Source organism: Bombyx mandarina, chromosome 10, assembly GCF_030267445.1.
Source record: "Bombyx mandarina strain Sakado chromosome 10, ASM3026744v2".
NCBI lineage: Eukaryota > Metazoa > Arthropoda > Insecta > Lepidoptera > Bombycidae > Bombyx > Bombyx mandarina.
The window spans coordinates 3,819,312-3,932,577 of NC_143217.1; the positions used below are offsets into that span (position 1 = coordinate 3,819,312).

Genomic DNA, 113,266 nt, shown 5'->3' on the forward strand with positions numbered 1-113,266 from the left:
GCAGTTCAGGCATTAATGCAAATGGAACACGTCTAGCAGCCTGCACTGTAGGGACTGCTTCACTACTTAGCTGAATGTTTACTGTGCCAGGAATGCAACCAAGACCTCCACTGAAGAGCTCACTGAAATCATTTTTTTATTTTTTTATTAAATTGAATGTTGTGTCTTTTCCAACTGTCACATTATGTATGTTAACAAGGTTAGTGTTTGCTGAAATAAAATTATAAGTTAAACATGTTCTGCACCCGAGTAAAGTAGGAATATTTCCTTCTATTATGATGAACTTAACAGTGTATTTTTTGCTATTAGGATGAATAATATTCAACCAACAAGTACCCCTGACTGGTACACATTTTCCATCTAGTTGAATGACCTTTTTGTCACAGGGCAAAATTTCTGAGGTTTTTATATTAATTAATTTACATACTTCGCTCCCAATCACGTTGCATGCAGCTCCAGTGTCCATTTTGATGGGAATTTTGATGTTATTGACTATAAAATCTTGAATTATTTCATTGCCTGCATAACCAACAAAGAAATCTCCTTCAGCTTCATCCTCTTTGTTCTTATCTGGATCCTCAAGGACATTGACTTGCTTTTGATAAAAATTTGGTTTCTTGGCTGATCTGCATACTTTACTAAAATGGTTAAGTTTCTTGCACTTCAGACACTCCTTTCCGTATGCTGGGCATTTATTTATATTGTGAGATGTGCCACAGTTTCTACAGTTCCTTATTGATTTTTTATTAACATATAGGATGGAGGACTCATCGCTGTCCTTTGAATTTGTTTTTTCTTCTATATATTTTCTAGAGGTTTCGGCACTCAGTAAGTATTTCATAACATAATCTAATGTTAATTTACTATCGTCTTCCGACATTAATCGTGTTTTGAGATTATTATATTTGGAGTGTAACCCTGAAATTATCTTTCCCACTGTCAACCCTTCTCTGAGATCTCCAAGTTCGCATTGAATACCGAGATTTATTACTCTTTGAAAGTAATCCTCCAACCTGTCTTCATCTTGTGTAACAGTAAAAAACTCGTTCCTTGCTATAGTTAGACTTTTCTTTGGTTCAAAGTACGCTTCAAACTTTTTGAGCACGTGTTCAAAAGTATGTGATTCAGATGCGTTTAAGTTGAAAGAATTGTAGATTTTGATTCCGTTTTCGCCAATAAAATTCAGCAGAATTGATATTTTTCTTTTGTCTTTGGCGTCATCAAGGCCATTAGCAGACAAATATATCTCCAACCTTTGACGATACATTTTGAAATTTTCGGCAAGGTTACCTTTGAAATCCATACTGGGTAAAAGTGGCAGGAATCCCACTTCTGACACCATGTTTGTTGTGGATGTTTCAGTCATTGTTTTGATTATAATAAAACTATAATTGAATACTTAAATCACTCATTTTAATTTTCTTCAGCGTCCATCTTTTACGTTACATTTTTTTTTTTTTTTTTAATTTATTTACGGCCAATGGTTACAGGACCTTATAGCCTATCTTAAGTTAATTTTCACGCATGAAGTACGTAAAAATTTACAAGTAGTTATTAAACAAAACAGCATCAAATTGAAGTATTAACATTACTCGTTTGTTTTTAAACATTTCCTATTGTGTTAACAATATATCTATAAATTGGTTTAAAATACAACGGGTTTGATAAAATTTCTTCTAAGTCCATCCTTACGCCTGTTTGTAAAGGCGAGTTACCCTTAGAAACATCGTCCAGCTCAGACACTAAAATTAATCTATTTATACTATATTTATGACATTTCATAACAATATGTTTCAGATCAGCGACCTCATTGACACAAAATTGACAGTTTTTGTCCGTTGCTAAACGTAGTTTAAACAAATGAGCAGGAATTCTACAATGACCGAATCTCAATCTATTAATGGTGGTAATGAATTGTCTGGAATTAGCTTCTTTAAATTTGTTATACCAAGGTACATGTGGGGGGGTATTCTGTATCTTTGTATACCATTTCCCTTTTTCTTGGCTTATAGACCTCCAGTGTTCATACCACAGCGTTTTAACATTTTCCGTTATTTTCTGCTGGAAGTCAGTAAACGGTACTTTTGTTACATTAGTGTGGTCTTCGTCACATGCACCTCGCACTGCACAGTCTACAGCTTCATTGCCAAAAATACCACAATGAGCAGGTACCCATTTAAATTGGACATTCTTTCCTCTTTCATTTAAATTTGCCAATATTTCTTTTATTCTATAAATAATATAGTTCATATTAAATCTAAAAGGATCACTTTCTAGTGCTAACAATGAACTTTTGCTATCAGTTAAAATTAAAAAGTCAGAACTATTTACATTATTAATATACAAAAGTGCTGTATAGATAGCGTAGCATTCAGCAGTAAAAATACTGCAGTGACTGTCTAGCTTGAAGCATCTAGATTTCTTCAGTTGTGGATCATAATATGCTGAAGCTACTCTACCTGAACATTTTGATCCATCTGTATATAATTTATAAATATTTATGTTAGGTAAATTGTTAATATATTCAAAAAATTCAACTTTAGACCCAATTTTTTGAGAATCTGTTTCTACAGTCATATTTACAGTGGTATAATTGTTGATTTCATATATAGGCAAAAGGTTAGATGAGTATATATTTTTGAATGTATTTTTGATGCTAAGAGAAATTTGAAGCATCTCTGGTAAATGATCAGACACAAAACTGATCATATTGATATTAGAACTGCCCATAAAATCAATAGGCAGATCCTTAGGTATTATCCTGTCAATAACAAAAACATTGTCAGTGGCCAATAGCTTCAGACAAAATCTCTGTGCGATCTGAAGACGCCTAAATTTTAACGGCATAATGCATGCTTCAGATTCCATGGCATTAATTGGAGTTGAGCACATTGCTCCTGTAATAATTCTTAGTGCCTTGTTTTGAATTACATCAAGTTTTCGTAGATATCTAAGATTTCCATTCATGTAAGCTAATGAACTATAATCAAAATGACTCCTGACAATGCTTTTATATAACAGAGACAAAACCTTAGGGTCAGAACCCCAATGAACTCCAGCCAGAGATCGCAGAATGTTTAGTCCTTTGCAGGCATTTCCAATTATGTTATTAATGTGTGTTTGAAATGTCAGTTTTGTATCTAACCAAACACCCAAGAATTTTTTATGTAACAACCAAGACAATGGACTATTGTTGTATAATATAGGTGATATCTCATTTAGGTTGACAACCTTTTTACTGAATAACATTGCCCTACTTTTATTTACACTTATATCTAAATTTAAGCTATTGTAAAAACATTGAATTTGAGACAATCCATTATTCAAATTTCTAATGGCATTGTTAACTTCTTTATTTACACTATATACAACAATATCATCAGCAAACAACAGGCATTTGACAGAGGGGTCTACTAAATATCTGTTTATCTGTGAAGTGTAAATGCCATATAATAAAGGAGAGATTATAGCACCTTGCATTGTGCCTTTATAAACATATCTAGGTCCATGTAGGATATTGTTATATTTGACATACATTAACAGTTCATATAAAAAATTAAATATCCATTTACAGACTTTGCCAGGGACACCAATATCACTAAGAATCTGTATAAGTAAAGAGGGATTGACATTATCAAATGCACCACTTATATCAAGGAAAGCGCAAGCTGTGTATGAATGGCTGTGAAAAGAATTTTTAATATCTGTAACCAGAGACATATAGTTTTCTGCTGCACTTTTACCTCTACGGAAACCAAATTGCTGTTCAGGTAAAATTTTAAATTTTTCACTATAAAATTCTAATCTCAATTTGAGCATGCATTCAAATAGTTTACCTACACAGGATGATAGTGATATTGGTCTGTAAGAATTGTAATCATTTTCAGGTTTATCAGGTTTTAGTACTGGAATAACACACTGTGTTTTCCATGAATCTGGAATCATTTGAGAGGACCATAATAAATTATATATCTTTAATAGAGTCATTTGGGCATTAGGGTGTAAGTTACTAATTAATTTATAAGGGATGTCATCGAGACCAGGAGTACTATCTTTTCTAGATTTTATAGCTATTTTAAACTCATTAATACTAAAAGGGTTTGACAAAAAACAGCCTTCAATATTTCCAGGTGAATTAAAAACTTCATTTAACTTAGTCATGTCTATATACTTCTCCGGTGGAGATATTGGAGCTAGTTTATCTAAATACGAGGTGATCCATTCATCATTCTTAGGTCTATGTTTTAATCCTATCCTTTTAAATTTCCGCATGTAGTTCCAAATAATAGTAACAGGAGTGTATCTATTAAAATTCTCACATAATAATTTCCAACCACTCTTCTTTTTTTCATTTAGTAGCTTTTTCTTAATTGCATCAACTCTTTTGTATTGGATGTAATTGTCTATTGAGGGGTGGACTCTGTAGTTTTTTAGAGCTAATCTGGAATTGTTAACAGCTGTGAGACAGTCATTGTCCCACCAGGGAGCTGGACTTTTTCGTTTATAAGGAACCTTGTTTATAATTTTAGGTATATTTTCTGATTTTATTCTATTCAATATATTACAAAATTCATTATAAGTTTCTAGGGGATTGTCTGATTGAAATTTTAAATTAAGAAATGACTTTTCACTTGCAGAATGGTATGTTGACCAGTTGGTCTTTCTATATATGAAGCGCTCTGTTGGCTCACCTATTACATACTTTTCTATGGATGTTTGGATATGTGTGATTGTAGGGAAATGATAACTCCCCATAGGATCGCTATGCACTGTCCATTCACATAAAGGTGCAACATTTGGACTAACACACATTATGTCAATTGCAGATGGGTTGTGATGAACTGTACCTACGGTGGTTGGAGATCCGGAATTTAGAATGCAAAGACTACATTCATCTAACAGATTGAATACATCATTACCTCTGGAATTTGATGAAGCACAACCAAATGCAACATGATGTGCATTCAAGTCGCCAGCCAGGAATACTGGTTTTGGCAGTTTATTGATAATAGTTTTTAAAGTTTTGTATTGCAACCGTCCACCTCTAGGAGGACTATATGCACACAACAAGGATAAATTTGCATTCTTGGTTTTTAGAACAACTGCAGCTGTTTGTAAATATTCATGGTAAGGTGTACAAATCACCTGATATTTAAATGTGTCTTTTAATAAAATTGCTACACCGCCATGACCATTGGGTCCATTTTGAAGAACAATATTGTATTCAGGTATATTGAAGGGACTGTTTTCTCTCAGCCATGTTTCGTTTAACATACAGATATCAATATCATACTCAGAAAGAAAGTTAATCAATAAAGGTTTTTTGTTACGCACACTTTGAATGTTAAATTGAGCAATTGTTAGAAAAGATTTTAAGTTACTCTGTAAATTGTTAAAACTAAAATTTGCCATTGTCTAGACTAGGTTTTTTAAAAATATTTCCTTTATTTTATTAATTGTTATGTTATCATCATTAGATGAGTTCGCTAAAGTAACTAGTGATCTTACAATAGCGTTTAATATAATGTCGTTGTTGGCAATTTGTTCTTTGTTCATTATAATATTATCTTTCTTGTTAAATGAATTGCTATTGTTATTTACAATAGGTTTTTCTTTAGTTTTTAAAGGTGGGAAGTTTTTATCGTTACTTGTTATTGATGCAAATGTACTGTTTTTGGGAATTTCTGACCGTTTTAATTCAATTTTTTTCTTTTTAATAGGGCAGTCCCGGGATACAGCTAGATGTCCCCCACCACAATTAATACATACTAAAATGTCAGACACACACTCTTTGTAATGGTGATCTCCTGCACAATATGAACACATTTGCTTACTGCGACATACTTTGGCGGAATGATTAAATTTGAAACATTTGAAGCACTGTATTAGAGGTGAAATATATGTCTGTACTTCGCAGCGAAACAAGTTGAGATACACATAACGGGGTAATGTAGTTGTTGAAAAAGTTATAGCCACAGAGCTCATAGGCATTAACTTCTTGTCTGCATTTCTTTTCATAAACCTCTTAATAGATATGATTTCAGCATCGCTACTAATATTTTTATAGATGTCTTCGTTGGATAAGTCTGTAGGCACAAATTTAATCACACCCACCTTCTCTACTAAGTGAGCAGGTATAAAGGCGCGGAATTTGTGCTTGCTGAGAAAGTTGTCAAGTTTGATAAAGCTATTAGCATCTGCAGCTTTTTGGAAATTCACACCAATTTTATATGCATTAATTCGTGAAACACATGTAATGCCTTTGACATTTTCATTTAATAAACTTGTTAATTTTATTGGATTTTTATTTCCGAGTTTTTCTTTTTCCTTTGACTCCACATAAACGGTATAGTTTGCAGAGTCGTTTTCCAAGAACAATCTAGTGTAGTTCGTTTTAAAATATATTTTATATTTATCTTCTTCAAAACTATTACTTACATCTTTGGTGTTAGCGTATTTTCTTTTCTTTTTGTCTGAATGCTCTTCCCCGTCACTATGCTGTCCCATTTTATTAAATGGGACGCAGAGCGTCAAAACTTAAATTTATTAACTTAGATATCAGATGAAAATAATTTAAATTCAAATACGAAATTAAAAAAGCGCGCCTTGTTTGACTTCCCGCCAAAAAGTCTTTTACGTTACATTTTCATCTGTGTTGCCAGTCCTATAAACACACTTTAAGCTGGAGGTACAAAATATAACCGTTTATTTATATTTACATCTGGAACAAACCTGAGAAAATAGTTGCCTTTCACATGATTTTAAAGTGTAATTTTATGATTCTGATTCTGGCTTACTTTATGGCGTGTGATCGCAATCGTTAGAAGACGCCACGCATACTAGGGGCACAGCAGACTCCCAGGTGTAGGTTACAGGGAAAAGTGAAAGGACCAGGCCGTGGCGCAGTGTATGTCGGCGATACGGAGCTGCTGTGAAAGAGCAACCAGTTCCTGGTGTATCGCGGTTCCGACCCAGGAGACTGGTTCTAGTCCGGGGGTATTGGAGAACACCAGTGGCACCGCCGTATCGTGGCCGTATCGTGGCTGCCGACGTAGAGGCGTCGACTATCAGCTCTGGTGGTAGGACCTCTTGTCCGCACGGGTAGGTACCACCACGCTGCCTATTTCTGCCGTGAAGCAGTAATGCGTTTCGGTTTGAAGGGTGGAGCAGCCGTTGTAACCATACTGAGACCTTAGAACTTATATCTCAAGGTAGGTGGCGCATTTACGTTGTAGATGTCAATCATTTACGGTGTGATCAAATAGCCGCCCTAACTGGGCTGCCAGTCGCAACCGCCATTCGAGAAGCTGAAGACCGGACGAGATGGAAACAGCTCACGAGACAGGCCGCGGTCAAGTTTCGGGGACACGAGCTTCAGCAATTAAGAAAGCGACGAAGAAGAAGAAGTCTATGGGCTCCAGTAACCACTTAGCACCAGGTGGGCTGTAAGCTCGTCCTCTAGCAATAAAAAAAAAGGTCGACGACTCCGCCGCCAGCCGTCCTTGCTGTGAGCGTATGATTGTCATGTCCACCGTGGTAAGTCCACCTTGGTGATTCCTCCGACTCTGCCAGTGCAGTATCGGGCGGGGATCGTGCGTCGGGCGAGAATGCATGAGAATTGGTTAGTGGGTGAGCCTTTAACATCTTCGGCCGCCGAGTCCCACATACTCCTTATATAAAAATATAAAAAAAGGCACAGCCAAACCACACCAACAGATATATTTGTGACATGTGTATTACATATATACATGTTTTGGTCGATATTTATATTATAGCAGCTATTTGAATGGAGTAAACTTGATGATCAATTAAAAACATCGAGCTGTTGATACTAATCTATACTAATATAAAAATTTACAGTGGTTTTTACGGATGTCTATGCGCACAAAACTACCAAAAAAAAAGGAAATCGGTCAACGAGCACTACTGCGACCGCACCGTCACTTCTCTCGCAGCAACCTTACGAACAACACCTGTGTACCTGTATATTGTCACGGCCGCACGGCCGTTATTTCAAATATAATTTAGAAGGAAAAATAAAATATTCATTTCGTCTGTACACCACTGCTTGCCTCCTTCCTCGCCAACATTGGTCCATCGAGCCGAATAATTTCATCCACCATACGAAGACGGATCAGCTTCCAACCGCCAGAGAACAGAGTGATCAGCATCGCAAACGGTGTATTTCGGTAAGACGGCCACTAGTTTCCTTCCCATCCTCATTGCCTACCTGTGCTAATAGCGTTCTATCTGCAGATTCCAGTGTTAATTGCGTCTACGGGTCGCCATTTTGTCGTGGCTACCTACCGTGCAGTACTTACTACACGTAGCTTACCTAGAACGAAAACCGTAAGTACTCCGTGTTTTTTTATCACCCACCAAAATGAGCACCGAGAAATTAATGATTCCAGAAAAATCTCCCAAAAGTCCAATTTCAAAAAGCGATGACCCTCTATCCATTTTAATTAAAAAAAGAGGTATTATTAGAGGCAGATTAACAGTTTTAACGAAACAAATTAATAGCTTGGATCAAAATTCACTAGTTTCATGTACAAATAAACGCGCAGAATTAGAATTACGGCTTTCGACGGCTTCTAAAATGTTTGATGAGTTCAGTGAAATACAAAGCGAGATTGAACTATCAGTCAACGATCATGACCTTTTCCAACAACTGGAATTACGCGAAGGCTTTGAAAGTGCTTACTACACCATTATAGCTCAAGCTAAAAGCTTACTTTCATCGAGTGAGGTTGCACACAGCTCACATCCAGGCTCACACGCTGTAAAACTGCCTACCATAGCTATGCCTACCTTTGACGGATCATATGAGCACTGGCTGGAGTACAGGGACACCTTTCTCTCTTTAGTACACAACAATGCGGATATTACTCCAATCCAAAAGTTTCATTACCTAAAATCTTCATTAAAAAGCGTTGCGGCATTGGTTATTGATTCTTTGGAATTCTCCTCTAATAATTACACAGTAGCATGGGATTTAATTTGTAACAGGTACAACAACACTAGGTTGCTAGTTCACAATCATGTTAAAGCCCTATTTTCTATTCAAAATCTAGTTAAAGAGTCACCTACTCATATTCGTAAATTAATAGACACTATCTTGAAAAACTTACGCGCTTTAAAACTACTTAACGAACCGGTAGAAACGTGGGATACACTCATCATATATATGGTGGTTTGTAAATTAGATAGCACCACCGAACGAGAATGGGAGCAATACCGAAGTTCCATTCCCGCCGTAAGCAGTGGCGACACTTCCAAACAAACTACACCGGCAGTTAAGGTAGATAATTTAATAACTTTTCTCAAAAATAGGGCAGACATGTTAGAAACATTATTGGTTACACATAGCACTAACAATAAAGCGTATAAACAAGTGCCTACGTCTAAGGTCCACTGCCATGTGTCTCCAGTATCACTCACTACAAATAGTTCACAACAACAATATAAAAAAACACGCGCTTGCTTAATATGCGATAATTATCATCCACTATACACTTGTCAATCTTTTATTGACTTTAATTTACAAAAAAAACTGAAATTCGTTCAGGACAATAACTTGTGTCCTAATTGTTTACGAACAGGACATTCAGTATCAAACTGCAGGTTCGGTTCATGTCGTAAATGTAATAAACGGCATCACACAATGATTCATACGGATCAGTCGGTCGCCGCTGCCGCGACCATTTCTAGCGATAACAAACCGGTTTCTCTAAGCGTAAACAACTCCTCCGATGCGAACGCCGTTGCAAGTTATACACACGCGCATACTTCACACTTAGATATACGAAGCGAGCAATTAACTAGTGTGAATCTTGTATTATTGGCAACGGCTCAGGTGGAGATAGTATCCAACGACGGTAAACGTCACATTGCGCGCGCTCTGCTCGATTGTGGAAGCGAGCGATGTTTCATCACAAAGCGATTATGCGATTTACTTAGTATTCCTACCATACAGTCCACTACTCACATTAAAGGTGTCGGAAATTCTATAACTCACAGTGCGCAATCATGTGAAGTTGAAATAAAAGCGATAGCTGGCACTTTTATTACGCGCTTACAATGCTTCGTGCTGCCCGAGATAACTTCTTCTTTGCCGCCCGTTTCTATACAAAGCGAACTTTTACAATTACCTAACAACATTCAGTTAGCCGATGCGCACTTTAATGAAAGTCAACAAATAGATATTTTAATCGGTGCGGACATGTTTTGGGACTTGTTAAGTGAAGGAAGGATGCGCTTGCAAAATGGACCTTTCCTTCAAAATACAAAGTTAGGGTGGATTATTTCGGGACTTATGCACTCTAATAATTCAAAATGCGACAATTCAATTCATTGCAATTTTACACAAGCTATCGACAATCAATTAAAAATGTTTTGGGAACTTGAGGAGCTACCAAAGGCTAATTTATTAAGCGATGATGAGATTGCATGCGAAGAGCATTTCATTAAAAATACGAGGCGAACAGCTGATGGTAGATTTTGCGTCAAAATACCTCTCAAACGTTCTCCAGACATTTTGGGTGATACATACACGATAGCTGAACAACAATTTTTATCACTTGAAAAACGATTACAGCGCAACCCTTTATTTAAAAAAATGTACACGGAGTTCATGAACGAGTACTGCAGTCTAGGGCACATGACTCGTGTAGACTTATACGGTACGCCACATTATATCATGCCGCATCACGGCGTTCTTCGTAATCACAGCACCACAACTAAGCTGCGCGTTGTATTCAATGGTAGTCAAAAATCGAGCTCCAACATATCACTTAACGAGTTGCAGTTAGTCGGCCCACCTATTCAGGGCGATTTATTTTCTATATTGTTAAGATTTAGACAGCACAAGTTTGTAGCCTGCGCTGATATCGAGAAGGCATACAGACAAGTATTAGTCGATGAACAGCAGCGGGAACTTCAAATGATCTTATGGCGCGAAAATCCAAGTGATCGTCTCGAGTGCCACAAGTTAAACACGGTCACATATGGTACTGCCTCTGCTGCATTCCTCACTGTGAGGTGTTTAAAGCAGTTAGCAGCAGAGTGCAGTGACTTGGATGTTCAATGGATCATCAATAATGATTTTTACGTTGATGATATGATCACAGGGTCCGATTCCATAGAACATATTTTACGTTTGTGTCACGAAACAAAGAAAGTCCTAGAATCTGGTTGTTTTCCACTACGCAAGTGGACATTCAACTTTAATGCGAATGACTGCAACTTAAATAATATTAACATAAATCAAAATAACATAGATCTATCATTGGGTGAAAACGTTAACTGTCGTACACTAGGCCTAGGTTGGAATAATTTCACCGATGAACTGTATTATCACACTCAGTTCAAAAGTGATAATAAAAAAATTACTAAGCGTTTTATTCTTTCCAGTGTCTCTCAAATATTTGATCCACTTGGTCTACTTAGTCCTTCTATAATGATGGGGAAAATATTATTACAAAAATGTGGTTACACAAACTAGACTGGGATGAACCCGTTCCCAGCGACATATTAACGTCTTGGAACCAATTCGAAAAATCGCTTTCGATTCTGAACACTTTACGAGTGCCGCGACTCGTTATTGGCTCCAACCCTAGTTACTTAGAACTACATATATTTAGCGATGCCTCGCAGTTGGGCTACGGCTCCATCAGTAAGTATCTGCAGTCGGCGTCCATGCGCCACTTCGATAAAGCGGCACGACACGAGAACCCTCTCATCGTGGCCGCCGGTAACTACATTCCCGATCCTGCGGACAGAATGGAAAGCAGTCGACGTCGCCCAAAACACGTTATCTCGGATCCTCCCGATCCACTAACGGTGCTTTTAGGTACTTCAAGCACCGGTCACCGCTCTCGTCGAACCCGTCGCTTGCGACGAAGGGCTCGACGAGTAAATTAACTCTCAGACACAGCCCACTGAGTTTCTCGCCGGATCTTCTCAGTGGGTCGCGTTTCCGATCCGGTGGTAGATTCTGCGAAGCACGACTCTTGCTAGGGTTCGTGTTAGCAACATCGTCAGGTTTGAGCCCCGTGAGCTCACCTACTAAAGTTAGGGTTACGCTGATATAGCCTCTCAAGGCTCTCAGCTTAGGTAGGAAAAAAAAAAAAAAAAAAAAAAAAAGTTGGGCTACGGCGCTTGCGCATACATTCGAACTATACATACACTATACATATTATATATAACTAATACATATTAACTATACATATTAACACATAACAAACACCATGCGAATGACTCACGGACAGGGCCCGTGAGTGCAAATGAATTTGAACAATCATTCAATTTTTTAATTCACTTAGTTCAACAAGAATCATTTAGCGATGTTTACGATTTCTTGACTAATAACAAAGCGTTACCTAGTAAACATAAATTGTCAAATTTAAATTTATTTATAGATGAAAATCAAATTATTCGAGTTGGGGGTCGGCTCAACAATTCATTAGAATTCAACTACAATAAAAAACATCCAATTTTAATTTCATGCAAACATCATTTTACCGTTACACTTTTTCGTTGTGAACATAACAAACTTCTACACGCTGCACCACAGTTATTGCTTTACACATTGAGAGAAAAATGGTGGCCACTAGGGGGACGCAACTTAGCCCGGAAGGTATTCCACGACTGTGTGTTGTGTGCACGATTACGAGGCAAAACGCCACAACCTATCATGGGCGATTTACCTCCCGAACGGTTGCATCCAGGCTATCCGTTCATACACTGTGGTGTAGACTACGCCGGTCCAGTGCTCATATTGAATAGAAAAGGCAAAGGAGCTAAAACTGTCAAAGCTTACATTTGTTTATTTGTATGTTTTACCACTCGCGCTGTGCACTTGGAGCTGGTTAGCGATCTCACTACGGATGCTTACTGTCTAGCATTAAAAAGATTTATCTCTAGGCGTTCAAAACCTTCAATAATTTATTCTGATAATGGAAAATGTTTTGTAGGACTCATGAACGAATTTACAAAATTTTTATCAAATTGTTCAGGTGATATTGTTGATTATGCCACTAGTCAAAATATTACTTTTAAATTTATTCCCCCTTACGCGCCTCATTTTGGTGGATTATGGGAAGCCGGAGTAAAGAGCTGTAAATATCACCTCCGGCGTGTTTTAGGTAATGCGCATTTAACCTTTGAAGAGTTGAGTACGTCACTGGCTCAGATAGAGGCTGTAATGAACTCCCGACCTCTCACCCCTCTTTCCTCACATCCACACGACCTCTCCCCTCTTTGTCCTGCTCATTTTCTAGTTGGTCGTCCGCTGACTGCACCTGTTTGCGCTGACCTGCAAGAGAGACAACTGTCCAGTCTGACCCGGTACCAGCGAGTCGAACAAATACGCCAACATTTTTGGAACCGCTGGTCCAAGGAGTACGTCAGCGAGATGCAGACCAGAACAAAATGGAAGTCCAACCACTCAGACCTGAAACTGAATACGTTAGTGGTAATCAAGGACACCAACTCTCCGCCACTCAAGTGGACTCTTGGCAGAGTCACATCGGTCCTACCTGGCCAAGACGGCGTGTCAAGAGTTGCCGAAATCCGCACTGCCACAGGAACCATTAAGAGGGCATTTTCCAAGATATGTCCGCTTCCAGTTGAAGTATGATTAACATTGAAAGCGACCCTGCAGTCTGTCAGCTTCCAAGGCCGGGGGCATGTCTATGCGCACAAAACTACCAAAAAAAAAGGAAATCGGTCAACGAGCACTACTGCGACCGCACCGTCACTTCTCTCGCAGCAACCTTACGAACAACACCTGTGTACCTGTATATTGTCACGGCCGCACGGCCGTTATTTCAAATATAATTTAGAAGGAAAAATAAAATATTCATTTCGTCTGTACACCACTGCTTGCCTCCTCTTCCTCGCCAACAACGGATGTTCAGTTATAACTACTGAACCATGCATCCGATTGACTTGAAACTTGGTATAACATGTAGAAAATAAATGTACTTAATGGATAGGCTAATATTTATATGAGTGTTGAACTCCCTAATAATAATGACAATAAATAATAATGTTAATTTTAAATGCCCAGCAAAGCGGGCGAGTACGGCTAGAACCGAATAAAATTGATCTTTAATTATAAATGTCGCGTATTAAGCGAAATGTCGCTTAAACCAAATAGCCTTTCACCCCTCGATATGATAGGAATAAAAATTCAACGATTGCAATACATAAATTAAACAGTGTTTTTTAAAGTGAACAAGTTTTATTAAAACACTAGCGACCCGCCCTCGCTTCGCTTCGGAAACATTAAAACACACATGAAACCAAAAAAATAAATTTTTTTTTTTTTTTTAAAAGTAGCCTATGTTCATCAGGGACAATGTCGGCTTCTAATGGAAAAAGAATTTTTCAAATCGGTCCAGTAGTTTCGGAGCCTATTCGAAACAAACAAACAAACAAATCTTTCCTCTTTATAATATTAGTATAGATTTGCTAAATATGGCGCATAGACTACTATACCATATCGTGAATCTAACATTAATGTGTAATTGAATTTTTGCCACAATAGACTGTTAGAACTAGGAGTCAGGTATTTGCCTGCCGTGAATCCATCACTTCATTGTCCTGTTTTGTTCTTGTATTTTCTCTTTTTCAGCTTAAAACTGTAATATTAACTACGGAAGTAACACCGGAACAATGAGATGGCGTATTTGAAACTATTTGTATTTTTATACATGGAAAAAAAATCATCAACACATAAAGAGAAGATTATATTATGCCTTCCCGTTTCTTCCATTCATCTTTTAATTTGGATATTTTCTGTTTTTTTGTTGCATTCCGTTTATACTTTTTTTCTTCGATAAGTTTCCTCTGCGCCGATACACTTTCAGGGCCATTGATCATATCATCCAGTTTTTCAATTAACAATTCCCGGGCTTTCTTCCGATTATCGTCTTGACAACGACTTGTGTGACATTTTATGACGGTACCTGAAAATTTCGTTTAATCAATTGAAAAAGTGATTTAATTTTTTTCATTTGCAACAATGAATTTTTTGTGATGGGAAGATTGCTATTCAGGTAAATGAGCTGGAGGGCTCAGATAGTATCAAGGGATAAACCTGCTCATGACTCATCTGGTGTGGCTAAATAATAAAAAATGGACCTACAAATTATTATTTATTTAAATTATAATATAAATTATTATTTACAAACTTGTGTAATTACTGACAGTTGTAAAGAGCATATCAGTAAGTGCCACTATTCTCACTGTTACTTCAGTTAGCAGTTAAACATTATGTTTTAACAGTAAGACAACCATTATATTAGGTCCTTACATATGAAATTAGTGTTTTGTCGTACTGACCAATTTGATCTGAAATATCTCCTTTTTGATTAAGAATTCCTAATTCAAATTTATAAATTCATTTAGCTCAGCGGTCGGGGAACCTGGGTAAATTACCCCAAATGGGGTAAAATGAAATTTTGGGGGGTAAAAATGAAACTCTCCTGAAATTTTCCCGAAAAAATCTTTTAAATTAAAAGAGCTTTTTCATGGGGGCTATATATAAATTTTAAACTAGTTTTTTCGTCTAATAATACAAGAAAAATATCATATGAATTATAAAATAACAAGAAATTATCATTTACTTATATTTTCTGTGGGGCGATTTTTTATCCTCAACTGTATATTACATATATTATTATTATTACCGTTATATATTACTAGGTATTACATTGATAAATTGAATAAATGATGTTTAAATTAAATTTTTAGGTATTGTTTTGTTTGCAAAATTATCATGGGGGCTATAATATGAAAGATGCTAAAAAGAAGCGATTTCTTTTTTTTTTTGTTCTTCGCCATGGGGTAATCAACTTACACAAAAATATTTTGGGGTAATAATTAAAAAAGAAGGATTAATGATGTGTACAGCGCTGGTGTTGCAGAAAGCACGGTACAAACATTATAGTCTTTGCTCACCCCATTAAATGCAACAAAGTCTAAATTACAATAAATTAATAACCACCTTACAATTTAAATTAAAATGCATGGGTTACTGTAGATTGTCATAATAACAATATTTACCTGTGGGGATGTGTGTAAGAACCACACAATTAGAATTCTTGTTTACAGCTGACCCTCCTGGGCCACTTCCTCTAACAAATTTTTCAGATAATTCACACTCATTGATTTTTGGTACTTTGGAATAATCTATTGTATGTTTAAAGGCAGCTGCTAAGCGTGGACTGAAATTTCTAAAATATTTTGAAGTGAGGAAGAACATGTCACACAACTGACCCTCTCTGCAGCAAGGCCTGACCTTTCTGTAAAATAAAACAAGTCTTTATTTTTCTATATTATTATTATTTGATATTAAAAATAAAACTATTTATTACTAATTTGGTATATTTGAATCGTGACTTCATTACGAATTCAAATTATGTTTGTAGCATGTTGGTTTTTAAAAGAAAACAAATATTATGTTTAAGTAGGTACCTGATACGCGAAGCTAATTTTCTCCAGATCAGTTAAGTTTTGGTTATTTTTGAATTCGATTTTAATTGAGCGCCGAAAATAATCTGGGTCGGTGAGTTTTAATGATTTCGAGTACATCAATAAATTTCTATACAACCTTAATACTTCTTTCCGGGTAATATTCATAATTTTATTAGTAGATAAGTGAGAAAATTCAAGATATTTATGATTATTTTTCTATGGCCACGAAAACTGCAATGATGATTAAAAAAATGTCGTAATTATGTAATTAAATTCACGAACCCGGAATCACAGAACACTATTACTTCTAGCGAAGCCCGGAATGAAACAGTTCACAAGTTCTTATGTTTTTTTTTGGTTATTTTAGGGTCTACCGTCTATGGTTATTTTAATAAACAGTCTTCCCATTTTTTAACTCACACGGCAAAGGTATTAAACCATACAGCCCAATCCTTATTGTTTTATGAAAATAGATATGGAACGAAACGAAACAAAGTTGATTAATTTTAGTCATTATTCAATTGACATTGTGGGGCCTGTTGCGTGTTTCTTGGTTCAGGCAATATGGGGTTTGGGTCCGTTACCGGAATGACTGTGTCCAATTTCACACACACAGCTATTTATTACACAAAAACAATTAGAAGGAGAAAAGCAACAAGCACAAGCACAGTTGGATAGCTCACAGCAAACGGTAAGAAAAAGTCCAGGCAAAGAAGGAGACATAAACTGTATGTTATACACTAAACATTCAATATAAATTTAGTCGATCGAGACATTCGATTAAATGTGACGTAAGCTTTATAGTCAGAGGTCTGCGGACGACTGGCGCGAGAAGCTGCGACGGCACGGCGCACCTCGCAGCGTTCACACAAAAACTTCTGTACTACGCATGATGTTAAAGGAAACCACGCGAAGTACGATAAAATATATTTTGGGTTTACTAAGATTTTTCAGTGAACTTTTTGGAAGATCTCAAGAAGCTACATCCGGCGCTTTGTTTGTTTTTGCCACATTTGCACACTTTCACTGATTACAGTTCCGTACATCGTGTACGGAACAGGCATCGTACCTTCGTGTACATCTAAAGAAACACCATGTTACTATAGTAATAGTAGGTACATAGTAATTTACACAACTTCGCTTCTTTCGTTCCTGCAAAAAGCTTCCTCTAAAACAATTTTTTTTTCGGTTTGTTTGTCCATTTGTGCAGGCAAAAGCAATGCGAATCATAAGGCATTTTTGGAAGTCTACATCTTTTAGAATTAATCGTAGTTCTATATTTATTATATATTATTTATATTTCTATATTTATTCTATAGGTATAAAGTATTTCTCAACATCTTCATAACATACATAGACCAAACAAATCGCATGATATCTCAATGAGTCACTAGTTCATTACACATCTTTCGTTGGGATCAGTCAATACCGTCTTTACCATAAGGGCACACGGGGCCCGTGCCCAGGGCCCTCATTCTCAGGGGGCCCCGAAAGACCGACAATTTCTCTCACACGTTTATTCCCAAAGCATTTTTTCGGGCACATTACACTTTTTTCACAAATCAGTAATCAGAAGGTATTTACAAGGCATAGTATATGCCTATAATAGAAGATTTTGCTCAACAGAAATCCCGAAAGAAAGCGTTATCGAAATCGTAACCAAAAAACCAGCAGCATTCTAATATCATTAATGACATATTATATCATACTGTATTTGATTACCTATAATAAATGGGCATACTCACTAAAAAATATTATTATAATTCGCTTTTTTTACTTTCCAAAAGGGCCTCAAATTCTTGTGTGCCCAAGGGCCCCATCCTAGTTTAAGACGTCCCTGGGATCAGTATAGTTTGGAGTTGAAAAGTACGATTCTAATTGGTGATTTAACACAACATTTTTAAAACAAAAACATGATTGTTTTTATTGAACTGTTATGTGAAATGTTTTATTTTATCAATTTTAATGTTCTTCGGACTTAAATCTTGTAAAAAGCGTGTCTTTAGTTAAACTGTGAAAATGTTAACTAAATGAAGAAATAAAACATTAACTGATCAACATATTCTCTTGGATAATTTAAAAAAATATTTAAATCTTTAAATTAATTCCCACTTACATTAAAATAAAAAAAGGTTTTATCATCTCATTTCACTATTCGTCAAAAATGCTTGGCGTTTTGGTGTATGTTCCCTTGGCTTACTTAAAGTGCATAGTGAACAAAACCAAAACAAATTATCACCACACCAGCTCTGAAAGAAAATTAAAGTTGAAATTATTGCAGAGGTGTTGCAGAGTAAATTTATTTGTAGTCTCTTTGTTCAGTGTTTAATTGTGCTTTGAAATCGCAACGAAGTATTTTATTAATTGAAAGTAGTTCCTGTTGATTTTCTTTGTTCCTTATTGATATTTGAGGTTTCTCCTAAAAAAACAGGGACTTTTTTGTTGACATCATTTCGTTATTCGGCCAAAATGTTTCGACCTGACGCTTTAGATCAACGAGCTGCATTAGACCGACAAATTATTCACAGCAATCTTATAAATGTCGATGTCATTTCTCAAATCGAAAGAGAATTGCAAGATGAGCCGTATGACATGGTATCTCTAGTGTTCCTGTTGTATGAAGTACCGGATACTGCTTTGCAGAAGTTAGTTACACATCAAAAGATAGTGTCAGAAATGCTTGGAACTAATTTGAATTTACTTCATGACTGGTATCAGCATTCAAAATCGAAACCCACTTGGAAACATGAGTTCCTGGAGGCACTTCTTATTTGTCAATTGTTTAACATAGTTCGAAGAATAGGATTTGATGTCCAAACGCTTCAAAAGCATTACCAGACAGATTACCCAGGATTAAGTATGTATGTTGATCCTTTAAGAAAGATTTTATATAAAATATGTGAAGAAATAGACACTCCAAATTTAATAAAACTTCAAAAATCCTTATTGACATATGATATAGATGTAAGCGGGCACAATATATGTGAAATTATATTACTTGACCTTATGTCAAGAAGATTCATAGGGATTAAGTATTACAGACATGATGAAAAATACCTTACTGAAATAAAAATTGATAAGTTTCTGAGAATAATTGAAAACTTTGACGGATTGAGAAAGTTATCATTAGATTTAAAATTTCTACAGAATAATTTTGACAATGAAACAAATCCAAATAATTCCCTCAAGTGTAAGATGGATACTACATCACAACAAAATGAACAACCTGTATTAGTTGAACATACAAATGAAGGAGGGATTTTTGATATTAACAATCTTTTAGACATACATGAAGATTTAGAAAAATTGCAAATTAATGATGGTTTTCATTTTGAAGCCGATAAGAATAGACACATGGAAGAAATTTATGAAATAAAAAATAAAAATAGATTAGGATTGTGTTTAATAATAAATCAAGAGAACTTCTATCCATCAAGGCAAAGTATAGAACTTAACAATCAAATGGATCCATTACAAACAAGGACTGGATCAACCAAAGACAGAATTGCATTAGAAAAAACAATGTCATCATTTAATTTCGTAGTTAATAGTCGTTCAGACTTGGGACACAAAGAGATGATTAATTTCATAAAAGATAATATCAAAAACAATATTCATGAAGATGATAGCATGTTCATGTTATGTATTTTGTCACATGGTGTGCGAGGGCACATTTTTGCAGCAGATTCAGTGAAAATTAAAGTTGAAGATATACAAAAGCTATTGGACTCTGATGAAGCAAAGAAACTGCATTGCATACCGAAAGTTCTTATAATCCAAGCTTGTCAAGTTATTGAAAACCAAAATCCATATCTTACAACTGACTCGCCCCTGGGTAATATATTCATAAAAAAATCAGATTTTCTAGTGTACTGGGCAACAGCACCTGAATATGAAGCTATAAGACACATTACTAAAGGAACTGTGTTCATACAAAATCTTTGCAAAGCAATTAGACTTTATGGAAATAAAAAACATTTATCAGATATTTTTACTATTGTCAATAATACAGTCACAAACTACTGCATGAAACTGAATCATCCTCAGGTTCCCATTTATGAAAATAGCTTAAGAAGGGCACTTTACTTATTTAAGCCATGATAGAAATTAAGAATATTAATGTTAAAACTCAAAATTGAATGTAGATAATTGAAAGTAATCTCCTTCAAGTAGGATGCCATATTTTTATATTGCTAATATTTAGGAAAGTAATCCAGGAATATAGTAAATATTCTCTTTTTTTTTTGGTCAGGAGGAAATCGCCGGACTTCCGCCCTCCACTGGGTACGGAGGGCGGGGCATGTCAGTCGAACTGACTAAAACCTGTCGCTCAACAACCAACGTCCAAACCTCGCATGAGACAGAACTCATGAAGAGGCAGAGGGGGGAAAGTGAAGCGTTTAGTGCGGAGCACATCTCTCCCATCACCCTCTCCCTCGGGACGCCGGTCCGGCGGTCGTCGACGCCACGACCACCAGCCCTCTCGGTCGGCAGGCTATCCGAAACCCGCCTAGATGGCGCCGGTTAGAGTGAGCTATCCTACGGAATACCCTGCTGGACCAGAACCAGCGTGGATCAAGGATAGCCGGCCTTCCATCACCCGGATGCTTTTGCGTAAAACGCATGCAGAGCAGCTTGCAAGTCGTTTTCTTAGGCCCCCCTCGCCGGTCCCCAGACCGACATGTGAGGGGCACCCGAAACACTTAGAGGGCCAGGGCTTGAGCGAGATCCGCCTCCCTGGCCCCCACTCGACGGCGGCGGGATTGTGAGTCTCTCACGCGCCCCGCCGCCTCCTTCTGCGATGGTGCACTCGCAGAAGTCGAGCATCGCTTTCCACGACTCGTCGCCGAACATCGATGCCACAACACTCGGCAACGACAATGTAAATATTCTCTGATATAAAATATAAAATATATATAATCTGATTTTTAAAATATCAGATATTTTGAGATCCTTGAAGTTTGAACCGGGTTGCACTGAGTGACTGATGTTATTGGGACTTTAAAATTAGTGATATTATCAAACCAAATTCTTAATGATTATTTATTCCAATTGAAATTATAATATTCTATGAAAGAAAAATGCTCAGTAGTTTTATTATATGAAAACAAATAGCAACAATACCTGGACAATACTGTGTTATGATGAATCTCATGATTTGTATTTTTTCCACAAAATATTTCAATATTTTTTTATTGCTTAGATGGGTGGACGAGCTCACAGCCCACCTGGTGTTAAGCGGTTACTGGAGCTCATAGACGTCTACAACGTAAACGCGCCACCCGTCTTGAGATGTAAGTTCTAAGATCTCGAGTATAGTTACAAATTACGAAATAGGCAGGGTGGTGGTACCTACCCATGCTGACTCACAAAAGGTCCTACCACCTGTAATTACGCAAATTATTATTTTGCGGATTTGATTTTTATTACACGATGTTATTCCTTCACTGTGGAAGTCAATCGTGAACATTTGTTAAGTAATACGTCTTTCATTAGAAAAATTGGTGCTTCCAGCGGGATTCGAACACCGGTGTGCATCGCTCAACACGAATGCATCGGACGTCTTATCCCTTAGGCCACGACAACTTCAAAACATAATAAAATATAAATAATTATTTATTTATTTCTCTCTTAAAAGTATAGTACAAATACAAATGGAAATTAACCTTATAATTTATTTTGTAAGCCTTTAAAAGAGCTGAAGTTTGTAGTATTGAAGTTTAATTAAAAACAAGCAACTCTTGATGCTAATAGTGCTAATACTAAATAAAATGGATCTTTAATTACAATGTTGAAAGTCGCTTATACCCTCGGGTATATAATTATGCTCTTGAGCATTCGGATTCTGGAGGGACTGATTATCATTTTAATTGTTTTGATTATTCAACAGGTGAAAGGATATTAATAAAGTGAAATGTTGCTTAAACCAAATAGCCTTTCACCCCTCAATATTGTTGAAAAGGGGAAGTTTAAATAAAATATTATGCATTTCAAGTTATATTTTCAATATTTATTTTAATATCAGTTTTCGTGAAATCCAAAACCGCTTGTTCCAATTGCTGCCTTTCCTCAGGTGTTTTTAACTTAACCCACCTTGCATCCAGATAAGCTCTTTGAAACTTTTGTATAAATTTGAAAGTATGTTTTAATGTTGCACCAACATGTAATGTATTCAGTCTAACATTTAATTTTCCAATAGTTTTAACAAAAGGCAAAGAACTTGTAACAAATCTGTGTGGTCCATGTCTTACTCGTATTATAGCAATTCTTGTGCTTTCATTGCAATATTTAGTTAAAAATCCCGACTTAATAGCAGCGACCCCAAAATCACCATGGATTTGCTGCACTTTATGCAATACTGTGCTATGAAAGATACCCGGTTTCAACTGTAATGGCGTTTTTTCTGAAACTGTTGGACATACAATTTCTACAGTTATATATCTGGAAAAATACAAAAAAAATAATTAAGAACCTTATAGCTTTTATTTTAGACGTATCTTTGAATTTTGTAATCAATTTGAAAAAAATTCTACAATAAGCTTTGAATTCTGTTGGAGTTTGAATATGAATGTAATGGCAGGCAACACTTGACACATGTAAGGTTACAGATTTCGTATTTAAATGTTTAAAACAAATGACTGTCTTCTCGTCAGTGACGAGAATGCCTTCTCATCTAGACACGGTCAGAGCAACATCTAAGTTTTATAAAAAATAAAATATTGTAATAATGTTATAGTGTACAAAGTGTTTGCAATATAATTATATTAAAAAATTTTTTCTACCTATGCTGATAGCCTTGAGAGGCTATTTTAGCTTCACCCTAACGTTTGTAGGTAAGCTCACGGGGCTCAAACCGGAGAGTTGCTAACACTGACCCTAGCAAAAGCAGTGCTTCGCAGAATCTACCGCCGGATCGGAAACGTGACCCACAGAAGATCCGGCGAGACGTTTTTTTAACAATGGAGCGGAGTGTTTTTAAATAGCCCCTCATCTACAGAACCCAATCTCCTCAAATTTAACCGTCCAACAAAATCTCATTAATTAAAATAGTTTTAAATGGACAGAGCTGTAAAATCATTAAACAATCTAAAAATGTATTAAGGAAGTAACTATTTATTTACTTACCTACCTATTTTTAAAACGAACCATTATTTAAACTTAAAGCAGGTAAAACAAAAAGACTCGGATAAACTCGGATTAGTAAATAAAAGTTATTTACTTTATTTAGTAGTAGTTTTATTATTCAATCTAGAAGGGCAAAGGTATCATACCATACAGCTTAATCTTTTTTATATTTTTTATTTATGATTTACTGAGACTTTTTCAGTGGACTTTTCGGAGGATCTCGAGAAGTTACGTTCAGTGGCTTGTTTTAATTTTACCACATTTGTGCAATTTCACAGATACTAAACAGTTAATAAACCACCCTTATTACACATTAATACCTGAAGAAACACTAAATAGACAAAAGAACACAAATCACACAACTTCACTCTTCGCGCTCCCACATGCATAGGTATCTGTAACAAAAGCAGAGGAGAAATTCTACTGTCTTGTCCATTTAACAGTAACAGATGGTTAATATTAATAAATAGATCAATCTTAATTAATTATTATCAAAATATCCTTTTGTTTGGATTTTATAAAATCTCGGTATCATTAAATCGGCTTAAAATCATAAATATAAACTTTAACTTGTTCGAAAATTAAATTGTCTTTAAGACAAATGGCGCAAGATTTGAATAGGTAGGTACTAGAATTAAACAGAATGCACTAAGAAAATATCACAAGCTCACAACATTTTACATTTTTTACAAATGACTTTGAATATTCACTATAATCATGTAGTTAATTTTGTAATCTTTTCGAGATGAGGAATTTTAATAAAACCAAGGCTAAACTCAGTTTCATAAAAAGCTCGTCGCAAGGTTATCTAAGGGGAGGAGAATGCTTGTTTACTATCTATCTGGTTCTGATATCAATTCGCCAAGGCCAACATTATCATAGTTTTATTAGCATCAGATTTAAATGAAAATGTTTTCGAGTCTTGAATAATAACGTGATAAGACCGTAGATGCTTAAAATCGTGTAAAGCACTTTTGTACCGATACATTTTTCGTTCTTCCAAGACTTTCAAGACTCGCAAATATGAGTAATGCTGTTTATTTTGTTGGCGTAGACGTGGGTTCAAGCAGCGTTCGTGCTGCACTTGTGGATAACAGAGGACATGTACATAAAACTTCAGTGCGAGAAATTTTAACTTGGAAACCCAAATATAACTTTTATGAACAATCTTCTGAAAATATTTGGAATCGTTCGCTAGAAGTAATTAAAGTGAGTACTCATAATGTATATCAGACGAATATAATTTCATATCTCTAAAGAAAGCAATTAACAAAAAGTTTATTACAAATTTTCATCTTGCACAAGTCTACTGTTTTTTTTAATCTGCTTAGCTTTAAAGTAGCTATGGTATAGGCGATCTTGTTTTTGAATATTATGAAGTCTAAATTTCAGAATAGACTACACTTTTTTATAACTTACTGACAAACAATCCTATTCCAAAAAAGCCTTCAATAAATACAGAGAAAGAAAATAATACTCTGGAAATATTGAATAATAAATTAGAAACATTTTTCCTGTATTACTTTAGGAATGACCAAAAAAGTAATTGTAATTATTAAAGTTATTTCTGTTTAGGATGTTGTTAGCGGTACAGATGCAGCTAATATTAAAGGCATAGGCTTTGATGCTACATGCTCATTGGTTGCCTTAGACAAAAACTTCAATGCTATTGCCGTGAGTGATTCAAATAACAATGATCAGAATGTGATAATGTGGATGGACCACCGAGCCTACAATGAAGCAAATGCAATAAATAAAACAAATCACACAGTCCTTAAGTATGTAGGTGGAAAAGTAAGTTTAGAAATGCAAATGCCCAAGTTGCTGTGGCTGAAAAACAATTTGTCGGGAAAGTGGTCACAATATGGACACTTTTTTGACCTTCCTGACTTTTTAACCTGGAAAGCTACAGGCTCCATGAGCCGGTCACTGTGTTCTTTAGTTTGTAAGTGGAATTACGAATGTTCAGCCAGAAACAAACAAGGATGGAATCTAGATTTTTTGCATGAGATTGGGTTAAATGACTTGGCTGATGACAATTATTTCAAGATTGGCAACAAAGTATTGATGCCTGGAGAATATTGTGGGGGTCTAACTAATGATGTAGCCTGTATCGTTGGCTTAAAAACAGGTACTCCAGTGGCGACATCAATAATAGACGCACATGCAGGTGGTCTCGGTATGATTGGGGCCAGAGCACAAGGCATTGACAGTGATAAGTCATCACGCCTTTGTCTTATTTGTGGTTCGTCCACCTGCCACATGGCTGTGAATAAAGATGCTGTTTTAGTGGAAGGTGTATGGGGCCCATACTATAGTGCCATGGTTCCTAACATGTGGTTGAATGAAGCTGGCCAAAGTGCTTCAGGAATTTTATTAGATCACATTATAGAGAGCCATCCAGCTGGTAGTGCTTTATTAAAAACCAAATCATCTGGGGAGTGAGTATGAAGTACTTTCCATTTAATATTATTATTGTAACTTCTTCAATTATAACTTGCTATGCTATATAACACCTCCTGCTAAGCTTGAGGGAGTAATTTTTTTGTTTGTATTACTAAGATGGATGGACTTATCCACGGCCCACCCGGTGTTAAGTGGATACCAGAGACCATATACATCAACTCGTACAACGTAAATGCCGCCACCCACCTTGTGACATGAGTTCACAGTTTATAAGTACAATGGCTCCCTCACTCTTCGTACAGAATCGTATTACTACTTCACCGCTGAAATCGAGCGGGTGGTGGTACCTATCCGTGCGGGCTTACAAGACATCCTACCACCAGTAATTACGCAAATTATAATTTTTGCGTGTTTGATTTTTACAACACGATGATATTCCTTCACGGTGAAAGTCATTCGTGAACATTTGTGAAGTACGTATTTCATTAGAAATATTGGTACATGCTTGCAGGATTCGAATAGTCGCGTCGCGTCGCTTGGTACGAATGCATCGCGCCTTTTATCCTTTAAGCTACGACGACGTCAAATTGTCAATACTTTTGAATGCAGTTCATGTTTCTTGCGGCCTCTTGGTAAACCCCATTATTAAAAATTATTACCGTTCACAATTAAATTGTAAATATACATTATTAAAATTCGAAGAAAAATTTAACGGAAATCCCCATATTTGCAGCAGCATTCAGATCTTCCACCAGTTTATTTTGCTTAGTGAGCAAAATAGAAGCTGTTTAAACATAACTGTCGCGCAAGCTACTACCAATATTGAAGGCTTACAAATCGTCAATCGCCTTATAGACAGAGTTCACTGAGTTTCTTGCCGAATCTTCTGTGGGTTGCAATTCCGATCCGGTGGTAAATTCTGCGAAACACTGCTCTTGCTAGGGCTGGTTTTAGCAAATTCCCTCAGGTTGAGCCCGTGAGCTCACCTAGCCGTCTGTGCGAAGCTGTAATACCCCCTTAGCTACCAGGGAATAGGAAGGTGAAAAAAAGGTCAATCGTCCAACGACTGAGTACAAGTTAGAAAACTGAACATGTAGTTTGTAAGACATAACTTTTACTCTGAGGATAAGAAGTATGACCTACACCTGTGTGCTTAGTGCGAGTTTTATAACGTTCGCTATAGCGTAAACGTTAACCCAATTTTGTATACAGTTGGAACAGTGCCCCTAGCGGCAAACGTAGGCAAACAATCCCATTCCATACAAATATGAGCTAACTTTTACGCTATCGAGAACGTTAAAAAACTCGCACTAAGCACAATAATATCTTTTTGTAAAATAGTATTCTGTTGGTCTTACCTAACTATAGGTAATTTTATTCAAATTAAAAATATTTTTACACAATTCTATTTTTTTTTTAAATAATTTATTTGCAGAATACGTCGACATCTAAAGGATATTCTATTAGAAATGGCAAAAAAAGAGGGTCTCAGTAGCATTGATTTCCTAACCAAGGAGGTTCACGTGTGGCCAGATTTTCATGGTAACCGATCGCCCCTGGCAGATCCTACTATGCGAGGCATGATGACTGGACTCACAATAAACTCCAATGAAGAAAATCTAGCCGTCTTATATCTTGCCACATTACAAGCTTTATCGGTAAGTTAGCAGCGTTTTAGCAGATGATAGTGTATGCCAGACTTCCACTCTAAGACAACACTGAACAATTCGAAATTCCTGATTAGCTATAACAATAATACATTAAAATTATTAATACAATCTGACCAAATTAATTGAACTGACACAAATGCATTTGAATAAAGATATTTTATGCAATTAGAGGCTTGTCTGTGCCCCTTGCATAGCTAACATCCATGAGTGACGATGAATACTAACGCATGATGGCAACATTCTCGTGGTTATGTCTATGGGCTTCGAGTAACCACTCGATCATCCGTTTATGCAATATATTAATAATAACAAAAATAGAAGCTATTTATTGTTTAAATTTTGTAAATTACTGGTCAAATTACTGGTATTTTCTTAATATCTGTATGTGCGAAAGAACTTTAATTAAAAACAATTAACCACTTCCCAGTTTAGTCGTGATTGTCTCCACCCTAGTAGTTCTATGAAAATGTGATACCTACTCTATTAATATTGTTCATGATACGCTAGCACTAAAAGCCATCTGCTAGATTGCTGACAAAATAACATAACACACAATCTCAATGTAATTTCATTTTCCCAACTTCATTATCATTAAGACATCCCTGTGATATTTTTATCTGAGCACAACAACATAAATATTCAATTTGTATGCAAGTCTTTTTGTTCCAGTATGGTACGAGACACATCATCGACGCCTTGATACAAGCAGGCTATAAACCTTTTAAATCATTGTTAGTGTGTGGTGGCATTATAAAGGATCCGTTGTTCGTATCCACACAAGCTGATGCTGCAAGTCTGCCAATACTGCAGCCTCATGAAAAAGATTCGGTTCTGGTTGGTTCAGCAATATTAGGTGCCTGTGCTTCTCAATATTTCCCGAATATTCAAGATGCCATACACAATATGGGCGGTACAGCTGATGTGATTCAGCCTGATTCAAATACGAAATTATATCATGACAAAAAATACAGGATATTTCTGAAAATGTACCAAGACCAGTTGGAATACAGATCAATAATGAATTCTCAGTAAATATTGATTCAGTTAGATATCAGAATTTACCTACCTAAATTCAGATATAAACGGTGTTTATGTTTATTACACTGTAGTTATCCAATTAAAACAGATAGTATTGGCATTTGAATACATATTAAATGAATTTGATTGCTTTTTTATTGTGTGCATAGATATTGTGTTTTCAAACGCAGATGACTACCCGCCATTTTGGAACAGTATATGGCTCTAAAAAAGAGGTGAATGAAGTTAGCCCCTCAAAAAAATTTTTTTTTCCTGTTTTATACTTATTTTCTATTAATTCGTTTGTTCATCATTTGTTCATGATTGTTCACTGTTAATAATTGTTTGTTCTGCATTTATTTATTTAAAAAATATATTTAAAAATATACCTACAAGTTAGCCCCTCTAATGCAATTTTTAATATTTTTTCATCCTTAATGACTCGTAAATATTCATTTTCGATTGTTCTTATACAAAACACGTTTGTTCTCTTTCGAAATTACTCGTTTTTTGTTAAATTTACTATTTTTATTAGTTGAATAAATGTATGCAGAATATGTGTACTGCGCATGCGTCAACTATAATGCCTAAACTTTCTACGCGGTTTTAATCGTGAAAAAAAAAACAAATATAAATCCTGAAGGAGTTTTTAGTAAGTCGTTGTGGCCTAACGGATAAGACGTCCGGTGCATTCGTGTTGAAGCGATGCACCGGTGTTCGAATCCCGCAGGCGGGTACCAATTTTTCTAATGAAATACGTACTCAACAAATGTTCACAATTGACTTCCACGGTGAAGGAATAACATCGTGCAATAAAAATCAAACCCGCAAAATTATAATTTGCGTAATCACTGGTGGTAGGACCTCTTGGGAGTCCGCACGGGTAGGTACCACCACCCCGCTTATTTCCGCCGTGAAGCAGTAATGCGTTTCGGTTCGAAGGGTGCGGTAGCCGTTGTAACTATACCTGAGATCTTAGAACTTATATCTCGAGGTGGGTGGCGCATTTACGTTGTAGATGTCTATGGGCTCCAGTAACCACTTAACACCAGGTGGGCTGTGAGCTCGTCCATCCATCTAAGCAATAAAAAAAAAATAAAAAAAAAGGAGCAATTAATTGAAATACAGTTTAATTAAAAAAAAAAAAAAAAAAAAATGAAATAATGTGCATTGGCGTTAAGTTAGACCAAATACATTGTTTCCATCCTCTTACCTATCGTATTAAAATGTTATTTTACTAATGTTAGGAATATAATTTCGACTGTGTAAAAAAGTTATTATAATGTATACCTATATTATCTCTTGAAAGATAAATAATGGACATATTTACTTATTTGTTTATATTACCTATGTGAACTCCCTATCTTTTTACCTTCATAACGATAAGTAGGAGGATGGAAAAATGTATTTGGTCTAACTTAACGCCAATGCACATTATTTAATTTTTTTTTTTTTTTTTTTTTTAATTAAACTGTATACCAATTAATTGCTCCTTCAGGATTTATATTTGTTTTTTTTTTTCACGATTAAAACCGCGTAGAAAGTTTAGGCATTATAGTTGACGCATGCGCAGTACACATATTCTGCATACATTTATTCAACTAATAAAAATAGTAAATTTAACAAAAAACGAGTAATTTCGAAAGAGAACAAACGTGTTTTGTATAAGAACAATCGAAAATGAATATTTACGAGTCATTAAGGATGAAAAAATATTAAAAATTGCATTAGAGGGGCTAACTTGTAGGTATATTTTTAAATATATTTTTTAAATAAATAAATGCAGAACAAACAATTATTAACAGTGAACAATCATGAACAAATGATGAACAAACGAATTAATAGAAAATAAGTATAAAATAGGAAAAAAAAAATTTTTTGAGGGGCTAACTTCATTCACCTCTTAAAAAAGATATATGTGAAGAGTAAGTATGTACAAGATTTGAGTAAACATTACAGTATGGTATCTATAACTAATGGTGCTGTCTGACTGATAATAATAAAATGAAATAAACCTCGAACTTTATGATTACATCACGACTTTTATTGGGTTGGGTCGGGTCGTGAATCTTCGGATGAGGCTGTGGATTAGATGTGTGAGACTTGAACCTACGTATATAACCTATCGCATATCTATTCAAGCTTCCGATCCTCGTGGTGAGAGGGAACTGTTGTGGAGTGCTGGTCGCGCAAATTAATACCACCATTCCATGAGAAGGTGGAATAAATAGATAAACCCGCCTGGTAACAAGTGGTATTTAATAGTATTTATTGTAAGAACTCACAACCAGCACAATGTGAATACCACTGTTCACTTTCACTTGTAGGATCGAAATTATTTTAACTTAATTAATAATTTAGGAGCTGATGGGATAAAATATGTTAGAATAAAAATAAGGCTGTACCAACTATTTTCACGATGAACCTCTGACCTAAAAAAATAATTATTTACATCACTAATATACCTAGTCAGGTCATAAATTCTGTCACATGTTTAATGTAAAATAATTGAAACAAGTTTATTCATTATGTAACCATTCATATACCAGCACTCATATCGTCTATCGCAGCACGAACGAGGTCCATGTCAATATCGGCGGCTGCCTTAATCAAGGATGTCTTGAGTGACTCCAAATTGGGATGAGGCTTTGAGCATGCCTTTTCCTCCAAGTGTTGCCATATCTTGTAATCTAAAGGATTCAAATCTGGACTGAAGGAGGGCCAGTCTTCGTGTCGGATGAAGTCGATTTCACGCGCGCCAGCCAGTCTTGTGTGCTCTTCGCTCTATGAGCTGGCGCCGAATCTTGTTGGAATACCCAGTGCCTGTTATTGAACATGGTATGAGAAACAGGTACCACAAGGTTCGTCAGGACTGTATTTTGATACACAACTGCATTCGTTTTTACACCTTTCTCACAAAAATCTACCTCTGTTAAGCCCCAATTAGAAGCTCCCAACCATACCATGAGCGAGGATGGAAAATGACCTCGTTCGACACGCGGAATACGGTTGCTCGCTTCTTCACTACTGTGTGCGTACACCTTATCATTTTGTTTGTTGTAGCTTTCTTCTACGGTAAAAAATTTTTCATCCGAAAAAAGAATTTCCCGATATTTTTTTCCCGCGTACTGCTTCAACAAAGCGCGGCATCTCTTCAGTCTCAGGTCCATTAGACGAGCATTCAAACGATGTCCTGTTTTTCTTCGATATGCCCGAAGCCCTAAGTCTTCATTTAACACCCTTTTCTTCGTGGTTCTGCTTAACCCCATCTGAAGGGCCAACAGTTTCTGCTTACGTTTGGGATTTCTTTGAATTCGCGCCTTCACAGCTTTTATCACTGCTGGAGTCCTAACAGACCGAGGGTGACCACTTCTTGACCTGTCATCTACACTAGAGTCTTCATTGTATCGTTTGATGGTACGATAAACGAATCTTTTGGTTATATTCAAATTTTTCAGTATGTTAAAAATTTGAATTGGCGCGTAACCGCAACGATGCAACGCAATAACTGCAACACGGTCTTCTATAAGCGTCCACACCATATTTAAAAATGAGTAAAATTCTAAAAGTATACGTTTTTATTTTCATGAACAATTCGAAATTCGAATTCAATAAACTTTTTTGTGGCCAGCATTCTAAAAGAAAAGTTTACTGTGTGACAATACTTATGACCTGACTAGTTATAATCGTTCCACGCTCAACAAACCTCACTAAAGGTAGGATTTTCTGCTGTATTTTGAATTGTGGAACGCTCGGACATACTATTATCATTTATCATACACCCAGACGCCTAATGCGTAATACTTTTTACAATGATACTACACCCACTGGATCAAACCCCAACCATATCGAAGGGTAGTTAGGTTTATTGACTACAAAACGAATAGGACTGGTTTTATTGGTTTTAAAATGGGGATGCGATTAAATTTTAGGAGGGGGGAGGAAGATCTTTTTAGGAGGAGGGAGGCTTAGTGTATAGTTAATAGACTTATTTAGTATCAATTGAATGTAGTGTCAAAGTGTAATATATTGTATTTAATCTATCCTGAGAGACGGAGCCGGATAGTGGGGAGTAATTTTTTAATTTTGTCGTTTTGATGTTTCTTCTGATTTAAGTGTGTAGTAATGTTGTCTTTGGAACTCTCAATATTTTATTTCAAATTCATTCATTTTTCTTTTCGATTTATATACCTTAGATGCTTTTATAGTTTGGTTCATAAAAGATGGAAACTTAGAACTTAAACGACAAAATGTAAGTTTCAAATTTCGGTAATTTTTGTCTGTTCGTCCGTGGAGATGAAATAAACTTATTCTATGGTCATGTTTGATTGGCAACACTAATTTCTTTCCTTCTCATAGATATTGGGTGCATCTGTAATTTGAAGTTGTTACAGCTTAACATAATAGTTTAGATACACTTGCTTTTAGAGCCATGACAGTATTGAACCAAGTTTTATGTAAAGGATAATAATAAACATGTAAAATCTAAGACCAGAAAAACAATATTCAAAATTGTCATTATTGACAAGCAGGTATTTGTACATCGCGACAAAATGAGATTAACCATTGCAATTACAGAATATGGATGTCAGTTGTAGCTCTTGAATTTAGTAACATTATACAGATCAATACCTTTAAATGTCCGTAATCATACACTTATGAAATCTGGCTGTATTTTTTACGGTTCATTTTCATGTCCTCTTAGGTTAAAATGTCTAAGCGAGGTGCCGATGAAGGTGGCAACGGCAGTAGCCAGCCACCGATCAAGAAGGTTCATTTCGAACCTCATCTTATAGGACCTGTTTCTACCTTGGAAGAAATGGACATTAAAGTTTTACAGTTTCAAAACAAAAAATTAGCTCAGGTATGTTTGAATATAACAAAATGTAAGAGTATCTTTGACTAACTGTACCCTGTTCTACTTTGTGATAATGTTTGGAAAAGTGAAACTACTCTAATTGTAATATTGAATTTATAATTATCATTATTGATTAGACACATCTGATTACATTGTATATGAACATATGATGAAATTCAAGTGAAGTTTTGTTTATCTTTGATTATAGTTTTGTACCTGTTAGTTATGTTTTTTGTTTAACCCTAAAAATATTACAAAGTTGGTTAATTTAGAAACGAAATTGTCATGTATCTTATATTATACCATGGCCATCATTTACTATTGGCAATGTTTTCATTTTGCAGAGAATAGAACAACGACATAGATGTGAAGCAGAGCTCAGGGCTCGAATAGAGCAGCTTGAGAAACGTCAAACACAAGACGATGCTGTCCTCTGTGTAGTTAACCGTTACTGGAATCTCTTGAATGAAGACATCAGAGTTTTACTGCAGCGTTTTGATGCAGAAACCGCTGATGAATCAGAAAACAAAAGTAACTTTATTTTTAACAATTCACTTGTAAACCTTCTTTGTACATCAGGACTTTTTTGTTTCAATATTCAATTTTTTTTTGTTACTAACAATACCATAGATCGATGGTCAGCAACTCGAGACTTGCAAGTCAGAGCTTTTTGTCTCCTTGATGGCTTTTCTGTGTAAATGCTTAGTTTAGGCACAGAATTACTTATTATTTAGCCTTGTAAGGTACTAGTAAATATTTTTGAAACAAGGCTATACAAAGATACATTAAAAACTGAAAAACTGGCTCTTTTCTGGCTTCTTTAAATCTGTTTTTATTGTATTTTCTTTTTGTGTACAATAAGTATAAATAAAAAAAATAAAATAAAAACTGGCTCTGAATAAATTTCAATTATCTGTCATATTTGGCATATTTGGTTGACAAAGTTACTGACCACTGCCATTAATGAAAAAATAATAATAATCAGCTGATGACAGCTGCATCAGTTTTAGCTTTAGCTTTGTTTAGTAATTAAAAAAAAATCAAAATATTGCTTTAAAACAAGTACAAACTTATACATGATTATTATCATATTGGATATTAACTATAAATAATATATTTATTACTAGATGAGAATGAAGCCACAACATCATTTTTAATGCAGCTGTCAACATGGGACAAGGAAGAGTTAGATGCACAATTGGCTAACAGAGTGCAAGTTAGCAAAAGAGCCGTTGCTAAAGTATTACAAGCATTTGATCGCCTACAACAGAGAAATGATAAAATTTGGCGTGCAATCAAGGGTGATGGAGACGGTAATGTATATATCTATATTAATAAGATTATAAAGAAGCAAATTATGTTTGTTTGCTTATGAATATATAATTTCTGGTACTACTGAACCAAATTTGAGTAATAACTTATTGTAATAAGATAGTAATCTTTTACTTTTATAGAAATAACTTTTCTGAATATAGTTGAAATGTGCAACATTGTTGCACCATAGGACACACTAATAACATAACTTCTAGTCTATCCTTTCCACTTGGAATGCATGTATGGTTTGGGTATAAATTTGCAGTAATTTGGTATCAATTTATGTAGACTATTACACTCGACTATCAGGTGATGGGGAAGTAGTTACATTATTTAAGGGGGTCTACGACATACTTGCATCTCTAGGATAGCCAAATTGTGTGTATTTATGAATTCAAAGCAAATCATGTATGGTTAATACAGAATAAATAAGTTTATTATGTCCTTTTCTTAAAAAATGAATAATAATATGTTTAAATCATTAATGGATGGATGTTATTATTACCTATCAATTTTTAAGTTATTTGTGGGATAGTAGTCAATGTACCAATTTAATTGAAATCTTATGCCTCAGGGGTGGGTGGCAGTCCAATTCACGTTGTGCTGTCTAGTGGCTACAGTAATTGCTTAACACCGAGTGGGTTGGAAGCTCAAAGGCCATCTAGAAAAAAACATCAATGCATAATTTAGTAAGATGAAAATAATGGGTCGTCCGCATAGAAGGTGGGGCAGCCCCATCGTTGGATGCGACAGTTCGCGCAGCCAACGAGGAAGTGACGGCCGAAAATCGACGTCTGCAGGGACTTTGCACCGCGCTACACGAGGCGCACCACGCCATGACGTTGCGAGTCGCCGCATTACATGACTCCCTTAACAGCCGGGATACTGAGAATGCTGAGCTCAAAAATCAAATTGATGACTTGCAGTACGAATTGATGAAGGTACACTTTTTTTAGCTGATCACTTTGTACGTATATCTATAAAAACACTAGTAATAATTCAGTGTTTGATTTGTGTAAACAAATCAATTTATGGCTGTTGTGAAGGATCTGTAACACTGATGGTAATCTTAAGTGCCTTACTCACATTTACATATGTAAGGCAAATGTTTTGTGTTATATAAGACTGCTGTATGTTATAGCCACTGACATTTGAGAGGTGTAAAAAATAATTTGACACAACCGTTAAAGAGCACCAGCACTGTGTTTTTGTATTGAAACTGTTGACGAACAGTATATGGTCATTTGGTGCTAAGTTTTTACCAGAGCTTCAGAGCCGAGGCAATTGTATTCTGTATGCGATAATCGTATTGATTTCTGCTAATTAATACAAGCGAACCGTGAGCTTTCTGCTGAATCACATTAGTAAAAAAAAATTGGTTGTCTGTAAAGTCGGTTTACTGACGATAGTTGAACGTGATAACGTTATAAGAAATACTGATGGAATGGTTTCATTTTTCAAAAGAAAATTTTAACTTTATTTGTTTGATAGATATGTTGTATGGACAATTGACACCACATTCACTTTTCACTGAACTTCATACTTGACGAAAACATGTGAATGTATTATTGTATAGCAGCTGTCCACGCGGATGCATTGCTCACTCAAGTAGGAGAGTGACATATTATTATGTCGAACGCTGCCGAACGCGGAGGCCGATTGTGCCTCTTTGTCACTCGTTGCGCGCTCTCGCTTGCACTTCGAGCCTTAAATGGAACGCCTCAATGAGTTATGTTTTTTCGTGCGTGCAGCCGGCTCCATCGAATTATAAGACGTCACGTCAAAAGCTGTAAAACTGCCTCTTAATATCTAAAGGTTCGATCCCGCAACGACAAGCTCGAGAACCACTTGGCCGAGGCGATAGAGAAGCTGAAGAGTTACCACCAGTCGGGCGTGACCACGGCGGCCAGTGCTCCCGCGCACTCGGGCGCCGCCGCCGCCAAGCTTGAAGACGTCGCTGCCGAGCTCGAGGAGCAACGGGAGCTGGCCAACAATCGCCTCGCCGAACTCGACCGACTGCATCGCCAGCATCGGGACACGCTCAAGGAAGTCGAAAAACTTAAGATGGACGTATGTATTTCAAACGGCTACTGTATGGGGATGTAGTATTAGTATCATGTGTACTCAATGTCTTACCTACTTTAAAATTAGGATTCTTACAAGTCGTCGTGGCCTAAAGGATAAGACGTCTGGTGCATTCGTATCGAGCGATGCACCGGTGTTCGAATCCCAGGCGGGTACCAATTTTTCTAATGAAATACGTACTCAACAAATGTTCTCGATTGACTTCCATGGTGAAGGAATAACATCGTGTAATAAAAATCAAACCCGCAAATTTTAACTTGCGTAATTACTGGTGGTAGGACGTCTTGTGAGTCCGCACGGGTAGGTACCACCACCCTGCTTATTTCTGCCGTGAAGTAGTCATCCGTTTCGGTTTGAAGGGTGGGGCAACCGTTGTAACTGTACTGAGACCTTAAAACATATTTCATGATGGGTGGTGTATTTACGTTGTAGATGTCTATGGGCTCCAATAACCACTTAATACTAGGTGATTTGTGAGTTCGTCCACCCATCTAAGCATTAAAAAAATTGTATAAATTTGAATTCTGTGAATAATATCATTCTAGATTCGACAACTGCCTGAGTCAGTTATAGTAGAGACCACAGAGTACAAATGCCTGCAGAGTCAGTTCTCGGTCCTTTACAATGAGTCTATGCAGATGAAGACAGCTTTGGATGAAACACGACTCCAGTTGCAGAACGCTAAGAACTTGCACATGCGACAGATTGAAATGATGGAGGTTTGTAGCTTTCAATATGTTCTCTTGAATTGCTTTATCATTGTTCATGATAAGGTAATAGTATGTCTATTATTATTTTTGATTAGTTTACTACAATTTTTATGGTTTGAATGCTAAATGGTGTGGATTGCAAATGATTATTTCAATCTTCCATCTATATGTGCTGGTGTTTCCCAACGTGAGGCCCAGGCCCCAAAAAGAGGAAATTTAATAACTAAAGGGGCAATCGGACTAAATTAAAAATTAAATTAAAATCAATAAATTAAATATAGGAATTAAAATTAAATATAGAAAATCTGTATTAAAATTATTTTCAATTTGAATTTCAGTTTTTTACTATATGTTTTGAAATATTACTTACTGTGTTTTGATACCAATTTCATAGTGATTTCTTCGTAAAACTTATCATTTATGTTTCTTAAGTGAACAAATCAAGTTTTTAATGTTAAAAATTATGTATATAGGGAGCATAAAAATTTTAGAAATGTTACAGTGGGGCATGGCACAAAAAAGGCTAGGAAACACTAATATGTGCCATATTACTTAAATGTTATTAGTACTTTAAATATGTAATTGTGAAGTAGAAGATTGGTATAATGAAATGGCGAATAAATTAAAATAATAAGAATACAGCACACACTTCACTTATTAAGATATTATAATAAATATAATGTGAAGATATTGTATACAACCTGTATTGTATTTAGGTTTTTTATATTGTTTAGAGCTCTCAGCCTACATATCTAATGTTAAGGTGTTATCGGAAACCATAGACATCAACAACTCAAATCCCACCACTCACCTCGAGACATGAGCTGTAAGGTCTCAGTTTTAACAGTACAATGGCTGTCCCACCCTTCAACCCAAAATGCATTACTGCTTCACCGCAGAAAATAGGAGGGGTGGTGGTACCTACCTGTGCGGACTCATAAGATGTCGTACCACCACCAAAGTGATGACAATAGCAATTTTTACTGGTGGTAGGACCTCTTGTGAGTCTGCGCGGGTGGGTACCACCACCCTGCCTATTTCTGCCGTGAAGCAGTAATGCGTTTCGGTTTGAAGGGTGGATCAGCCGTTGTAAATATACTGAGATCTTAGGACTTATATCTCAAGGTGGGTGGCGCGTCTACGTTGTAGATGTCTATGGGCTCCAGTAACCACTTAACACCAGGTGGGCTGTGAGCTCGTCCACCCATCTAAGCAATAAAAAAAAAACCCAACTCTATGTTTTAGAGTGAAGAATTATCGCGTCAAAAAGCGCTCCGAGCAGAAATGATTCAGTTGGAGGATGTATTGGGGCAGTTGCGAAAAGAATATGAGATGCTGCGCATAGAATTCGAGCAGAACTTAGCCGCCAACGAACAAACGGGACCCATCAACAGGGAGATGCGACATCTCATTACTTCCCTGCAGAATCACAACCAACAACTGAAAGGCGAGGTACATCGTTACAAGAGGAAATATAAGGACACCAGCCAAGAACTAAATAAGGTGATCAAATTAAGGATTTTCATCATAAATATCTTGTAATATAAATAAACTTTTCAATTAGTGCCTCTGACTACGGAGGGTCGCCGGTTCGATACCAATATCGCAGCGGTCGGGGAACCGGGGTAAATTACCCCAAATGGGGTAAAATGAAATTTTGAGGGGTAAAAATGAAACTTTTGTGAGTAAAAAGTATATATTGAAGTGAAACTTTTTTAGAATCGTTGTGATTTCAAACTCGATGAAACGAAATGAAATGAAACGAAAAAATAAATTGTTTTTTTTTAATTATCATGGGGGCTATAAATATGAAAGATTCTAAAAAGAAGCGATTTCGTTTTTTTTTTTTTGGCCCTGGCCATGGGATAATGTCAACTTACACAAAAATATTTTGGGGTAATAATTAAAAAAGTTCCCTGACCGCTGTAATATCGAGTTAACATTCGCGAGACGAACATGTTTATTTGCTCTTTGTCTGGGTGCTTAATGTCTATTTATGTTTATATCTAAATGTCCATGAACTATGTTAGCTGTTCACCATCAGGTAGATTTTTGATATCGTCTGATGTAATATGCTCCACCTAATGTTCCAGGCTCGCAAAGAGGTGGAGGAGGCGAACACTCGCGGCGGAGAGCGCGGCGACGAGAAACCCCTCACTGTCAAGAAGGAAGAACCTGACCCCGAGGTAACTCTGCTCTAGTGCTGGACGACAGCGCGGTCATAGGAGCCTGTCAAATCATATCAAATCAAATCAAAAAAAAATTATTCAACATAAATGAAAGTACATACTTGTTGAACGTCAAAAAGAACGACTGCCAATTCACAAAAACTAGCCTCCGTCCTGAGAAGAACTGGCAAGAAACTCAGCGGGCATGTCTTTTTTTTTTGAAATATTAGATAATTTTTTTTAAATGTACTGTTACACGTCACAGCTTGACTCAACAGTTTTTAAAATTCTCATACAACGTCATTGGGTGTACGCCGTTTGGGACAAAAAGGCGCTGAGCTAGTTATGGTTGTCGCAGCTAGCAACGATGGCTTGTCGCTCAATTCCTTCGTCGATTAATTGTTGTGTGACGTCAATGCAGGGCGATGACGTCACTTGCGGCAACAGCGCGGGCGAGACGAAGTTGCCTCTCTCCAAAGATCACGGCCGCGCCAAGATGCAGGAGCAGGAACAGATAATCAAGGATCTCAAACAACAATTGAAGTAAGTGGGCGGTAGCCACTAGGGAGTGAGCAATTATTATGAATTTAATGTAAGCTTACAGAGTTTCAATTTCAGTTTTGCGTATGTATTAGTAAAATTTATTACTTTATAAAAATTTTATGTCAACATTTCCATAGGTTTTTTAAATGTTTTTGTGTTATTTATCACAACACCGCTCGCTCATAGCTCCTCGTCTGTCGTTGTCGTATGCGATACATACGGTTTTCGTGTTTTCATAGTTAGATAAAATTGTGCTCGATCCACAGAAATTAAAAGCACCTAGTACAAATGTCTTTATCGGATAAATCTGCCTTCACCAGACGTGTGTACCAGGCTGTTATCAGTGCTTTATTAGTTTGTCGTCAAACCCAGCTTTGTTTGTCTGCAGGCAGCTTGAATCGAATTAATGTTTTATAAATGAAGGCACGAGTGGATGAAGGGGATATGTTACAATTTGTTAATTTTGAGAAAACGGACAACAAACTGTTACTTGTACTGTTTCTTCGTGCATAACTTTTTACTGGTGGTAGGACCTCTTGAGAGTCCGCGCGGGTAGGTACCACCGCCCTGCCTATTTCTGCCGTGGAGCAGTAATGCGTTTCGGTTTGAAGGGTGGGGCAGCTGTTGTAACTACACTGAGATCTTAAAACTTATATCTCAAGGTGAGTGGCGCATTTACGTTGTAGATGTCTATGGGCTCCAGTATCCACTTAACGCCAGGTGGGCTGTCGGGCTGTGGGTCGTCCACCCATATAAGCAATAAAAAAAAAACTTTATCACAGTTGCACAGTGCAATTTCTAAAAATAGCCTTTAAACCTGGAGTTTTAAAGTCTAAATTTAAAGTTAATTAAAATTTAAAGTTTAAAGTAAAAATTGTACTTAACCCTTCATCCACTCATGTCTTCAATTATTCTTTTTTTAAACTGCATACCACATTTACAGAAAAGCAGTGAACGAGCAGAAAGAATTGAAGTTACTGTTGGACATGTACAAAGGAGTCAGCAAGGAGCAGCGGGACAAGGTGCAACTGATGGCGGCCGAGCGGAAGGCTCGACAGGAACTCGAGGATCACCGGCAAAAAGCCAAGATGGCACAGGTCTGTTTCAAATGGTCATTGATATTTCTATCATATCACCTTTAAAGTCGTCGTGGCCTAAAGGATAAGACGTCCGGTGCATTCGTATCTAGCGATGCACCGGTGTTCGAATCCCGAAGGCGGGTACCGATTTTTCTAATGAAATACGTACCGGTAAAATGGGGCGATTAGGGACAAATTCCAACTTTATGACCAATTTTAAGGTAGTTGTTGATGTATATAATGCTATATCAGGATCAAAATGATTGAGTCTTGGGGGCATCTTTGTTGTCCAATTTAAAACTATGCAACTAGCATTCCAGTTTAAGCAAAAAAAGCAAAAATAGGTGTAATCCCTATTTACCCGGAAATTGCGGTTAATTGGGACGAAATGAGAAATTTGCTAGGGTGGGCACTACTTGGTTTTAATTAATTTATTTATTTAGTTGCACCAACAAAGTGATCATCAATAAAAAACATTGAAAAACTGACACTGAACAAATATTAAATATTTTATTATGTATTACTTAGACATTAATCCACCTTGAGATTTCATTGTTCTTATTACATGTCTGTGCAAAATTGACTTACTTATATTAAATTGCTTAGCTATTTCAACTAAAGACTTATTCAGACTTAGATAATATCTCTTATAAGGCTTTGCACTTTTTGATACGTACACGCGAGGCATATCTAAAAATAGAAAACAATACGTATCGGATAATATAAATATTTAATAAACAATAAAATAACACATTGATAGTTTTGAATAAAAGTTCTAGACAAAAACATCATGAATAAACCAGATTTTTACCAACAAATTTAAAAAATATTGTTATAACTACATAGACAACCCTAGAAACCTGTACCTATTTATACTTAGGCCGTTTCCATTTCACGTATTCTTATCCCAATTGACCCCTTTTTCGTTGTTATTTGTACCTAAGACGTCCCCAATATCCCCAAAAACAACAGATTTTTACATGTATTTTTATTTGATCAAATACATTAAAACCAATAACAACTGAGACTTACCTTTAATATACATGATGGTTCAAACACTAAATAACGTTTATAAATCACAGTCGTCTTCTATTATTATCAAATAAATAAAAGAGAGCAAAGTTTCTAGCACTGAAATAATTACCACCACAGAAAGTTAATTTGAAACGCGATTTTTTATAAGTTAGCAGCTATTATCATATGCATATTCAGAGTTGTTTTGTAAACTTTCAACAATCTACTATTAAACTACAAAAAATGGAAGATTTTGCAACGAATTTTTAACTAATATTGGGTGTCGAAAGATTTTCCCGGTTTTTTCCCGATTCGCCTCTCAATCCCTAATCGCCCCATTTTACGGTACTTAACAAATGTTCACGATCGGCTTCCACGGTGAAGGAATAACATCGAGTAATAAAAATCAAACCTGCAAAATTATAATTTGTGTAATTACTGGTGTTAGGACCTCTTGTGAGTCCGCGCGGGTAGGTACCACCACCCCTGCCTATTTTTGCCGTGAAGCAGTAATGTGTTTTGGCTTGAAAGGCGGGGCAGCCGTTGTAACTATACTGAAACCTTAGAAACTTAAATCTTAAGGTGGGTGGCGAATTTGCGTTGTAAATGTACTCCAGTAACTACTTAACACCAGGTGGGCTGTGAACTCGTCCACCTATCTAAGCAATAAAAAAAATTATATCAAGCTCTTCAAAATTACACAAAAACGGCCAAATTGATATGACAATGTGTGTTTGTGTAGGAGAGTAAACGAGAGCGTCGCATGGCGGACGAGGATGCGCTGCGTAAGATCAAGCAGCTCGAGGAGCAGAAGTACGAACTGCAGAAGCAGTTGTCCTGTGCGCGGCCCAACGCTGACGCCCTGCATGGCTTCTCCAGGCCCTTCGCTGGATCACCCGTCAGTATAACATATTCTTCTTTATATCAACGCCAATGACGCTACAACCCAAATGCAGCCGCTAGCTTCAAGACTCGAAGCTATTCCATTAGAATAGTATCTGTCGCGCCCATCCAGCATGGGTGCAGAGTTGCTTCAAGGGAGTAATGATCATGTAGCGACTCTGTCCATAGGTTACATTTGTGCACATTGATTCGTCAATAGTCTTTGTTTGCTCGCTTTCTTTCAATTGTGAGTTCTAGGTCAACACTTGTCTCAAGAACACTTACCTTCCAACACGTATGCTGGGTCGTTCTTAGTAACAGTTCAATACTAAAATAATGTGAGAGTGAATAGTGAACTTGTGATATACTTTTTAAAGGAAGAAGAAGCGTTGCTGAACGAAATGGAAGTGACGGGTCAAGCCTTTGAAGACATGCAGGAACAGAACTCGCGCCTCATCCAGCAGCTGCGGGAGAAGGACGACGCGAATTTCAAGCTCATGTCGGAGAGGATAAAGGCGAATTCATTACATAAATTGCTGAGGGAAGAGAAACAACTACTACAAGAACAGGTACGTGGTTTATTCTAAACTGACAATTTCAGCCTTATGTCAATTTTATGTAATATTCTGACGAATATTCTTACTGTTACAATCTTAGTTTCACAATCAACTTTTTAGTACTGGCATCGATTTGTTATGTTAATTGGAACTATAGAAATACATTTCAATTGATTTTACAAATAAAACAAAGTTTGCACGGGGCTCGTACATACCTGATCTACTCATTGTGATCTCAACTGTTGGCTACTCATCCAAGGTCTCGTAGTTATTAGCAATTTAAATCTGACGATATTATGTCACGAGTTCGATCGACTAACAACGCGACGCTTGTTAGTTTCTAAATAATTCGGACATTTTGTTCTTCTACATTATAGGTCATAACTCGCGACCAGCAGATAGAGTCCATGGGCGCGGTGGCGCGGCGGCTCGAGGAAAAGGAGCGGCTGCTGCAGGCCACGCTCTCCGCCGTCGAGAAGGAACTGTTGCTCCGGCAGCAAGCCATGGAGATGCACAAGCGGAAGGCCATCGAGTCTGCGCAGTCTGCGGCCGACCTCAAACTACATCTCGGTACGCTGCGCCTCAAATTTACATTTGCCATTTTTTATTTATTTAAATTCAAATAAAAAACTCATTTTTGACGTGGCCCATATTATTGTAGTGTGTATCACGATCTGAGTGTCGAATATATAAGAATTTTGCTCTCACAAGTTTTTGTCACAAAGTGGCACAGGACGACGTTAACTCAAACAACTCCACATTAACTCAAAGGTTTATTTCACTCTTTGGCATTCAATACAATATATCTTCATCGTTTTAATCTTAAAACTAGTTGCAAAGAAAATCAGAGTGAACACTGTTATAGTGTATTTACTAAGCAGGAACGTTCCACTGGCAAACAATTGTACTTTATTGAAAATCGTAGCGACAGCTTAGCTGCGTCAGTAGCAGTGACGGCTTGGATACTAGTTTAAAAATTTATAATTAAATGTTAATTAAATTTGTCTATGATCGTTTTTTTTTTAATTTTCGTCTAATATGTGTAATCTGTAACCGTGAACAGAGAAGTACCACGCTCAAATGAAGGAGGCGCAGCAGGTCGTGGCCGAAAAGACGAGCGCTCTTGAAGCCGAAGCGTACAAGACCAAAAGACTACACGTATGTAACATTGTAATCCTACATTACATCAGTTAACCTGGTCTCATCCCGCACCAATCTAGTGAGAAATTATTAATATAGTTCCTTCGGATTTAAATGCGCAATAACGGTGACTAGTTCATTGTTTAGTATTGGTGGCAGTGCACGAGTGACCGATGATGAAGCTATGTCCCTAGATGAGGCTCCTCGTATTGTTTAGTAATCTGCTGATGTCTCATTAAATTCCCATCATTTTCCTCAGATATTATTTTATTTCATGTCATCTTTGTGATTGATTCCTCATTCATTTCACTTTATTTCATACATAATATATATTTTTTACTTTATAAACATTTGATCATATTAATATTTCGTTTTGTGAAGGAGGAACTTGCAATATTACGGCGAAAAGCGGAGAGGATGAAGAAAATGGAACAAGCCGGCAGCAGCATGGACGAGGTCTTACTCGAGGAGATCCGCGAGTACAAGGAGACGCTCACCTGCCCCTCCTGCAAGGTAACACTCGCCACCCGCCGCGCGCTAACGCTCTGCCATTACTATTACGTCATTATTACTGAAGGAAAGACCTTATTGTATTTGCCCCACTAATCGTTTTCATATTAATGTTATGATTTAAATTATTGCACGGTCCTTTTAAAGATATCTTTGATACATTGTTTATCTAATAATTATAACAAAAAAAAATTTTTTGTTGTTTTTAAATTGGATTATATTATTTATTTTCATTTACTTTTCTAACATTATGGGGTTATCCGGGTTCGCGGATGTCGTCACCCAATTATACTCGTAGATACGACACCAGCCTATTGCTTTGTAATATCGGGGATTAGTTCCAACGAAGTCTCATAACTGCGGCCGAGCGAGGCAACGCATCGCGTATGTCGGCCGCGAGTCTAACGTCACCGCTTCCTGTGTCAGGTGAAACGCAAAGACGCGGTGCTAACGAAGTGTTTCCACGTGTTCTGCTGGGACTGCCTCCGCACTCGCTACGAGACCCGCCAGCGCAAGTGCCCCAAGTGCAACGCGGCCTTCGGAGCCAACGACTACCATCGCCTCTACCTCTCCACCTAGACGGTACGCACCACACTGTTGCGTCTACTTGTACGCGGTCCCGTCTGGACACGTGTCCTCCCCGCGGGCTCGACCAGCCGGAGGGCCTCAGCCGGCTTGGACTGCCGGAGGAAGACTGCGAGACCAGTTGAAGCGACGAAGACTATTCGTTAAATCACACCAGAAACTTGATTAAAACCGTTCAATTTGTTAATTATTAAATAGTAAAAAATTTAACAACTTTCTGAAAAGTTAAGGGCGATTTACATCGCACCAGTGATTGGCGATAGTCGATAGTGAACAATTTCACTGGATCCTTGTGTACACGTGTCACATGAGTAAGAATTTCATTTTGAAATTAATGTAATAGCATAATATAAATAATAATAAAAGATCAGTGTCGCGATGCCACAAACAGTTAAAAAGGTGTATTATGCGACGCGCAATGGACAGCGTCCGTCGGAGCCTTCGCAATGCTGTCCTCTGTCACTGGATCGATGTAAATTTGCATTACGGACTGATGCGCTAACAGCCGCGACACGAGTGTACAGAGACTGGCTTATTGTTAGTGTTTAATACATAGTTTATTTGTGTAAATATGACTCCAATATCTTGACAGGATAAAAATCGATTCAGTACTTACTTATCTTTAATTGTATAATTTATTTGTAAAAGCTTCGTTTTCTGTACTTTTAAGCGTGTTTGTTGAGTAAAGATCGAGCGCGTGTGGTCGACGACCCGTTTGTCTATGTAGCAACTTTCAACTCAAACTGTACTAGAAGATCGATAACTGTTAACAGCTGTCGCGACACTTAATTTCTGAGAGTTTAATGTTGATTAATCGTTCGACATCAGTACGTTTAGTGTGAGTTTTTTAACGTTCTCGATAGCGTAAAAGTTAGCTCAAATTTGTTTGCAGTTGGAACAGCGCCCCTAGCGGCAAACGCAGGCAAACGTTCCGACTGCATACAAATTTGAGTTCACTTTTACGCTATCGAGAACGTTAAATAACTCGCACTAAGCACACTGATATTCCATTAGTTCTATTGTCCGTGATAATTGTAATTATTCAGTAAGGTAGGTCGTCGGCTTTTTTGTGTGAATGTTGAATGAGACAGCCACGCCGGCCGCGGCGGCGGCTTCGTCCCCGGGCGCGCGCAGTGTACATATTGGTTTAACTTCGATCTCGCACCATTCACCTCATTTATGTGATCCCATTTTCTGACGAATCGTATCGTTTAAAACGAGATTTTAAATATGCCCGTTTGATTCAATAAAATAGTAAATCGAACACCTGTCATATTGTTGTTCTCGTATGTACACGAAAGTGGAGTTGTTTAAAGTTTTGGTATTTTAAAACATTTCCATCACGTCTTAGCTGTTGACGGGTATGCTTCAAAGTCGATTGTATTGATTAATATAATCAGACTTGCATGATTTAATCCGAAATCATTAATGTTAATGAATAGTTAAAATATCTTTGGATAAAAATACACTGATTCGAAAAAGTTATGAGTTTACACGAACGATGACGTATTTTCATATCTTGTCATAGAAAAACAATGTTGTAATGTAGCAGTCGATATTGTCCTTACCGTGATAGTTAAGTAACTCTTTGACTGACATTATTTATATATTTAGGTTTTATTTCTCACCGGCCTTGCATTTTTAGCAAAAGATCTAGGAGATCAACATTAAATTGGCAATGTAAGAAGTATCTAATTATGAAATGTCTAATACTGCAGGTGAATGATTATGAAGTGTTTTTTTTTTCTTCTAAATAGTTTATTATTTAGAATACAAGAAATAGAGAACTTATTTTATTCACTCGTTATAAAATATGTATCATAAATCATAATACACATTTGTTTCATAGTCAGCCTGGAAGTAAAATTATTTAAGATAATGTGCTGTAAAAATCAAGGGAACAATTTATTTGACAGTATTTAGTTTATTATTTATAAACGAGATTGTTTCTACTCGTGTACTTGTTAAGTTTAAGTCGATAACAACAACTGTGAGCGCACGCGAGCGTGTCTCCTCTACAGCTGTAATAATTATTTTTAAGTAGGTAAATTTTTTGTAACGACATGCTTTTTATATTATGTATTATTGTTTTAAATCTTACTTCGAAAAGGAATAGTTTATGTGTATCTTGTAAAGGATAGTTCTAGAATATAGTTAATGAGACTTGAATTTTCTATAATACGTCAAAGTGCATTAAAAAACGTTTTTTTTCTTTCCAAAAATTACTTTTCGAGAAAATAAAATAATTGAAAGCAATAACCACGTAAATTTTGATTTTTTCGCTGATCCATACGTTTGATCTAACTTAAATTTGTCATTAGGCTTTTCTTGAAGTTGTAAATTGTGAAACAAAGTTGGAACTTAAATTGTAAATGTGTTGAATTATGTGAATTAAACGTCTCAAATATAAATTACTCGTTTTTGTGTTTTCCTTAATATTTGGAGACTAAAATGCATCAATATTTACGGCATTAATGTGTACAAAACAAAATGGTCCAGTCTCCTGGCCTGGCTGAGCCTTCCGGCCTCCCAGCCACCTTAGTGCAACTCTGGGCCATCAGCAATCCCTTCAAGCTTTTTTTTGCTTAGATAGGTGGACGAGCTCACAGCCCTCCTGGTGTTAAATGGTTACTGGGGCCCATAGACATCTACAACGTAAATACGCCACTCATCTTAAGATATGATTTAAGGTCTCAGTATAGTTACAACGGCTGCCCCACCCTTCAAATCGAAACGCATTACTGCTTCACGGCAGAAATAGGCAGGGCGGTGGTACTTACCAGTGCGGACTCACAAGAGGTCCTACCACCAGTAATTACGCAAATTATAATTTTGCGGGTTTGATTTGTATTACACGATGGTATTATGTTATATTCCTTCGCCGTGGAAGTCAATCGTGAACATTTGCCAAGTACGTATTTCATTAGAAAAATTGGTACCTGCCTGCGGCACTTGAACTCCGTTGCATCGCTATATACGAATGCACCGGACGTCTTAGCCTTTAGGCCACGATGACTTCAAACAGCTTCTAGTCGAACTTCGGCCATAAGTAGCTAAAGCAAACTGGTTTTATTAATAATAAAGGTTGAATAGTGAATAACAACTGTCACGATTCTCATTATATGTATTTACATACTACTTTTTACATCTTAGTAGTTAAGCATGTGCGAGTCGCATATACTCAAGCTTGCCAAATCAATGGTTTATGTACTTATTTAATTTTAAATAAATTGCTGACGATACAAATGACATCGGAAAAAATTTGTACTACACAGAAACCAATTATTATAATAATTTAACTAATTTTTTCCTAATTTCTCACAAAACCTTATCGACAAATACAGCATCAGTCTCATGTTAATTTTAATTCGTATTACGTTAAACACAACATAAATACGTAAAATGGCAAATAACTTTTGTTCTGTGTCTAATCGAAAACGATAAAAACAAAATGTGAACATTGATGTCCTCAATAAAGTGCTAAATATCAAATTTTAATTTGACTAGATTAAATAAAAAAAAGTGAAATGCACAACACAACTCTACAAGCCATCCTGACCCGAGGTCACTAAACACAATTGTGTAAGTGCTGTCACAATTGACCTGGATCCTTACTGTATCTACGTATACAAGATCTCACGTTTCAATCTCCCTCGGCTTGCACCAAATATAGATATGTAATGAAAACATAATTCTTATGTGATTTTTTTCTTCGAGCGAATGTGCAGCGGCCTTTACAAAATTCATTGTTTATTATTATTTCTATACATTACGTCTTGTCTAAACAAATAAAAAGAGAGAATAAAAACAAAAGGAATTTACTATCAAGTTTTCGTTAATAAAATCTTATAATCTTAAACTAAATAAGTAGGAAACATAGATCACACAAAAAGTACAAGGATTAAACAATTAAGTAGATGGGATCGAATTTAAGCATTACAGCTGTTAAATACACGTGTAACAATTTTTTTGCGGTAACTAAATAGTTTTGTTCTTGCTTTATGTAAACTTTGAATAAATACCTTCTATTTAAAATAATTCTTATCGATAAACACAAATGAAATGTCATATTCTTATTTACATATACTATAATGCTTTGATTTCTGATTAAATATTCTTATAAAAATTATCTTACAGCATTTAGGAGACCGATCTGGCACAAATGCTATATACAGTAGAATTCATATACAACGACTTCGCTTATAACGACTAACCGCTTTTAACGACGATCATGATTACTCAAGATAGGTTTCATAATTAGGTACTGAGAAAATATAACCGTTTAGTGCGACTCCGTTTTAAGCGACCAACTGCTTATAGCGACCCTTAATTATGAATATTATGATGCTACGACCGGTTAAAACGACGAACAATGTACACCGATCAGAAGTCGGTGAATCAAATGCAACCCTCGCAAAGGATTTTGGCGTATCTCATTCTACAATATCAACAATAAAGATAAGATCGAGCCGCTGTTTAATGCCAATGTTTAAAAAGACAAACGTGTAAGGACTTCTACTCATGAGTCGGTGGATAAGGCATTGTTACAATACAGAATACCCGTGAATGTACCTCTGCTACAAGAGAAAGCAATTTTTCCCTATACAGTTAGACATGCAAATTTTTACATGCTCCATGAGTTGGATAAACATATGTACTTAAGAAATAGTTCTGCCGTTTTGTACGTCATCCGGTTAGTACGACATAGTTTCGCCGGTCCCTTGAAGGTCGTTATATCCGGATTCTACTGTATATATATTTATACTATATATGGTTTTTTTAATAGGCATCATGATTTTCTTACGAGTAATATTGTAAATATGTTCGTTCTCGAAAGCTGAACTTGCATGTTACTACGTCTTTGTTTTTCTACGTGTCATGGAGTAAGCAGGACGGACGTGAATAACGAAACGGCACGAAATGTTATGAAGCTCACGATATTATATCTATAGTCTATTCATTAAATATTACATTACACTATTTCTATTTCTGCGCTAAAAATACGATTACGGCGCAGATCAGACATTACTCTAATAATTTATTTAATATAATTTTAGGAATCATGACGCATAAGACGTTTATTGACTTTTTTTCAGCCATCGGAATTTTCATCTCGCTGCATTTCACGAGTATCACCCCCTGTTCTCGGCCGGCGAGACCGTAATCGACATTTAGCATATTTATAATTGAATATGCAATTTCGAAATGGGTACATCTCTGAAAATGTAAAATTTTCAGGAAATGAAAAAAAACTGATTATTTTCTAAAGCAGTGTAAAATTTAAAATATTAACTTTTGAGATATATTTTAGTGTTAATTAGCAATTGAAAATTACTGGAATTATTATAAAATGGGTGTAGATCAAAACTACATGTATATGAAAAAGCCTATTTGACAAAATATGCGACATGTGCCCTTTTCGAAATTGCATTTTCAATTAATTAATAATTAAAGTATTGCCAATTAAAATTCGAAATTCCATTGAGGAACTAACGCTTTTATCCAGTTAGGATTTTTGTTTTTGTTGAAAAGAATTTCATTTAGTATCGTTATCGCTTTGGCATTGGAACTGGTGTATAGAGAGTCCGCTAGAGGGCGGAGGGCGCGGCCAGGGCGGCGGCGAGGCGCTGCAGTCGCGCGGACAGCGGCGCGAGGCGGGCGCAGCGCGAGGCGCGCAGGGCGGCCGCGGCGCCGCACAGCGCGCCCGCACACTCCGCCCGCGAGACGTCGCCGCACGACCACGCCTCCTGGAGCGACGAACAATATGAGTGGTCAAGTATCTGAAGGTATGTAAATACTATTTTTCATTTTTTTTATTGCCTAGATGGGTGTACGAACTCACAGCCCACTTGGTGTTAAGTGGTTACTGAAGCCCATAGATATTTACAACGTAAATGCACCACCCACCTTGAGATATAAGTTCTAAGATCTCAGTATAGTTATATAAAGCGTAAAGTATAAAGCGCCCTGTTAACGATCAAATTTGTTTGTCAAACTTTACGTTTTCATCAGACAATAGCTTAAACGATCAAACGAAAGATCAAACAAGTTTGTTAAACTGTCCGTAAAATCAATTTCTCTTGGCCGTAACGAGACGTCGTGTCGAGCAACAACTGAGAGTTTGTTTGACCAACACCCCCATATTCATGTTCAAACTTGTTTGTCAAGCACGCTGTCAATCAAGATTTCCATCAAACACGTAAGACTGTTTGACAAACGCGTCAAACAAAGCTGCATGCAGTGGGAATTGATTAGTACATTTACTTTTTAATCTTTAGACTTATGGTAGTTGTAGCAACAACCACTAAAATTCTTGTGAAAATAACATCGTGATTAATTTTAAAATGATGGTATTATTCATATTTTAATGACAGACTATAGAAAGAGTGGATAGTGGGAAGGGCTCGTCACGTCATGAACCGTCATGTGAATTCTTTACAAACTATGGAGGATAGAAGTAAGGAGCACCATCCCAGTGTACTAAAAATTGATCGTTGAAAGAGCGGCAAATAAGGTGGCGCCACAGTAGCAAGTGGAAGGAAACAGCGCCAAAAACTACCACACTTCACCTTAATTCAGTACACTTCCCTCTGTTTAAAACTGCTCTATTCATATCATTTCTACTTTCTACACTAGCGCTATTTCGATGAGTTTGCAACAATAACTTGCTCTTTACAGGTATACACTTTTTCAACTTGAGCCCCGCCCCCATACAAGATGGTGCTCCTTACCTCTATCCTCCATATTACAAACATAGTTTCAACTAACCTCTTCGATTAGATCTAAATCGTCCTCTTCATCGTGATGTGCCAGTTGATTTTTGAGCGTCTGTTGAACATTCACCATTATTTTAATTATAAAAACATTTTAAATAGATGAAAATTTGTTACAATTTTACAAAACATAAACGTAGAAGTTCAACTGCGGTGTATATAATATTGAGGCGTATTTGTACTTTGAAAATAAAAGAATATAATATACAGGTACAGGATTTACATGTGTATTTACATGTTGTGCTGAAGCAACACTTCCCAAGCGAACTATGATTATGTCCTCTCCTTTTTGAGGCAATAATTTCGTTATTTCTCTCATTTTTTTTCCAAAAACAGTAGTATCGTGTGAATAGGGAGAGAACATTTGTGTGTGCATACAAAGCTGTATATATGATACGAACGCTATCGATATTAACCTTGGCGTTTTATTCTTGACTCGAGATCGCCAAGCAGGCCCTGAATGGTGTAAATACCTGTTTCATATTAAACGAGTTAAACCGAACTAACTAAATTATAAATAAATAAATACTAAGTAAGAAAAATAAAATACCAAAACTACAAAACGTATAGGTAAATAAACAACAGGATATCCGGGTATCAAAAATGTGGCGGTATAAAAAAATAATTTTCGGCTAATCGATTTTAATATCGATAGTAATAGATAAGTTGTGATAAAATGCTACTTTAAACAAACAAAAAAAAACAAATACCAACAACTAATTAGTAAGTACATTGACAAATTCAATTCGTAACTTTTCAAGATTTTTTTAGTATAAATGAGGAATAAGCTCACAATTCTAGTGACGAACACATGAGACATGAGCTAGTCTCGCTTAGGATTACTTCGCGACAGAAATAGACAAGACGGATCCATCACACGGCCCCTCAATATAACTCAACATATTGAGTTATTATAGATAGGAAAACGAAGTTTGGGTTGTAATTCTATAGACGGATGATGAGCGAGTGCTGGTACACATTTGGGGTCACATATGCGGTCCGTATTGGAATGATTATTATCTGTGTTGTAACTGAATGGAACCCAAGACTGACCTCGACCGACTGTCGGTACTGCTCCATCATATTCTTACTTGCGTCGAGTTCAGCCAGCTTCTTCACTACCACGTCCGCCACGTTTTTTTCTGTTACGTCTATTTTTTCTCTGAAAGCAAAAAGTACTAAACTTAAAAAATCGATTATAAAAAACGCGTGGGTGAGTGAGTGCACTGTGCGTGTGTATGTGTCTGATCTGATTGTAGATGTGTACAAACTTTAACTGAATTCTATTGTAAGGCAGTAGCCTTTTTGGCGGGAACGCGAGGAGTGAAGTTGTGTGATTTGTTTTATTTTGTCTATTTAGTGTTTCTTCAGGTTTAAATGTGTAATAGCAGTGGTTTATTAACTGTTTAGTATCTGTGAAGGTGCACAAATGTGGGCACAAAGCCGCTGAACGTAACTTCTGGGAATTTTCCAAAAAGTCCACTGACAAATCTTAGTAAATGACCACCATTTTACTGAGATTATATTACATATCATCACATCATTTTATTTCATTTCACTTGGTATTATCATTTTTCATAAAAATAAGAATATTAGTTAAAATAAGACTTGACCTAAAGGTCTTAGTTACCAGGTCATAAAATCCCTTAAAAAATGTAATGCACTAGAAGCTACCCAGCTTTATGTCATCGGAATGAGTGATTGTTTTGATGAACTGCTTGTGTTGCTGATATACAGTGAGTGTTGTCACTATGGACGAAGTTATGGGTGTGTATTTGGGAATGAAAGGCAAAGGTGCAATTTCTCGGTAGACCAACGAATGTCGAATGTCGTTATTTGGAATTTGTATCTATACGAGCTTATCTCGAAAATGTCGTTGGTTTCGGGTATTCCTTTTTTTTATATTGCTTAGATGGGTGGACGAGCTCACAGCCCACCTGGTGTTAAGTGGTTACTGGAGCCCATAGACATTCACAACGTAATGCGCCACCCATCTTGAGATAAAAGTTCTAAGGTCTCAAGTATAGTTACAACGGCTGCCCCACCCTTCAAACCGAAACGCATTACTGCTTCACGGCAGAAATAGGCAGGGTGGTGGTACCCAACCGCGCGGACTCACAAGAGGTCCTACCACCAGTAATCTGTCAGTATCTGTAAAATATCTGTTCTATGGTGTTGTGGTTTGTTCTTTGTTGTTCGCATTCGCGGGATATTTTACTCTGATCATATAAAAGTCAAACACACCAATTTAACAATATATAGAATGTGTACAGTGTTATAATATAAACTAAAAAGAGTAAACAACGCTAGGGACTACAAGATACGAACTGAAACTAAAATTACGTTTTACAATCAACTTAAATCGGCGCGCGCGAAACTCTTTGCATAACGTCACGGGACACCGGCGCGTTCGGGAACTTGGGTGTATGGGTGTACCTGAGCGCGCTGAGCAGGGTGGCGTCGTGCTGCTTGTCGTGGTGCGCGGCGGCGAGGCGGAGCGCGCCCAGCAGGCGGGACAGCGTGTCGTCCAGCGCCAGCACGCGCCGCATCAGCACGTCCCGCTCCGGCTCCTCCGCCTCGCAGCGCTGCCGGTGCGCGATGGCGGCCGACAGCGTGCGCAGCGACTCCGAACCGGACTCCACCTCTGCCATAGACAACCCACTCGCACGTTGGTATCTTATTATTCAGACTATCAATCAGAACGGGGGCAAAGAAAATTGTTGCTTACAGCCTCGACTCGCTGTAACTATTACTTTTATCTATCTGCCCGACTAAACTAAAGTACTCTACGTAATTCTCAAAGCGTACTCTGAGCGAGAAAGACTTGCGGCTGAAAACGAAAACTTTGAAATTTTGATAGTAAAATATTCATAGTAGACCAGCACTAAAAATTCTTTACTAATAATACTACTACTAAATATCTACAGTTGTTCAAATTCAAAAAACCAATACTATTTATCAGTAAAAAGTTAAATAACAACAACGAAACTACACATTCAAAATGAAATGTTTAAGCACCTTTCTCAAAGTCCACAGAGTCTCTCTCCGGCGACAGTTCGTCTCCGCTAGAAATGCCGATGCCGTCCGCCCCCTCCGGCCCGGACCACCAGTCCTCGACGCAATCTGTAGCGGGAAAACATATATCATAAAACACTTTTCAAAAAATTTAAGGCGCTAGAAATTCACATTACAGTTCAACAACCGGAATCGAGTTTCAATGTCTATTGATAAAATATCTTATTAAATTGTACTGTAGGCATAAAATTTTACGCCCACACGGTCATGCGAATTGCGCTTTGATTTATGATAGAACATCAGCCATAGTCAACATAGATAAGAGAGCCAATTGTACTTTTTGTGTTTAATGTATCGCACCGTTTATTTGTTTTTTGGTGTACAATAAAGAATACTCTCTCTCTCTCTCTCTCTCTCTCTCTCTCTCAATTGTCATATCTGTAAGTTGTAATTTGTTTTTTACTTTAGAATTTCAACCAACTGTATGTCACCAAGGTCATATCCCAGAATTTGGTAAAGGCAAAAAGCAAAGATGGATAGTAACGACCGAAGTTCTTCAAACAACCATTTCAAGAATTTACAGCTGCCTTTTTCAGGAATCTATAATGTTAAGCCTGCGCAAAGTAGATCACATGAGTGCTCATTTGTATAGTTCATTCACCTTCCTTGCAAGTAGGAGAGCCCAAGTCTTGAAATCAGTTGTAATAAGAACGTAACGCGTGTCGTGATACTTCGGGGGCAAACGGGTGAGTTTAGTCGTCACATAGGCGGATAACTCACCGGGGTCCGTAACGAGACAGGGTTCAGTCTCGGAGTCGAGTAGGTCGGCGGAGTTGTCGTCGGAGGCGTCGTCGTCGTGCGGGGCGGCGGCGGCGTGCGCGGCGGCGTGCGCGGCGGCGGCGTGGGCGATGCTGGTGGCGATGGGCGGCGCGGCCCGCACGGCGCGAGCGATGGCCGCCAGCAGCCCGCCGCGCCCCTCCTCCTCCGGGGTGCCGGCCTCGCCGCTGTCACTGCGACTGTACAACATTAAAATTAAATAATGAGTTCACAAGCTTGAGTAACTAAAGATAGATTATTGATAGTATACTTTTTCATAGATTCAAGTTTTTTTTTTTCTCGTACTTGGGGTCTCGACATCTACTGTGTACTTTTGATTGTACTGTTGTTTTTGCGAGTGAAATATTCGTCATTTTTTAAGCAATGAACTTTCTTCTTATTTTTTCGTTCTTAGCACTTGGGTTCAGTTTTATTCAATCGTTTGTATAGATGTGTGGGTGCACACCTGAAGGCGTCGTTGTGGTAGACGGTGGGCTGCAGCAGGTCGGGGGGCAGCCCGTAGGCGGCGAGCAGCGCGCGCGTGAGGCGCTGCAGGCGGCGGGAGAGCGCGAGCAGCGCCCGGCCCGCGCCCGCCGCGCCGCCGCGCACCCGCGCCGCCCAGCACAGCGCCTCCTGGCGACGCTGCTCGCACAGCCGCACCAGCTGCCGACACTCCGCACGTCTGGAATACCGTAAGTTTTTTTTAAAATAAAAATTCAGTATTATGCATGCGGGATTCATTATAATCCTACGCAGTTTCAATTCGAAAATTATAAAACATAACCGGACCCTACAGCGTAATTCGGCTTTCAGTACGTTCATTATTAATTACCTTTTGGGTTAAAGTTTGTTGACCAATTCCAATTCTCAGACATGGGAAGTGTATCTATATGATCTATAAAAGAAGTAAAATATGATGCGCATGGCGCTTACTTGCTGCTAATTTTACATTATTTCTTCTCCATGTCCATTTTAGGACATTTTTGATTATTTTTTTATTATTATTAATGGTCAAGGAAACGTCACCTCTTGTCGAGCTCGGCGTTGGTGGCGACGAGCTGTCGGTCGGCGTCCCTGAGCGAGTCGGCGAGCGCGGCGGTCTCGGCGGCGAGGAAGTCGTGCATCTCGGCGGCGTCGCGCTCCGCCTCCACCAGCCGCGCCTCGGCCGCCGTCGCGCGCTGGCGGGACGTGCACCACTCCTGCGCGGGACAACAACGCGGCCTCGTCATCACGCTCCAACTAATACAAGCTCATCAATTCAATACCAGATTTTTTCTTTTTTTTTATTGCTGATGTGGGTGGACGAGCTGTGAACTATACGAACATAGTAGGTTTTGGTTTGACAACGACCATATGGTGTTTTTGTGTGTTCGGTGTGTAGCCAGCTACATTTTTTACTGGTGGTAGGACGTCTTGTGAGTCCGTGCGGGTAGGTACCACCGCCCTGTCTATTTCTGCCGTGAAGCAGTATGCGTTTCGGTTCGAAGGGTGAGGCAGCCGTTGTAACTATACTTGAGACTTTAGAACTTAATCTCAAGGTGGGTGGCGTATTTACGTTGCAGATGTCTATGGGCTCCAGTAACCACTTAACACCAAGTGGGCTGTGAGCTCGTCCACCCATCTAAGCAATAAAAAAAAACGTAGAGACGATAACGAGACAAACGTTGCTTTATCGTCAATGAGATTAACAGGGACACTAACAATTTGCAGCTTATTGCAGTGGTCGCGCAGAGCGTCTATCTCCGCCCGCTGCCTGGCCGCCAGCTCCCCGGCGGACCGCAGCTGCTCGCCCAGCGCGTGCAGGCAGCCCTCCGCTCCGGCGTCCGCGCCTGCTGAACAAACTTCAACATTAATTACGTTAAACTATATATGTTTCAATACTTATCTATTTTAAAAAAATCCAATGACAGAAATAAAATTAGTGTTATTAAATTATAATAATAATCTAAATGTGCCTATTTTGAGACTGGCCGAAAACGATGTCACCAATAAACATGTCCAGGCAGGCGTTTATCTAAAAGGAGTGGAATTTACATGTACTAATTATATCTCGTCGGCCCCTGTCGCGTGCTTTACATTCCAGCACATCATACTTGGTGGTTTAATGTTATTAATATGAATACGTGAGGCAAAAACTTTGTACCCCTTTTTACGAAAATTGCGCGGACGGAGGAGTATGAAATGTTCCACACTTATAGAGATTATAGAGAGGAAGTGCACAATGCTAATATTTTTTTTAAATAATGCATAAAAGATACATTACATCAATAAAGAAAACATTACACACACTACCATGTATTTGACACACACACGCATGCATACTATTTGTTTATTGTCAAACTTTTCTTTGCAGTCTGTCAGTTATAATCTGTCAAATTAGATTAAATATTGTTTTCTCTTTATTAATATTTGTCGAAAGTGTAGTCTTGACGAAATCTATGATTAAAGAAGTATAATAGTCCTTGACAATAGAATCATAATAATGTACAAATTTATAATTTCCATTAGTTATAGTCGAGTTTCGACACGAGGGTACCACTAGTAATAATAATATTGTAGACCTATTTTCAGCTTGTGTAATGGAACGCGGCGGTCACCGACAATTAGTTTGTCGAGTGATGTCGTGTTTGAACGAAAATGAAATAAATATAAGATTAAAAAAAAACAAAAAAAAAACGCTTTTATACAAAATCCAACTAAAAAATAGAAAATAAATTTTAATAAATTTGAATTAAAAATAGTGTAAGAAAAAACGATTTTATTGTAAAAAAAAGCGTGGGGTGCATGGTATCACTAGTTATAAATATTTTATGAAAAGATATGAGTAGAAGGGTTATTTTGATAATATCCTGAAAAGCACCCCACGCTTTTTTACAATAAAATCATTTTTTTTAAATACCGAATTGTCATCGGACCTTAATAAGTTTGCCAAATTTCGAGTTAATCCGACGTTTTGGAGGGCGTCGAAATCATGTTCAAGATTCCGTTATACCAACATACATACGTCTGAAGCTAATAAAAGCGTATTAATATCATGTATTTTAACTATGTCCGAAATCGATGACAGGTAATGTATGGTGATCCTACACACATTACCACTAAAAATCAGATGCGAAACCTTTTATTTGAATCTGCACGCGATGCAGAGAGGGTGTCCATGTGAGCTCATCTATCAGTAGATAATAATGGTTTTCCACAAATCGACTTATGATCATAATAATTGTACATGTATTGCAGAATTATATTAAAATATATTATGACAGCTTACCGATACAAAACAAGAAAAACAATAAATAATTCAAAAATGGAATACAATTTGTTGCCAGCTGTGTTTTTAAATAATAGTGTGTCAACACTGTCGTTGTTTACATATGCAAATCCTGAACTTTTGTTTTTAACATAAAATTTTTAGGTATAATATATTTTAGCATGTTGTATTTATTACAAAAACACGAAATGTATTGTTTAAAAGTTTACGTAGGTATTTTTATATCGTAAAATATAATTTGTTCACTATATGCTATTGCGACAAGATTGTAAATTATTTGTATTCATGTTTATGTTGTAGTATCATGTATTTAACGACTCCAAAGAAAGTTTGGAACAAAATGAAAATCTTCAGATCGGGTGATATTGTAAGCGTACGGTGTGAATGTTGTCGTTCGGAACTTGTAATCTATGCTGGCTTGTCTTGAAAATATTAGCACGATTAAGGCATTTGTAAAATATCTCGTGTTCTTTGATGGTTCTTTGATGAACCGCTACAACCTTCCCTTTGGGATGAAACCTACGAAGTGATTCCGACGCTCAAATATACCAAGGCTTGAAATGCCAATCATTAACAAAAATACCCACTATGATCTCTTAATCCAAAACCCAGACCCGGTGCACCAAAATCAGGGTCAGTAATCCCTAAATGAACGAGGCAATAACTACTTCATAAAAAAAAACGATGCGCGTGCAACTTGGTGCACGTGAATGAAGTGAAACTTCTTTTTCGATGTGTAGAATTGTGGTTTTCATCATTTTTCATCCTTAAATCAGATTGCTCTTGTAATAGGGAATGCTTTGTATAAGAGATCAACAGAGAGATTTGCAACATCCTCAACATTTATATTATATATATTTTAAATTATAGATAGAAAGATAAATATATATATTTTTTAAATACTTTTTTTAAATATTGGACGCTACTCGTTGCTAACGCTCACGCTGGCCTGTAACAGGTATACTACGCGCATGCGTACGAGTACCACGCATTCTCCCTCGCTCTGTCCCTTTCTAGTATGGTAGCGTTAAACGCTTAAGGCAACCTTGCTGGAAGTAGCATTATAAGTTTCACTTAAAAAAGTACCGTGTTCAATTTCCCACATTGACGTTAAAATGTCTGGTGACGATAGTAAGGTTGTAGTGGGACGGCATACCTGCGCCGGCGAGCTCGAGCAGTCGGCGCGTGTTGTCGTCGAGCTGCGCGATGGCGGCGAGCCGCGCGCCGCGCTCGGCCCGCAGCTGCGCGTCAGCGGCGGCGGCGCGCGCCCGCAGCTCCGCGCACTCCGCCTGCAGCGCCGACAGCCGCGCGCTCTCCGCGCCGCGCGTGCTCGCCTGCACGCCGCGCTCGCACCGGGATACCGCGAGCTTTCTGTAATCGCACCACGAACGATCTGTTTATGCTTTATGTACAAGTCGTGTTAAGGTTCGAGCACATTATGTCGGGCCGGGTCGCAGTACCTTGACGGATTTTGAGCACAGTATACTGCCTGCGCAGCTGCTGTGTATTTGCGTGCAACTGTACATTATAGATTGCTCTGACGAAGAACTTTTTTTTTGTTGATCATCGCAATGAGGATCTTGCATCGAACTAAATTAATTGAAAGTTCTTGATTCATTTTTGTGAACACCACAGGAACACGCAAATACCAAAAAATGCAAATATCGTAAAATAAAGAAGTGCGCGCGTGCAATCCGCTTGCTATAGCACACTGTTGACGGGGCGCTGCGGGGCGGGGCGGGCCGCATCGCACGGACGCAAATCCGCGTCGCAACAATGCGAGTCGCTGCGGCCCCACACAGTGTGCGATAACTCTTACAAATTGTATACAAGCGATTTGAGCGGATTTTTGCGCTTTGCCCCGACACGCTGCGGCCCGGCATAATGTGCTCGAACCTTTAATCAACTAATGTTATTATTAACTGTACTTAACTATAGTATAGAAACTGAGCGATCCTAAACCAAAAGCTTTACGAGCAAAAATGGAACTTACGTTTCTATATTTGGCACGATGCCCGCGAGCGCCGCTTCAACGTCCGTTCCCAAGAGTACTGTCTGGGAGGTCCTCTCTGCGTATATCCGCACGCGAGTTTTTATGGCACAGCGTGAAGATGCCGACCTGGAAACGGTTGGTCTCCTCGACGTTGGTGGTGTTGTCTCATGTTTTGGTGAACCTTCGGCGTCCGTCTCGCGTTTTCTCCGAGGCAAAGTAGCATATTTATCTGAGGTGGACCGAGTTACAGTGTTCTCTGGATTCGGCGTCAGTCGCGGTCCATTGGTTGGCCACCTTTTTTCTTCACATGGAGAGCTAGGGGTGCGACATCGAGCCGATGAGGTTTTGGTTGGCTTTGCGCGCAATGCGGGACTTTCTCTAACAAGATTCGGCAGATCGCCATTAGGTCTGATTCGAGGTTTAGGGGTGAGCGGTCGAGGCTTCTCTGGCAAAGTTGGTTTCTCTCTGCTTCTTGCACGTTCTCTAGTGGCCAAGTTCGGTCCGCGAGGTGCAGTAGCCGGTCGTGGCGTGGATGAACCGATAGGTGAACTTCGTTTCGGATCGGCAACGTTTACATTTACTCGTCGACGAGGTAGGGGAGGTGCGCCCGCCAACGAGGAGCTCTCAGAGCCGCAACCCGAACCACACGACACGACACTAGAAGCGCACGATCTGGATCCTCCACCACTGCTGAGTGCGCGGCCGCAACCTTCGACGCCGCTATCGCTGCCCGCAGCACCGAGCGCCAGCTCGTCTCCTGCCGGCAAGCTATCGAGGTCTCCCAGTGATCTCGCATCTTCATTCGTTTCACACGCGTCTTGCTCCCCTAACGACTGCTTAAAAATAGTTAAAGGTTCTTGTTCTACAGTATCCACGACCACGCCGCTTTCGTCCTTGTTCGGTTCAGTATCTTCTTTAATTTCACTTTCTTCATCTTTGATAGAACTTATATTTTCAGGATTTACGGAGATATCAGTTTCGGTTTTCGATTCGTCGAGTTGTTGTTGTTGTTGTTCAGAAATTTCACTGTTTTGAGTGACTCCCGCTGGGGATACGGAATCTTCTACACAAGTAGCACCTTCTTCCATGTCGAGTGTAAATTACATGTTCTGAAAAAAATTTAAGTTATTATGACTTTGAAAATCATTAGCAAACGTATTAGAACAGAGCAGAGTAATCGGTTTAATGCAAATTTATAATAGTTTCATTATCAGTCGCGTTGTAACTCCCATAGGTTCTTCAACCACGACTATTTTCGACTATCAAACCCGGAAAAATATTAATTTGCGTAATTGCTGATGGCACGGCATTTTGTAAGCTTGCGCGGCTAGGTACCACCACCCGGCTCATTTCTGCCATGAAGCAGCTTTCGCGTTTCAATTTGAAGGATAGAGTCAGTCGTTGTTCTGTAAAAACTGAAACTTAGAACTCATGTCTGAAGGTCAGTGCCGAATCGACGTTGCGATCTCTATGATCTCCGGTAACCATTTAACACTAGATAGGCCGAAAATTCGTACACTCATGTCGAAAAAAAAAAAAAAATTTTTTTTTTTTTTTTACGCGAGACGATGACAATTTTAATATCTAGGTATATATATCTAATAATTTACTAGTGACTATTTCAATGAGTTCTACATATTTTTCTAGAAGGTATGTTTACTGTACGAACGACGCAATCAACGATATAAACGAATATTGTGAGTGTGTACTAGACAGTAAAGTTCACGGTTACGACACAGGTTTACGGCTTCATTTGTGTCGACATCACTTCGAACATAAAGCTTGCTTCGTTCTACGTGCACGACGTATGCACAAGGTATTCTACAACATAAAAGCGGTTCGCAAACAGTACATGCTCGATTTACATTAAAATATCCAAACAGAATTTCAAGTAGAGAAACGAGTGACAACGGACAAAACCTATGCACGCCGCATTATGGAGTTTGTCTGTAGAATGCAGCGTTAAACACGCTGTAGTTCTCATGGATCGGAGGCCATTCGACGCTGTCTGTTTTGAAAATGATGAATATGAATATCTGTACTTTCGATATTTTTGAAATAGATGACATGAATTTTTATTTTATTTATTTATTTCAGATTTTGCATCCATATTACATTCATTAGCGGGCTAAAAACAGAATATTAATAATAATACAAAAACCAAAAATGAAAATGAATGTCATAACGGGCGGAACTCAAAATCGTTCGAGCATCACGAGGGAAAACGTGCATACATAGATTGTGGTATTAGTTATCTATCTACTTAATCGCTTTATTGTGCTTTATGAATATAAACGTGCCACACTCAATAGCCCCAACTTATTCCTATCTCGTCCTCGAAGGTCAAATATTGTTCGAATTTTAATATTCTCGAATATTTTGAGAAATTTCATCGAGTTGAGCGCGCATCAATTGCTACGATGCGCGCCCGCAAGAATACAAATGCAAGTAATAAAGTGCAAGTAAGGATTCGAAGGGTCATCGCTCTTTGCGATTTGCTGCAGGGGGCCATTCAATACGGACTATTTAAATAGTGAGGCAAACTGTGAACACCTAGTACGATTACTGCCAATCTAATTTGTCACGGTTGTAGAGCGAGGCTCGCGTCGCGTCGCGTCGTCTGTACAAATGCCTCTTTATAAACAGTAAACATATGGTTTATTTTTAACGACATACAAAGAACAGACACGTGAAGCTTGTTAGTTAATTGAACACGTTGAAAGGCCACGGCGAAGGTCTAAAGCCGAGGCCACATCATCATACTCTTTAAAAATACAAGTTCTTCACATTCTACCCGTAAACTAACGAGCTAGTTGAAGTTGACCTCACATAAGTCTCTAGAGACGCATTTTTACGTCGAGGAAACAAATGAATAGCTATATCCGCTTTCAATACAAGTAAGCTGTACTACAAACTATCGTATAAAAATTGTATTCAATATACATTTTTATCAGGGAGTGAAAACAATATGTTTTAAGAGTTTTAAGTTAATTGTTATTAGTATTAAGCGGTAGGCAGCGGCTTGGCTCTGCCCCTGGCATTGCTGAAGTCCATGGGCGACGGTAACCACTCACCATCAGGTCGTATGCCTACAAGGGCAATAAAAAAAAGTACAACTTTGGATACGATTGCGCTCGAGACATTGCTGATATTCATGAGCGCCGGTGAACGTTCACAAAGGGTAATAAAAATAAAAGTATTCATATAATAACGACGCTCTTTATCCATCAGAAGGTTCCGTGAATCGAAATGCACGCGTTTAAGGAACTTTCCCGAGCCCACGAAATCGATTAGAAAGATTTACTTTACATTCTGCAAGTTGATTGCGACACCGAATTAAGTCAAAACACGTTTTGAAAGTTTTTAACTTTTAAATCATTACGAATGCGTTCATAAACCGCAACTATCGCATTAATATTTCACGATAAGATAACAACAATTTATGTAGCATCACTCGATACCTATTGGTGAAACAGTCGATGATTACTCAGATATATAATAAAATCGAATATTTTTATAACGAAATGAGTTTTATCATATACCGGGGAAATTTAAGTACTGGCCGCGATAACCTTTACGTCATTGAAATATGTCAAATGTATAAATCATTGTACGTCTTCTTACAGAAAAAAAATTTGGTTAGGTACACGTGAGAGTGTTAACTCCTATGTAAAACATAAATTGTAATATCATAACGCATGTCGAGTATTATTCTTTATCTCTATGCAGCTGCATATATAATATGGCAAAATACTAAATATTAATTAAATCATAATTAAGCGAACAACGAATTGTCAAGACGCTTTTTAATGAATTAATTAAAAAAAGTTACCGTGATGCAATATCGATACCAAATTTTTATGTTAACAGTTTATTGTGTGTGTTGCACAGTTTATACAAAATAATGTATGTGAAATTAACTATAAAAAATCAATTAATTGTAATATTTTAAAACTAGTACAAGTTTCATCGTCTATAACAGTGGTGGGCAAACATTTTTAATGGCGGGCCACAAAGTTTAAGAAATTCTAGAGGAGGTCCAGAATTATAGAAAAAATGCATTTTGTATTAAAGCTTTTTAATAAACAAAATACCTTTTACTTTTACGCCTTGTTAGGCGTGTGAGACCTGAGGCGTGTGATAGATAGGTGAAAGAATGTTTTTTTTTCAATAAATAAACTAATACCTGTGACAGACTGCCAAGATAATTATAATGATGGTAAGTAGTTAATTATGAGATAATGAAAGCTCAAAACACCCCTGACGAATTGGCGCTTTCATTAAAAATTTGAAAATTTCCAATTTTTTATTTTTATTTTATTGCTTAGATGGGTGGACGAGCTCACACCCCACCTGGTGTTAGTGGTTACTGGAGCCCATAGACATCTACAACGTAAATGCGCCACCCACCTCGAGATATAAGTTCTAAGGTCTCAAGTATAGTTACAACGGCTGCCTCACCCTTCAAACCGAAACGCATTACTGCTTCACGGCAGAAATAGGCAGGGTGGTGGTACCCACCCGCGCGGACTCACGAGGTCACCAGTAATTACGCAAATTATAATTTTGCGGGTTTCATTTCTATTACACATTATTACACATTACATATTTATTATATAAACGTTAGATTTTATTTTACGCGCCAAAATGCTGACTAGAATATTTAGGATGTATGGACGGACTCTCGGAGGGCCGGATTAAATACTTCCGCGGACCGGAGTTGGCACACGGGTCGTACTTTGCCCATCACTGGTCCATAATAATTACTGACTTCGCTCAAAAGTGGTCTTGTCTCAAAGAGGTCGCTCGCTATGCGTTTTTCATATTATTAAGCGTATTGTCTTTATGAAAAATATTACTTTTCCTATTTGATACACCAAAAAGTTTAATAATATTTTAGTATAAGTACCATAGACACGAAACAAACGAAATTACATCTTTATACATTCATAGACATTTAAGACATTTAACTCTAGTTATAAAATAAGCATAATGTTTCAGTAACTGAACGCTTTCAGTTACTTGGCTTGAATCCATCTGATGGCGTCAGTTCGACGAGTCAGTTAAATTATTATTAACTGGGTTAATGCAGACAAAACTTATTGTGCATTAAATAAACAATTTAAAGCCGCCCTACGCCGCGATCTCTGTGTGATTGATCGCTATGATAAAATAACCTTTCGTAATTCTGAATCTGCAACGAGAAGGAATGAAATATAATCAATGCGGGTTCTGTTTATCTACAACTCACGAGATCTCAGTTCGCTTGGTATTAAATATATGTATCTATTAAATGGTTACTGAACTATTGGACATGAGACCTCACAACGACACCTGGAGCAATGATTCTCAATTGTATTGTAAGTGCCTTTGAAAAATAAATTATTTTCTTGAAAAATGTCAAGAGAACTTCCGCTCATCCGTTTTTTTTTCCTACCTAAGCTGAAGCCTTGAGAGGCTATGTCCGCGTAACCGGGCGAGTAGGTGAGCTGACGGGGCTCAAACCGGGAGTGTTGCTAACATTGGCCCTAGCAAGAGCAGTGCTTCGCAGAATCTACCACCGGATCGGAAACGCGACTCACTGAGAAGATACGGCGAGAAACTCAGTGGGCTGTATCTATGGATTGGCGCTCATCCGTAAACACTTATAAACGTTCTTCGTGCTATGTACATACTCGTATAAGTCGTTCATTTGACTTCTAAAAACTGAAACGATACCTATTCTCAAACTTGTGACATTCTGAATATTTTATACAAACAAAGTGAACGGTCAAATAATTTTCCAATATTGACAACGCAGACATTTCTTGGGAATCACATATTTAGCGGTATCTATATGCTGTTGAAAAATCTCCCCTCCGTTATAATACTCGTTTCCTATACAATAACAGCAGTATAGGTAATTTAGATTGTATTTATAATATTTTCAAAACCTCAAACCGCATTATTTATCAAAATTTATTTTACATTGAAATGTATTTTTAACGTAACAAAAAATGAATACCAGCTTATTGTGCCGAGATCAACATACCGATAAATCATAAAGAGGAAAAACAGTCACAATTAGCTGGCTACATTACATGACTATAAAAATTATAGCTTTTATTCGACCGACTAACGTCATCTCTCAATATAGATTTATCGACGGTTGAACAGTGGTTATACCAAAAAGCAATTCACAGTGCAAATATGTGTGGCAAGAGAAGAATAGTTGGATTAGCTTTTTTCTAGCGTTTTATAAATTCGCTTATAAATCTTGCATAAATCGCTTACAAGAGCTTTTGAAAGAATTATTTAAATAGATCTTAACCCAAAGTCCTGGGTATTTTGCTAAGAATATGAATTAAAAAGTTTTTAAGTGTACAATACATCTTGGTACTATAAAAACAGACTTAGAAGTTATGTCCCAAGTGGGTGGCGGCATTTAGGTTGTTGATGTCCACGTGCTTCGGTAACCAATTAACACTAGTTGGACCGTGAGCTCGTCTACTCACGTCTACTACAAAGGTGTTCGAAATTTGTTGTACATAAAAGAGTTTGAGGACCACTGGTCAAACGACAAAAATCATCATCCATAGTCATCAAACAAGAATATGAGCGAAACGGTTAATCACTACATAGCTATTTGTTAACAAATTGTCGATGATGGTTGGCTGGAAGGTTATTGCACTTTTCCGATTTGTGTCGGACATTTGATTAGCAAACAAGAGTTCGTAACGGAACATAATTATAACGTTTTATTCTATTATTGGAATCGTAAAAACGTTCTCCCGGAGTCTCTGTGTAATTTATTTATTCGAGCGAATATATTTATTAAAAACCATCAAACTATATATTTCTTATACATTTAAACGAGCAATTCTTGTATATATATAACCTGAACCTCGGAAACGGCTCCAACGATTTTCATAAAATTTAGTATACAGGGGATTTCGGGGGCGATAAATCGATCTAGCTACGATTTATTTTCAGAAAATGTTTTTTATTCGTGTTTTCAATAATCAACTCTTCCCGACATCTATTGGCGAATAATCATACTATTTTTCTTAATTGAGGGCAACTAACCGCTTTAAAGACACAACAAGATGGCGTTATAAAAAAAAACCGAGCAAAGTTCGGTCATCATCTAGTTACGTAATAATAGGTTACTTAGTTCTTGAAACATCAATTGTTCTACCGTCGGTTAGTCGTTCGTAATTTTGTACCCGGGGGATCGGCTTCAGCCAGAAACTTAATTACTTTATTTAAAACTTAACATAAATTGTGATCAATGTAAGTTAGTGTAACACTAACTAATATAATAACTAATGAAATTAGATAATTTTTTTGGTAATTATATTCGAACAAGAACAAGGAAACAGGAAAATAACAAACGAGTAAGCTGACTTGTATTTCAAAGCACATTCAATATTTCTAAATATGCTCTGTATTGATTCATACGAATAGTTATATTGGTTTTATCTATATATTAATACGTGAAGCAAAAACTTTGTACTCCTTTATACGAAAATCGCACGGACGGAGGAGTATGAAATTTCCTACACATAAAGATAATATAGAGTAGTGCAGAATGCTATTTTTTTAAATTATGCTTTAAAAATATTTTATTTAACACACACACACATTATGTATATTATACTCTTTTGTTTATTGTCAAACCTTTATTATTGCTTAAAGCCTGTGGTCGAATTGAGAATAGGTTAATATTGTTTATGTTTAATATTATTTGTCTGTAGTCTTGGCGAAATCTGTGATTATAGAAGTATAATAAGTCTTTGACAATAGAACCATAATAATGTTCAAACTTATAATTTCAATTAATTATAGTCGAATTTCGACTACAGAGGGACCACTAGTGAGTAAAATAGTTTTGTGATCACAGCGTTGCCTTGCGTTGTGTTCTTGATCACAGATTAGCGTGGTATGGACATGTGATGCGCAGAGAGAAGATGCATATGACTAGGAGATGTATGGAAATGGTAGTGCAAGGTAGAGGGGGAAGAGGTCTACCGAAGAAGACATGGATGGAGTTTGTGAATGACGAAATGAGAGAGAGAGAGGAGCGAGTGTTGGGATGATGGCTGATAGAAGAGAATGGAAGAGAAAAATTAGCTTTGCCGACCCCACCTAGTGGGATAAGGTGGGGAAAAAGGAGAGAGTTTTTTGATCACTAAGTGGTTTGATTATTGAAATGTAGCAACCAATCAAATATAGATGTTCTGCATTTCTTGCTGTTTAGGGCATCTTTCTTAAGGTGTTTATTAATTTTATTATAAAGTGTGGGACCTAAGTATCAAAAGAACCTATGGATAAATTGAGTTTTAAGATGGATCTAGACATTATGATTGCGTCGCCTCAGAACCAAATTAAAGTTGTAAATACAAATGGAATGTTGTTTTAAAATTATTTTATAAATAAATAATTACTGAATTGCACTTCACAATTTTGATAAAGCTGATGTGTAGGGTACAACTTAGATTTAAAAGAGAAAATTTTAATGACGGTCCTCTGGGCTTTTTCTAATAGAAATAGATACGTTTTGGAAGCCCCAAGAAGTAATGCAATACGACAAAATAGACTGACAAAAGGCCTGATAGATTTGCTTAAGTAATTTAAAATCCATATATCCATATATACACATCTATACTAATATTATAAAGAGGAAAGAGTTGTTTGTTTGTTTGTTTCGAATAGGCTCCGAAACTACTGGACCGATTTGAAAAATTCTTTTTCCATTAGAAGCCGACATTGTCTCTGATGAACATAGGCTACTTTTTTAAATTTTTTTTAATTTTTTTTTTTTGTTTCATGTGTGTTTTAATGTTTCCAAAGCGAAGCGAGGGCGGGTCGCTAGTACATAATATATAGATAATAAACACCCAGACAAAAAGCAAACAAACCTGTTCATCACACGAATGTTTGGCGGATGTGCAAAACTCAGGGCCGCTAACTATTGAACCACCGAGTCAGTCAAAATACGAATAAACATATGTTGTTCTAACAGAAATTATAAAACCAACGAACGACTCGTTAATTCATATCCGCAATCGATACGTTTCGACTTCCTGAACAATATTTCAAAGTAAAGGATTCGTGTTATAACCGTGAATCGCAAACGTAACTATTCTACTGATGGTATGACCTCTTGTGAGTCCGCGCGGGTAGGTAGCACCGCCCTGCCTATTTCTGCCGTGAAGCAGTAATCCGTTTCGGTTTGAAGGGTAGCCGTTGTAACTATACTGAGACCTTAGAACTTATACCTCAAGGTGAGTGACGCATTTACGTTGTAGATGTCGATGGGCTCCAGTAACTGCTTAACATCAGGTGGGTTGTGAGCTCGTCCACCCATTTAAGCAATAAAAAAAAAACGTATAAAACGAAGACCTTTCGTGAACAGTTTTATCCTATTTCACGGGAACTATCACAATAACTGTCCGTTTGTCATGAATCGTTTTCGCTTTACAGTGAGCGGAAAAGACAGGGCGCGACCGGATATGGAGGGCTCGATGTCCAGCGCGACAACCGACCAAGACTTGTACAATAAATACGGTAATGGAAATTATTCAACGACAAGTCAAACAGGATTTTATTCGCTCGTAATGCCTGTTCGTTTTATACAATTCTGTATGACGAAGTACGAAATAAGTAGGCACTTTACATTTCTCATGAGTCGATGATAAATTACCAACAAGTACACATCGTTCCATTAACAGTTTCTAGTGGTATGTTTAAAAGTGCTCACGACGGAGTTCAAGGCCCATGTCCTTGTGTAGGTTAGTAGTAGTGGTTAGTCGAATAATAAACGTATCCAATTTTACTAATAAATATATAGATGTGGCATTGGAAGTACAACCTTAGCTATTGATATTCCTTGACAATAGATCTGATGATTTTATCTAAAACTTTAGACAGGCCATTATTTTCGCCATTACTACGTAAATTGGAACAGATTTTTTTAACTAACTTCAAAACAGAAGAAATTATTTATCGGACTGCATTTTTTATAATTTTTTTACGAATTTGATAATATATTTATTTTATTTTATTTTATATGACTTCGTGGAAGAACCAGCTTCCAGTACCTATATAAATTTTATTAACGTATGACCAGTTGTTTTTGAGTTATCCTTAATAATGCACGTTTAATTGACTTCGAAGACTGATGATATTCTCATTTTAATTTGTTTAAATTCGCTTTAGTTTTTGCTAAAACTTCGCATTATGGTATTTAAGGTTAAATAACGTCAACTTTTAATTGAGATACCCCGCCTAATTAATTTAAAAAGTCAGGTTATAAAAAAGTTCCATATTGTGTCAGATAGAACAAATTAATGTGTAAAATAACATTAGACTATCCCTACAGTCAAGTGGGACGACCCGAATTATTGTCACACACCGTTGACACCGCGCCTCTAAAAAAGAAGCCATGTTTTAACGATCCTTTACTAATTGTATAATTAAATATTATATTAACAAGGAGATACGTAGTATCAATAAATATTGCGTGCCTAAGTAAGGGAATGCATTTTACTCAGAAACATTTTTATCTTATGCATTGATCTAGATTATTCTAGATATGATTGGAGATATTTTTTGCTTTTACATTTTTTGTATCGTCACATTTTCTACTTTATTTAATGTAGCGTAGAATATTGTCTCTAATAATGTTGTCAGAGTTGGTATTATTATTCCAATCAACATCGGGTCTCCCTAACAATTGTTCGCTCCCCCGCATTTTGTTCTAAACCAAGACTCACTGAATGTTAAGTTCAAAAACAGGCATTGATTTTTGGATAAACTATAATAAAAACAATATAATAGATGAAGAAATGCATTTTGAAAATTCTGAACCATTTATACAGAATATAAAAGGCCTAATTTGATTATTAGGCGCACGTGTTTATAATAATTTTAATAACACTACATTCTTTGAAATTTTCTATTAACAGTTTCTATCGCTAAGTATTAATACCAAAATACCAATTAATCAAACATGTTTTCGTTTATCGATAAGATAAAAAAAATATTGCTCTAAATCGAAACGAAAAAGTGTACATATCAAGACAAAAATAGATTTAGTAAATTTCTCGTATACCTTTACGAATTTATTTACTTAGAATCTGTAAATATATCATACATTTTCTCTATAATGCATATTTCCTCGATTTAGTAAATTTCTCGTATACCTTTACGAGTTTATTTACTTAGAATCTGTAAATATATCATACATTTTCTCTATAATGCATATTTCCCTATGATTATCCTAAAATTAACACAAATTAAGAGTGTACATGTTATAATTTAACTGCACAAATATTTTTTTATATCGGGGCAAGACATGTGTGTACATCAAATCTCCGGAGAAAATAAAATGTATTCTCACCCGAATGGTTGTAGAACAGAAGCGTCAAACACACTTATAGATAATTAGCTAGATAAACAAGTCACTTTCTTTTCACTGAATGTAAACACTGAAAAATAAAACCAATTCATCGAGAAAGTCCGATCGTAAATACGTCAGTTAGCGGGACGGGCGCGGATGGAACTACTGAGAAGTGAGAATAAAAGTTCATCGACGAGGATCGGAGGGGCGCCGCGGAGCGTCACCATGTGTAGCTGGTAACATCCTAGCAGTTCACGTATGCGTTTGGCATATTCAGCCTTTCTACACGCTTTAAAATGGCAAGATAATTATTGCAGTTCCATCTGTACATATAATATATAAAAATGAATTGCTGTTCGTTAGTCTCGCTAAAACTCGAGAACGGCTGAACCGATTTGGCTAATTATGGTCTTGAATTATTTGTGGAAGTCCAGAGAAGGCTTAAAAGGTAGATAAATATGAAAATGCTCGGAATTCAAAATAACAATTTCGTTTTTCCTTTGATGTGCCCCCCGTTGGACGGATTCCTTTTGTTTGTTTTAATTTTATTTTATACAAAAGCTTAGGTCTTTTATTTATCGATTGAGGCACTACGAAGTCTGCCGGGTCAGCTAGTTGTATTATACATTTAAAACGTTGACTGAATAAAATGTATACGATTCTAACAAGTGTGGCACATGAGTAGAGTTTAAAGTTTAAGCTCATCGTTGCTCTCATTTCATATTATTTTCAAACATACCGGACCGTTTATTTTTGCTAGAAAACCCTCTTTTTTTTTTAATTGAATGAAAATTTTTATTTCAATGCTATTGAGCCAAACTAATTTTTTTAAATAACTGTGTGCTCACTGAATCGTACTATAGTGTCTGTCCGGTCTGTATGTCGGCTCTTTTATGCATTTTTCCTCAAGCGGGCCGTGAGTTTTGGTCCCTATCTAAACCAACACGAGAAAAGTGCAATTCTATTATATTCATAATGACCTTAATTCATTCATTTCATTGTCCGTTTCATTTGATCGATACAATTGCCTCCCATCAGTAGATCGACTAGAATCAATTCACTGGTAAGTAGATGCAACGTATTTGCCGCTAGATTTCACATTTACATAATAGTGCGTCAATAATTTTCTGGTCGATTTAAGATGATAACAATAAATAAATTGTTTTTTGTTTAACTTTACTTCTTGTTGAAGAAAATCTGTACTGACAAAGGGTAAAATTATACGTAAAATTTAATTAGTTATGAATTTGCAGTCTGCGCAAAGTAGGAAATAAGTTGTCTATCTAACTTGAGTTACTGTGAGTCCAGATAATAAATATATAGATTTTAGCATTCGCCAGTGATTATTATTTCTTTTTCTATAAGCAGATAATTATAAACAAATCAGTCCTCCTTATAGCGAATTTGTATGCGAATGTTTCTTCGAATTACATTGCCCCTCAAGTGTTGATTTGATAAGACAAAAAAATAGTGACAGAGTAACAAATACAAACACAATAAACATCTGTTTTATGTTTAAAATAAAAAAAAGGTCTACTGTAGCGAAAGGGGTATTATATATGTGTTTTTGTATGTATATATGTCTATGTAAATTAACGTTTTCAGGGATTGTAACGAGCAATTAAGTTTTGCAGACAGTAATATCCGGTCAGATTGAACATAAATAAAACGAGGCGGTAATTTAATTTCGTTGGGGAATGATAGATCTGATGGTCCCTGCCTATTGCTTTACCAGCTAACTCTACACGATAACTTTGAACTTATATTAAGCGTAATGAACGGGAAATCAAACAGCCGGCTGCAAAACGACAGCTGGCTTTGTTTACATTGCTGACTTTCTTTTATTCCGATAAATAGCGTTTTTTTTGTGTTCTTTTGTAGAATCCATACTAATATTATAAATATGAAAGTGAGTTTGTTTGTTGATCCTTCTTTCACGTCGAAAAGAACAGCAACGGATGTTTTTGTTAAAGTGATCGTTTTAGATCACAAGATTGACATAGTTTATCCTTTATCCCAAAAAAACAATTCCTTTCCACAGGAAATTATGTTTTATTAACTTTACAAAAATTAGGTGATTTCTTCTTTCTTTCACGTTGAGACTTTTCCTTGACTACGCAGTCGAAGCAGTGCGTTAACATCTAGTTGATATATAACAACGTTCATAATTGGAATCCCTTAAATGGTAAAGTACAGAGCTCGCACTTAACACAGACTCGTTGGCAACAGACATTGAGAATGTAGGCCACAGACGCGTGAAGGATAATACTACTTTGAACTTCTCTCGTATTGCAGGAGAACGATCAGCGAATGGCCATGACTGCAGTATTAGCCATATGGTACTTTTGTATAACAGAGTTTAAGCGTTGAAACTCGTGCTATATAAGGCATAGCGTAATGATATCAACTATGACCTTGCAAGAATTGAGACGTGGGATGAAGTACTCATAAAAAATAGTTTAAAGAAATATATTGTTTAATTGTACAGAATCAGAGTGGTTCTTAACTTAAATTAAAATACATTAGAATTATTACAAAAGAATACATTATCTACACCTGACGTTACCTAACAGCGAACATCTGTGTTAATTGAATATTTTTTTTATTATAGAGCTTACGAGTTCGTCTCTAACGAGATTCAATAATATAAGCCGCGTTATGAATAAGCTTGCATTGTGTTTATCTCTCTTTTTAAAGAATTTGTATTTGAATTTTAATAAAACAAAACTATTGCTATATTGTGTTTCTTTCTCAATAAACCGATAGAGCTTCATTAAAACATTTTTCGAATATTAAAAATTTAGAGGCAATGAAATATAATACCATTCTGTTTTCGAATTGACCTTTCAATGTATAATAATGTTGTTGTTTACCTATTTGTTGTAATTTTTTTTTATTGCTTAGGTGTGTGGACAACCTCACAGCCCACCTGGTGTTAAGTGGTTACTGGAGCCCATAGACATCTACAACGTAAAATGCGCCACACACCTTGAGATATAGTTCTAAGGTCTCAGTATAGTCACAACGGCTGCCTCACCCTTCAGACCGAAACGCATTACTGCTTCACGGCAGAAATAGGCGGGGCGGTGGTACCTACCCGTGCGGACTCACAAGAGGTCCTACCACCAGTAAAAAAATGCTGCAAATCAAAACGATTAGAAAACTTATAAACGGTTACCAATTTCGAAACTTAAAAGTTTTGTAATATGGTTAATAGTTTTTACATCGAATAATACCATTGCAATCAGTCTTAACAGTTGTGAGTCACAGCGAACATGTAACCGTGGCCGATCCGCTGGCACGTTATACTCGTGCTAGCAAAGGTACGACGAGATTGCATCCGTGTCACTACATAATCGTGTAATAAAAATGAAACCCGCAAAATTATAATTTGCGTAATTACTGGTGGTAGGACCTCTTGTGAGTCCGCGCGGGTAGGTACTACCGCCCTGCCTATTTCTGCCGTGAAGCAGTAATGCGTTTGGGTTTGAAGGGCGGGGCAGCCGTTGTAACTATACTTGAGACCTTAGAACTTGTATCTCAAGGTGGGTGGCGCATTTACGTTGTGGATGTCTATGGGCTCCAGTAACCACTTAACATCAGGTGGGCTGTGAGCTCGTCCACCCATCTAAGCAATAAAAAATAAATAAATAAAACATGACGATTAGGCTCGAACGAGCTTGGGCATTGTAGCTGCAAGTACAAGTTGCAACCAGATCCCGTGTGCAGGGTGGCGGAACCGCCTCTGTACATCGACACGAGTATCAAGTTAAAACCATTGATCCATTGATGTCGATGGATTATTTCACATTAATATTTATTGGTCATGGGTTTATTAGATTTCTTTAGATGTCGTAAGTTTGACATATTTTAGCTATATACTCGTATATGTTCATGATACATACGTGATATTAAGACAATTCCATGAAAGCTTAATCCAAGTATACTACTTTTAAATGTCAAGGAAGAAAATATACGAACATCTTTGCAATTGGTTAAATGACGATAAAATAATTTCGATAATATGTATTTATGAGTCAGATACTACATATTATATTGGGTCAATCAAGTGCTATATTAAGAAAGAAACTTTTAATTATTTATTTGCCTTTAAAATTTTTAATTTACACCAAACACGAATAATTTGGCTGGTGGTAGGACCTCTTGTGAGTCCGCGTGGGTAGGTACTACCGCCCTGCCTATTTCTGCCGTGAAGCAGTAATGCGTTTCGGTTTGAAGGGCGGGGCAGCCGTTGTAACTATACTTGAGACCTTAGAACTTATATCTCAAGGTGGGTGGGGCATTTACGTCGTAGATGTCTATGGGCTCCAGTAGCCCTTAACACCAGGTGGGCTGTGAGCTCGTTCACACCACTAGGCAATAAATAAAAATTTATGAGTCAGATACTACATATATTGGGTCAATCAAGTGGTATATTAAGAAAGAAACTTTCAATTGTTTATTTGTCTTTAAACTTTTTAATCTACACCTATCTACAGCTATTGAGGTTCTGAAATAGAAAACCGTCCTACATAATATCACAAACAGCACTAATTCGACGACTTCCTGGAGCGTGTAAATGTGCCTATTTTGACTGGCCGAAAACGATGTCACCAATAAATATGTCCAGGCAGGCGTTTATCTAAAAGGAGTGGAATTTACATGTACTAATTATATCTCGTCGGCCCCTGTCGCGTGCTTTACATTCCAGCACATCATACTTGGTGGTTTAATGTTGTTAATATTAATACGTGAAGCAAAAACTTTGTACCCCTTTTTACGAAAATTGCGCGGACGGAGGAGTATGAAATTTCCCACACTTATAGAGAATATAGAGAAGGTGTGCACAATGCTAATTTGTTTTTAAATAATGCATATAATATACATTAGATCAATAAATAAAACATTACACACACTGCCATGTATTTGACACACACACATATGCATATATACTCTTTGTTTATTGTCAAACTTTAGTTTGTCAAAAACTGTGGTCAAATTGAAAATAGGTTAATATTGTTTATCTTTAATATTATTTGTCTATACTGTAGTCTTGGCGAAATCTGTGATCATAGAAGTATAATAGTTTTTGACAATATAACCATAATAATGTTCAAGTTTATAATTTCAATTAATTATAGTCGAATTTCGACTACTGCGGGACCACTAGTGTTATTAATAATATCATTGACTTATACACGCTGGACTTTCTTAAGGCGAAATTCTTTTCATTTCAATTCTTTACAAATAGCCTCACAATAGTATCCATTGCGTGGACAGCATTGTACTTAACACACACGTGTATGAGAAGTAATTTCTTTAAAGTGGCTTTTGTCTAAATTGTCAGTACATTCTTAAAACAAGGAACGTTATTGCTAATGTCACCTGTTTCATAACGAGCTTAAAATAATTAGATATGCTTAATATAACTATAATGTGAAGAGAAAAATCTGAATGTGGTACATCAAATTTTATATTTGATTAAAGAACCCATTGGCGCTTTTATCTTTAATTTATTTAATGGTCTTCGTTCTTCCTACTTTTTACTTTTATCTTCTGTAACGTCACTCTAGATGATTTACTTAAGTCCATTTAATGCTCCATCACAAAATTTAGGTCAAGACAATTTGCCGGGTATTTTACATTATAAGAACGTCGAATCTGCAGCTAGCTTTTTAGTACAAATACGGAAACTAATAAAACGCTATTCTGCCATCAGATATGTCGTGGATTTGGGCTCTGACGATATTTCATTTCGGCTTGTTTGGACTGGACTTTTAAGGGAGGTGCTCAAACACGGTACGGCCGTTGCATTTCCGCGTAGCTCTCGAAAATAAGGCGTTGATGTTGCTCAAGATTTACGATCCGTGTTAACTACAGCTTAAGTTCCGCTTAGTTATTCATGTACGTAGTTAAATTTTGTAACATTAACTCTTAATAATTTATCTCGAAGATTGACGAGATAAGATCGGACAGTTCAACTTGAGGCGTCAACGAATAGTAGATTTTAAACTTCAGATGGTCGAACGAAGGTCACACTTCCATGATTAAAGTACATAATTGCGTAACGTCGTATGATATAGTCTGGTGTTGAGAATGACTAGCTAAATAGCTTACTTCCGTGCATAGAGTCTGTTTGTAACGCTTGATTCGATACATAGATACCGGTGACCTCTCGCGTGTGTCGGTTTTTTCACACGTGGTTATATTTATTGTGTCAAACCTAACCAATAATACCTATGGTAATTAAAACAGAAACAAGTTACAGCTAAATTTGATTTAATAGTTAAGCAAAACGTATTTACCTGTATTTTTTTTTTTATTGCTTGGATGGGTGGACGAGCTCACAGCCCACCTGGTGTTAAGTGGTTACTGGAGCCCATAGACATCCACAACGTAAATGCACCACCCAACTTGAGATACAAGTTCTAAGGTCTCATGTATAGTTACAACGGCTACCCCACCCTTCAAACCGAAACGCATTACTGCTTCACGGTAGAAATAGGCAGGGTGGTGGTACCCATCCGCGCGGACTCACAAGAGGTCCTACCACCAGTAATTACGCAAATTATAATTTTGCGGGTTTGATTTTTATTACACGATGTTATTCCTTCACCGTGGAAGTCAATCGTGAACATTTGTTGAGTACGTATTTCATTAGAAAAATTGGTACCCGCCTGCGGGATTCGAACACCGTTGCATCGCTTCAACACGAATGCACCGGACGTCTTATCCGTTAGGCCACGACGACTTCATAGAAGACTGTATGATGCCTGGATGCAAATTAAACAGTTTCAACATATTTATATCTGTATTCTATTTCTTTTTTCACTATTTATATATATTTCATATTGTGCTTAACGCTCGTGTCCATTTTTTTTCTTGCATATAAACCAATCACATATCAAGATGCATGCGACCAAAGCAAATCGGTATCCGGATAAAATATAAGTAAACCGTATCAAAATAATAATATATCAAATTTACAGGAATCTAATAGACAGCACAGTATTAATCTCACCCACCTTGAAACGCGAGATCTAATGGTAATGGATCTAAATTAGTTATAGAGGAACAGCCGCCCCACCCCTCAAACTGGAATAAATAATTGCTCCGCGGAAGAAGTAGGTGAAATGGATGAACACGGTACCTACATGTGAGAACTTGCAATGTGCCAGTACATACGGAAATTTAAAAACTTCACTTGTCTGATCTATTCTCTATATTATTCCTTTAACGTGAAAGACGTTTTGAAGTCGTCGCGGCCTAACAGATAAGACGTCCAGTGCATTCGTGTTGAAGCGATGCACCGGTGTTCGAATCCCGCAGGCGGGTACCAATTTTTCTAATGAAATACGTACTCAACAAATGTTCACGATTGACTTCCACGGTGAAGGAATAGCATCGTGTAATAAAAATGAAACCCGCAAAATTATAATTTGCGTAATTACTGGTGGTAGGACCTCTTGTGAGTCCGCGCGGGTGGTTACCACCACCCTGCCTATTTCTGCCGTGAAGCAGTAATGCGTTTCGGTTTGAAGGGTGGGGCAGCCGTTGTAACTATACTTGAGACCTTAGAACTTGTATCTCAAGGTGGGTGGCGCATTTACGTTGTGGATGTCTATGGGCTCCAGTAACCACTTAACACCAGGTGGACTGTGAGCTCGTCCACCCATCTAAGCAATAAAAATAAAAAAAGTCATGGGCTCAGTTCAAGTACTTTTTTCACTAGACTAATTTTTATCTATCTGCCTGCCAGATTGGATCACCGGGATACAGATACACAAATTTTTTTTTTTTTTTTTTTTTTCCACAGGAGAAAATCGCCGGATCCCCACCCGCGCGGCAGGTGGGGTATGTGGGAGTTGAACCTCACTAAAAACTCCTGCCGCTCACAACCGGCGCCCTACCTCGGACCGGGCCGGAGCCCAGTCGGGGCTATTGAAACGGCGGGACAGGGTTGACGCAGAGCACATTACATCCATCCCACCGTCCCACGGACGCCGGACCGGTGGCCGCCAGCGACACGACCACCGGTTCCCTCGTTCAGCGGGCCGAGAGCCCGCTTTGATGGCGCCGCGTTACACCTTCCCCCAGAGCGGTCGGGGGAACGCGGTCTACCATCACCCGGCTTCCTATTGCGGGTGAGCGTGCAGAGCACGCCACCCCACGTCTGGGTCCCTCCCCGCACAAAACGGGTGGGACCCCTAGCTCTTAGGGGGCCAGGTCACGGATACGACCCCGGTCCCGACCCCCTGCTCGGCGGCGGCGGGTTTCTGCGTAGTGAGGAGAGCTTTCCCTCACTCGCCCCGCCGCCTCCTTCTGCGAGATGGTGCACTCGCAGAAGTCGAGCATAGCCTTCCATGACTCATCGCTGCCAAGCATCGACGCCACGACGCCAGGCAGCGACAAGTCAGGTCCTATCTTTGCGACCAGGACACGGCGCTGCACCTCCCAAGCGGGGCAGACAGCGAGCGTATGCTCCGCCGTGTCCAGGTCGTGTCCACAATGGTGACACCTCGTCGTCGGCTCAGCCCCTATCCGGCGCAGGTACTTCCCGAAGCATCCGTGCCCGGTCAGCACCTGCACCAGACGAAAGGTGAGACGTCCTTCGCCACGATTCACCCAGTCATCAAAGACCGGGTAAACCGCCTCGACGGTCCGTAGCCCCCACGTGGGGTTGGCCAATCGCCTCGACCACGACTCGAGCACGGACCGCCGAGAATGGGCCTTCCGCGCCCGCAGCTCACTTTCGGGGAGACGCGCCACGCCCCGAGCACGAAGCTCGCTGCGCCACCGATAGTCGGCAGCGAGCGACTCCGCCTCCAGCTCCCATGGCGGCGTCCCCGCCAAAACACACGCCGCCTCGAAGGAGACGGTGCGATATCCGCGAATGACCCTGATGGCAACGGTGCGCTGCGGCCGGCGCAGGAACCGAGCCATAGTGGCCCGGTTGCGCGGCTCAGCCCACACAGGTGCACCGTACAGGGCCATCGATCGCACCACCCCCGCGTAGAGGCGGCGCACAACCTGATCCGGTCCCCCAATATTCGGGAGCAGCCGGCTCAAAGAACCGGCCGTCCCCATCAATCGGGGGACCAGCTCCGCAAAGTGAGCACGAAAAGCCCACCGGCTGTCCAACACGAGGCCGAGGTACTTCAACTGCACCCCGACCCCTATCCGGACGCCTCCAACCACGATGTGGGTGTCAACTGGTGGCGCCCTCCGCGGCCCGTGAAACCACAGAGCCTCGGATTTACTGAGCGCCACGTCGAGACCCAGCCTCCTTATCCTTCCGACGACGAGGGCCACTCCCGCTGACAGATACACACATAACACGAGTTCGTTTTTTTGCCCAATATGTCTTCAAAATTCATGTTTATCTTTAATTTTCCTTTAGATATTTTTCATACAATTGGTTAACATTTAAAGTTATAACCAAAAGGCAATTTGTTACTATCCTTTTAATTTTTTTTTTTATATTTACTAACAATCACGCCACGTTAACTGGTCCCGTGATAAGTTCGTAAAGAACTTTTGTTACAGGTACCAGATAACGGAAATAAATGTAAGCTTTTTATTATACACATACATATATTTAATATACATCCATAACCCTGGAAAAGACATTTATATTTATCATACAAATATCTTCCCTTGGCGGGATTCGAACCCGCGACCCCCTTCATGTAGTGACCATGTCACTTACCACTACACCAGACGGCCGTTAAAATCGAACCGTTAATTGAATCGTATGTCCGCATTCCATGCTTACCAGGCTCACAATAGAGTTATATTTACCTTTTTAAACACACAAAAAGGGTTACATGTAAATATTTTCTTCAGGAAACGAAATGTTTATTAAAAACATTTTAAAAAAAGGGGGGGATTGATCTGCTGTCGATTGAAGCCGAAATAGATGAAAACCAGCTGCGTTGAATGTGCACGTGTGTAATGTTTACCGATCGCAACAGGCCCACAGGTCTATATGTAGATAAACCATGAACGTACTATAAAGTATGCTTAATATTAATTTATTATTTATAAATAAATAAATTAACACCATAAATTTATACAATTTAGTTATGATGATTAGTTAAAAATTTTTATATAAAAACTTATTTCATAAAAAAAATTAAAATAATCATCATCAAATCATGCGTCTACTGAAATGGACGCGCTGAACAATAGCCTTACTTTGATTTATCTTAAAATAGCTTCGTAGATTTTTTATACCGTTTAGTTCCAACATAGGTATCAGCTATAAATACACAAAGATATATAATGTAACGCGTGAATCACTTTCCGATCGTTCGAATAAGGTTCTGGCGCTTTGGATATGGCAAGGACTCTTCCTCAAAGTTCGTTGCCCGATTATTTGCATCGTATCGCGACATCGTCTGCATATTTATCATTCCTAGTTTTATATTATTAGTACGAAACTGCATTGCTTCTTTTTTATTATGCAACGTCTCTATTTTAGTACAATTATGTGGCACATTATTGGAGTCAACAACACCGGATGCATCGTTTCGATAGTTTTTTCACTATTCAGAAGAAGAAAAAAAACAAACATAAATGAGATTCGATTTTTATTTACTTTAAACTTCTGGCCGGTCACCTCTACTCGTCAAGTCTTACGTCACCGACGAACACAAAGTTTAATCATTGTAGTCGTACAATAGAAACGCTATAGGCTAATCGACGACTACCTATATCCGGGTAAGTGTGTTGAAAGTATTCGCACCCCTATTATAGGTTATTATAGGTAGTGAACACTAAGAAATAGATGAGTATATTTTACTGGAGTTATTGTCATTGAATTATCTTAGAACCTCTAGGCCTACGGAGGGATTTTGCTTCTTTATGTCCCAAGGAATTGTTTGAGGTGATTTCGACATTTCCATTATATCAATTATACTTACAACCGGAGAGTTATTAATTATGAATTATCCAGGCAGTGCAGATGATTATCAGGGACAATGACACCATTGAGTGTGCCATATGCTCGTGAGCTTTTAAAGGTAATAAAATAGCAGTTTTCTTTATCGAAGTAGTTCAAATACAGTTTGATGTCCTCATAAATTTGATTGTCATAGCGTTCACCTTTCCATTTTCTGTTATGACGCAAGGCTAGTTCAAAATAATACCCCCCAAGAGATTTATCGCAAAAGGTCACGAAACAATAACCTACCGACGCAGGCCAAGTTTTCGTTACACACAAGTCACAACCACAGTCGCGACGTTACGACGCCGAAGCGACGACCAGAACGAATCTAGCTTGTCTAGGATTACAATGTACACAAAACATTTCAGGATTAATAGGAAATCTCTCGATGTATAAATAAGTCGCCATACATCGAATTCAGAATAAAATATTTTTAGTAACTAGCGAATGGATACCCGCCCGTTCCTGCCGAGCGTTTGTGAAATAAAACATGCCACAAAGCAGAGCCGTAAACTACATCGTTTTACGATTCCTACCAGATAAACATCAATACGCCTGGAAAAAAGACACGCTCATACCAAAAACACATTTTAACTTTTAAATTTCTATAATACAAAGTTAATAATTGTCAGCGTCCAATTGCAAGCCTTAAACAACTGTGACAATCACTTTTCAGTTATAAATGGAAATCACTCACCACTCTTGTTCGTTATAATAATGAATAAAAAAAGAAAGCAAATAAAATGGAAGGAATTTTAAGAGCTTTATATGTAGCTACCTACTTATTCGTAAAACCGGTTTCTCGGTATCAAATAATGTAATGAATGGCAATGTTACATTTATGTTTCGGTGCCACGGCGTGGTCGTATCAAAACCATCAGAAATTAAGAGTTAGTGGCCTGACGGGTAAGACGCATATATAATGCTTGATTTAACCTGTGGTATGGTATCAAAGTATCGAAGTTGCGAGCGAAGTGGTCATGTATTTCAGTTTCATGAGTGGCACAATACAATTTTGAAGTTGTCGTGCCCTAAGCTATTAGAGGTCGAAAGTACCTACTTGTACCAAACGATACGACTGTGCCAGTGTTCGAATCCCGTACTGTTTTTTCTAATGAAATACGTATGTAACTCCGGTAACTCGTGTTCACGAATGACATCCACGCCGAAGGAATAGCATCGTGTAATAAAAATAAAAAACCGAAAAAACTGCACTCAAATGCTCAAGTCTTACGGTGGCATTCACATTGTGATGTCTATGAACTTAGGCAAACTAGCGACAAAACACCAGGGTGGTCAAGAGCTTGTTTTCTCGGCTATGCAGTAAATAAAACAAATAGCTCAATCAAGATACCGGCTTATTTAAAATTACTATCCATTTATTCTATGTGCATACATATACTTAGTCTGGCCATAAATACTGTTACAATTAAAAATAAACAAAATATTACATTTGAATTTGGAATCTGTCATTTTTATATGATTGCTCATTGAGTTTTCTCATTTTGGCGCCAATACATTGTGCAATATTTTGCGATATTAAAATGGAGTGGGGTGATAAAGAGAACCGAATCGCTGTGATTGCATTACACAAAGTAGGTATGGAGCCAAATGCAATTTTTAAAACTCTCCATACGCTTGGTATTAATAAAATGTTTGTGTACCGCGCTATTAGTAGGTGCAATGAGACCTCCTCTGTTTGTGACAGAAAAATACCTGACCGTCCACGTAGTGTTCGTACGAAAAAGGTGGTCAAAGCAACAAGGGAAAGAATTCGAAGAAGTCCTGTCCGAATGCAAAATATTTTATCTCGGGAGATGAAGATAGCACCTAGAACCATGTCGCGTATTTTAAAAGATGACTTAGGACTTGCGGCCTATAAGAGACGTACTGGTCATTTCTTAACTGATAATTTAAAAGAGAATAGGGTGGTAAAATCGAAACAACTACTGAAGCGGTACGCAAAGGGAGGTCATAGAATTTTTTTATTTACGGATGAGAAAATTTTTACAATTGAGCAACATTTTAACAAACAAAATGACCGTATTTATGCACAAAGCTCTAAGGAAGCTTCTCAATTAGTCGACAGAGTGCAACGTGGGCACTATCCGACTTCAGTGATGGTTTGATGGGTGGGGTATTAGCTATGAAGGAGTGACTGAGCCATACTTTTGTGAAAGAGGTATCAAAACATCGGCACAAGTATATCAAGATACCATTCTTGAGAAGGTAGTGAAGCCCCTTAACAACACCATGTTCAATAATCAAGAATGGTCCTTCCAGCAAGACTCGGCGCCAGGTCATAAAGCTCGGTCTACGCAGTCTTGGTTGGAAACGAACGTTTCGGACTTCATCAGAGCTGAAGACTGGCCGTCGTCTAGTCCCGATCATAATCCGCTGGATTATGATTTATGGTCAGTTGTAGAGAGTACGGCTTGCTCTAAACCCATGATATTTGGAGTCCCTAAAACAATCCGTACGATTGGCAGTGAAAAATTTTCCCATGGAAAGAGTGCGTGCTTCTATTGATAACTGGCCTCAACGATTAAAGGACTGTATTGCAGCCAATGGAGACCACTTCGAATAAGCTTTTTATATTTTAAATTGTTTTATATTTATGTATTAAACTAACACACTGTAAAAGTAATAAATGAGTCGTCTATTATCAAAGGCGGCAATCTGTACATTTGGACAAAAAATTTTTATTGATATGTCAATACAGATTTATTTGAATATAATCGTCTCCTTCAAAGAATACGGTTCAAAACCTGCATTAAATAAAGGTTAATAGTTAACCTGTTATTTATCTAATATGTCGTTCCGAAGAGTTTTGTGACTGCCAATGGAATACAAAGTCAATAATTCGTTTTTCTGATTTACCAATCATTGTCCAAAAGTCAGATTGCCGCCTTTGATAATAGTCGACTCAAATGTTATTTGCAATAGATTTTTTTTTCCTTTGTCACAGTATTTATGGCAAGACTAGGTATTTGATAATGGTAATAAAGATGTGTTAAATGTTTAGATCTAGCCTTGAGGAATTCGAACAAGCCAGATTTTCTGGGAAACGATGTCGTAAAAGGCGAAAACACTTGAATAGAAAATAGGCCAACACGAATACGGCTAAAGCACTTTCCTCCTGGGAATTCTTCGTGAAATCTAGTCAAGCCAACGCTAAGACGTTTATAGATATAATTCATGTTTCTCCCTTTTGTTTGGAATATGGGCATTCGTATTTCACAACAACTTATAAAACAAATCTATAATGAACGTTCTTTGCAACATTTCGATTTTTACGCTTATAATTGGACAAATTGGCAGTCCGCCTTCATAGATACCATCGTTTTAACTATTCCTGTGGCTATACGTTCGGACTTAAAGGATAAAACAGTCGTTACTACAATATTTCTGAGAATTCAATCACACTTCGAAAGGTGGACGGTTTACAAGTTGTAGCGTATCTGGGGCTAATGAGTACTACTAGAGGATGTGTGTAAACGTAATGTACGTTAAATAACAATATATAGACCGATTTACTGGAAAATCACTGAGTCGCAGGAGCGCAATAAGAAAGCCGCAATCTCTTCGATAAGAGAAATAAATTTAGTTGCCTTTAAATGAAATGAGTTATGATTTTGTTAAAAAAAAAACCAAAGCAATCCGTATACTATTTGTAGTGATTATCGATTCAATATTTTCAGACTTCAAGGTCGTCGCTCTAAAAACTATCTAACGGGTTCGACGTACGATGGGCAGTGCGCTATGGTTACTTTTCATATACAAATTATAAATCTCGTTGAAATGTAATTGTCTAATGTGAAATATTCATGACAGATGTCATAACAAAAAAAACATTATTTTTTTCTTCTACACCTCAAAAATATTTGACCAAGGCAGGCATAAGCGACGAGATAGTCCTATTTTTGTGAATTTAATTACTGATACTAACCAAATTATTTTTTTGCGAATTTAGAAATTTATCGCACGTTACATTATCATTTGGATTATATTTTGTCTATCATTATTTATCGATCCGGTTCAACGATTCTGGTACACACCTACTTTCAAAACCGGTCTCAATCAAGCGTCACATCTGCGAGTGAAATTTATTATAAGTAATGACTCAACTAATGCTTCTCTAAACATGTGCGATGCAGATTTTAAACGAATAAAATAACTTACACGCCGACGAAAGAAGCTCCGATTTAGGCAGTCCGTTAAATGTGTAACACACTCTTATAAATAATATGAAAACGATCGTTGCAACGAATTTGTCTTTTCAACTTGAAGTCACAGTTGAAAGAAAAAGAAAAAAAGGCTATTTAACAACGCACGCGTCCAGTACCGACGCAGGGTTAAACGTTACTGTTGCTGTTGATTTGCTGAACCGGCAATGCAACCAAAAAGTCTCAAGACTGAAATGTAAAATGAACAAATGAAAATGCTATAGTATGAAATGCTAACTCAGAAATGTCGCTTTAATAAAGTTGAATTTTCAAGCGACGTGATTCAGGAATTGTGACTCGATTCTGATTTTGTCCACATTTTAAGGCACACATTTAGTGTATTATACCTATTAAGCGCTAAATCAATTTATACATGTCCATGTTTAGCTTAAGAGCGTTTCCCATAAAACGTATACATGCATCCTTAATTAATGGTACTCTTCCACTAACTGTGCTTTTAGGTACCTCAAGCACCGGTCACCGTTCACGTCGAACCTGTCGCTTGCGACGAAGGGCTCGACGAGTAAATTAACCCTCAGACACAGCCCACTGAGTTTCTCGCCGGATCTTCTCAGTGAGTCGCGTTTCCGATCCGGTGGTAGATTCTGCGAAGCACGGCTCTTGCTAGGGTTCGTGTTAGCAACGTCGTCAGGTTTGAGCCCCGTGAGCTCACCTACTAGTTAAGTTTACGCTGGAATAGCCACTCAAGCCTACCAGCTTAGGTAGGAAAAAAAAAGGTACTGAAATTTGATATCTTTGGAAAATTGCTACAGTTTTTATACATTTTAATTATCAACGCTGGGCATATAATCTTAGTACAGAAAGTTGTCCCCTCCCCGTGTGATTCATAATCCATAAGCACAAAAAAGGGATAATCATCAAGAGATGAGATATGAGGTGAAAATGTCAGTTGTATTATTATAACGAATACCCTGGAATCAGAACGCATGTTTGCTTTATACATTACTTGTTATTCTCCTAATAATTATTATTAACACTTATTTATTTTTTAAGTTTTGTTTTTTAAATGAAATTAACACACAAAGCCGTGATTCAAACATGATTGTTTCACCAAACACGGCCTGACGCAGCTTTTCAAGATAAAATCATGATTAACTATCTAAAAACGTTTTAAGCTGTATTCCGTTTTATTTTAGGGTAGGTATTAAATTCACGAAGCGCTGAAGTCTTTGTTCGATCCAGAGAATATTTTAGCGAAGTCTTATCGCTACTAATTTCTGTATTTTATCATTTAGGAAAATCGTCGTCATACTGATTTATTTTTACAATCACAGGATGTTATGTGTGTTATATGTGTACGTATTGAAATTAAATAAATTAAGCTGCAAAGTCAGGTTCCTAATTAAGTCTTAGGACTTACCTTAGTTACATGAAATCCTAAAATATTTGGCATTTGAATATTAACAAATTTTAGTTTTGATTATGATTTTCAATTAAAACTGGTAAGTAATGACAAATAGATTTTACAGATGCTGTTATTATATGAAACAACATGGACGGTGGTGTAAGCAAGCGGATTCGAAACAAAAATAAATTCTAACAACAAAAAAATTGGGTAAAAAACAAGTATTTTAAAATGAACACGCAGCGCAAGACCGGTGCTTGTGGCAAGGCCCGGAAGACACCTATGTCCAGTAGTGGACGTCTGTGGACTGGAATGAACTAACATATTATGCACTAAAATGCTTTACGCAGCGATGTAGGCTCTTAACTATAGAAAATTAAAGAAGTTATGATAATTGACATAAACCAAAATTGTAAAATTAATAATTGCGATTAAAAATAATATTAAGGTCTAGACGAGAAACGATGTTTAGAAAGCCGGCATCATTAATATTATCAAAACATTGTTAAGAACTGTGGCTTACGTGAAACAAACTAATTATTGCCATTTAATCATTATAACAGGGACTTGAACATCAACTAGGCGAGTAGTTACTAAGAGTCAAACCAAATTATAGCTGTTGCTGATACAAGAACCTAAATTTTAAAATTAAGCTGCAATCCTATTATGATTCAGATTATTTACTTGAATAATGATTGTGTCAGCTTAAATCCCAAAGGAAACCAGCAATTTTATTAAAAGATTCAGCCTATCAGACCATAAAATTAAATTCCTCGTTCAATATGTAATATGTATATACCTATAAATTGAAAATGAAATAATTCATTTACTGTAATCCAATAACTGATTGGATGACATTTTTGGATGGCGCCTGTGAGAGCTGTGTGACCCAGTTTGGAGGTCTACAGCGGAGTCTGCGTACACCGTTTCAAGAGGTCAGCGCGTTGCACGCAGTATCCATGACACGAAAACAACGCGTAGCTTGTAATTATACAGTATTGTATACAACTATCGAATTTATGATATTGCGGCACGTCAGCCCAAATATTCGTATGAAGAAATGTTTATATACTGTAATATAATAACAAACTTTTCGAATTAAAACACTCCGAATAGTCTACATTTTATTTGTTGACTTACAATTCTTGATAGCGACGTTTAAATACATAATAATGTTGGTAAAAAAAAAAGTAGGTAGTATTCTTTCATAAATATAAAGTCCGATCGCGGTAAAATATATGAGAATAGATGTTTACAAATTCTATTGCTGTCAGTTCCTTCAAACTGTCCCGAATATAGAGAGAAGGGGACAGCTGCAGCTCAGACTTAAAATACTTATATGCAAAAAGTGGAATTCGACGGCTTATATTGTCCCAAGATTTTGCTGTGCCAAATTTACATACCAAACTTTGAAAACGGCGGGAATATTGGGGAGTTTCGTAAATTTTAAAACATAACTTAATCTGGTAATAATTTATTTAACCAAAAAAATATCCGGGAAGCACGTGTATACAGATAAATTATATTTGCTCTCGAGGTAATCTTGTCAAGAGAGGATAATAGGTAGAGTGGAATACTGTTGTTTGGATTAACGTTAGTAATCAGTTTCTTCTTAATTTCTCACAGTTATGTATGTATGTTATAACGATTAGACTACTTCTTGATCTTAATCGCGTGGGACAAAATCGATACATAGTAATTAGTGCTTAAGCCATCATTCGTTTGTTGCACCTCTATTGTTCAGGTGAAAGTTCAAAGCGAAATGTACTCGTAACTCAGTCTGTATCTGAATTAACGAACGCGTAATACGGTAACGTAGTTTCGTAACCGATTCTAATAGCATTACGCGGTACGTTGATTATATTGTTTTCTTTTACGTTCTTTTGGGCATTTTGTTGTGGCAACTTTATAATAAAACTGTAACACTTATGTCATGCTCCAGTTTCAAATTATATATACACGTATCTATAGTTCTTAATTCAGTTTCAAAACATTCCTATTTTCCATTTCGTATTACTGTTACTGTCATTTACGAAATTAAAACATTAACACTGGAAGCTGGTCATCGTTAACTGTTGTCGCCATACTTTCACCGAATACAATTCGGTGGGCACTGAACAAAAATTTTAAGACAGAACGCGCAGATTCGAAATTTGTATCTGCATATACACATTATACATACTTTTTCGATGTAGTAGCCCTTCCCTTCTATCTACTCATATATTCGCCAGAATTTAATACTTAGGCTATTCAAATATAACTCTATCTAGGGCCATCTCTAATCAATTATTGTTTCCTAACACAGCCATTGTTATGGTGATTTTGGTTTCAGAATTTCCCTTGTTGATGTATCTATACGATTGTATTCTGCCGAATCAAAACTCAAACGGGGCAAAGTGTGATTATGCATTAAAATTTCGTCAATTTATTAACATTTTAACATGGTGTCTGTAGTAGTTATATTGTAATAACCCACTTAAAACTGAATTAATGAGATACAAATTAATTTTGTTATATAATAAAGCATAACAGTAAAACTAGTATACCGAAGGTCAATGTGTGTGAATTAATTCGATATTTTTTTGAAACTAGTTTTTTATTCTTTGGATGATTTCGAATAAGTCAAATTTAGCCACATTTTATTTTACAAAAAACTTTAATTTATTACAAAAACTTTTAATTTAAAAGTTTAGTTAATATTCTACTTGATCTAAATAAACTGTAAATATGTATAATACAAAACAAACAACATAGCAAAACAGTATTTTGCAAATAAAATCTTCACATTCAACATTGTCCTAAAATTAACAAGATGAGCGAAAGTAATGCCGATTACGGTGAAATGGTTTCCCACACGCTTTCTCAAGAACTATAAAAGAATTTTATGAATTTAAAGGATTTTGTACTTTTAACCATATTAATTAAGTATGCTTAAGCAATTTGTTTCATTATGGAATAGTTAAATCAAGTTGAGAACTTACACAATTTTTTAGTAGTTTCGTCAATTATAATAACGAATTTGAAATTTAAGTTTGTAATTAATATTACAAAGGGTTTGTCGATAAAGTAAAATAGGCAAAATTGGTTCTGTTTACATCAACATTCATAAATGTCTCCATTTTGTGGACAGATTCTGTTTGACCTTTCAATAACGTGAGCTTTTGGTCTCAGATCTGCAATTAACACTAAACATAACATAACGGGTCAAATGTCATAGTTTGAACTTTTGCATTGAAAATGCACGTATCATCTTATTGCTTTTGCACATTAGACTTTATGACTTTTTCTTACCAATTAATCTAATTATACTTTTTTTTGGTTTTTTATTGTTTATTTTGAGTAACACATTTGTATACCGTTATCTACCCGCTATGGTAGAAATAGATACCAGTAAGTTTTGGTATGATTAGTGTTAAGCTTAAGTGATAATTTCTAAGAGTCACTCTTTCCGAGAAGACTGTAATGCTCTTGTCTCAAAGAACAGACTCGCTAATTATAGCGATGGCCGACGAGTCCGCGTTCCAGGCGTGTCTTCTTCGAGACACCCACTACTGGGCATTAACAAAACAAGCAATTTATGTACTGCCTTAGCATCTATTTTAGTGTAACACTGAGCTTTGAGTACCGTTATAGCTTTATTGGATTATGATTAACGCTTAATCATCAAATCACTTTACAAATCGTGTGTAAGTTTAAAAATCAGCTATTTGCATATTCAAGATACATTTAGAGGATAGCATCATCGCTATTTCTGCCTCTAAGCAGTCATACTTTGATGTTTTGAATAATCTTAGCTACTGTGTCACGGGTTTGGATTCTCCATCGGAGTCAGTAACGTTGTTGTCAAAGATATTTAATTTTGTTATTCGTGTAGACGATCTTGCCTTGTTTGTTTCCATCATCCATAACACTAGCTTGGCGCTTTTACGCAACGTTACACACAGTTAGTGAGTAAAATGTCAGAAGTTAATTAGAACTCCATTCTTTTCGTATTTGCCGGCAGACAAGTATACGGCCCACCTAATGGTAAGTGGTTACCGTCGCCGATGCACTTCAGCAATGCCCGGAGCAAAGCCGAGCCGCTGCCTACTGTTAACTGTTGTAATGTGTTATTCCGAAACACATCAAGATCCATCCGTCTGGCGGATTTATCGTATTTGCGTTAACACATTCAGCTATTTACGCGTGCGTGATTTAAACGATTTAACCGTTCTAAATACAGATACGAACCGTTGCATTTAGCTTAAGAATTATGGACATCCAAGGCTATCACAATTACAATACAATTTAATGTTTATCTTGCTCAATTAAATCAACAATCTAAGCACATAAGTACTGAACATTATACGATATATATTCACACGAACTGTAATTTACATTTGTCATAAACAATGTACTGTTTTCTTAGTTTTGTTGCAGAAAATATTCAAGTATATTCGCTTCTTGCTGGTGCAATGAACTCATTCGCTTTATAGTTCCCAACAGTAACTCATAAATCTGGGTCGACATAGGAACAATGAGGCGGTAACAAAACGGTCTCCAAGGGGAAATGTTGCTTATACAAAGGCACAATACGACCGTGATCAGTAAAAGCATAGCGAACTTTCTCTATCTCTAAAATTAGAGCATTTTAGTGGAACAAAAATAAAAATTAATTTATCATGAATGAATTGATGACTATAAGGCACGAAAGGCCTGATTTTAGGAATTGCATTCGCCCGAAGAGCTGTTACGTACGTGCTCTTACTGCGGGTGCTTGCTATCAAGGACAGAGTTGAAGAAAATACACAGTATCTTTCTACAGTATATCTTTTAGGAGACTTCAATTTTCAAATTGCTGTGATGTTTTTTTATTTTCTCGGTTTCCATTGAGAGCCGACACAGACTGAATTATATGAAACATTATCTTAGATATAATGCAACAAAGGCCTTTCGGGGCCTATTTTCGTTAGTGAAATGTGTGACGAAAGAAGTTTTTTCTAATAATTTTCTTCTACCATAACTTCCTTTCCGTATCAGCTATAACGTTACGCCTATAAATGTGTTTCGGATCCGTCTGCTCAACGATAATTAATAATCACATCTAAATCGTATTTTTCTGTATACATCTTTTTTTTTTAATTCATGCACGTCAATGTATATATGGGCGCAAACGCCACTGTTGGCAATAATTAACATAATAATATATAGATTAGTTTATTCTATATTAACATTTATTTATTATTAGCAACAAAACTGTTATTCTACCATATTTAATAATTAGCAGACACTGTTTTGATGTGAAAATGTTCAGAATATGTTTAATGTTTATATTATTGTTTAAAAACACAAATGACTGTATAAATGATTAAATATGAATAAAGCATAAATATTAATAATAATTTATATTATAATTAACAGTACTAATAATTTAATTAAGTATTGTAATTGTTATGCAATGATGTTGTTGGCGCCATCTATTATTAGGCTGGATAATAACAATGTTAGTTAATATTACTTAAAAGTAATTCATGTAAAATAAATTAAATGTGAGTCATGTAAAATCACTAAAATATGTATTTTGAATATTAAGCTATGTTTTGTGAATTGTTTCGCAGTAATTACATTTGTTTGTATAAAAGAAGTTGTAGTTGCTATAACCAACACAAAATGGCTAATTGTGTAAAAACCACTGAATAACTCAGGCGTGGCTTTTTGTTGTAAACAAGTAATGTTAAAGTTTTATAGAACTGTATTGTATTTTCATTGTAAAAGAAGTTATGTGTGTAAATCCTGGCTTAACGCCGACATCAGAAGTGGGATCACAGCCCCAAAATTAATCGTAAGCCTCCGAATGAAGTAGCCCACTGTTGAACAAGTGATGGGTCTCTCAACCTGTATTAAAAAGGCGAAAAGTGATGATAGCTGCAAATGCTGTACCCTTGTAGTGGCATTATAACTTTTATTTGCCGCCGTTCAACTCCGATGAGGGCGTGACATCAAGACCGATGCGGAAATGTGGACGAAACTATCATGAAGCTAATTGTTTCATCGCATGAACATCGAGTTCAAAAGAGCAAGCAAGACATAAGCCGATATCTGGTCTTTGTATTGAACCGCATTGGAGCAAGTGAGGGATGAACTGATCCATGCATTCAGTAAAGTTGTGGATATTTAAAATGAGTTCTAGACCGTGGATGTTTTGGAAAAGCTACTGACGCTGAGATGGTAAAAATACTGATTTCAGGTATTTATCTTAAATTTATTCGATCCAAGTTATTGAGAAATACGCTGTGGTATGTATTTCGCTTCCTAAATAATATCGATTCTAAAAACGTTCCGAAAGCGTCAAATTGAAAATATACTGTAAATATAATGTTAATAATCTAAACATAACTCAGTTTTATCACAATCACATAATGATTCCTTCAGTTTTCGTGGCACTTTTAGTAACACTAAGGTTTTAAATGTGGTTACTGCGTCACTTGCGTCATTTCGAGAAAACTTGTTACCGCCGTCAAGATGACAAACGTATCACCACAATTAAGACTTAAATCATTGCAGATCTAGTTTAGTAAGCTAAACAACTTCATGTAAAGTTTTTGAGCATAAGGAGTCAACTGATTTCAAAACAAAGCATTGTGACTTTTAATGGAGAAAAATACTAGAACTATTATAGAATTTCATATGGTAATCATAATCATATGGTAATACTGACAGTCTTGCTGACATCCTAATAGGTTTTAATCTTTTAAAAATAACTTCTCAGTGTTGCACTCTTTGAGGAGAACTTATCTATTTTTATAAGTTTATATCCAGTGAATGCTCAAGTTTGGAGTCATTATTCAATCATCATGTAACTTTTGCAAATCATGTCTCATAGATGGTGATCAGGCAGATAAAAGTTGGATTTGAAATAATTAATTTGGATAGGATAGTACAACGCTGTACATACTGTATGTCTCCTGTTTATTGTGAGGAGTTCAAGCATATTACAATAAAAATATAAATAAACTTTTAATAATATGCCATAATAAGAGACAGCTCATCCCTGTTCAGCAGCTCCATATTATTACTTTTCCTTTCATAATTATTTATTTTTGGATGAGTGATTAACTCTCTGCACCCTAGGTTTCTAGTGGGGGTGCTGCTTTATTATTAGTCAAGAAAAAGGATGGCAAAGATCTCTATGTGATTTCTGTTTTTAAAATCTTAGTTCCATTTTTGGAAACCTGTCACTTTTAAAAATTCACCAAGATAAAAGATAATTCAGGAGTTTCAAAAACTTGTGAACAATATGAAATTCAGTACCACATTATTGCAAAGAGAGCGAGCATGGTCAACAGGCATGCTGAACTACTGATGGGTCATAAATGTCACATGTTTGTAAAATATCAATTAATAAGATCTGACAGGCAGCTTTAAGAATTACAGTTGATTAAAATCTGCAGCACAACAATAAAACAAAAATGCAGAGGCATTAGAAGGATGATGTTCCCTACCAGTCATTAAAATAAAGCAAATTGAAAATGGTCCGCTGAATGATGAATTAGGGGAAGTTGAATCAGCTGGTAAAAAATGGATGGACGAGCGGTCTCTGTCATCTAATGTGTTTTGGTAAAGGTAAAGGTTTGGTAATGGTAACGGTTTGATATAGGTAAATCTATCCTCTTAATGTCAGAGGATTCTGATTGACCGTATGGGCAGAGAGATTTGTTCTGCTGTAAAATGATTTTATAATTTGTTATGGTATCTACTTTTATTTTCCTATCCAATTATCCTTCCTAAAACGCTGGCGGGCCACCATGCGAATCCTTAAACCTGGTCTTGTTGGCTAGATCCCGTATGGGTGATTCCTTATGAGTTGGCTAGATCCCGTATGGGTGATGCCTTATGAGTTGGCTAGATCCCGTATGGGTGATGCCTTATGAGTTGGCTAGATCCCGAATGGGTGATGCCTTATGAGTTGGCTAGATCCCGAATGGGTGATGCCTTATGAGTTGGCTAGATCCCGAATGGGTGATGCCTTTTGGGTTGGCTAGATCCCGAGAGGGTGATGCCTTTTGGGTTGGCTAGATCCCGAGAGGGTGATGCCTTGTGGGTTGGCTAGATCCCGAGAGGGTGATGCCTTGTGGGTTGGCTAGATCCCAAATGGGTGATGCCTTGTGAGTTGGCTAGATCCCGAATGGGTGATGCCGAGTGTGTTGGCTAGATCCCGTAAGGGTGATGCCTGGTAAGTTGGCTAGATACTGTAAGGGTGATGGCTTGCGAGTTAACTAGACCTGTATGAGTGATGCTTTGTGTGTTGGGTAAATCCCGTTGGGTGATCCTCTTGTGTGTTAGCTAGATCTCGTAAGGGTGAATGGTGCCTTGTGTATTGGGTAGATCCCGGTAGGGGATATGACTTGTTTACTGTTATGTGAAATGCTAAAACAGCGCAAGGGACGCGCTGGAATCAGTATGGCCGTATGGGCGCAAACGCCACTGTTGGCAATAATTAACATAATAATATATAGATTAGTTTATTCTATATTAACATTTATTTATTATTAGCAACAAAACTGTTATTCTACCATATTTAATAATTAGCAGACACTGTTTTGATGTGAAAATGTTCAGAATATGTTTAATGTTTATATTATTGTTTAAAAACACAAATGACTGTATAAATGATTAAATATGAATAAAGCATAAATATTAATAATAATTTATATTATAATTAACAGTACTAATAATTTAATTAAGTATTGTAATTGTTATGCAATGATGTTGTTGGCGCCATCTATTATTAGGCTGGATAATAACAATGTTAGTTAATATTACTTAAAAGTAATTCATGTAAAATAAATTAAATGTGAGTCATGTAAAATCACTAAAATATGTATTTTGAATATTAAGCTATGTTTTGTGAATTGTTTCGCAGTAATTACATTTGTTTGTATAAAAGAAGTTGTAGTTGCTATAACCAACACAAAATGGCTAATTGTGTAAAAACCACTGAATAACTCAGGCGTGGCTTTTTGTTGTAAACAAGTAATGTTAAAGTTTTATAGAACTGTATTGTATTTTCATTGTAAAAGAAGTTATGTGTGTAAATCCTGGCTTAACGCCGACATATACTTACGGACTTCCTAAAGCATTTTCTACCAGACTATTTGTAGTTCTTAAGTGTTCGCGAATCTGATATTAGAATGATTTTGATACTTTGCACAGTTGTTGTTGGCGCTCAAGCCAAGGTTTTTAATATTTATATTGCGACAGAGGTAGGTAGTAGAATTTATATAAAAAGGATTGTATTCTGGATATTTAAAGGCGGTCACCGGGAAGCGTTGCCTGTTTAGAGCGTGGACTGTATTTTTGTGCTATGTTCAATAAAAACTAGATTCAGAGCGAAGGATTTTTATTTCTTGATGTACAACACGTGCACGTACGACCAGGTTTTTTTTTGTTAATGCAACTATGTTGCCAAGATTGCCCTAAACATTGCCCTGGCAATTCCCAAATCACAACTCACAACTAATATTTAACTAATGTTTTTTACAATCATATTTTATTTATTACTGAAAATATATGCATGTGTTAAAAGTATGACATTTCCAAAATCATATATAATTTTTTTATTGCTTAGATGGGTGGACGAGCTCACAACCCACCTGGTGTTAAGTAGTTACTGGAGCCCATAGACATCTACAACGTAAATGCGCCACCCACCTTCAGATATAAGTTCTAGGTCTCAAGTATAGTTACAACGGCTGCCCCACCCTTCAAAGCGAAACACATTACTGCTTCACAGCAGAAATAGGCAGGGTGGTGGTACCTACCCGCGCGGACTCACAAGAGGTCCTACCACCAGATATTTATCCACTACAAATTTAAGTGACACGTGTGTTGTTAAATATCATTCATTAATTTTAGCTAAATTTGGTGATGAATCGAAAAGGCGAATGTCGGGGAGTGGCTCCGAAGATAAAATCAATTTCGTGACTTAAATTTACGTTCCATGTAGAAAGTGCGTCGCCATGGCGCCCTCGCTTATAAACTATTGTTTTGTTTTTTTACTCTCAAACAGTTACAATGCACCCACGCGCAGCTGCTGCGAGTAATCATGCCGAGTTAGGAACACAATAGATGGATAACAATTTAAAGATAAACGACTCAAGACATTTAATCTCGTAACAAAATTAGTATTTAACAAAATAAATGGATTTCCCAATTTAAGCTTTAAAGAACTGGCAAGGAACAGTATGCAATTATATGAAATTCAGTTAATCTCTAATGATTTTGTATAGCAGTGGGAAATGCGTTCGCGAGTTTTTGACCTGGTTCCTCGTGGTTTATAGCTTTATAGTAAGTAATTCTTTTTCCCACCTATTCTAGTAACCTCGAGGGGTTATTCTAGATTCGTCGAGCTAGAGTAAGTAATCATTTAGAAATGTATTTCAATGTTAGGCAAAGTTACATAATCATAGCGCGATTCAGAAAACTAATAACGCCATCTATCGACTACTTAATGTAAGCGCGTAATCAACTTAATATGATATGAAGTTTATGAAGTAATCACGTTTTTTTTTTTGATAAAGGCCAAACTTCTTAGTTATAGAAACAAAATATATAAAGGAGACGGAAAATCGTGGGCCAAAAATGTAATAACTTGAAATGTAGTCTAAAAAATTTGTCATATTTTTTTATATAAGAATATAAAAAATCACCTCAATCCTCTTTCTGGGACCGGAGAAAAATGAGAAAGTTAGTTTTTGTCGGTATAACGGTGTGATCGATTTAATTAATCGATTACAGGATTATAAAAAGAAAAACATTGCACTAGGTAATTAAATGAGCGATTTATACTTGTTGTATACAAGTGCGGTATGCGCCGGATTTAATTGCGATTATATACATAAATGAAGAAAAAGTCTATTATTACTTAGCAAAGTAATATGATTATCGATTTCAAATCGATTAAAATCGATTGTATTTTTGATGACAGCTTTGACAGTAAGCTGACATGACGTTTGTTCATAGATTATACAATTATTTTTTGGCGCTTGTTGGTTTTTTCTGCTTTACTCGTATTGTATCTTCGACGCATTTTGAGTGTGTATCTATCGGGCGGTTTTTATATTTTCAACGATCACTGCTTTATTATTACGGATTCCAACTCTGCCAGCCTTGTACGACAATTGGAATTGCTTCTACACTGGACACCGAAGATCGCTCACACGTTTGACTTGAAATTGTTGCATTGGATACTGTTGAAATTATGGATCGCTGTGTGAATTGTGGGATAGCAATTCCACATTCCATACCTGATATATATCATTGATATTCATTCATAATATGACATTTAAAAGATTATCCAATGGATATAATAAACATTTACTTATGCTTAAATAAGTTATTATTCAGCTCTTTTAAAGAGATTGTAACATAACCTAACTTTTACTAAATCTTTATTAACTCGGCTCTCAGATTGAGAAAACTTTTATAATTTTCAGCAAGGTACTGATCAATCTGAATCTATTAATTCATATTAGTTTCATCACGTTACATTCGGGCCCAAAAATGTATGTAATCGTTTCAGTCTCCTTTACCCAGTAGTTTTTGGGTGATACAGGCACAATGGCAGAACTCTTATAATTTTATTTATATGGAAGGTACCTATGTGCATGTGAGATTATAGACAACACAAACCTAATCTCCATATAATAAATAGTGTTTCAATTCGGTATGTATTCGAGTCAGTACCAGTTGAATTGTAAATTGTGTTGAATTGTAAATAAATAAATATTTACTAACAATCACACCACGTTAACTGGTCCTGTGATAAGTTCGTAAAGAACTTGTGTTACAGGTACCAGATAACGGAAATAAATGTAAGATTTTTATTATACACCTACATATATTTAATAAACATCCATAACCCTGGAAAAGGCATTTATATTTATCATACAAATATCTTCCCTTGGCGGGATTCGAACCCGCAACCCCCTTGTGTAGTGACCATGTCACTTACCACTACACCAGACGGCCGTTAAACCAGTACTTATATAAAATTGAGGATTTAACTTTTATTAACCAATTTTATTCATTCATTTATCGTAGAAGTTGTTCGTTCGACCACGTTTTAGATTCGAATAACGGTTTAAATTAAAATAAAATTATGAAAATTTATTTTATAAACTTCATTAAAAATTCAGTCAGAAGTGACTGTTGATATCGATAACGCTCATCACGGACAGGAATAACTAATCAAAGATTTGTTTTTCAACCCTGTATTTACTATATTTATACTATACTATTTTTTACCTAATTTGTTTGTTATACCTAATTGTCTGGAGATCGTAAACACAGCAGACCACGCAGGCTAATATTGGCGATAGCTCAAATAGTGTATTTAATTTTGTTCGCCGCACTTCCTCCGTAACTCATGTATAGCCGGGATCTATACGAAAAGGCTTCAAGTGAGGTTCGAATAAGATAGTTAACTAATGTCGTATTATGACGTGTACCGTAGAAGTAGTTTGGCTCTCCCTCAAAGCATGTTTCATTTCACGGTAGGCAGCGGCTTGGCTCTGCCACTGGCATTACTGAAGTCCATGGGCGATAGTAACCACTCACCATCAGGTGGGCCGTATGCTCGTCTGCCTACAAGGGCAATAAAAAAATTTGTTTGAATAGAATTTGAAATTAAGTGGCGCAACGGTTACACATCGTGCAATATAGTTACGTCGGGCACAACTGCTGACGCAAGTATGCAAAGGCAGATCTTCGACGAACTCAACTACTGAATTGTGGAATTCGCAGACGACGCCATCCACTGGACCGGTGCTTCGATGCCCTTTCCGTTAGATTAAGATTAGTAATAAGTTAGTCTTAAGCCAGATTTGGTGTAGAATAAACGTACTATTTTACTAATACAATTCTATTTTTTAAAACGTCCTCCGCGTTTTTTTTTTTTTGCTTTTGTTGGTGGACGAGCTCACAGCCCACCTGGTGTTAAGTGGTTACTGGAGCCCATGGATATCTACAACGTAAATGCGCCACCCACCTTGAGATATAAGTTCTAAGATCTCAGTATAGTTACAACGGCTGCCCCACCCTTCAAACCGAAACGCATTACTGCTTCTACTTAGGCAGGGCGGCGTGGCCCGCTACTTGACTATCATAACAACAACTTAAAAATCACAACAAAATAAAAAAACAATCGACAAAAATTAAAATCGAGTCCTCGATTATTTTGTTGTACTCAACAATCGAGATTTATTGGATTGTTCCGAATTGATTGACTCGTTTGTCGGCCTTCGTGATGCAAGCTCGACATCTGGGACTCGTGATCATCTACCTATCGACACGTGACAGAAGATCGATTGACTGAACATTTCGAATTCTCGATCGTCAACTTAATGACTCCCGACCCTAAGTTCGAGGTGTTGCAATCATGATTCGTGCCCGAGTCCAACTGCGTAGTTAGTTGGCCAAACTTATTGCGAGAAAAAATCATCGAGAACCATCGAATTTTTCAAAAGAATCGACTTCAAAATGTCGGTTTCGCCGATCGCCCAATTACGATTAATGGATTGGTTTTTATTCGGAAAAAGTAAATTTTAAGTACCTAAAATTAAATATATCCATTCTGAAATGAAACTAGCGTGTGAAATGAAAGGTAGAAACCACCGTTGTGACGTTCTTAATTACTTCGACACCGCATTACATCCGTGACGTAATCATTCCCATCCCCCGGTCACGACTCTGCTAATGTTGCGTGTAAATGCTTTCGATTATGCGACACTCATCTGTTGCAATTTAGATTGCGACATAATCGGAAAGGCAGAACTCTCCTATTTCAATCATATGTGATTACTAAACAGTGTAGTAAATTATGGGTTAAGTCCCCACAACACTTGCCACAAGCTGTTTTCTTCTGTCACACGAATGTAAATACTATGGGAACTTGGAATAATTGAATGGTTTTTAAGGACGCATTTCGGCTCTCAGCTCTTGGTAGGGTTTATTGTTATCACGACGTTGATTCATTTATTTAATTTTATAACCAATTAGTATCTCGCCGGATCTTATGTAATAGGAATCTATTCAGCGAAGCACAGCTCTTGCTAGGGCTAGTGTTAGTAAATTCTCTCAGGTTGTTCTCGTGAGCTCACCTACCCGTCCACGCGTAGTTGGAATAGGCTACCAGCGAAGAGGTAGGTGGGCAGCGAAAAAAGTATAATTTTACTGTTCTGTTAAAAATAGTTTGTCGACAGTGATGACGACAGGCTGAGGTCAATAGCCGACTCGCTAGAACCTAGAAATACCTACACATTAAAAGACATCGACATTATGATAACATTAAACAGATGTCTTAAACAGATACTGTCTATCTTGAGATATATGAAATTCAAGACCTAATTTAGGTACCCTACAAAATCATTTTGACTGTACACAGTTTTACTTCGACAGTTTGACACTCCATCGACTCCGGTTCCAATGTCTCACGGTGAGATGGTGAAACAGTATGTGTGTGTGTTAGCTAATGTATTGTTTATTGTTAGATTACGGTGTCAACTTGTCACTCTCTTCTGCCTTGGTCTCGCATTAGGAAATTTAGTTTGTTTCGATAATCTGAAGCTTCATTCGCCTGGCAATTTTCTTCTCAGACATAAGCCATTCCTAAATTCGATACCGATGAAAATAATATTTAAAAAAAAACAATAAAGAAACACGGCATTTTAGCGAGTTGCACTAAAAAGTAAAAAATATTTTCTATCAGGTATAAAATAATAGTGATAAAGAAAAATAAATCCGACGATTTGAAGGGGATGAAAATGAAATTCAATGTTTCAGTTACATTGATACTTAGCCAGCTAATAAATTCATCCTAAATATGTGAATTATCCACGCTTGGAGAACTCGTTTCATTGTAAAACTTATTACTTGCATTCAATAAGTTTGATGGTGACGAATTAATGGGTTCATATTAACGTCAGCATTATTTCGGTGAACACTCCTAACTTCCGACAAAGCTGTTACGGATAAAACGGGCCTCGCAGATCCGGGCATGTCTTACGTCACTGTGCTGTATATGACCTTAATAACGAGCATGCAAAACCGGAAACTATATGAGACGGATTAAAAATAAGGTTGCATTTTATGATGATCTTAAACACACTTTTAAAATATTAAATCGTGCTCGAATGTGAACGACTGGATAAAGCAATCGTGTGTTTGGAATTGAATACGCAACATTTCATTTCTAGTTAATTTTTAGAACTGTTTATTATTGTTGTCAACAGTACATGCTGGTGGCCCAACAGGATAATCATAGAACTGGCTAGACAATATAGGGACATTTTTTTTTATATTTCTGAAGACTTTGCTAAACGTATTTACGAGTGGGTCCGCATTATAGGTTTGTAGCCAACAATATAGGATTGTTGCTTATTTAAAAAAAAAACAGACAGACAACAGAAAAGGAGAAGGCACCACTTGATGAAAAGTGGTCAGCTGCTTCAGTAAACCCCAGCCACGATCAAAACTCTACTACTGCTACTACACAGTATATGTAACACATTGTACACAAGTCAAGTGGTTCCAGATAATAAGCGCTCAATGTGTCATAGATCAGTAATATGGATACGCAAGTACTTTTCAACTCGAGGCCAATTCCCACAGATGAGTATTGGTGTTGAAAACTAATTTTCATTTATTTGATAGATTAATGCTATTAAGGGCTTCTACAATAAAGACTGTAACTCCATGTCTGAAAGGGGGTTTAGCAGCCTTGGTGTTGTGATATCTACGGACTCTGGTAAGCAACTAGGCAGTCCTAACAAACACTGAGGCTAGTTAAGTTAATTAATTTTGAGTGATCCGAGTCCGGCAGACGGCCAGCGGGGCTCGGCTGTTGGTATGTCCTAGTGCTGACTCCGGCGCGGCCGCAGACAGACTGGCAGCCCGGCTTCGCGAAATTCTGCCGGACCCGGAAGTGGTGCGCATAGATAGGCCTGTCAAGATGGCGGAAGTCAAAGTGACGGGCCTGGATGAATGTGCCACTAAGGAGGAAGTGGCCGCCGCTATTGCGTCGCAGGGCAACTGCGCCCGCGCACAAGTGAAGGTGGGGGAGCCTCGGAGTTGTTACTCTGGATCTTTCACTGTGTGGGCGCGTTGCCCTGTGCAGGTGGCCACTCTTTTGGCCACGCCTCCACAAGGTCGGCCCGCCGACTCGCCGGGGAGGCTGCGCGTGGGCTGGGTGATAGCCCACGTGCAGTTGCAGGAGGCACGTCCATGGCGATGCCTCCGGTGTTTTGGCACCGGTCACGGCCTCGCCAAGTGCCCATCGGCTGTGGATCGCAGCGGACTTTGCTTCCGTTGCGGTCAGGCTGGGCACAAGGCAGCCTCTTGCAGCGCCGCCACGCCACACTGCGTGTTGTGCGACGCGGCGAAGCGGCGGGCCGATCATCGAGCTGGAGGCCCGGCCTGCTGTTCCGCCCCCTCTTCCACAAAGAGGCGGCGTGGCGGGAAAAAAGAGAAGAAAAAGGCAGAGAGAGAGCCGGCTGCACGTGAAGCAGCCGGCCCGTCAGTTCCCGCCGCGGCCGTCGAGCCGCAAGGCGGGACGGAAGACGAGGGAGCGATGGATGTGACACCTCAATAATGGGTCACGTCCATCGCTTCCTCCAAGCGAATGTGAACCACTCCGCCAGGGCGCAGGATCTCCTCGTCCACACCATGGCGGAGTGGTTCATCGACATCGCGATCGTCGCGGAGCCATACTTTGTACCTCCCGACCGGGAGGATTCCTGGGCCGGAGATGTCGATGGCTCTGTGGCGATCGTGATGCGACAGTCGGCGGCGTTACCCCCCCTTGGAATGGTGGCCAAGGGACCCGGGTACGTCGTAGTTAGGGTCGACGAAACCGTCGTGATCGGGGTGTACTTCTCTCCGAACAGGAGTCTCGCCGAGTTCGAGCAGTTTCTGGGTGGGCTCGAGGCGTTGATCCATCGCTTCGAGTCTCGCCCGTTGATACTGGCGGGGGACCTCAACGCCAAATGTACGGCGTGGGGTTCCCCTCGCACGGACTCACGCGGCGAGTTCCTGTCGGAGTGGGCCTTCGCGACCGGCCTCTGTCTTTTGAACAGAGGTTCGGTCGCGACCTGCGTGCGGTGGAATGGGGAATCACACGTGGACGTCTCGTTTGCGTCCTCATCCGCCGCGCGCCGTATCCTTGGCTGGCGTGTCCTCGAGGGGGCGGAGACGCTCTCGGACCATCGGTTTGTCCGATTCGAGCTCTCTGCTTCCAGCTCGTTGAACGCGCCGGCTGAAGACGCCCGCGGCGAGGAGGAGCTCCCGCGTAGCGCTCCCCGATCATTCCCACGATGGGCACTGAAGCGCCTGAACAAGGTGCTCGCGGTGGAGGCGGCCACAGTGGCCGCGTGGGCGCCGATGCCCGCGCGTCTAGTGGACGTGGAGTCGGAGGCCGACTGGTTCCGGGGTACAATGCGTCGCGTCTGCGATGCTTCGATGCCCCGGATCAGCGGTCGCGCTCCACGTGGTGGTGCGTATTGGTGGACGCCCGAGATCGCGCTCCTCCGAGAGGAGTGCGTGCGGGCGCGCCGCCGAAGCGCCCGCCACCGCCGTCGCCGCCTTCGCGATGCGGACTTCGCGGAGGTAGCGGCCCGCCTGCATGCCGACTGCCGTCAGAAGCAGGAGGCACTGCGGCGGGTCATCGGCGAGGCCAAGTCTCAGAGCATGAAGACGCTCCTAGAGACGCTCGACCAGGATCCCTGGGGGCGCCCGTACCAAACGGTCCGCAAGAAATTGCGGCCGTGGGCGCTCCCGGTGACAGAGCGTCTCCAGCCTCAGCAGCTGCGGGAGATTGTCTCCGGACTGTTCCCGCGGATGGAGAGGGACTTCGAGCCCCCCTCCATGGGCGCGCCGCCACGGGGTGATGTGAGCGGTGATGCCCCTGCTGAGGTGGTCCCTCCGAGCATCTCGGAGGAGGAGATTCGTGCGGCCGTGTCGAGGATGCGGAGGAAGGACGCGGCCCCCGGCCCTGACGGTGTTCATGGTCGGGTCTGGGATTTGGCCTTCGGTGCCCTTGGGGACCGGCTCGTGCGGCTCTTTGAAGCCTGCCTCGAGTCGGGACGGTTTCCGAAACAGTGGAAGACGGGCAGACTTGTTTTGCTGAGGAAGGAGGGACGCCCTGCAGACTCACCTGCGGGGTACCGTCCAATCGTGTTGCTGGACGAGGCGGGAAAACTGCTCGAGCGAGTGGTGGCCGCCCGCATCGTCCAGCACTTGGCGGGGGTGGGTCCCGATCTGTCAACGGAGCAGTTCGGATTCAGGGAGGGCCGCTCGACCATCGACGCGGTGATGCGCGTGCGCGCCCTCTCTGATGAGGCTGTCGGCCGGGGCGGGGTTGCACTGGCGGTGTCCCTGGACATCGCCAATGCGTTCAACACCCTGCCCTGGTCGGTGATCGCAGGGGCGCTGGAGTATCACGGCGTCCCTGCGTATCTCCGTCGGCTGATCGGGTCCTACCTCGAGGACAGGTCGGTCATGTGCACCGAGCACGGTGGGGCGGTGCTCCGCTTCCCCGTCGAGCGCGGTGTCCCACAGGGGTCGGTCCTTGGCCCTCTCTTGTGGAACATCGGCTACGACTGGGTCCTGCGGGGTGCCCTTAGCGCTCCTCTCCCGGGTCTAAGCGTAGTTTGTTACGCGGACGACACCTTGGTCGTGGCCCGGGGTAGGGACTTGCGCGAGTCTGCCCGTCTTTCCTGCGCGGGGGTGGCCTTCGTCGTCGGCAGGATCCGAAGGCTGGGTCTGGAGGTGGCGTTCGATAAATCCCAGGCCCTGTTGTTCCACGGGGCCCGGAGAGCGCCGCCTCAGGGGGCCCACCTCGTGATCGGAGGCGTTCGCGTCGAGATCGAGGCGACCGGGTTGCGGTACCTCGGCCTCGTACTTGACGGTCGTTGGAGCTTCCGTGCTCACTTCGAAAGATTGGGTCCCCGACTGATGGCAGCCGCCGGCTCGCTGAGTCGGCTGTTGCCGAACGTCGGGGGTCCCGACATGGTGGTGCGCCGCCTCTACACGGGGGTGGTGCGGTCAATGGCACTGTACGGGGCGCCCGTATGGTGCCACGCCCTGACCCGTGACAACGTCGCAGCGTTGTGACGTCCGCAGCGCGCGATTGCGGTCAGGGCGGTTCGTGGGTACCGCACCGTCTCGTTCGAGGGGGCGTGCGTGCTCGCCGGGACGCCTCCCTGGGACCTGGAAGCGGAGGCGCTTGCTGCGGATTACGCGTGGCGATGTGATCTCCGCTCCAGGGGGGAGCCGCGTCCCGGCGCGGCGGAAGTTCGAGCGCGGAAGCTTCAATCTCGGCGTGCCGTGCTCGAGGCGTGGTCTCGCCGCCTGGCGGACCCCGCCTACGGGCGACGGACCGTCGAGGCGATCCGCCCGGTCCTCTCGGACTGGGTGAATCGCGACCGCGGACGTCTCACCTTCCGAGCGACGCAGGTGCTCACGGGACACGGCTGTTTCGGTCGCTACCTGCACCTCGTCGCCCGGAGGGAGCCGACGCCGAAGTGCCACCATTGCAGTGGCTGCAACGAGGACACGGCGGAGCACACGCTCGCGTGCTGCCCCGCTTTCGCGGAGCAGCGCCGCGTCCTCGTTGCAAAAATAGGACCGGACTTGTCGCTTCCGACCGTCGTGGCTGCGATGCTCGGCAACGATGAGTCCTGGCAGGCGATGCTCGACTTCTGCGAGTCCACCATCTCGCAGAAGGAGGCGGCGGAACGGGAGAGGGAGAACTCTTCCTCCCTCTCGGCGCCGTGCCGCCGCCGTCGAGCCGGGGGTCGGAGGAGGGCGTTTGTCCAGCTCCGGCCCCTATGAGGAGGCAGTCTCCTCCCGGTGATGGTCACGGGGCGACCTAAGGGGGCTGAGACTGCGCCGCACGCTACCGTCACTCTAGCGCGCTGGCATCAGGAGGACGGGACGACGCGTCGGCGGCTGCGGACTGCGATGCGGTCCGCATTTTCGTCGTCGCTGTCGTCGCCGAACATACTGTGGAAGAGCAACCCGGTCGGCGGTGTATCGCGTTCCGACCCGGCAGGCTGGTTCTGGCCCAGCGGGGTATCCCGGAACACCAGCGGCATCGCCCGGGCGGCCTGAAGGGCCGCCGTACCGCGGAGACTGACGTCGTTGGTCGTCGACTATCGCCTCGACGACCCGTCGGTCGGGCGTCCTCGGGGTGGCGCCGCGTGTCTGGTTGTAGTGTTGACCGCGGGAACCCCCCTACTCTGACCGGGTTTTGACCCCGGACGGAGATCGGACGCCGGGTGTAAGAGTGCAGGGGAGTCGTTTAGTGGGTGGGCCCTAAATTCCTTGGGCCCGCGGTCTGCTCTCAACACCTGCAGATCGTAGAGTCTCACATACCCCGCGCGCCCCCTAGGCGCGGGGACCTCGTAGGAGGTTCGGCCCTCGGCCCGGAAAAAAAAAAAAAAAAAAAAAAATTAATTTTGAGTGATATTGTAATAGAGTATAACTACATTTTATGGGTATAATTGTTGAGTTTAGAAAAGAGATTAAATTTTCATTCCGCATTTTATGTTTATAGAAACATATACATTTTACACATTGACACTGTAATTAATTGCATATTCAATTTGTCTCATATATTTATGCACTATTGTTAATGTTCTATGGCAATTGTGTCATGGATGTAATAAATATTAACGAACAACAATGTCGTTTCTTAATGTTGTATGTAAAATGTCTGATTGTTATTTAATAAACTGTTGCATTTAGAGATTTTTTTTAGAAAGTTAAAAGTGTTCTTAATACATTGCTTAAAATAAATAAGAGACACTTGTTTGTTACTAGAAGATAAATTTTAGTGACTATTTTTGATGTAAATAGGCTATTAAGATTTTATTTATTCCAACAACAATGATATGTTGCAAGAGCTATGCCACTGCTGTTGATTTTGGTAGTGGTCACGAATAAGCATTAGAGGTATTTATTATTTTAATGATATGAAACCTAACTCTTAGGTGAAAGAAATCAACACTTAGGAAATAATAATTTCATTGTTTGAATAATTGTCAATAAATTGTCTATCGAGAATGAGAATACTGCAATTATTACTATACCACCACTACCAGTGCTATGTGAATATAAAGACCACATAATATACAATAAAAGCTCTTTATTTATGGTGTATAGATTCCATGAATATGCGCAAATACAGAAACCATAAATATGGAAAAGCACATTTACAAAGGATATTCAGTTGTATACCTACATATTAGAATCACTCTTATCAATGTGTATGTACTGATATATTGATTATATCCACAAATAAAGAAATCTTTAGTACATAAGAACAATAGTACTTAGAACATAATGCACCACCCTATGGTCGACTGGAAGAGAATGCCCATGGCATTAAGTCCGCCTGTGTACAAGTTTTGTTTTGTGCATAAAGTATAAATAAATAAACATAAGAATTGGATTGAATTTTTTAAATTCGCAAATAGTGAAAACAAGAATTGAGGAAGCTAAAATAAAGAACTTTTACTATATATTAAAATGACAGCAAGTAAACCTAATTTTTGGATTTTCTCCCATACTAGGACGCAAAGTGGGTAAATCGCATAATTCTTAATTTTGTCTTTAAACAAAAAAAACACAACATGTTTCGAACTAAACTAAAATTTACGTTAAAATAGACTATTATAATGAACACATTACATAAACTTTTAATTGAAATTAGTGCTGGGACGTTTTTATTTTCTCCTTCAAACTTGCCAACTGCACTAAGTGGACGCGAACAGGCGAAATGACCCTATATGATTTTTGTAAATGCTAATTTTAGATACCTGCTTAATAAAATTTTAACTAAAATGATACTACTGCCCCCATGACTTATGTTCATGAATATCAGTAATTCCAAGGGCACAGTCAAGTAAATGCTGAACTGCTGAATGATGAGCTGTAATAATGCAATATTTACCTAATATTGCTTTCAATATTAGGTACTTAGGTACTGCTATTGAACTTAAAAAAAATCTCTTCTCATAATTATCTTTTTTACATTAAGTAAAGGGTCAATTTACAATTTTCATTTATATTTCACATTGTTAAACATTTATTTTGTGTTTTTTTTAATTATGTTTTTTTTTTATAAATACCAGAAAAAATAACTAGGTATAATAGTGAGCCTATGTAAATTAGAAAAGTGGGCAAGCCACGAGGATTGCACTGATATCTAAATCGTGTGAGAAAATACTCATGTTTCATAATCTAGTTTAATTTGTGTTCTTTCTATTCTTGTAATGCCGGAGGTTTGCAATTAGTATCAATTAGAGTTTTATTCGAATTTCCTCATAAACTAAAGATATATACGCTATGGTATTTATCTTCACTCAATCAAAACACCAGAAATGTGTTTTTGTGTGACTTTACATCAGTTAGAACATGTAAGTACCTACTGAAGAATTAATTTATGAATTAAATTTAATTACTTACATTCAAATCTTGGACGTGACAGTATATCTAATTATTTTTCTGTAGAAAATATTATAAAAGCTAAAAACGATACTATTCGCGTTATGTTTAACAAAACAATTCAAAAAACACACGAGCAAACGAACTAAAATAATGTTCTTTTTTTCTTATGGCAAGCTATGGCAATTGGTCAAATATTTTTTTAATAAATTTTATTGGCTTGGAAACAAAGTGTTTTAAGCCAGGGCAATTGGTCATTGTGTCAATTATCTATGAATCTGTCCATTAACAGCTTCGGACTTTTTGGCGGGAAGGCGAGGAGTAAGGCTGTGTGATTTGTTTTATTTTGTCTATTTAGTGTTTCTTCAGGTTTAAATGTGTAATAAAGGTAGTTTATTAACTGTTTAATAATTGTGAAAGTGCACGAATGTGGAAAATGAAACAAAGCCGCTAGACGTTACTTCTCGGGATTCTCCAAAAAGCCCACTGAAAAAATCTCAGTAAATGACCAACATTTTACTAAGGTTATATTTCATCCAATATCATCCCATCTCATTTCTATTCATTTCATGCCATGTTTTATATTAATTAACTTCATTTCATTTCATAATATCATATTTCATAAAAATAATATATACAAGATTAGGCTTTATGGTATGATACTTATACCTTTCAATTCAGAAAAATAAAACTGTTATTACTGACCTATGGATATAATAATATCAGGCATGTGAGTCTCACATGCGCACGAATACGCAAACCCGCAAGTGTAGGACGACATTTGCGAATGATTATGCAAAGTTTTCGCTGCATTCGTGGTTTTCCAAGCTGTGTCGGTTTTTTAACAGACA

At 38.1% G+C, this 113,266-nt stretch overlaps 9 protein-coding genes and 1 long non-coding RNA gene across 31 annotated transcripts; 6 read left to right on the forward strand and 4 right to left on the reverse strand.

The window, feature by feature from the left end:
• The first annotated feature begins 1,551 nt into the window (after positions 1-1,551).
• Positions 1,552-6,296, forward strand: LOC149502135 (uncharacterized). 10 transcript variants are annotated; one of them, XR_016323640.1, is made up of 5 exons: positions 1,552-2,168; positions 3,575-3,770; positions 3,888-4,001; positions 4,827-5,127; positions 5,721-6,296. It is a non-coding gene; the product is annotated as an uncharacterized LOC149502135 (long non-coding RNA). The 10 variants fall into 10 exon arrangements; XR_016323635.1 differs by lacking the exon at positions 3,888-4,001 and having other exon boundaries at positions 1,552-1,952; positions 2,097-2,168; XR_016323636.1 differs by lacking the exon at positions 3,888-4,001 and having other exon boundaries at positions 1,552-1,906; positions 2,013-2,168.
• Positions 6,297-7,880: 1,584 nt separating this feature from the next.
• On the forward strand, positions 7,881-11,994 carry LOC149502136 (uncharacterized). The gene is made up of 2 exons (XM_089730211.1): positions 7,881-8,189; positions 8,257-11,994. Exon 2 carries the CDS (start codon positions 8,384-8,386, stop codon positions 11,501-11,503), a length of 3,120 nt encoding a protein of 1,039 aa, XP_089586337.1. The 5' UTR covers positions 7,881-8,189; positions 8,257-8,383; the 3' UTR covers positions 11,504-11,994.
• A 606-nt stretch (positions 11,995-12,600) lies between these two features.
• Positions 12,601-13,639, forward strand: LOC149502137 (uncharacterized). Its single transcript, XM_089730484.1, has 2 exons — positions 12,601-12,637; positions 13,146-13,639. The coding sequence occupies exons 1-2, from the start codon at positions 12,601-12,603 to the stop codon at positions 13,637-13,639; spliced, it is 531 nt and encodes a 176-aa protein (XP_089586610.1).
• Positions 13,640-14,225: 586 nt separating this feature from the next.
• On the reverse strand, positions 14,226-16,270 carry LOC114248856 (mitochondrial translation release factor in rescue-like). Its single transcript, XM_089730216.1, has 2 exons — positions 16,072-16,270; positions 14,226-14,972 (listed from the first exon to the last, which is right to left on the reverse strand). Exons 1-2 carry the CDS (start codon positions 16,268-16,270, stop codon positions 14,752-14,754), a joined length of 420 nt encoding a protein of 139 aa, XP_089586342.1. The 3' UTR covers positions 14,226-14,751.
• LOC149502138 (mitochondrial ribosome and complex I assembly factor AltMIEF1) lies at positions 16,172-16,801 on the reverse strand. Its single transcript, XM_028182277.2, has 2 exons — positions 16,483-16,801; positions 16,172-16,310 (listed from the first exon to the last, which is right to left on the reverse strand). Exons 1-2 carry the CDS (start codon positions 16,645-16,647, stop codon positions 16,272-16,274), a joined length of 204 nt encoding a protein of 67 aa, XP_028038078.1. The 5' UTR covers positions 16,648-16,801; the 3' UTR covers positions 16,172-16,271.
• Positions 16,802-18,692: 1,891 nt separating this feature from the next.
• Positions 18,693-21,564, forward strand: Dredd (death related ced-3/Nedd2-like protein). Its single transcript, XM_028182307.2, has one exon. The coding sequence runs from the start codon at positions 18,952-18,954 to the stop codon at positions 20,581-20,583; it is 1,632 nt and encodes a 543-aa protein (XP_028038108.2). The 5' UTR covers positions 18,693-18,951; the 3' UTR covers positions 20,584-21,564.
• Positions 21,565-22,463: 899 nt separating this feature from the next.
• Positions 22,464-23,796, reverse strand: Pop5 (POP5 ribonuclease P/MRP subunit). 2 transcript variants are annotated; one of them, XM_028182298.2, is made up of 2 exons: positions 23,612-23,741; positions 22,464-22,923 (listed from the first exon to the last, which is right to left on the reverse strand). In XM_028182298.2, exons 1-2 carry the CDS (start codon positions 23,629-23,631, stop codon positions 22,473-22,475), a joined length of 471 nt encoding a protein of 156 aa, XP_028038099.2. In that variant the 5' UTR covers positions 23,632-23,741; the 3' UTR covers positions 22,464-22,472. The 2 variants fall into 2 exon arrangements, 1 of the variants encoding a protein (XP_028038099.2); XR_003624971.2 differs by having other exon boundaries at positions 22,785-22,923; positions 23,608-23,796.
• A 16-nt stretch (positions 23,797-23,812) lies between these two features.
• LOC114248863 (FGGY carbohydrate kinase domain-containing protein) lies at positions 23,813-28,847 on the forward strand. 2 transcript variants are annotated; one of them, XM_089730213.1, is made up of 5 exons: positions 23,813-24,228; positions 24,662-24,816; positions 25,183-26,048; positions 27,449-27,671; positions 28,353-28,847. In XM_089730213.1, the coding sequence occupies exons 3-5, from the start codon at positions 25,318-25,320 to the stop codon at positions 28,713-28,715; spliced, it is 1,317 nt and encodes a 438-aa protein (XP_089586339.1). In that variant the 5' UTR covers positions 23,813-24,228; positions 24,662-24,816; positions 25,183-25,317; the 3' UTR covers positions 28,716-28,847. The 2 variants fall into 2 exon arrangements, with proteins under 2 accessions (XP_089586339.1, XP_028038084.2); XM_028182283.2 differs by lacking the exon at positions 23,813-24,228 and having other exon boundaries at positions 24,404-24,816.
• A 4,178-nt stretch (positions 28,848-33,025) lies between these two features.
• Bre1 (E3 ubiquitin-protein ligase Bre1) lies at positions 33,026-48,556 on the forward strand. 2 transcript variants are annotated; one of them, XM_028182266.2, is made up of 17 exons: positions 33,026-33,232; positions 33,406-33,564; positions 33,903-34,089; positions 34,686-34,871; positions 35,593-35,813; positions 36,688-36,942; positions 37,503-37,676; positions 38,913-39,170; positions 39,761-39,853; positions 40,257-40,378; positions 41,322-41,475; positions 43,214-43,369; positions 43,731-43,922; positions 44,288-44,480; positions 44,974-45,068; positions 45,432-45,563; positions 45,987-48,556. In XM_028182266.2, the coding sequence occupies exons 2-17, from the start codon at positions 33,412-33,414 to the stop codon at positions 46,137-46,139; spliced, it is 2,724 nt and encodes a 907-aa protein (XP_028038067.1). In that variant the 5' UTR covers positions 33,026-33,232; positions 33,406-33,411; the 3' UTR covers positions 46,140-48,556. The 2 variants fall into 2 exon arrangements, with proteins under 2 accessions (XP_028038067.1, XP_028038068.1); XM_028182267.2 differs by having other exon boundaries at positions 33,037-33,232; positions 35,596-35,813.
• Positions 48,557-49,253: 697 nt separating this feature from the next.
• corn (microtubule-binding protein cornetto) lies at positions 49,254-112,595 on the reverse strand. Of its 10 annotated transcripts, none has more exons than XM_028182296.2 (13): positions 73,394-73,571; positions 62,011-63,119; positions 61,174-61,388; positions 58,451-58,581; positions 57,776-57,948; positions 57,216-57,431; positions 56,714-56,949; positions 55,937-56,041; positions 55,355-55,562; positions 53,972-54,080; positions 53,335-53,374; positions 52,914-52,973; positions 49,254-51,892 (listed from the first exon to the last, which is right to left on the reverse strand). In XM_028182296.2, exons 2-12 carry the CDS (start codon positions 63,096-63,098, stop codon positions 52,942-52,944), a joined length of 2,553 nt encoding a protein of 850 aa, XP_028038097.2. In that variant the 5' UTR covers positions 63,099-63,119; positions 73,394-73,571; the 3' UTR covers positions 49,254-51,892; positions 52,914-52,941. The 10 variants fall into 10 exon arrangements, 9 of the variants coding, with proteins under 9 accessions (XP_028038097.2, XP_089586349.1, XP_089586346.1 ...); XM_028182297.2 differs by having other exon boundaries at positions 51,707-51,925; XR_003624970.2 differs by having other exon boundaries at positions 51,813-51,892; positions 53,335-53,391.
• Between the last annotated feature and the right edge of the window lie 671 nt (positions 112,596-113,266).

Bases quoted from the DNA above. Each gene is read 5' to 3' on its own strand.
- LOC149502137 (XM_089730484.1), top strand. From the start codon at position 12,601: ATGGTGGCCACTAGGGGGACGCAACTTAGCCCGGAAG. The intron at 12,638-13,145 runs GTATTCCACGAC...GGCGTGTTTTAG, and splicing joins GACGCAACTTAGCCCGGAAG to GTAATGCGCATTTAACCTTT.
- corn (XM_089730220.1), bottom strand. From the start codon at position 63,098: ATGGAAGAAGGTGCTACTTGTGTAGAAGATTCCGTATCCCCAGCGGGA. The intron at 57,432-57,775 runs GTGACGTTTCCT...ACGGTATTCCAG, and splicing joins AACGCCGAGCTCGACAAGAG to ACGTGCGGAGTGTCGGCAGC. The intron at 54,081-55,354 runs GTACACCCATAC...TTTTGCTTTCAG, and splicing joins ACCCTGCTCAGCGCGCTCAG to AGAAAAAATAGACGTAACAG.
- Pop5 (XM_028182298.2), bottom strand. From the start codon at position 23,631: ATGGTTCGTTTTAAAAATAG. The intron at 22,924-23,611 runs GTAGGTAAGTAA...GTATTTTTCCAG, and splicing joins ATGGTTCGTTTTAAAAATAG to ATATATAACTGTAGAAATTG.
- LOC114248856 (XM_089730216.1), bottom strand. From the start codon at position 16,270: ATGTTCTTCCTCACTTCAAAATATTTTAGAAATTTCAGTCCACGCTTA. The intron at 14,973-16,071 runs GTAAATATTGTT...CGAAATTTTCAG, and splicing joins TCTTACACACATCCCCACAG to GTACCGTCATAAAATGTCAC.
- LOC114248863 (XM_028182283.2), top strand. From the start codon at position 24,631: ATGAGTAATGCTGTTTATTTTGTTGGCGTAGACGTGGGTTCAAGCAGC. The intron at 26,049-27,448 runs GTGAGTATGAAG...ATTTATTTGCAG, and splicing joins AAAACCAAATCATCTGGGGA to AATACGTCGACATCTAAAGG. The intron at 27,672-28,352 runs GTAAGTTAGCAG...TTTTTGTTCCAG, and splicing joins CCACATTACAAGCTTTATCG to TATGGTACGAGACACATCAT.
- Bre1 (XM_028182266.2), top strand. From the start codon at position 33,412: ATGTCTAAGCGAGGTGCCGATGAAGGTGGCAACGGCAGTAGCCAGCCA. The intron at 37,677-38,912 runs GTTTGTAGCTTT...TCTATGTTTTAG, and splicing joins GACAGATTGAAATGATGGAG to AGTGAAGAATTATCGCGTCA. The intron at 39,854-40,256 runs GTAACTCTGCTC...ACGTCAATGCAG, and splicing joins AGGAAGAACCTGACCCCGAG to GGCGATGACGTCACTTGCGG.
- LOC149502136 (XM_089730211.1), top strand. From the start codon at position 8,384: ATGAGCACCGAGAAATTAATGATTCCAGAAAAATCTCCCAAAAGTCCA.
- Dredd (XM_028182307.2), top strand. From the start codon at position 18,952: ATGTTTCGACCTGACGCTTTAGATCAACGAGCTGCATTAGACCGACAA.
- LOC149502138 (XM_028182277.2), bottom strand. From the start codon at position 16,647: ATGAATATTACCCGGAAAGAAGTATTAAGGTTGTATAGAAATTTATTG. The intron at 16,311-16,482 runs GTACCTACTTAA...TTTATTTTACAG, and splicing joins AAATTAGCTTCGCGTATCAG to AAAGGTCAGGCCTTGCTGCA.